Here is a 113,684-nt window from a genome sequence, read left to right as displayed (position 1 = left end):
AATCAGAAAGTTGGCATTGATACAACCCACTGAACTCACTCAGATTTCACCATTCTAACATGCGTTCATGGGTATGTGTGTGTGTGTGTATTTAGTTCTATGCAGCCTTGCCACAGGTATATTTATGTGACAACCACTATAGTCAAAATACACAACAGTTCATCACAAGGTTCCCTTAGAGGCATACCGGTCTCCCGCTTCTCCCCTCCCTAAGCCCTGACAACCATTCCTCTGTTCTTCATCTGTATAATTTTGACATGTCAAGGATGTTAGAGAAATGGAATCGGCCAGCCATGGTGGCCACGCCTGTAATTCCAACACTTTGAGAGGCCGAGGCAGGAGGATCGTTTGAGCCCAGGAGTTTGACACTAGCCTGGGCAACATGATGAAACCCTGTCGCTACAAAAAAATACAAAAGTTATCCAGGCGTGGTGGCACATGCCTGTAGTCTCAGCTACTCGGTAGGTTGAAGTGGGAGGATCACTTGATCCTGGGAGACAGAGTCTGCAGTGAGCCATGATCCAGCCAGTGCACTCTAGCCTGGGTGACAGAGCAAGACTCTGTCTCAAAAAGAAGGAAGGGGAGGGTGGAGTTGGGGGGCGGAGGAAGGGAGGGGAGGGGACAGAAAGGGAATCTTTCAGTATGTAACCTTCTGAGATTGGCTTTTTTCACTACACATAATTCTCTTGAGATCCATCCTGGTTGTTGTATGTATCAATAGTTTGTTCCTTTGGATTGCTGAGCAGCATGCCGTGGTATGGGTGTACCACAGTTTGTTTAACCATTCAGGCTGAAAGACATTTGGGTCATTTCCAGTTTTTAAGAATAAAGCTATTAAGAGTAAAGCTGGGTCAGGTGCAGTGGCTCATGCCTGTAATCTTGGCACTTTGGTAGGCTGAAGCAGGAGAATCTCTTGAACCCAGGAGTTCAAAGTCAGTCTGGACAACATAGAGAGACCCTGTCTCTACAAAAACAAAAAAAAGAAAAATTAGCTGGGTTTGGTGGCACAGGCCTGTGGTCCTAGCTACTTGGGAGGCTGAGGCAGGAGCCTGTGAGGTCAAGGCTGCAGTGAGCTGTGATCACATCACTGCACTGCAGCCTGGGCGACAGAGCAAGACCATGTCTCCAAAATATATACATACATATATAAAATATATATACATATAAATAAATTACATATATAAAGAATATATATATATATGCCATGAAGATTCATGTGTTACTTTTTGTGTGAGCCTATGCCTTTATTTCTTTGGGATAAATGCCCAAGAGTGCAATTGTTGGGCTGTATGATAAGTGACATTTCGTTTTTAAAGAAGCTGCCAGCCGGGCACGGTGGCTCACGCCATTCTCCCAGCCACCCAGGCTGCAACAGAGCGAGCCGAGCACTTCTCCCAGCACTTTGGGAGGCCTAGGCGGGCAGATCACCTAAGGTCAGGAGGAGTTTGAGACCAGCCTGGCCAACATGGTGAAACTCCATCTCTACTAAAAATACAAAAATTAACCGGGTATGGTGGTGCACACCTGCAATCCCGGCTACTCTACTTGGGAGACTGAGGCAGAATAATTGCTTGAACCCAGGAGGCAGAAGTTGCAGTGAGCTGAGATCACACCATTGCACTCCAGCCTGGGGGATAGAGTGAGACTCCATCTCAAAAAAATAAATAAATAAATAAATAAATAAATTTTTAAAATGTCTCATATTCTTTTGCATAGGGGCTGCACATTTTACATTTCCACCAGCAAAAAATGAATGATCCAGTGTCTCTGTATCTTTGCTGTGATCACTATTTTTTTATTTTTTTTATTTTTTATTATTTTATTTGATTATTAATATACTTTAAGTTTTAGGGTACATGTGCACAATGTGCAGGTTTGTTACATATGTATACATGTGCCATGTTGGTGTGCTGCACCCATTAACTCGTCATTTAACATTAGGTATATCTCCTAATGCTATCCCTCCCCCTCCCCCCACACAACATTCCCCAGAGTGTGATGTTCCCCTTCCTGTGTCCATGAGTTCTCATTGTTCAATTCCCACCTATGAGTGAAAACACGTGGTGTTTGGTTTTTTGTCCTTGTGATAGTTTGCTGAGAATGATGGTTTCCAGTTTCATCCATGTCCCTACAAAGGACATGAACTCATCATTTTTTATGGCTGTGTAGTATTCTATGGTGTATATGTGCCACATTTTCTTAATCCAGTCTATCGTTGTTGGACGTTTGGGTTGGTTCCAAGTCTTTGCTATTGTGAATTACTTTAGCCACGCTGATAGGCGTGTAATGATAGCACATTGTGTTTTTACTTTGCATTTCTTTAAAGGCTAATGAAGTTGAACATCTTTTCATGTGCTTGTTTGCCATCTGTATATCCTCCTAAGTAAAATATATGTTCAGTTCAGTGAAACGCCTCTTGCCCATGTCTTAACTGGAGTGTTTTTAACTGTTGAGTTTTATTTATTTATTTATTTATTTTAGAGCCAGAGTCTCACTCTATCACCCAGGCTAAAGGGCTCAAGCAATCCTCCCACCTCAGCCTTCTCAGTAGCTCTGACTACAGGCGTGCACCACCGTGCTAGGCTAAGTTTAAAAATTTTTTTTGTAGAGATGGGGTCTTACTACATTGCCCAGGCTGGTCCTGATCTCCTGGCCTCAGGAGAGCCTCCTACCTCGGCTTCCCCCAAAGTGTTGGGATTACAGGCGTTAGAGACGGGGTTTCACCATGTTGGCCAGACTGCTCTCAAACTCCTGACCTCAGGTGATCCACCTGCCTTGGCCTCCCAATGTGCTGGGATTACAGGCATGAGCCACCGCGTGTGGCTGTAATTATTAAAATTTCTTGTAGAGATGAGGTCTTGCTATGTTACTCAGGCTGGTCTCAAACTCCTGGGCTCAAGTGATTCTACCGCCTCAGCCTCTCAAAGTGTTGAGATTACAGGCGTGAGCCACCACACCAGCAATTTCTATTCTTATTTATTTATTTTTTTTTGAGATGGAGTTTTGCTCTTGTTGCCCAGGCTGGAGTGCAATGGCACAATCTCAGCTCACCGCAACCTCCACCTCCCAGGTTCAAGTGATTCTCCTGTCTCAGCCTCCAGAGTAGCTGGGATTACAGGCATGTGCCACCACGCCCGGCTAATTTTTTGTATTTTTAGTAAAGATGGGGTTTCTCCATGTTGGTCAGGCTGGTCTCAATCTCCCAACCTCAGGTAATCCACCCACCTCAGCCTCACAAAGTGTTGGGATTATAGGCATGAGCCACCACACCCAGCCATTATGTTCTTTTAGAAGTGATTTTTGCAAATATTTATTGAGCATCTTACCCTATGCCAGACACTGTGCTCAATGTTAAGGATATAGCAGGGGATAAGACAAAACCTGACTTCCTGGGCTTACAGGCCAGTGGAGAAGTCAGAGGAATCAAATCACCCTGCAGGTATGTGATGGGTTAGGAGGAGAGGCCTAGAGAGCATGCACAGGGGCAGGGAGGCCTCCTTGAGGAAAGGATAAGCCCAGGAGGTTGCAGTGAGCCGAGATCGTGCCACTGCACTCCAGGCTGGGTGACAGAGAGAGACTCCATCTCAAAAAAAAAAAAAAAAAAAAATCATTCAACTTCCCTCTCCTGGAGCTGCTCATGGCTTAAGGGAGGGGAGAAAGTCCTTGCACAAACCACTTCTCTTAGAAGGCTGGGGCTGTGGCTTCAGCTCTGCAGCCAGCCAATACTCCTGCCTACTCAGGCCTCAGCATTCCTCTCCGTTCAATGGGGTGCTGTTCCCAAGCCCTCCCGCCACGCTTCGGGGTGGGAGTCCCACTTTCTTGCCAGTTCAGCCTCCTTCATGCCTCTGCCACTACCTCCTGGAGGGTGGGGACGCTGAGTGACAGCAGGACACAGCTCAGCCGGCCTTGCCCTTGGCTGAAAACCTACAAGCTCTGGAAATATCCCCCAACCCGCCCATCTCACGCTTCCGTGCCTTCCCCGTTTCTACTTCTCCATTCCAAGGTGGGGTGCGGGGAGAACTCTGGGGAGTGGGGCTGAGGCAGGAGGAAATGGGGGTGCCGACTGAAAGACAGACATCTTGTTTTCGGGCCCTGGGAGGAGGGAACCTCGGCAGCCAGCCTGCAGGAGGGGGTTTGGGAATTCCTGCCCATTCCTGCCATTGCTGCCTCCTGTCCCACGTGGCTCCCTGCCCAGAGTGGTGCCCAGCAATCACAAACGGGGCTTTGTGTTCCTGAGACAAAGAACAACTCGTCGCCCCAGCCTAGGCCGGGGCCCGTGTCTGCTTTGCCCTGGTCTTGGCCTCAGAAGGGAAGGTGCCACTTCCCAGGAGGGGACACAGGCCTCCTCGTTTGAAGGTGTAGGTACACTGGGCAGGTGGTAAATTGGCAATGATGAAGCCGCCCTCCTAGGCACTGTAGGGAGGGAGGAAGTAAAAAATAACATGACTGTTATCACATGAAGAGAGGCCGGGTTCCAGCCTTCCAGGGGAACTGAATTCTGTTTAACCCGGTGTGCGTGTCGTGAGTCTTTCTTATGTGCCTAGCTGTGTGGGAGGCTCAACATGAATCAGACACTGTCCCTGACATTTAGAAGGTAAGAGAAGCATGTAAATTGCCACGAAACAAGGGAACAAGAAACCAAGGTCACACAGCTGTGCCACTGGGGCCTGGGGTTGGGGGAGGAACTCTGCCTCCCCACTCCTCTGCGAGGGCTTCTCGGAGACTGTGGAAATACAAATAAAGGACAACTATTCCCTTTATTTATGTATGGAGATGGGGTCTCACTACATTGCCCAGGCTGGTCTCAAACTCCTGGGCTCAAGAGATCCTCCTGCTTTAGCCTCCGGAGTAGCTGAGGCTACAGGTGTGTGCCACCACACCCAGGGAATTTTTTATTTTTTATTTTTGTAGAGACAGGGTCTTGCTATGTTGCCCAGGCTGGTCTCAAACTCCTGGGCTCAAGCAATCCTCCTGTCTCAGCCTCACAAAGTGCTGGGATTACAGGTGAGAGCCACTGCACGTGGCTTGGGATGGTGGTTCTTTTAGAAGCCGGAGGGACCACGAATCCTTTTCTGATGATAAAAGAAGCACATGGTGTTGGGTGCAGTGGCTTGTGCCTGTAATCCCAGCACTTTGGGAGGCCAAAGCAGGAAGATCACCTGGGGTCAGGAGTTCAAGACCACCCTGGCCAACATGGTGCAACCCCGTCTCTACTAAAAATACAAAAATTACACTTTGGGAAGCCGAGGTGGGTGGATCACAAGGTCAGGAGATCGAGACCATCCTGGCTAACATGGTGAAACCCCGTCTCTACTAAAAATACAAAAAATTAGCCAGGCGTGGCAGTGGGCGCCTATAGTCCCAGCTACTCAGGAGGTTGAGGCAGGAGAATGGCGTGAACCCAGGAGGCGGAGCTTGTAGTGAGCCGAGATCACGCCCCTGTACTCCAGCCTGGGTGACAGAGCGAGACTCTGTCTCAAAAAAAAAAAAAAACAAAAAAAACAAAAAACAAACAAACAAACAAAAACAAACAAAAAACAAAAACAAAAATTAGCCAGGTGTGGTGGCGGACCCCTGTAATCCCAGCTACTTGGGAGGCTGAGTCAAGAGAATTGCTTGAACCCAGGAGGCAGAGGCTGCAGTGAGCTGAGATTGCCCCACTGCACTCTGGCCTGGGTGACAGAGTGAAAGTGCGTCTCAACAACAACGACAACAACAAAAATACAAAAAATTAGCTGGGCATGGTGGCACATGCCTATAATCCTAGCTACTTGGAAGGTTGAGGTGGGAGGATCACTTGAACCTGGAAGGCAGAGGTGCCACTCCACCTCCCAGTGAGCCAAGATCACTCCAGCCACCCAGGCTGCAACAGAGCGAGCCGAGATCGTGCCACTGCAGTTTAGCCTGGGTGACAGAGCAAGACTTCACCTCAAAAAAAAAAAAAAAAAAGTACATGCTATTGTGTGTAAGGAATCCTTCCAGCTCCAGCTGTAGCCCCCACGTCTGCTCCATCATCCTTGCATCGTTCTTTACTTTCTGGGAGTTTATTTTTTTATTTTTTTAATTTTTTTTTTGAGACAAAGTCTCACTCTGTCCCCCAGGCTGGAGTGCAGTGGCGCAGTCTCAGCTCATTGCAAGCTCCACCACCCAGGTTCACGCCATTCTCCTGCCTCAGCCTCTCCGAGTAGCTGGGACTACAGGCGCCCGCCACCACGCCCGGCTAATTTTTTGTATTTTTAGTAGAGACGGGGTTTCACTGTGGTCTCGATCTCCTGACCTCGTGATCCGCCCGCCTCGGCCTCCCAAAGTGCTGGGATTACAAGCGTGAGCCACCGCGCCCGGCCTAATTTTTTTTTTTGTATTTTTAGTGGAGACGGGGTTTCACCGTGGTCTCGATCTCCTGACCTCGTGATCCGCCCGCCTCGGCCTCCCAAAGTGCTGGGATTACAAGCGTGAGCCACCGCGCCCGGCTACTTTCTGGGAGTTTATTATTGAGCTGTGTTACTTTTGTCTGCTTTCCTATTTTACTGAGAGCCCCAGGAGAGCAGCGCGGGGCTGTCTTATCCCTCACTTGAACCTCGCTATATCTCTACCTTCTAGTACATAGTAGGCACTCAATACACGTTTGTTCAACAAAAGATCTTATATATTCATACATAGAATATTCTATGGCCTCAGACTCATACTGTGTATATGGTTGTATATACCTTTTCCTCACTATTTATGCTTTTTTAGTATTTTCTTGTCATTAAATCTTCCTTGAGAACATTTTTGAAAAAGCCATACAGTATTCATTTACATTGATGCCTGTGCTTCACTTCCCCCCATCACCATCTCTTATAATCTTTATTAACCTATTGGGAGGACTTTTACTTATTTATTTATTTGTTTTTGAGACAGAGTCTCACTCTGTCACCAAGGCTGGAGTGCACTGGTGCAATCTCGGCTCACTGCAACCTACGTCTCCTAGGTTCAAGTAATTCTTGTGTCTTAGCCTTCCAAGTAGCTGGGATTACAGGCACATGCCACCACACCTGGCTAATTTTTATATTTTTAGTAGAGATGGGGTTTCGCCTGTTGCCCAGGCTAGTCTTTAACTCCTGAGCTCAAGTGATCTGCCCCTCTCGGCCTCCCAAAATGCTGGGATTACAGGTGTGAGCCACCATGCCCAGCCTTATTTACTTATTTAGTTAAAAAGAATTATATAATAGAGATGAGGCCTCACTATGCTGCCCAGGCTGGTCTCAAACTCCTGAGCTCAAGTGATCCTCCTGCCTCGGCCTCCCAAAATGCTAGGATTACAGGTGTGAGCCACCATGCCCAGCCTATTTATTTTTAAGATACAGTGTCTTGCTATGTGGCCCAGGCTGGAGTGCAGTGACGCTATCATAGCTTACTGCAGCCTTGAACTCCTGGGCTCAAGCCATCCTCCTGCCTCAGCCTCCTGAGTAGCTGGGACTACAGGTGCAAGCCATCATACCTAGTTAATTTTAAAATTTTCTGTAGCAACAAGGTCTTGCTATGTTGCTCAGGCTGGTCTCAAACTCCTTGGCCTCAGTGATCCTCCCACCTCGGCCTCCCAAAGTGTTGGGATTACAGGGGTGAGCCACCATACCTGGCCTTGTAAAGGCCTTCTTGAGGGAAATGACTGATCGAGCAAAGGCAGTGTGTGTTGGAGGAGCAGATTGGGAGGATACGAGAAAAGTCTTAAGGGTGTTGGATTCAGGAACGGTGTCTAGAGAGCTATGTGACTAGGGATTCCTGTGCCCAGTAGTGTATTGGTAAACTGACTCTCAAAAACAAATGTAGCATTTGCCAGTTTCCATACTGTAAATCCTACCCTAGTCAATTTCAAGTTCCCATGTGATGTGGCTAAACATGGAGTTGGAAAGTTATGTGCACAGTTGGCTCTCCAGTGCTGATGGGAGCAGTCTCCAGGACACCCCCACCATGCTCAGGCCTGATCCCTCTTGTGGGATGAGGAGCCCTCTCTCCTCCATGTCTGTGAGCCCTCCTTGGGTCATAGGCCCAGTATCTCAGATCAAGCAGAGACTCAGCCAGTCCTGGTCAGAGGGCCCAGCATCTCAGATCAAGCAAAGACTCAGTCTGTCTTGGATGGAGGGCCCATCGAGGAGGCCGGAGCCCTGATCTTGGAAGCTCTCTATCAGATTTCTCAGCCAGGATGAAAGTCCTCAGATTCCCCCAGCTCAGCGATCTGGAACTGCCCTGGCTACTGAAGTGTGGGCCTTCATCCATGCCTGCAATCTGGGGCTGGGCCTGCATTCTACCTGGGCAACGTCCCCAGGACCCAGCCTCAGAGCTAAGCCACCAAATGGGGCTCAGTATCAGGCACAGGATGTCCCACAATGGCCATGACATTTATTGAGTGCTTGTAGTATGCCAGGCTGTGCTAAACACCTGGCACTTATTTCTTTTCCAGCCTCATGATCATCCTAGAGGTGGATGCTATTAGTATTCCCACTTTACAGACGAGGAAATTCAGGCACTGAGAGAGTAACTCACTTGCCCAAGAACACTTGGCTTGGAAGTGCAGGTGCCAGGGTTCAATCCCAATTCAGCCTGATGCTAAACCCTCTTCTGGTAAACCCTGAACTCAGCATTTCTTCCCACTTAAGTCTTTATGAAGCACCTGCTGTGTGTATCTCATAGGTGTTAGACTATGGAGGGAGATGGCAAGAAGATGGTTATGAATTTATCTTTAAGGAACTTGGGGTTGGGGTTTGGCCATTTCTTGAGCACCTACTATGTGCCAGGAATGATGCTAAGTGCCTTACGCTGCCCTTGAGATTAACTCTCATAATAACCCTGGGAGAATCACCAGCCTGCTCTCTCCCTGCCTAGCTGGATGGGCCCCTGCAGGCCACACACTCTCTCTGGTCTGCCTTTCCCACTTCGGTCCCTTGGCATGGACTGCCCTAGGCAACCTCCAACTCCCTGCTAGTTTCAGGTCAGAGATTCTCAGAACAACAGGAAATGGCCGGGCCATGTGGAAAGCCTGGGGACTGTGGCCATTGCCCCAGGCAAATTGTGGGGTCATACTCCAGATATTAGACAGGTGACAGAGCTGGCTTGCTGGAGGCCCAGCTGGCACAGTCTATATCCTTGGTATTTCCCCCTGGAGAGCTGGGGAAGGGTGTTTGGGTATACGACTTCCTGCTTAGCTCTGGAAGATGGGCCAAGATGGCTGCGTGGCAGTTTGGCTGGCATCCCATGGGGGCTGTAGGAACAGGCCCCTTAGGTTCCATCATCAGGGGGTCCCAACAGGGGTCCTGGGGGTCTGGAGGCCTGTCTGAGGTCTTTGCAGGCTCGCAGAAGAAAAAGGCTCAAACAGTAGCTTCCACTAAATATGTGTGGTGGGGAGCGGCATGGGGCGGGGGGCAGGATTCCTGTCTTAAAACTTCAGTTACATAGCAATACCTTAAGTACCATTCCCCCCACCACCTTAGGTGGTATATTTTCTTTGGAGAGAATCTGGGGTAACTGATAAAGATCACTCTGGGCCAGGCATGGTGGCTTATGCCTATAATCCCAGCACTTTGGGAGGCTGAGGTGGGTGGATTGCTTGAGATCAGGAGTTCAAGACCAGCCTGGCCAACATGGTGATATAAAAATAAAAACTACGAAAATCTACTAAAAATACAAAAATTAGCCGGGCATGGTGGTGGGTGCCTGTAGTCCCAGCTACTCAGGAGGCTGAAGCAGGAGAATCACTTGAACCCGGAAGCAGAAGTTGCGGTGAGCCAAGATCGAGCCCTGCCCTCCAGCTGGGCTAAAAAAAAAAAAAAAAAAAAAAAATCACAGTGGGAGGGGTTCTTTAATGACTCCTTTGGGGCTATGACTGTTCTGGATCTAACCCTGGATTACCCCTCATGCCCTGCTGAGTATGTTGCAATACTTCTAAGCCTTGGAGCCTGTTCTGCTAGATCCATTTCCCAGATGGGGTTAACTGAGACCCTGTCTCTGGTGGGTCAGAGACTCACCAGGCAGCCACCAGCTGGGGAAGGAATTCCAGGGCTCTGAGTTCCTCATCAGCCTGTCTAGGGTGCTGGGTGGGGAGTCAAAGGGGGAGACTGGGAAGCAGATCATTGGGCTGCTGGCAGAGCCAGGCAGGGCACTCCTGGTCCCGCCGGTCTGGGCGTTGGCTCCCGCACTCAATCTGCAGGGGCACTCCCATTGGTGCCTGGCCTTCCAAGAGGTCTTGGGCAGGTCAACAATGAATTCACAGAGAGAAATAAGTGTGCGAACAGATCTGTCCTGGGACAGGCCCTGCCTGTCATATTGTCTCATTTAAAATCAGAAAAATTTACAAACCTGGAGCCACTGGAGCACAGAGAAAGGAAAGAAAATCTCTGCCTGGAGTGGAAGGGCATCCTGGAAGCCTTCCCAGGAGAGGTGACGCGTGGGCCACGCCTCGAAAGACAACAATCAGAATATCAAAAACTTTCTGGACGTGTATTAGGTACTTGTCACTGTCCTGAGACTTTTATCTTCATTAACTCATTTAATTCTTTCAAAATCCTGTGACTGAAATGCGATGTCATCCTCACTCAACAGATGAGAAAACCAAACCAAAGCAAAGAGAGGTTGAATGGCTTACCCAAATCCACACAGCTACCAAATGGCAGAGCCAGGATTCGAACCCCGGGCAGGCAAATCAGTTACTGACTGTGAGACCTCCGCCAAGTTATTTATCCCCTCTGAACCTCAGTTTCTTTGTCCATAAACTGCGGGTAATGGGGTAATAGGGCAGTAGTGTGTAGTGCACATCTGAAGACAAAAATGAGCTAATCCCAGTAAAGCGCTTAGAACAGTGCCTGGCACCCATGAAGTGTTCAAACAACCGTAGATGACTTTTTATCATCGCTGTAGTGGTTATCTTCAAGCCTTCCCCTCCCCCATCCGGCCGCGGCTTCCTCCCCTGCAGTGCCAGCCCGTGACGTTAGAGCAGAGTCTGGGTTCTGTGTTTAACTGGAAACTAGAACGAGATGGAAGGGGATGTTCAAGGCCCCTCCCTTGACTCTGAACTGACCCCCCAGGGAACATGTGACCCTCTCTCTGGCGACACCTCCCACCCACCACTAATACTTGCTCCTGGACCGGGGGCGCGGAGGTTGGAGAGAGGAGGCAGGTGCCTGCATGGTAGGCAAGGAGGGGTGGGGGCGGAGAGCTGTGAATATGTTGGATGAGGGACAGGCGGGGGCACAGACCATGTCTTTTAAGCCCAATGCCAACTCACCAGGAGCCAGCGGCCACGCCCATCAGGACGGGGGCCCCTCCCCACCTGGCGGTGCACCCTTGTCTCCGCCGCCGTGCGCTCTGGCGCGCATGACTGGGGTGCCGGTAGAGGGCGCGCGAGGGGGCCCGGGGTCAGGCGGGGGACCCCATTGGAGGCGGGATTGGGGGGAGGTCCCTGGGCCGCCCCTCCCGCTCCCTGCCCGCCCAGCCCGCTTGCCAGGAGCTCCAGACGCCTAGGCAAGATCTCGCTGCGCCCCCTGCGCGCTCCTCCTGCTCGGAGCACGGTTCCTACCTGTGGAGTCCGGACGGGCGCTCCCTCCCCGGGCACCTACACCTTCTCCTCTTTCGGAAATCTGCCGTCCAGCTACCCGGGTCTCGGACAGGCGGCACTGGGACCACTGGGCGCCAGGCTTGAAGCAGGTGACATGTAGACGTATCCTGGTCCAGCCTCGGAACCTGAGCGCCCTTCTGCCTGGAAAGTTTGTGGCTAGGCGCCATGGCCAAGAGCAGCTCCCTGAGTGTTCGCGTGGTGGAGGGCCGCGCGCTGCCTGCCAAGGACGTGTGAGTACTCCTAGGGCGCTTCGGGGTGAGGGGCGCAAGGCCTGGAGTGGGGCCGACGTCGCCCTTTCCGCGTGCCAGGGCTGGTTGGCAGGAGGGCGAGGGGTTCTTGTCTAAGACTGGTCTTGGGGCAGATTCGCTTTAAAGGGGCGAGAGGCCCCATGCCCATGGCTGTCCTGGTGGGAGGGGGGCGCCTAGACTTAGCAGATGCCTCGCCTCACCCCCGGGCAGGGGAGGGGGTGTCTTTGTTCCCGGGATGTACTAAAGGGGGTCGTCCAGAGCTGAAGAGGGATTAGAGGGCCATATTCTGTCAGATCTGGGAGGGGACAAAGGGGGGGTCTCTTCCTTAGTCTAGGCAGATGTTGGAGGTGGCTCCTCCAGGCCTGGGTGGGGGCCTAGCAAGGGAACCCTGGGGAGGACCCTTGGAGGGCCTGGAATCAGATGAGCCCCAACATCCTGTGTGGATCTGGTGCTTAGGTTTGCAGAGTGTCACCAGGTGGCCCTCCAGGGTCCTTTTGACCCCAAGCCCTGAGATCCCCAGTCTTGTGGCTCCCAGCCTCTTGTGGGCCTTCCCTGTGTGCTGAGCTGCTTGAAGAGCCAATTCCTTGCTGTGACCCCTTCCCCAGCCAGGTGCAATGGGACTGGGGGACCCTACGGCTCCCTTCACTACCAGTCCCAAGCTGTGCTTCCCCCAGGGCTGAGTCAGCAGCTGCTGAATCAGCAGAATGTGGGGGGCAGGTTCGCCCTCCTGCTTGGCCTAGTGCCCAGAAGGGGCTCTGAGGGCCTCAGCACCTGCGACAGGTGTGGGATCCTCTGGGGGACATTTGCTGTGTGTCCTTGAACCTGCTTCTCTCTGGGCCTTGGTTTCCCGTTTGGGCAATGAGAGCTCTGGACCGGAGTCCCCGTCTGGTTGCCTGGGGTCTCCCATCCAGCTGGGAGGGTGGAAGACCTGTTAGGAGTTCCCCTGTGGCCCAGGTGAGCAGGAGCATGGATTAGGAGCCTTCGCCTGTGTCGAGGTTCGGTCTTAGCTCTGCGCTGATTCCCCAAGGTGTGGGCTCCCAGACAGGACTTTCCTGCCTGATTTTATGACACTCCCAACCCCTGAAACACTGCAGCTGCGTCAAGGGGGCAGCTGTTGAGAGCAATTTTTGCCATCCTTCATCCTCACTGGCTACTCCAAATATACACACCCTGAATGAGAAGCAGAGTGTGTGCTCTGACAGTTCAGTGACTGGACAAGCACCCCCACCAGCCTCTTTCTGAGATGTCCCCTCAGAGCCCCTGGGAATGAGACGGCCTACACTATTAGGGCATTGAGGCCAGGCTGGGGGCCTGGCAGCTGCTAGGTGGTGAAAGGAGTCCTTTCCAGAAACGGGGTTCTCACTCACTGAGCTCTGGCCCCTCCACCAGCCCTGGGTGAGAGGTCATGAGGGGGCGATGGGTGTTGCCCCTGCACCTGGACACTGGCTCACGGTAACCTGCTGCTTCTCTGGAGAAGGGACTTGAGTCATGCCTGGTTCCTGCAGCTCTTGGCCAAACTTCTGCCCCCAATTCCTGGGCCAGTGAGCTATGAAATAGGTCATGCCCTAGAGCAAGTGTGGGGAGGAGTCACTTAGCCCCAGCTGGGGGGTGTCCAGTCATCCTGCCTCAGTTTCCCTAGCCATCAGCACCCTTCTTCAAAGGGGCTCTTCCTGGAGGCTGCTGAGAGCTCCATGCCATGGGAGCCCTTAGGTGGGGTGTGTTCTTTCCCTCTTCTCCTAAGCGAAAGGGCCCAGAGTCTGCCTAAAGCATTGCCAGGTTTGAAGGGGGTCCATTCTGGCCCGGGAGGAGGCCTCTTCAGGTAATTTTAGAGTTTTTACTATTAGAAATAGTAGCAGTCAGTCACTGAGGGCTTAGTATGGACAGGCCCTGTGATTAACACTTCATATAGTCCTATTGGCGTCTCTATTTTACAAATGGGGAAACTGAGGACCAGAGAGGCAAAGTCGCTTGCCTAGGGACACCCAGCTGCGATTTGAACTCTGACTACTCCATGCCCAAACCAGACTGGGCAGGCTATGGCTGAGGGGCCTGCTTTCCCAAGACTGAGCTGAGTCAGGGGCCGTGGGAGAGGCCACAAGTCTGGAGAGATCAGGGGTCTGGAAGCAGCCACCCCCTCTTGCCACTGTTGCCCTCCCTGATAGGAGTCCGATAAGGCCCTCATGCGTCAGAGCCCTGCAGCTGACTAGTGCTGAGCTCGGCTCCCAGGAGGGCCTGGAGGTCAGGCTGGGTCTGCAGGAGGGGGTGTGTCTCCCAGCCCTCCGCTAGTGGGATCCCAGCCCATCTGACCCCACATCTGCAGTTGGGGAAAATAAGGGATGGGTGCCTGCATAAAGGAAGCTTAGGGGTGGAGAACCCAGGGAGGGAACGTGAGACACAGGGCATTACCAGCCACAGGTGTCTGAGGGTGAAGCCCAAATGGGGAAACTGAGGCTCCTGGGGTTACCCAGTCCAATGGATTTGGGATGGAGCCAGAAGGGGAAACTGAGGCTTGGGGCACTCCACAGAAGGGCATTCAGAGGTAGGACCCACAGAGGAACATGAAGACACTGTCTGTCACCTGTCTAAAGTGTTCAGGGATAGAAGCCAGGTAGGGAAATGGAGGCATTGGAGTGTCCAGCCAGAGGGGGATAAGGGAAGGAGTCCAGAGAGGGAAACTGAGGCACAGGGAAGGGCTCATCCAGCAAGATAAGTTCAGGTTGGAGGCAACTCTTAGCGCCAACGTCTGTCTTTCCTGGAATCCCGGAGGCATTTGTGGATCTATACAAACTGGACAGAGAGAAGGTGGCAGAGATGAAGGGAGTGGTGCTGGGGCATCGAGGGAGAGGGCCATCTGGATAGGTAGAGGGGACATTGGTTTCAGAATGCGAGTGTGAGTCCACAAACCTGGGTCCAGTCCTATCTCCACTGTTACTCCCTGCTCCAGAGACAGCACTCCATAAACCCAGTCATTCAGAAATAGCTCTGGAGGGCCAAATGCATGCCAGATATGGGGGCTGGGGGTGGGGAAGGGGGGGGACACAGACTCTCCCTAGGGAGTTCACAGTTTGGAAGTGGCAGGGAGGTGGGGAGACAAATACTAAATGCATAGAGAAATAAGGGAGGCTGGGCGTGGTGGCTCACACCTGCAATCCCAGCACTTTGGGAGGCCGAGGCGGGTGGATTACAGGAGGCCAGGAGTTGGAGTCCAGCCTGGCCAGCATGGTGAAACCCTGTCTCTACCAGAAATACAAAAAATTAGCCTGGCGTGGTGGTGTGTGCCTGTAATCCCAGCTACTCGGGAGGCTGAGGCAGGAGAATCGCTTGAACTTGGGAGGCAGAGATTGCAGTGAACCAAGATCGCGCCACTGCACTCCAGCCTGGGTGATATGGTGAGACTTTGTCTCAAAAAAAAAAGAAGAAGAAGAAGAAAGAAGAGGATTTTAGGTGGAGGTCATTTTATACAGGACAGTGGTGGCCAGGGACAGCCTCTCGAGGAGGTGACTTTGGACTGAGACTTGAATGGCAGGAAGGAACCAGCCATGGCAGTATTAGGGCTAAAGTGTCTTAGGCAGAAGGAACAGCAGGTGCAAAGGCCCTGAGGCTGGCCCGGGGCCTGATGAAAGACAAAGAAGGCCTGTATGATGGGATGGAGGAGGAAGTGAGGGGCCTGTTAGACAGCTTGGGATTTGCTGGTGACTGTTATTATGAAGGGGGGATGCAGCTGGCCTGAATTGGCAGATGACTCATAGCTACTTAAGGGAGTGCAGCACATCTTAAGAGATTTTGAGGGTTGATTTTGAAGCCTGAGTTCCCTGGTCTTTGCCTGTAGGGAGGGTCCGCTGAGTCTGTCCCCATGGAGGGCTGAGGAATGGGGAGTCCCCTCCCCAGGGAAGCTCTCATTGAAATGAAAAGCTGGGGACACAGCATTAAAGCCCCTGCAGGGGAAAGCTGGGGGCCAGACCATGATCCAGCCCAGCATTTGAGTTCCTCCAGCCCCCTAGGAGGTGTGTGTGAGCATCACACCTGATTTATAGAGCAGAGAAACTGAGGCCCAGAGAGGGAAGGGGACTCGCTGGGATGGCACAGCCAGAGGGTGGTGAAGCCAGGCATTCAAGACCGCCCCCCCGTCCCCCCCCCGCCCCACACACACACACGCTCTGGGCCTCTGCATTGGGCTTTTCGAGGCCAGGACTCTGAACCTGCTGGCCTCAGGCCTCCCTGTTCTATTTCTATGGGTGGAAGCCCAGAATGCACAGATGTGGTGGCCTGGGCAGCTGTGACATCTCCTGCTGGTCCCCTGAGGTTCTACTTCTGAGCTGGACTTGCTATGTGGCCCTGGGCAAGTCCCCTTCTCTGTCTGTGCCTCCGACTCCCCTGCTGTGTCATGACTGGGACCCTTCACCCATGGCTGCCCTCTCAACCCGCTTCCTCCCTGAACTCCCTCCTTCTGCAGGTCTGGGAGCAGCGACCCCTACTGCCTAGTGAAAGTGGACGACGAGGTGGTGGCCAGGTGAGGGGTGGTGACACCAGGCCTGAGGGGAGAGGAGGAAGGGAGGGATCTCCTTCTAGACCTGGGGAATCTGGGACCAAGAATTCACATTTAAAGGAGTGCTTACCCTGCGGGGGACTCATGGGCCTGAAGGTGGGTGGTTTGTGTCCAGCTGGGACTGCCAGCTCCTCTCCCCGACCAGCCCTGCCTTCCGCCTCTGGACCTAATGCTGTCCCTGCTGGCTCCCTGGGGCTGACTCAGCGCTGCCAGCCTGTGCCTCCTACAGTGGCCTCTCTGGGGGCAGGCATCTCACGCTTGGCTGGACTGGCTGGTTCCGGGCCTGCCGGGTGCTGCGGGCACTGGGGATGTCTATGTGCGTGGGAGTGTGCATGTGTGTCTGTGTGTGCACCCGCCCAGCTGGGCCTGCTTGTGAGTTGCAGGGGGTGGGGGATGTTGCGGGGCTAGTGTGAGTGCCTGTGACCACGTGTGTATGTCCTTGTGGGTGTGTAGGGCACAGGCTCACGTGTGTGTACCAGTGTAGTGTGCATGTACATGCACGTGCACATGGCTGCCCTGCACACACATGTGAACACCAATGCCAGCCTATTTGGTCACACAGGCGCCAGTGTGGACACATGTGAAGGTGTGAGGATGTTTGGGGTGTCAGTGAGTCTCGCAGGGGGATATCAGGCTGGGCCCTGCTTGGCTCCCACCCTCGCAGGCCGAGGGACAGCTCTCAATCCCCGCAGGCCTGATGGGGGTGGGTGGGCTGGTGGGTGGCTGAGGCCTTGGTTCCTATGGAGACGGCAGGATTCAGGATGCTCCTATTCTGGTCCAGATGGGCTCAGAGCTGGGGGTGGGGAGCCTGCCTGGGGGAGGGTCAGCTGCAGCTCCCCCCTCCACTGACTCCCCTCCACTATCCTCCCTGTGCTCATGCTGGCCCCTTGATACATTCCCTGACACCACCCCAGACCCACAGATTGATTTTCTGTGTGACCCCAGGCTGCTGTCTCTCCCTCTCTGGGCTGTAAGAAGCCTTTCAGCTCAGGAGCTGGGGAATGTTCAGAAGACCTTTGGCTGGGGAAAGGTCAGGTTGGGGGAAGAGGGTATTTGGGAGGAAGCACTGGGGGTTCATCTGAGGTTGGTGCCACTGGGCTGGAGGAAGAAGGTGGTGTGTGTGTGGTGGGGGGGGTGTGTGTGCGCATGTGCACTCTTTCTTAGGGCACAGTGTGGTGAAAGGAGGGAGGAAGGGAGCAACAGGTATGAGAACCAAACTTTGCATTCACAAATGTGGGTGTGTCTTTACTGGTCAAAGTAGAATCTTTGTTCTCTGCTGGGTAAAGGGAAGTACCCCTGCAGGGGTGTCAGGGCAGAAATGCTGTGTGTGTGCACCTGTTTCTGGGCTTATCTTGGTCCCCATCCCTCCTGTGCCTCCCTCCTGCTCACCGTGTGCTTCAAAGCCCTGAGTGCTCTGTCCCCTGCTCACCTCCTGTCTCCTGGCCCCTCTTCCTCTCCCATTCCCACCAGGCACCTTCCTATTCCTTCAGCTCACCAAACTCATTCCTGCCACAGGGCCTTTGCCCGTGCTGTTCCAGCCTTCTGGAATATTTGTCCTTGTCCTCATTGTCTCTCCCCACTTTGCCTGACTAGCTCCTACAGGAAGCCTTCCCTGATCCCCTCTGACCCTACCCCCAAGACCCAACCAGAGGCCATTGAGCTAACCCCAGTCCCAGGACTTCTCCCACCATGTCCTAATTGCTGGGAGACAGCACCTGCTTGTGGAAGGGGGGTCTGTGGGGTAAGCAGCCCTGACGCCTCTTCCTCTGATCCCTGGAGCCCAGCACAGGCTGGGCCCCTAGTCCAAGTGAATGTTTATGGAGTAAACGAATGAACAAATGAATGAATGGAATTGTGTGTGTGTGTGTGTGTGTGTGTGTGTGTGTGTGTGTGTGTGTGTCGGTGACTGTGTGTTTGTATGACTGTGTGTGTGTGTCTCTATGTGTACCTGCCTTGTATCATTGTAAGTGTGTGACAGTGTGTCTCTGGATCTCCGAGTGTGTCTCTGTGTTCCCGACATATGTCTATTTTCATGAATGTGTCTGTTTTCTATGTGTCTATCTGCATGTGTCTGGTGTCTGTATTTCCAAACACAAAGCTACATGTTTTTAGGACTTTCTGAGGGTGCATATGTGTATCTGCTTATGTGTCAATGTGTCTCTGTCTCTGGCCTCCTTGGTGTATCTGTGAGCAACTCTGTCTCAGTGTGAATCCGTGTGTGTGTATCTGCACATATGTTTCCGTGGGTCGCTATGCATGTCTGTCGGTCTCTGTGTATCTGGGACCTTAGTTGTGTATTGGGGCCCTGTATGTGGGTGTGTAGGATCATGTGTGTGTTTTGTGTATGTGCCTCTGTGTGTGTGTGTGTTGAGATCTCTGGTGTATGTCTGATATTCTGGGTATATGTGTTGGGGTCTGTGTGTGTTTCTATGCCTGGATTCATACATGCTCCAGTGTCCCTGGGTGAGTACGTATCTAGGATCTTGGAGTAGCTGTCCTTGGGTGTGTGTGCGTGTCTGGGCCTCTAGCCAGGTTTGTGTGGGGGGTCTCTGAGTGTGTGTGTGTCTGGATTCCCGTGTGTGTGTGTGTGTGTGTGTGTGTGTCTGGGTCTCCAGGTGTCTGCCTCCTGTGTGGCCCAAGGACCCCCAGCCCCCTGCACCTCCTTTTGCAGGACAGCTACTGTCTGGAGGAGCCTGGGCCCCTTCTGGGGGGAGGAGTACACGGTGCACCTGCCTCTGGATTTCCACCAGCTGGCCTTCTACGTGCTGGATGAGGACACCGTCGGGTTTGTGGCTGGGGAAAGTGGAATGTGTGGGTTAGGGACCCAAGGCTGGGCACCTGAGGGGAGAGGGGATGTGGGTCCACACCCCACGAGGGCGTGCCCTCCCACCCAGACCTTGACACCTGCCCCCACTTCTCTTGAGGCGGGGCAAAGGGGTCCCTGACTCCGACCCTCACGTGCCCGCCTTCCTGCAGGCATGATGACATCATCGGCAAGATCTCGCTGAGCAGGGAGGCGATTACAGCCGACCCCCGAGGTGGGCGAGGGGCATGGGCAGAGGGAGGAGGGGGCCATGCCCGGGGTGGGCATTTGCAGGGGCATAGCATGTGGCGTAGTGAAGCACAGAGCCTTCAGTGGAAACTTATTTCTCCTGTTGCTTTTGTCTTTATTTTTTGTTTGCTTTTAATTGTTGTTGTTAGAGACGAGGTCTTGCTCTGTCACCCAGGCTGGAGTGCAGTGGTGCTATCATAGCTCACTGCAATCTTGAACCTCTGGGCTCAAGCGATCCTCCCATCTCAGCTTCTGGAGTAGCTGGGATTATGGGTGCACACCACCACACCCAGCTAATTTTTTCAGAAATATCCTGTAGACACGGAGTCTTGCTATGTTGCCCAAGCTGGTCTCGAACTCCTGGGCTCAAGCAATCCTCCCAACTTGGCCTCCCAAAGTCTTGGGAGTACAAGTGTGAGCCACTATGCTCAGCCTTGTCTTTAGTTTTTGAGCAGTTAATTTGTTTGCCTAGTTCAATATTCAGATTTTATGATAAGCACCCCAGCTACTCTGTTCCCTTCCTGACATTGTCAGTTTCTTGTATGTCCTTCTAGAAATATTTTAAACATATATAAGCAAGTAACAGTAGTAAGAGCAGGCTGGGCATGGTGCCTCACATGCCCAGCATGTGTAATCCCAGCACCTTGGGAGGCAGAGGCAGAGGCAGAGGCAGGAGGATTGCTTGAGCCCAGGAGTCCATGAGCAGCCTGGAAAACATAGGGAGACCCCATTGCTACTAAAAATAATTTAAAAATAGTAAGAGCAGCAAACATTTATATACTGTATATATAAACATAAACATATAAGCATTTATATATAATAAATATACATAAAAATATTATTCTGACACTAATTCTTTATATTTATGGACTCAGTGATGTAGGTTCATCATAACTCTGAGAGGTAGGTGCTCTAATTATTAATGCCCACTTTATAGGTGAATAAACGGAGGCACAGAAGGTTAAATGACTTGCTCAAGATCACATTATTAAGTGAGGCAGCCAGGATTTGAAACAAAGTTGTCTAGTTCCAGAGTCTGTGCTTTGTGTGTCTGTGTGTGTGTGAAAGAGAGACAGTGTCTCATTCTGTCACCTAGGCTGTCGTGAAGTGGTGCAATCTTGGCTCACTGCAGCCTCAACCTCCCGGGCTCAAGTGATTCCCCCAACTCATCCTCCCAAGTAGCTGGGACTACAGGCGTGCACCACCACACCTGGCTAATTTTTGTATTTTTTGTGGAGGCAGTGTTTCACCATGTGAAACCATGCTGGTCTTGAACTCTTGGCCTCAAGTGATCCACTTGCCTTGGCCTCCCAAAGTGCTGGGATAACGGGTGTGAGCCACTGCACCAAGCTGAGTCTGTGCTCTTAATATTGTGTTTTTCTGTGCTTATACAAATTGCAGCCTTTTACACTCTGCTGTGTATCTTGCCTTTAAAATTTTTTTAATTAATTAATTTATTTATTTTTGAGACGGAGTCTTGCTCTGTCGCCCAGGCTGGAGTGCAATGGCATAATCTCAACTCACTGCAACCTTTGCCTCCCGAGCTCAAGCAATTCTCCTGCCTCAGCCTCCTGAGTAACTGGGATTACAGGGGTCTGCCACCACACCCGGCTAATTTTTGTATTTTTAGTAGAGACGGGGTTTCACCATGTTGGCCGGGCTGGTCTCAAACTCTTGACTTCGAGTGATCCATCTGCCTCAGCCTCCCAAAGTGCTGGGATTACAGGCATGAGCCACTGCACCCGGCCTGCACCTTGCCTTTTTACTTCACTAAGTATCTCTGAGATCTTTCTATAACAGTGCTCTCAGAGTTTCCTCATTCTTCGTTTGGGATGGCATTGTGGTGCTCCACTGTGTGGCTTTACCATTGTTTATTTGGCTAGTTCCCTACTGATGGCATCTAGGGAGTTCATAGTCTTTCCCTGGTTCAAGCAATGCTACAATAACTAGCCCGTACAAATAAAATTTCACACATATATAAGTTATATCCATCAGTCAGATAAATTCCTAGAGGTGAATTAAAGAATGCACACATTTGCATACTTGATAGTTGTTGCTAAATCATCCTCCATGGAAGAGGTAACAATCCACTCACCCCACACTCTCTCAAACAGTTATCAAATTTTTTGTGATCAATTAGTTGTAAACACCACCGCACTCAGACCAGCCAGTTATCGAAATTTTTGATCGTGTATCTGATAGGTGAAATATTGCGTCAGCATAGGTTTATTTTGCACTTCTTCATGAGCCTTTTTTATATACAGTTTTGAAGAATCACTTTATTTTCTCTTCCATTTATTGTCTACTCATATTATACATGAATTTCCCCCCCCCCCCACTAGGTTGTTTGCCTTTTCTTATTGATTTGTAGGAGCTCTTTACATATTGGGGGAGTTAATTCTTTGTCAAATTAGCTGCAATATTTTTTCTCTGTTTGTCTCTTATGTTTTGACTTTGCCTATAATTTTTTCATGTATAAAATTTCTTTTTCTATATTTAATCTCATATTTTTCTTTTGGTTCTGAATTTTCTGTTAGACCTAAAAAGAACTTCTCAACTCTAAGATTAAGAGAAACATTTTAAAACATAATTCCTTCTAACATTAATGTATTACACACACACACACACACACGTATATATATGTGTATTTTTTTTTTTTCATAGAGACAAGTTCTTACTATGTTGGCCAGGCTGATCTTGAACTCCTGGCCTCAAGCAATCCTCCTGCCTCGGCCCCACAAGGTGCCGGGATTACAGGTGTGAGCCACCATGCCTGGCCATTTATTGCATTAAACAAAAAACACATTTAAGTCTTTGATCTATTTGGAATTTACCTAGATACAAGGTATGTAGTAAGGATTAAACTTTATTACTCTTTGTCTACATGACTGTTAATTGTCTCAATACCATTTATTGAATAATGCATTATTTCCCTCAGTGGGAATTAGTTAAAAACCTACTATGTGCTGATCATCATTATAATCCTATTTCATGAGGGCTTACTATATGCCAGGCATGGTGCTAAGCACTTTACTTCTCAACATGCCAGTGAAGTGTCCACCAGAATGATCTCCAATATACAGAGGCATAGAGAGGGGAGGTGACTTCCCCCTTCTAGAAGGTGCAGAAGTCGGAGTCCAACCCAAGTTGTGTCAACCTCCAAAATCTGTGCTCTTAATCTGCCCACTGAGCTGTACCCAGTGTACCTCAAACATCCTCCCAGGGGAGTGAAATTAAATGAGTGAAGTATGAGGCCTGGCTTCCAGGAACTTGTGGACTTAGATAGGAAAACAGAACACATTCTCACAGAACAGGCAGCAAGAAAAGAAGGAACGTGTCTATGCGTCTGCATGCATGCGGCAGAAATGTGGAGGCAGCAGTGGAGATAGAGAGATGTGAGATGAGACGTCTACTTTCAGCAGCTGGAGGGACTCAATCCTCAAAAGCGCTCTCCTGTTACACAACAGTGAGATCCTGGATTAAATAGGATTCCTAATACATTGCTGGACTTGCGGTAACTTTTTTTTTTTTTTGAGACAAAGTCTCACTCTATCACCCAGGCTGGAGTGTAGTGGCATGATCTCGGATTGCTGCAACCTCTGCCTTCCAGTTTCAAGCAATTCTCATGCCTCAGCCTCTGGAGTAGCTGGGATTGCAGGCGTGCACCACCACGCGTGTCTAAGTTTTTTTGTATTTTCGTAGAGACAGGGTTTTGCCATGTTGGCCAAGCTGGTCTCAAACTCCTGACCTCAGGTGATCAGCTCGCCTCGGCTTCCCAAAGTTTTGGGATTACAGGTGTGAGCCACCATGCCAGGCCAAACTTCTTTATAGAGGGAAATCCCTCAGTATTTTTTCCATCTCAAATCATGAGGCTGGGTGGGATGGCTCACGTGTGTAATCCCAGCACTTTGGGAGGCCAAGGCTGGCGGATCGCTTGAGGTCAGGAGTTCGAGACCAGCCTGGTCAACATGGTGAAAACCCTCTCTACTGAAAATACAAAAATTAGACGGGCATGGTGGCAGGTGCCTGTAATCCTTGCTACTTGAGAGGCTGACACATGAGAATTGCTTGAACCTGGGAGGCGGAGTTTGCAGTGAGCTGAGATTGTGCCATTGCACTCCAGCTTGGGTGACAGAGTGAGACTCCATCTAAACAAAAACAAAAACCATTAGCTAAAATCTAACAGGGAATGGTAAACAAAAAGCAAGGAGATCGTGAAGGATTTTCCTGAAAGCAAACGTCAGTATCAATTCTACACTCAACAAAGAGACTAAAACTTGGACTAGGGGCAGGGTGGATGTTACTCAACATGAGAATTCTCCATTAGGCTGAGACCCTCAAGGGGTCCCAGAATAACCAACTCCTGCTCCTCTCTAGGGATAAGCATGTTCACTTAGGTTTCCCAGAGTAAGATCAAACAAACACGACTTCACAATCAAAGATCAGCAAACACACAAGGAAATGAGACACCATGGGCAATAGTCAGCAGAAACAATAATCATCTGATTTAGACCCACGAAGACTTTAGATTCTGTAATTATAATATACAGGATTTTTAAAAAGAATCAGATTTAAAGAAACAAAAGATGTAATCACAAGAAAGGTCTGCAATAACAGCAATAAATTACAAGTAATTACACAGACAGATTTTAAAAAAGAACCAAATAAAACTTTTAGAGGTAAGTATAATTGTTGAAATAAAAAATGGAGTGGTTGAGTGAAACATCAGATTATTCATAGTTAAAGGGAGATTTAGTGAACTGGAAGAAAGGTCTAGAGAAATTATTCAGAATTAGTTTCAGAGGAAAAGGAGAAAAAAATAAAATAGAAATTTAGAGACATGGAAAATAACTGTGGAGGTTTAACATTTATTTAATTGGAGTTCCAGAAGGATAGAATTTAAAAAATTAGTGACAGGCAAAAATTATAACAAAAATTGGGAAGAGGAAATAATTTTAAAAAATCAATCATCTAGAATGTTGCAGAACTAAAGGAAGGATATGATTCCATAAATAGAAGCAGCACAATCCCTACTAAGCAGGATTTAAAAAAATCTGTATCTAGACACATTGTGATAAAACTGCAGTGCATCAGAGACATAGTCCTTAGAATTATAATAGATAGAAAAGGCTGGGCATGGTGGCTTCTGCCTGTAATCCCAGAACTTTGGGAGGCCAAGGCAGGCAGATGGCTTGAGTGCAGGAGTTCGAGACCAGCCTGGGCAACATGGCAAAACCTCGTCTCTACAAAAAACACAAAAAATTAGCTGGCTGTGGTGGTATACATCTGTAGTCCAAGTTACTGGGGAGGCTGAGGCAGGAGGATCGCTTAAGCCTGGGAGGCTGCAGGCTGCAGTGAGCTGAGATTGTGCCATGGCACTCCAGCCTGGTGATGGAAAGCTAAAATTCAGTGGAACAATATCTTCAAAGCGTTGAGAGAAATACCGAGGGGAGAAATGTCCAAGATTTTTTTGAGGGGAAAGTATTTTGGGATTACATGATGAAGTTCTTTCTGTACCAGGGTGAAGTGTGTGATGGCACATGGCTGCGAGCATTGGCCCTAGAACTAACTATACTGCCTGCATTCAAATTCCAGCTCTGCCATTTGCTAGCTGTGAGACCATGGACAAAACTCTTCCTCCTTGTGCCTCATTTTCCTCATCTGAAAATGGGGATAATTACAGCACCTATATCAGAAGCCAGGGTCTTAACACGGTTTTAATTTTAATTGAGGCAGGACGTAGTGGTTCATGCCTGTAATCCCAGCACTTTGGGAGGCCGAGGTGGGTGGATCGCTTGATCTCAGGAGTTTGAGACCAGCCTGGGCAACATAGTGAAACTCCATCTTTACAAAACAACACAAAAATTATCCAGGCATGGTGGTGCACGCCTAAAGTCCCAGTTGGTCGGGAGGATGAGGCAGGAGAATCGCTTGAGCCCAGGAGGCAGAGGTTGCAGTGAGCCAAGATCGTGCTACTGCACTCCAGCCTGGGCAACAGAACCAGACCCTGTCTCAAAAAAAAAAAAAAAGAAAAGAAAAGAAAATAATGTTAATTGAATTTTTAAGTTAACGCAATGCCCAGTACATGGTAGGCGCTTCATAAATGTTAGTGCCTGTGCCCTCCAGGGATTGACAGCTGGATTAACTTGAGCCGAGTGGACCCGGATGCAGAAGTGCAGGGTGAGATCTGCCTGTCAGTGCAGATGCTGGAGGATGGGCGGGGCCGCTGCCTTCGCTGCCATGTGCTTCAGGCCAGGTATGCTTAAGGTGGAGGTGGTGGGGAGGGTGGTCTGAGAATGAGCAGGAGTCCCCTGGGTCTCACCTGCTGCCTGGCGTTTGGGACCTCCTCATTCCTGGGGCACTTCTGGGCTGGCAGTCAGGTTCCCTGTGTTGACAAACAGTCCAAGCTCACTGGGTTGTAAGTTCCTGGGGGCAAAAGCCTGTTGAGTCCCCAGGGACTAGCAGCAACAGACCAGACACTCAGGATGACAGGTGACAGGTGAGTGTGGAGGTGTAGTCATTAAATTGTAACTGACAAATACCCAATTCATACTGGCTTAAGCAAAAGAGCTACTTTATTGGCTTATATGACTGACATGTAGCTTCAGGCATGGCTGGGTCCAGGTGTTCAAACGATGCCATTAGGAATCTGTCTTTTAGCTCTGCTGGTCTCTGTGTTAGCTTCATTCTTAGGCAGCCTCTCCCCAGGTGAGAGATGGCCCTAGGAACTCCAGGCTGGCACACTGCCAGCTCAGCCACTCCAACAGAAAAAAAAACACTTCTATTTCCTACCATTTCCAACCAATGTCCTGGGATTAATTTTTACTGGCTCAAGCTGGGGCACATGCCTATCTCTGAACCAATTACATTGAATAATGGGTCAGGCCTGAGTCACAAGCCCATTACTGGAGCGGAGGGGGGATTGGCCCCCACTAAGTCATGTGAGAGGAGGGTAGTGAGAAGGAGATAGGTCCTGTCCCAAAGAAAAATCAGACGGAAGATGGATGCAAGACAAGGAAAACCCACAGGTGGCCCTCTAGGGGCACCAGCTCATGAGACACCCATCTTCCCTCTTGCCTACTTGTCATGGCCATCCCCTTTTCCCTTCCTCACCTCTCTGTCATTTTGCTCCCTCAAATACCTCCACCCTTCCCCCACTCCTCTCTCATCCTGTTTTTCTGCCTTTTTTTCACCTCCCCAGCTCTCACTTTTAGGAAAATCCCTGCCCAGACTGGGGAGGACCTCCAATTTCTAGCTTGCTGTGTGACCACAAAGCCCTTCCTTGCCCTCTCTGAGCCTCTCCCACCACCTCCAGATTTTTGCTTCCAGGCTTGGCCTCAGCTGGGGCTTCCTAGAGTCTGTTTGAGGGAGAACCAGGGAGGCAGGTGACAGGCTGAGGGACTCAGCAGGGGGCAGAGGCTCCTGGTATTCCTTGAGCCTATGGCCCCTTCCTCAGCCACAAGGCTGTGCAGGATCCTTGCAGGCATGAGAGGGACTGATTGCTGTCGCTTAGCAACTGGGCCAGCTCCTAGGAAACCGAAGAAGGCTTTGGATGCTGTGCAGGGGTGGGAAGGGAGCAGGAGGAAGAAGGAAGCAGCCCCTGGTGTGGGGGTGGGGTGGTGGTGTGTTCCTGGGTTTGGGGAACGTCAAGAAGGAGGGATGGGGAAGCTGCCTGGAGTAAGACTTTTGGGTTGTCATGGCAACCAACGGCAAGGAGTCCCTGCCTCATGCCTTCTCTTGGGTCCTAGACAAGGTGTGGGCATGGGTGTTTGTTGAATGAATAAATGAACCAAGCACCCACCACCTGCCAGGTGTTATGCTAGGCCCTTTACACACATCATCCAACCTAACCCTCGGCTCTATGAGGTTGATCTGTTATTACTCCCATTTTCCAGGTGAGGAAATGAAGACTTAGAGAGGGGAAGTGACTTTCCCTAGTGTCCCCTAGCCAATGAGGGCAAAGCCAGGCTTTGAACCTTTGCATCAAGTTTCCCATCTGGGGACTCCAGAGAATCTGAGGCTCTCTCTTCCCCCTCCCTGCTGCACTTCTACTTGCTGGGCTTTGTGACGTAGGATATGACCTTTTGGTGCCTCAGTTTCCTCATCTGAAAAATAGGGATATACAAGTGCCTCCCCATAGGGTGGTGACAGGAAGATACTGGGTTTGGACGGGCATGGTTAGTGGTGTCCCTAGCTGGACCCCTACATGGAACAGTTTGTTGCCTTGGAAACCAGCGACATTGGAATGATCTACCCTTAACAGCCTTTCCAAGACCCAACTTGGGTGCCGTGTTCCCTCACTCCTTTCCCCATCTGTTCCCAGGGACCTGGCTCCCAGAGACATCTCTGGCACATCTGACCCATTTGCACGTGTGTTTTGGGGCAGCCAGAGCTTGGAGACCTCAGTGAGTGGTGGGGAATGAAACCAGGAAGGAGTGGGGCATTTGTTGGTGGGGCAGGGGTCCCCATCAGTTCTCCCACTCACAGACCACTTCCTTCACCCTCAGACCATCAAGAAGACTCGCTTCCCACACTGGGATGAAGTGCTGGAGCTGCGGGAGATGCCAGGTGCCCCGTCCCCGCTGCGGGTGGAGCTCTGGGACTGGGACATGGTGGGCAAGAACGACTTCTTGGGCATGGTGAGCCTCATTCCCTGCAACACCCTCCACGGCTTCCCCGTGCCTCCAAGGTGGAAGGAAGATGAGATGGGCTGAGCCTCCTGGCTCTCAGAAGGGTAGATGTGCAGCTGCCTCATCAGGTTCCCCTGGTTAGGCCTGAGTGATGCAGTTTCATTGCTCTGTTGTACAGGTGAGGAAACTGAGGGTGTCAAAGGCACAGGAACCTACCCAAGATCACAGGATGGGCCAGATTCTCATTCTGGGATGAGAGCATGACAGATGACTATGTGCTGGCCCTGTGCTGAGTGTCCCTCCCACAGAGCCTCATTACTTAACCTTCATGGCCACCCTATGTGGCTGGGACTGTTGCTATCCCCATTTTACAGACGGGGACATTGAGGCTCAGAGAGGCTAAGTGGCTTTTTCAAGGTCATATGGCTAAGAAAGGGCAGAGCCAGGATTTGAGTTCAGATCTCTTTGACTCCAGACCTACGCCCTTAACTCCTACTCCTGGAAGTCCTGGGCGCAGGTTCTTTCTCTTGGTTTCCCTGTCTTTGGAGACAGCCTGGCAGTTCCTCAAATAGTTAAAGATAGAGATACTCTATGACCTAGCAATTCCACTCTTAGGTACATACCCCAAAGAAATGAAAACTTATGTTCACACAAAAAGTCTGACATTACTGTTCATAGCAGCATTAGTCATAACAGCCCAAAATGGAAAAAACTCAAGTGTCCATTATAGATAAACAAAATGTGGTCTATCGATACAATGGAATATTATTCAGCCATAAAAAGGAATGAAGTACAGTAAGTCCTCATTTAATGTCATCCATAGGTTCTTGGAAACTACAGCCTCAAGCAAAATGACATACTGTATGCTGTAGGAGCTTAACTCTTGTTTATTTTTTTATTTTTATTTTTTAGAAGGAATCTCCCTCTATTGCCCAGGCTGGAGTGCAGTGGCACGAACTCAGTTCACTGCAACCTCCACCTCCTGGGTTCAAGCAATTATTTTGCCTCAGCCTCCCAAGTAGCCGGGATTACAGGTGCACACCACTACATCCGAGTAATTTTTGTATTTTTAATAGAGACGGGGTTTCATCATGTTGGTCAGGCTGGTCTTGAACTGACCTCAAGTGATCTGCCCACCTCATCCTCCCAAAGTGCTAGGATTACAGGCGTGAGCTACCCACCCAGCCTTCATTCTTGTTTATAGTAATTAGCTCATGGTACATCTGATTTCCTTATATGTTATGAGTCAGGACTTACCATACTGGCACATGGATGAACCGTTACACTAAGTGGAAAAAGCCAGCCCCTGCAGAACACATATGATTCCATTTATACGAAATGTCTAGAATAGGCAAATCTACCGACACAGAAAATAGATTAGTGGTTGTCAGGCGCTGGGGGGCACGAAGTGACTGGTAATGAGTACAGGCTCTTTAGGGCTCATAGACAATGTTCTGGAATCAGCGGCACAACTAATTGCGGTAACTCTGTGAATATACTAAAAATCATTGAATTGTACACTTTTAAAAGGTGAATTGTTTAGGATGTGAATTACATCTCTATAAAGTTATTTAAAAAGAGAGAGAGGGTGGGGTTTGGGTCCCTCCAGGGCTGTCCTTATGCCTTTTGATAGATGAAATTTATGTCCCTAAACAGAGCTGAAAATACACTCAATCCAGACATGCTATCTCTAGCAGCTGTATGACCTTGGGCAAATCACTCCACGTCTCTGAGCCTCAGTTTCCTCAACTGTAAATTAAGTGTCCCTGAGGGGCCCTCAGAAGCCCTCGGTGTCCTGGCAGCAGCTAATAATTTGGGACTTGTAGGAGAGAAGGAGGGGGCCCCTGGCAGGCCATTCTGCCCCTCTGTGGGTGGGCAGTCTGTTCTTCCAGGGCTAGGTGAGAACTGAGCCGGGCAGGGCAGGCCAGGGCCGGGCTGAGGGTCTGTGTGTCTCTCCCAAAAGGTGGAGTTCTCTCCGAAGACCCTCCAGCAGAAGCCACCTAATGGCTGGTTCCGCCTCCTGCCCTTTCCCAGAGCTGAGGAAGATTCTGGGTAAATGTGGGTGCGGAGGGAGGGGGCCAGGCTGGAGCCATGTCGGGCAGCGTCCACAGCGTGTGGGCAGAGCCCATGGCAGCCCACTCATTATCACTATGCCACTTCATTCATGCATTCATCCATTCAACAACTGGCTATGGAATGTCTCTCGAGGTGTTTACATAAGTCCACATGAGTTCACTTTACACCCGTTCACCTGTTCATGTGCAAACATGTTGGTTCACACTTGATGTATATTCAGAACTTTGGGTCCTTCCACACCTGTCCATACTGTTCATTCTTGAACACACTTGTTTATACCATCTCCACTTGCCTGTCCTGCTTACACCCATCAATATCAGTTCACAACTGTTTATACTGGCCACACCTATTCACACCTGTCCATGCTTGTTCACACTGTCGACAATCATCTACACTTGTCCACACATCCTGTACATATTTGTGTACACCGGCCACATCTAGGCCACTCTGGTCACACCTATTTATGTCATTTGTATACGTTCCTATTTATGCCTGTTCACACCTGCCTACCCCTGTTCATACCTGTCCACACTTGTCTATACCTGCCTGCACCTGTCTTGTTTTGCAAACACCCACCCTCCTCCCATGTGTTCTCATTGGCCTCTCTTGGCTCTCCACACCTGCCCATGCGTACTCGCGCTCTTCCATAAGGACATCTTTGATTTTCTTTTCTTTCTTTCTTTTTTTTTTAAGACAGAGTTTTGCTCTGTCACGCAGGCTGGAGTGCAGTGGCACGATCTCAACCTCTGCCTGCCGGGTTCAAGCAATTCTCCTGCCTCAGCCTCCTGAGTAGCTGGGACTACAGGCGTGTGTCACCATGCCTGGCTAATTTTTGTATTTTTAGTAGAGACAGGGCTTCACCATGTTGGTCAGGCTGGTCACAAACTGCTGACCTCAAGTAATCTGCCCACCTCAGCCTCCCAAAATGCTGAGATTACAGGCGTGAGCCATCGCGTTCGGCCAGATCTTTCATTTTCTTATGATCTGATCCTGGACAGGGGGAACCTGGGTGCCCTGCGAGTGAAGGTGCGCCTGATTGAGGACCGCGTCCTGCCCTCCCAGTGCTACCAGCCTCTCATGGAGCTGCTCATGGAGTCTGTGCAGGGGCCAGCAGAGGTGGGTGCGTCAGGCAAGCAATGCTATCAGGGGGGTGCCGGGGGTCTGGATCCTGGCCTCCCCCTGCCTCACAGAGCCCTATCTAGGCCCATCTGCTTTGGGGTCCCAGGGGCCGAGGTCATCTTTGTCTCCCGCCCCCACCCAGGAGGACACGGCTAGCCCCTTGGCTTTGCTGGAAGAGCTGACCTTCGGGGACTGCCGCCAGGACCTTGCCACCAAGCTGGTGAAACTCTTTCTTGGCCGGGGACTGGCTGGACGCTTTCTGGACTATCTCACCCGGCGTGAGGTGGCTCGGACCAGTGAGTTGCCCGCACAACCCCCGACATCACCGCCCTCAATGGTGGGCTTGCAAGAGGGTCCTGGGGGAGGAATGGGGAGGCCTCAGGCAGAGGGAAAGGGCTCCTTTTTCTGTGGGTCCCTGTGCTGTGCACCTCCAGACAGTTGGGAGCCCCATTGCAGGCTCAGGCCCTGGTTTTGCTACTTGTGAGCTGTGTGACCCCAGGCAATTCACTTAACCACTCCGGGCCTCTGTACTGTGAATGGGGTTGATGTTTTGGGTCTTCCTGATTCTTGGGGCTGGAAGAATCATGACCCCCACCTTGGGTGAGTGGGGTGAGCTGGGTCCACCTCCCTAAATCCCAGCAAACACTTCCTCCTGTCCTTCCAGTGGACCCCAACACCCTCTTCCGTTCTAACTCCCTGGCATCCAAGTCGATGGAACAATTTATGAAGGTGAGTAGGTGAAGGCCTGGGGGACCGGGCGCAGCTTCCTCAGGTACCTCCTTCCCAGTGCCTACTTGGCTCCCTCACTTGGCTGGCTTCAGATGGCACTGAGTGGCCGAGCTGCAGTGCTGGTGGCTGGTGCCCGGCCTTGCCCTGAGTTGCAACCGGATGTGTCCCCCACCCCAGCCCTGGCCTCTCTCTGAACCTCTTCCTGCATGGTCCCCACTGCGCCCAGCTCATGGGCATGCCCCGGCCTCGCCCTCAGCCCCACCCCGTGTGATGCCCCCTGCCCCCAGCTCGTGGGCATGCCCTACCTGCATGAGGTCCTGAAGCCTGTGATTAGCCGCGTCTTTGAGGAGAAGAAGTACATGGAGCTGGATCCCTGCAAGATGGACCTGGGCCGCACCCGGTGAGCAAAGCCTGAGGACCCTGACCTTCCGACGGCCCCCTTTGGCTACCCGGAGCCTTGTCTGGGGGCTGGGTTCATGCTGACTGCCACCCATCCTGGGGCTACGGCTGCTCAGGAGCTCGGCGGCTGAGCTCAAAGCCTTACACACAAGCCCTTAACTCCTTAGGCTGTGTAGCATAGGGGTTATGGTCAGGACTCTGATGTTAATCTCCCTGGGATCAAATCTTAGCTCTGCCACTACTGGTGGACAAAATTGCCAAAACTTTCTGTTCCTCAGTGGTTAAGTTTTTTTTTTTTTTTTTTTTTTTGAGACAGGGTTTTACTCTGTCACCCAGGCTGGGGTGCAGTGGTGTGACCACGGCTCACTGCAGCGTCAACTTCCCGGGCTCAGGTAATTCTTCCACCTCAGCCTCCTGAGTAGCTGGGACTATAGGCGCACACCACCATGCCCAGCTAAGTTTTTGCATTTTTAGCAAAGACAGGGTTTTGCCACATTGCCCAGGCTGGTCTCGAACTCCTGGGCTCAAGCAATCCTCCTGCCTTGGTCTCCCGAAGTGCTGGGATTACAGGCGTGAACAACCGTGCCTGGCATAATCAGATTTTTTAAATTAAAAAAGCCAAAATACTGATCCAACGTTCTTCTACTTAATGCACACACTACTTCTAAAATGTCCCTTATCCAGCTGGTGAGAATATTATCACCTGAGACGTGGGGCTCATGACCTCTGCTCCGTTAACTGAGTCATGCATGTGCTCCACAAGCATTAGTGATCTTTATTACTGTGCTGCCGGGGGTCCCCGACATTAGTGATATTTACTGCTGTGCTGCTGGGGGTCCCCAACATTAGTGATCTTTATTACTGTGGTGTTGGCGGTCTCTGAGTGGGCCTGCCTGCAAGGGAGATGGTGGGGTGCTCAATGAGATTGGGAGGAAGCAGAGCAGTGGCTGGGGGTCATTCCACCCCTCCGTGGGCTCCTCCTCCTTTCTCTCCAGAACCTTCTCCTGTCTAACCTACAAGCCTGGAGCTGTGGAAAATGGTTGCTGGGGTATCCACTGGGGACCGTGGCAGAGACAGGAGAGGATCTTTCCTTGTGCTGTCCACACCTTCTGACTACCTTAGAGGCAGGCATCACGACCCCCTCTTACTGATGATGCAACTGAGCCTCAGAGAGGGAAGGTCACTTGCCTAAGGTCACACAGCCAGGAAGTTACAAAGCAAGGATTTGATCCCAGGCCCTAAGCAGAAGGGCACAGTCCATCTGTGAGACTCCAAGTTGAGGGCTTCTCCTAGCACACTTGATAACGATGGAGGAAACTCAGTGGGCACCCATGGGGACAGGGGCATCTAGGGACCTGGACAGGGCAGAGTGGCAGGCAGGCTGTGGAGCTGGCAGTCCTGAGTTCTATTCTCAGCTATGCCATCTCCCCAGTAACCTCTCTGAGCCTCAGTTTTCTTATCTGTTAAATGGGAGCAAGTAAGGCCACTTACCCCATCAAGTTGCTGTTAGGATTGAGAGAGATCATGGCAGAGGCAAGCCCAGGGCTCAGCACGTTGGGTCCAGGACACAGTGGGGCTGGGAACCCCTCCAGCTCTCAGTCTAGGCGTGGGCAAGACAGACCCTCAATCTGTAAAGAAAGAAAGGAACACAATAATTGCAGATGGAAAAGTGCTGTTCTTCATCCACAAAACAAAACAATGATTGAGTGCCAGGCTCTGGGCTGAACACTGAGGATACAGTAGGGAACAAATAGTCCCAAGTCCCTATTCTGGGGGGAGACAGATAATGAGCAACTGGAGGAAGAAGGTTTATTTATTTATTTTTTTTGAGATGGAGTCTCGCTCTGTCACCCAGGCTGGAGTGCAATGGCGTGATCTCGACTCACTGCAACCTCCACTTCCCAGGTTGAAGCGATTCTCCTGCCTCAGCCTACCGAGTAGCTGAGATTATAGGCGTGCACCACCACTCTGGGCTAATTTTTGTATTTTAGGTGGAGATGGAGTTTCACCATGTTGGCCAGGCTGGTCTTGAACTCCTGGTCTCAAGTGACCTGCCCCCTAGGCCTCCCAGAGTGCTGGGACTACAGGCATTACAGGCATGAGCCACCGTGCCTGATCGGAAAAAGGTTATTGAGTGGGACCACGGAATGGAAAAAACGAGGGAGGGGAGAGGCCTGCAGTCTTCCAGAGGGTGAGGACAGGGGCAACCTCACAGGGGAGGAGACATCTAAGCAAAGACTTGCAGGCGGTGAGGAAGGGAGTCTTGCGGAGATTTAACATTTAAGGGGAGAGTGTTCTGGGGACGGAGATGAGCCAGTGCAAAGGCTGCAAGATGGGAATGAGCTCGTCGTGTTTAAGCAACAGCAAGAAACCCGGTGGGAAGGGGCAGGAAGGAGGCTGCGGAGGTGGGGGGAAGAGGAGTCCTCTCTGAGCTCAGCGGGGCCGGGAGGGTTTGGGGCAGGCAGATGCTGTGCCCCGAGGCTGAGCTGCTCCGCCGGCCCCTCCAGGAGGATCTCTTTCAAAGGCGCACCCTCGGAGGAGCAGATGCGGGAGACCAGCCTGGGGCTGCTGACGGGCTACTTGGGGCCCATCGTGGACGCCATCGTGGGCTCCGTGGGGCGCTGCCCGCCCGCCATGCGCCTCGCCTTCAAGCAGCTGCACCGGCGCGTGGAGGAGCGCTTCCCCCAGGCAGAGCACCGGGTGCGCCGGGATGGGAGGCTGAGGCTGGGGACGGGCCAGAGCTTGTCCAGGGTCACTCGGAGGAGTCAGGACAGAGCTGGGACCAGAACCCAGGCTGCCAGCACTAGAGCATTCTGTCCTGGCAGAAGTGGGGACAGCGTTCTTGGCAGGGTCCGGGTCCCAAGAATGATAGTAATAATAAAAATAGGCCGGGCGCGTTGGCTCACGCCTGTAATCCCAGCACTTTGGGAGGCCGAGGAGGGTGGATCACTTTCAAGTGAAGTCAGGAGTTCGAGACCAGCCTGGCCAACATGATGAAACCCTGTCTCTACTAAAAATTCAAAAATTAGCTGGGCATGGTGGCTCACACCTGTAATCCCGTCTACTCCGGAGGCTGAGTCAGGAGAATCGCTTGAAGCCAGGAGACAGAGGTTGCAGTGAGCCGAGATTGCGCCACTGCACTCCAGACTGGGTGACAGAGATAGACTCTGTCTCAAAATAAATAAATAAATAAAATAAATAATAATAATAATGGCAGCTAACACTCTATGTAGCCTGACCATGGGCCAGATCTTGTTTTAGGTAATTTACGTATTTATTACCCCATCTAATCATAACATGCAGCCTGTGAGGTGGATACCAGGATTGTTCCCATTTTACGGAGGAGGAAACTGAGGCCCAGACAGCTTAAGTCACACGGGTAGAAAGGGGTGATATTGGGACTGGCACTCACCCAGGCAGGCTGACTCCCGAGTCTGTGCTCATAGCCAGCAAATAATAGAGTCTGGCACAAAGTTAGTGCTTCTTAAAATTCCAGATGTAAAACAGACAGAGAGAGAGAGGAAGTAAGAGAGAAGAACGCAGATCTGGCATACAGTAAGTGCTCAGAAACACCCAGAATAAAGTCTAAAAATAAATCCCCGCAGGTGTAGTCCTATACCAACATGGATAGAAAAGCTGAAAACTCAGATGCTGTGAGTTTCAGGCAGATGAGGCACAAGAACAAAGTAGGCAGCGCGTGGGGTGGTAGGGAGTCACGCAGACTGTGGCCAACTGAAGCCCCCAGAGCTTGTCTAAAGGGGGCAGCTCCAGGGGATCACTGCCATATAGGAATGGAAGCCCAGTACTGCCAGATGTTTAGAGATTCTGGATTTTATGTGAGGTTATTTATTTATTTATTTATTACTGACTTTTGAGACGGGGTCTTGCTCTGCTGCTCAGGCTGGAGTGCAGTGGCACAATCATAGCTCACTGCAGCCTCTATCCCAGGCTTGAGTGATCTTCCCACCTCAGCCTCCCGAGTTGCTGGGATTAGAGGGGTGCACCACCACACCCAGCTAATTATTTATTTTTGTAGAGACAGGGTCTCACTGTGTTGCCCAGGAAGGTCTTGAACTCCTGGCCTCAAGCAGTCCCCCTGCCTCAGCCTCCCAAAGTGCTGGGACTACAGGCGTGAACCACCGCGCCTGGCCTAGTCTCTTATTTTTAAAATGTCAGCATGAATTCACCTGAAAACCAAACACACAAAAACATTTTGGGTCAAGCATTACAAAACATTTGTGGTTGGAGTGGCCAGTTTGGGACCCCGTGGTTGAATGCTCAGCACACCTCCCGAGGTGGCTGTCATTGTCCTCACCTGCAGATAATATCAGGTGAGATTAACTCTTACATAGTGCTGATGTATCAGACCAGGGTTCACTTTACAGAAAGATCTAAGACCTGTTACGTGTTGGCAATGTCGTAACCCACTTCCTAGAGCCTCATTTGAGAGCTTTTGATTTATGCCACATCTCTCTCCACTTCTGTTTACAGATAGGGAAACTGAGGCCCAGAGAGGTAAAACACCTTGGCCAAGGGTTTTCTAGACTCCCAGCTGGGGTCTCTCCCCTCCTCCCCCTCCTCCCCAGCTGAGGAGTAAGCTCTGGGCCTTGACACTGGGATGTAGCTTGGCTTACACCTCACCTTGCTGGGCTGTCACCTGGGCTGCCAGCAGAGGTGTTAAGTGGGGCACAGCTGTGGCAGGGAACAGGGAGAAAAGGAAGGAGGCCAGCTCCCCAGACAGCCTAGACCTTGTGTGCTGAGCCAATATCAGTGACATCCAAGTGTCCTCTAGTTCTCAGCTCCCAAGGTGGGCCTGGAGCAGGGACTTTTTCAGGCCCGGGGAACCCAGGGAAGCCCCTTTCTCTGCTGCACTGACGCCGATTCTTCACCCTCAAAAAGGAGGGAACAAATGAGCTGATGTGAAGACTAAAATTACCCTGGACTACAGATGGCGGTGGGGTAGTGGTGGCCTTGGGGACAGTCCAGGCTCCAGATGGAGGGGAAGATGCTCCCTCTGGGCAGTTTCAGGTACCTGGCTCCTGCAGGGCTCACTGTCAAGGCCAAGATTCCCCAGGAAGGTGGCACACGCCCCGGGGAGGGCATGTTTCATGTGTGACTACAACCTCTGAATAAACACAGGCGCAGACTCTTAGGCTAAATATAGCCTGGCAAGTGTGAGAGGTGGGTGGGGAGCTGGTTTGGGGGGAGCAAGATGCACCCAGGATGGAGGGGCACCCTTCCCTGAGTCACCTCTGCTGGTGCTGGGGAACTAGCCTTACCTTTAGATGGGCCAGGCCCCGGATTCACATGGAGGGGAACCATACTCTACAGTTTGCGGAGGGCAGAGGTGCACACAGGATGGACTCTGGAGCCCATTAGACTGGGTTCACTACTGAGCCTCAGTTTCCTCATCTGAAAAAATGGGATAATAGCACTTACCTACCCACATGGGGTTGTTTGAGGACTAAATGTGATAATTCAGGCTTGGTTTCTAATACTTAGTGAGGGCTCCTTGGTAGCTGGTGTTGAATGGCAGGAGAGTGTGGTGAAGAACAGAGAGTTCAAATCCTTGACTGGGCGAGGTGGCTCATGCCTGTAATCCTAGGACTTTGGGAGGCCGAGGTGGGTGGATCACTTGAGGTTAGGAGTTCAAGACCAGCCTGGCCAACATGGTAAAACCCCATCTCTACTAAAAAAAAAAAACAACAACAAAAAACTGGCCAGGTGTGGTGGCATATGCCTGTAATCCCAGCTACTTGGGAGGCTGAGGCACTAGAATCACTTGAAACTGGGAGGTGGAGGTTGCAGTAAGCAGAGATTGTGCCACACACTCCAGCCTGAGCAACAGAGCAAGACTCTGCCTCAAAAAAAGAAAGAAAGAAAAAATAAATAATCAAATTCTGCCTGAGTCCAACTCCTGGCTCTGCCGCTTATGGCTGTGCAGCCTTAGGCAAGGGACTTTCCCTCGCTGGGCCTCAGTTGCCTCCTTTGTAAAATGGAGATATGATCCTTCCTGGGGTGAGTATTAAATAAGCGAATGTATAGAGAGGTATCTGTCCTGCTGCTGTTATTATCATAAATCACAGGTCTGGGTTTGAATCCTGATTTTGCCACTCATTAGCTGTGTGACCCTGGGCAAATCACTTGATGTCTCTGAGCTTCTGCTTCCTCATCTGTAAAATGGGAATCATGATGGTGCCTCCCTCTTAGGGCTGTGCTCTTGGCATAGTGCTTGGCACAAAGCCAACTCTGAGGACATTTGGCCAAATCTGCTTTTGCAGGATTGGTTTTGTTATTCCATTTTCCAGGTGGGAAAACTGAGGCCCAGAGAGGAAAAACTTCCTTGGCCAGCCAGTGTGGCTTCCTGGTCCATTCTCCATCCCACTTCTCTTTGCACCACGAATTTCTAGTCCTTGCTTCCTCAGTTTACACAGCTGGGAAGTGGGTTTGGGGGGCTCCTCTTACCTTCTGCTCCTCCCAGCAGGATGTGAAGTACCTGGCCATCAGCGGATTTCTCTTCTTGCGATTCTTCGCACCTGCTATCCTTACCCCAAAGCTGTTTGACCTTCGGGACCAACACGCGGACCCCCAGACTAGCCGCTCACTGCTGTTGCTTGCCAAGGTGCCAGCCATGGGTTTCCCCCATCCTGGGAACTCTTAGCCAGGGAAAAAAGCATGGTAGGAGCAGAACTGGGAGGCCAGACCCGCAGAAGACCCAAAGAACACCCGAAGAAACCCAAGTCTGAAACACCACCGTTAGCATTCCATCCCAAGGATGAAGGCAGTCATCATGCATTCCAATTTCCCCTTTGGGAATGAAAACCCAACCCTTCCAGAAGGAAAGTGGAAAACAGGCTAGCAGTCATTCACACCTTAGTATGAATTAGATCATCCTTTGCAAAGGGCAACAACTTGAGATTCTGCATGAGAGTATGCATGGTAGGACTGAGCAGTTCTTGGGGAGGGTCTGGGCTCGGGGGGAACAGAAGAAGGTCAGTGGGGGGGTGCAGATTCCAAAAAGAGGAAGGGGAAACAGATATCACCTAAGGAAGGTGTTGAGTCTTCTTATTGATTTATTTTTTTCCTTGAGACGAGTCTCGCTCTGTCACCCAGGCTGGAGTGCAGTGGCACGATCTTGGCTTACTGCAACCTCTGCCTCCTTGGTTCAAGCGATCTTCCCACCTCAGCTTCTGGAGTAGCTGGATTTACAGGCGTGAGCCACCATGACTGGCTAATTTTTGCATTTTTAGTAGAGATGGGGTATCACCATGTTGGCCAGGCTGGTCACAAACTCCTGACCTCAAGTGATCTGCTTACTTCGGCCTCCCAAAGTGCTGGGATTACAGGCGTGAGCCACTGTGCCCGGCAATATGAGTCTTCTTTTATTGAGCACTGATTTGGGAGCCAGGAGGGGCCCTCCCCTCTGCTGTGACCTTGGCCCCGGCATCCCTCGCTTCTTTGCTCCAGGCTGTGCAGAGCATCGGAAACCTGGGCCAGCAGCTGGGCCAAGGCAAGGAACTGTGGATGGCCCCACTGCACCCCTTCTTGCTGCAGAGCGTCTCACGTGTGAGAGACTTCCTGGACCGGCTGGTGGATGTGGATGGGGATGAAGGTGAGTTCCTGTGGTCCTGCCACATCTGGCTTCTCAACCCAATTGAGGCACCACTCAGGGACTTCCCCTTTCCCCCACCAGCTCCTCAGCACTGAGAATGTGAATCTGTGGGTCAGTCAACTAACATTTCCTGACACTTACTGTGCTAGGCCCCAGAGATGAACAGAGCTCAGGTGCTGTCCTCCAGGCCCATCCCCAGCCAATGTCGGGATGTGGCTGTGGATGGGATTGTGGCATGGTGTGCATGCAATTGACAAACATCTGTTAAGCGCTTACTAAATAATAGGCACAGTTCTAGGTGCCGGGGATGCAGCAGTGAACAAGACAGAGAAAATCTGATCTCACAGAGGTTTTATTTTGTTGGGGACCACAGGCCATTAGCAAGATAAATAAGCAAGTTATGTGGTATGTTAGAGAGCTGTAAGTGCTAAGAAGGAAAAAAAAAAAAGGAGGAAAGAACAGAGACCTGAAAGGGAAAAGGTAGAGAGCCGTGAGGATCCTGGGGAAGAGTGTGCCAGGCAGGGCACAGCATGTGCAAGGGCCCTGAGGTAGGACAGAGAGCAGCACTGAGGACACCTGTGAAGGAGAGTGAACTGGGGGCAGCGGGGAGGCAGAGAGGCAAGGCCAGAGAGGTGAGGGGGCCAGATCATGTGGGGCCTCATAGGCCTTGGGAAGAATTTTGGCTTTGACTTGGAGTGAAACAGAATCACAGGATGATTTGTAGCAGGAAAGTTGTGGTTGAGTCCGTACCATAATGTGGGGCTCAGGTCATAACCTAGTTGGATCCCAGTCCCATTGGAGCAACCTGTCAGAACGTAGAGCCTGGTTGTGGCATGGTGGGGTCCTTATGGTGCAGGGGTGGGGCGGTGGGGCTGTGTCCTGGCTCCCTGAGTGTGGTTAAATGCAGGACATTGCCTAGATGGGACCCCATAGGGCGTGGCTGCCCCTGCTGGCTGCCTGCATACTGTCTGCAGATTTCTCTGGTTGGAGAGAGGTCTTCAAGGGCTACTCTGCCCGCCCCCTCCTCCCGGCCTCCATGATTGCATCCCCTATTGAGGGAGTGGAGTCTGAAGTTATCGCGCTCGTCCTCCTGCCTCTAGGGGAGCAGAGAACCATGCCCGTCCACTGAGGTCCTCCCTGGGCATGCTAGTGGAGCAAGGTGAGCCTGGATAGGGAGGGCTCACTGTCCACCGTCTCTCTTCTCCCATTTCCCAGAAGCTGGTGTCCCAGCCAGGGCCCTGTTCCCGCCCTCGGCCATTGTTCGAGAAGGCTATCTGCTGAAGCGCAAGGAGGAGCCTGCCGGCCTGGCCACGCGCTTTGCCTTCAAGAAGCGCTACGTCTGGCTCAGCGGAGAGACCCTCTCCTTCTCCAAGAGTCCTGAGTGGCAGGTGGGGTTCCAGTACACTATGGAGGGCTTTCCGAGGGTGGCCTTTTTCAGGGTTCTGCCTCTTTGTACCCGGGGGAAACTGAGGCCCACAGTGGGGCAAGGCCTCAAGGTGCCATAGCAACATAACAATGACAAACTCTCAGGACAGGCTCTGCTCACAAGTTCAGGCCAATGTGGGCACAGGACATGGACAGGCACCATCACACATCCTTCAGAATGTGCACATGCGGTGGCGGGGATATGCCTCCCAGATGTGGATGCACACAGGACAGGGACGATGCTGAACCGCTCTCCAATGCTCCCACCCGGATCTAGAGCGCATGCTAGACAGACTCATAAAATTGAATGTGTTCACTAGGAACGTGTGCAGATGTTCAGGCACATCCATCCAAGCATTCATTCACTCGTTCATTCATTCAGCAAACATTTATTGAGTGCCTATTATGTGCCAGTGTCCTAGGCACTGGAGATACAGAAGCCAACAAGACAGGTGAAAATCCTGCCCTTGTGCGGCTGGCGTTCGTGACTAGAATGCCCCGAGACACGTGCTGGAATCTCCTGAATGGGGAGCTGTGTGCACACCAGTAGATGATGAGGGCTAACGCTGGGAGGGGAGCCCACGCTTACTGTTTCTATTTTATCAGAAGAATGGAGATTCTAGGGGTCAATTCTCTGGGTTCCAATTTTGGGTCCACCCGATGAGTGACCTTGGAAGGGTCATCTATCCTCTTGCACCTCAGTTTTCTCATCTGCAAGTTGGAGAGAATAACAGAACCAACCCCAGAAGTTTGTTGTGATAATTAAATAAGTTGATCAATGTAAAATGCTTGGAATTGCGTCCCAAGTACCATAGAAGTGGTAGCTATTATTAACAAGGAAATGGATGCCCAGAGAAGTTGTCACTTAGAGAGGTGGCTGGGCACGGTGGCTCACGCCTGTAATCCCAGCACTTTGGGAGGCCGAGGTGGGCAGATCACTTGAGGCCAGGAGTTCAAGACCAGCCTGGCCAACATGGTGAAACCCCGTCTCTACTAAAAATACAAAAATTAGCCGGGCATGGTGGTGCATGCCTGTAATCCCAGCTACTTGGGAGGCTGAGGCAGGAGAATCGCTTGAACCTGGGAGGCAGAGGTAGCAGTGAGGCCAGATCATGCAACTGCACTCCAGCCTGGGCAGCAGAGCGAGACTGTTAAAAAAAATAAATAAATAAAATTTTTTTAAAAAAATAAAAGAGGATAGGGCAGGACTCATGGAACAGCTCACATGGATGGACAGACGAGCACACAGAGCACAGACTTACAGGGTTGAATGTCCCGCCTCTGGGAACTGACTCCACCTGCTGCACACAACCAGACGGAAGCTGTCCCCACCCCAGCCCTAGCCCCCAGCCCATCTTGCAGCGACAATCCTCTTCCCCAGATGCGCCACTCCATCCCCGTGTCGCACATCCGCGCTGTGGAGCGCGTAGACGAGGGCGCCTTCCAACTGCCCCACGTGATGCAGGTGGTGACGCAGGACGGCACGGGGGCACTGCACACCACCTACCTCCAGTGCAAGGTGAGACCCCGCCGCGATGGGGAGCGGGGGGCATCCCTCTGTTCCCACCCGCCCCCTGATCGCCTCCCACTCGCTGCAGAATGTGAATGAGCTCAACCAGTGGCTCTCGGCCTTGCGCAAGGCCAGCGCCCCCAACCCGGACAAGCTGGCCGCCTGCCACCCCGGTGCCTTCCGCAGCGCGCGCTGGACCTGCTGCCTCCAGGCTGAGCGCTCAGGTGAGGGGGCAGGGCGGACTGCAGACTCCGCCCTCCCCACCCGTCAATCAGCGGGTGTCCCACTTCCGCCTGGGCTGGCTGTGCAACCTTGGGCAAGTTACTCAACCTCTCTATGCCTCAGTCTCCTCAACTGTGAAATGAGGTGGATAACAGTGCCTATCTCATGGAGATAATTAAATGACTTGATTTACACAAAGAGCATAGGACGCTGCTTGGCGCATGAGACGTGCTATTTCTAAAGTACTCACTAGGTGTCAGCTTCCAGTAGTGCCCAAACATCATGAGCTTGTTCTCAAGAAAGATGAGTGCATAACCCAATAATTTTTTTTTTTTTTTTTGAGACAGAGTCTCACTCTATTGCCCAGGCTGGAGTGCAGTGGCACAATCTCAGCTCACTGCAACCTCTGCCTCCCGGGTTCAAGCAATTCTCCTGCCTCAGCCTCCTGAGTAGCTGGGTTTATAGGTGCGTGCCACTGCACCCAGCTAATTTTTGTATTTTTAGTAGGGATGGGGTTTCACCATATTGGCCAGGCTGGTCTCGAACTCCTGACCTCAGGTGATAAGCCGGCCTCGGCCTCCCAAAGTGTTGGGATTACAGACGTGAGCCACCGTGCCTGGGCTTTTGTTAATACGATGTTATAAGTGCCAAAGTGAGGCTTTTGAGATTCCAGTGGATGCCTCTGACCCAGCCTCAGGATGGGGACTCAAGGAGGGCTTCCTGGAGGAGGTGCTGCTTAAATGTGGCCTGAGTAGAGCAGAAGTTAAGCAATGACTTTGGAGACAGAACTGGGAGCTGGGGGTAAGGAAGTGTTGCAGGTGTCATGAGCAAAGGCCTAGAGGTTGGGACAAGGTAGGCTGACGGATGGAAAAGGGTCTGTGTGACTGGAGCCTAGAATGAGGGAGGAGTACTGGGAGAGGCGAGGCTACTGCTAGAGTCTGGGGAGCAGAAGTGGGGCTGGATGGGAGTGGAGGATGTAAGACTCAAAGGAAGTAGTGGGGTTTTTTGTATTTGGTTTTGAGACAGAGTCTCTCTCTGTTGCCCAGGCTGGAGTGCAGTGGTGCAATCACGGCTCCCTGCAGCCTCAAACTCCTGGGCTCAAGCAGTCCTCTCACCTCAGCCTCCCAAGTAGCTGGGATCACAGACATGTGCCACCATGTGAGGCTAATTTATTTATTTATTTATTTTGAGACAGAATCTCACCCTTTTGCCCAATCTGGAATGCAGTGGTGCAATCTTAGCTTACTGCAATCTGTGCCTCCCAGGTTCAAGCGATTCTCCTGCCTCAGCCTCCCAAGTAGCTGAGATTACAGGCATGAGCCACCACGCCCAGCTAATTTTTGTATTTTTAGTAGAGATGGGGTTTCACCACGTTGGCCAGGCTGGTCTGAAACTCCTGACCTCAGGTGATCCACCCACCTTGGCCTCCCAAAGTTCTGGGATTACAGGCGTGAACCACCGCTCCAAACCCAAGGGTAATTTTTAAATTATTTGTAGAGACGAGGTCTCACTATGTTGCCCAGGCTGGTCTCAAACTCTTGGGCTCAAGTAATCCTCCCATCTCAGCCTCCAAAAGTGCTGAGATTACAGGCATGAGCCACCGCGTATGGCCTAGAAGTAGTAGGTTTGAGGAGGGATTTTAGAGAAAGACAGAGCACGGCTTGGTGACTGCTTGGCTGTGGAGGCTTCTGGAAGGGGAGGGGGAGTTACTGATGAATGAAGCTGTGTCCCCTCAGCCGCCGGCTGCAGCCGTACACACTCGGCTGTCACCCTGGGGGACTGGAGTGACCCACTGGATCCTGATGCTGAGGCCCAGACGGTGTATCGGCAGCTGCTCCTGGGGCGGGACCAGCTCAGGTGGGTGCCCCCCTCATCCCACTTCACCTCCTATGACCAGCCAGGCCAGCCCCCCACCGTGGCCTTGCTGTGTTCATTTATTCATTCTTTCCGTGTGCGTTGGTGGATCTTCCCCGGGGGCCTGGCCCAGGGTGGGGACTGGGTGTCTACACAGTCAGGGCTTGAGAAGCATCCTCAGTGGGAGGGGTCCCTTATGCAGACCTGGGTCTTGGGATCTTTTAATACCTGGGGCTCCAGAGACCCTGGCACAATTCACATAAAATCCTGGCCCCCTGCGCTTGCTAAATGACCTTGGATAGATCTCTTCCCCTTCCTGGCATGAGGATCACTATCACTGTTATTTGGTGACAGAGATTTGTCCCAACTCATTATAGAGTGGGTTCTGAAGCTGACCTGTCTGGGTTCAAATCCTGACCTAGCCACTTACTAGCTGTGTGATCTCTTTTCAAAAAAATTTATTTATTTATTTATTTAGACAGAGTCTCGTGCTGTTGCCCAGGCTGGAGTGCAGTGGCATGATCTTGGCTCACTGCAACCTCCGCCTCCCAGGTTCAAGCGATTCTCCTGCTTCAGCCTCCCATGTAGCCAGGATTACAGGCACTTGCCACCACACCTGACTAGTTTTTGTATTTTTAGTAGAGACGGGGTTTCACCATGTTGGCCAGGCTAGTCTTGAGTTCCTGACTTCGAGTGATCCACCTGTCTCGCCTTTGCCCTCCCAAAGTGCAGGGATTACAGGCATGAGCCACTGCACCCAACCACGCTGTGTGATCTTAAGCAAGTTGCTTAACTTCTCTGTACTTCAGTTTCCTCATCTGGAAAAGGGGGATAATAATGGTGGCGACCTCGTGGGTTGTCCTGAGGATCAAATGAGCTAATACAGGTAGAGTGCTTTGTAGGTGCCTGGCCAGATAGTTAGCTTTCAATAAGTGATAATGATGATGCTGCTGATGCTGTGTGACCTTAGGCAAGTTACCTAACCTCTCTGTGTCTCACCGATCATCTGTATAATGGAGCTAATAGTAAACACCTACCTCATATGAGTTTGTCATGATAATTAAATGAGTTAATACATGTAAAAGGTTTAGAATAGTATCTGGCACTCTAGAAATGTTTGCTGTGTAGATGATGATGATGATGATGATGATGGTAGATGGTGATGGTGATGATTCAGGAAAACTAATTTCTCAGAGAGTTTCTGGGGTAGGAAGCAGGAATGGGAATCAGGGACCAGACTTGTCTTTCTCCCTCTCACCTTCCAGGCTGAAATTACTGGAGGATTCTAACATGGATACAGCTCTGGAGGCAGACACAGGTAAGGGCTCCTGTACCACAAAAGGTAAAGGCTGGGCACAGTGGCTCATACCTGTAATCCCAGCACTTTGGGAGGCCGAGGTGGGTGGATCACTTGAGGTCAGGAGTTTGAGATCAGCTTGGCCAACATGGTGAAACCCTTTCTCTACTAAAAATTTAAAAATTAGCTGGGCGTGCTGGTGCACACCTGTGATCCCAGCTACTGGGGAGGCTGAGGCATGAGAATTGCTTGAACCCAGGAGGCGGAGGTTGCAATGAGCTGAGATCATGCTACTGCACTGCACCCTGGGCAACACAGCAAGACTCTGCTCCCCCGCCCCCCCCCAAAAAAAGAAGCTAAGGGGTTAAGGAGGTCCCTTTTTCTTCGCAGGCACTTCCCCACTATCTCCTGTGTCCTCCTGTTTCCAGTCCATTATCAGGCCACAGGGCTGTGTTTGGGGACTCTCAAGGATTTTAGGGTTCTCAGGGCACAAGGCACATCTTCAGCGTGAGAAACCATCGGGTCCGGGTTACAGCAGCCTGCCCTGGACTGGCTAAGACCCTGTGGCCTCTTGTCTCCCTCCTAGGGGCCTGTCCTGAGGTCCTGGCCCGGCAAAGAGCAGCAGCTGCCCGCCTGCTGGAGGTGCTCGCAGACCTGGATCGTGCCCACGAAGAGTTCCAGCAGCAAGAGCGAGGGAAGGCGGCCCTGGGCCCTCTTGGCCCCTAAGGAAATGCCAGAGCTAGCCCGGAAGGAGGAGCAAGGAGCCGGGGGGGGACCCTCCTCAGCGCATCCTGCTCCAGGAGTCTCCTGTCTCCTTGTACCTCTTTGATTCTGTGGTTTGGAGGCTCCCAGAGACGTGCCTAGTCCTGTGTGCCTTGAGTCCAGAACTCAGGGCATGGAAGCCCTTTGGCAGGGGCCAGCCTTGCACTGAGTGAAACTCGCTCTCTGGGTTGATTCAGACTGGAGTGGATAGGATAAGGAACCTGACTTATTTGACTGAGACTGGGGTCTCTGCTTCACCAAACTGGCCTCTATCCATACCAAGGAAGCCAGCCTGGCCCTGAGCTGCTGGATACAGCTGGACCTGAATTCCTGATGCCTATGTGAAGTTGTTGCCCCAGATAGGCACTAAATGGGCTCACCCCTTCCTGTTTTCATGTCTGCTAATCCCTATAACCTCACTGATTCTTCTGTACCCTGCCCTTGGCCTAGGACCCCAACCATAAGCTTCCAGAATCAGGTACCCTCAGGAAGAACCAAGGCTGGGTGGGGGTCTAGTGTGCCAAACTCAGACCCTTGGAGCCTGGGAGACCTTGGGCCAGGCTCTTTATCTCTCTTTGGTTCTCAGATTACCGTGTATAAAAAGAGGAGGGAAAGTCTAGATGTGTGGTTTTCAAACTGGATTCCAATAAGGTAGTTCAAGAACCAGGGAGGAGTTTCTCTGACTGTGGGCCAAAGACCACCCGCTGGAATGTCTGCTAGAAATGCAGATTTCTGAGGCCCAGCCAGCTACTGACTCAGAATCTGAGGGTATATGAGGGCAAGAATCAGGGTTATTTAACAGATTCCGTAGGTCATTTGGATGAGTATCAGCTTTGAGGACCACAGGCCTGGGGAATGGGCAATTTTATTTTATTTTGTTGTTAGAGTTGGGGGTCTCACTCTGTTGCCCAGGCTGCAGTACGGTGGTATGATCATAGGTCAATGCAGCCTCAAACTTCTGGGCTTCAGTGATCCTCCCACGTTAGCCTCCAGAGCAGCTGCAACTACAGGTGCAAGCCATCACGCCTGGCTAATTTTTAAATTTTTGTAGAGATGGGGGGTCTCGCTATGTTGCCCAGGCTGGTCTCAAGCTCCTGACGTCAAATGAGCCTCCCACCTAGGCCTCCTTAGTTGCTGGGATTACAGGCGTGAGTCACAGTGCCTGGCTTGCAATTTTATATGCCAGAGTTTGGCTTGAGGTTTTGTCTGAGAATGAACCACGGAGTACAAATGTTTGGGAACATGTGACTGGCAGAACTGGAAGGGCCTCCAAGGACTCGTTTCCAGTGTTGTGTCACTAGGGGGTGGGACAAACCAAAGCCTACCTGGCAGGGGATCAAGTGGACCAGGAAAGACATGGCGCTATCCCGAGGGTGGCCAGCAGGGGTTGCCCGAAGCCTCATCATCCACCAGAACTACAGGGGCGTCCTGGCATGTTGCAGAGAGGTTGATTTAAGGCTGGGGTCCATCCCTGTCTTTCCCTAGTTAGAACCTGACCCTCCTCCCCAAGGACAGGGTCCTGACAAACTCTGAGATCCTGATGAGCTGATCACAGTGTCTCCCAGCTCCTCCGTATTTCCCTCGAGGCTCCCAGCTCTCCGCCCGAGTTCCTTATTTCTTGTCATTGTGCCAGGGAGCAGATGTGTGTGCATTGCCTTGTGCTCTTGTGAAAGAGAAGGGTACTTTCACCTCTGCATTCTTGGAGACTAGGACTGGGAGGGTCTGCCACTGCTTCACCGCCCCCACCCCTTCCAGCCCGAGGCAATGACCCTGAAGTCATTCTCTTGCAAGCCATCACTCCCCAACGGGGCTGACTGCAGCCCCCAGGAACACAGCTACCCACCCCTCTCTTGGCAGGAAAAGACCAGGCGAGGAGGAGAAAGACCGTTTATTTCTCCACCCACAGTGGGACTGGTAGGTTTTGAAAAGAGCCATCGCTGGCATCCCTTTAAATCTTGGCTGACTCCCACCGTGGCAGCCAATCAGCAGAGGCGGAGCTGGTGAGTTGCCTGGGCAACAGGCCCCTGGTTGGCCGGAGACGATTAGCCACCCCACTGCCCACTCCCAACGAAAGGGAAATTGACTCTCTGCTGTCCACTCTGCTTTAAAATACATGGGCCCAAACTAGGCCTCCTCCTCTCGCTCCTGAAGTCAGAAGCGCCAGCCTTTGGCTCTCAAAATTGGGAGCGATTTGGTGGAGAGGATGGGGTAGGGAGGATGGGAGAACAGCGCCTTTATCTGGGACAGACAGAAGGCCTGGAGATGGGAAGGGAGAAGGAGATCAGAGTCCAGAGAGATGAAGAGGCACAAACACAAAATCAGGACCCTCTAGTCCCCGCTTGCGCTGACCATTCTTTTGTAGAACTGCTCAGTCATCTGGGGGCTTCCACCCCATGGGCTCACAATTGCCCAATCAGTGGGTGGCAGACATGGGTGATGACACGGAATGGGTGAGGCATCGGGGGTACACTGAGTTTCCCAAGTCCCTTTGCCCCCGAGCCCTGGCAGGCCCCTAAGGGCTTGCCCCGCATCCTCCAGTTCGCAGACAAGGCTGTACAGATGCAACTGTGACACAGATGGGGATCCACATGGGGGGGTCATGGGGTCTTTCTGTCTCTTCTCTTCCAGCCTGGGGGCAAGTAGAGGCACGTGGGTGTGCGTGCATGAGTTCAACAGGACATGTGTGTTTGTGTGTGAGGGGGAGGGTCTCTGTCTTTTTGGTAGGGAGGTTTCCAGTACTCTCTGCATGGCCCTCTCAGGGAGCTATGATTTGGGGCCAGCCTGACATGCCATCTCTCTTCATCCCAGCTGCCACCAGGCAGGTCCCCTGAATGGCTGCGGCCCCTTCCGCAGGCTCCTCCCCAGCCCTGAACCTGGGCTACCAGGACACACCTGGCGAAGGAGGCATTTGCCGGACCAGGGGCAAAGCAGGAGGGAAGGTGGGCAGCCTTGGGCCTCAGGCCTTGGCTGCAGCCTCAGATACACCCTGGGCCGTGAGCTCAGCCAGCACGTTGTCTAGGTAGCTAGCGTCCGGGTAGCCATGGCCCGTGAGGTTGGATCCAAACTCGGTCTTGTGGTGGATCTCGTTCCACACCACGGTGTCTGACTCGCCCGTGGTGTTGGATGTGCCGATAGTGAAGATGAGTCTTCTCTCCCAGGCCGTGATGAGCAGCCGCAGCACCTGGGGGGACAGGGACACGGTGGGGCCGGGAGGAGGTCACAGGCAGCCTCCAGCCCACCAGCCTCAGCCTCCCTCCCTCCCCTGCCACATCATGGCTACCTTATGGCTTCGTCCATTGGCACCAACTACGTACTGCTGGCTTGGCCATTTCCTTTACATTTGTATTTCCTGAACTGCCAGTAAAAGGTCTTTCCAAGTTATTTATGTTTGTTTTTCTTTTCTTGTCTTTTCTTTTTTTTCCTTTTTTTTTTTTTTGAGACAGAGTCTTGCTGTGCTGCCCAGGCTGGAGTGCAGCAGTGCAACCAGAGCTCACTGCAGCCTCGAACTCCCGGGCCCCAACAATCGTCCCACATCAGCCTCCCAAGTAGCTGGGACTACAGGTAGGCACCACCAAGTCCAGCTAAAATTACAAACTTTTTGAAGAGACAGGGTCTCACTATGTTGCCCAGATTGGTCTCAAACTCCTGGCCTTAAGTAATCCTCCCACCTTGGCCTCCCCAAGTGCAGGGATTACAGGTGTGCGCCACTGTGCTTGGCCTGCCTGTTTTTTTCTTTTTCTTTTCTTTTCTTTTTTTTTTGTGATGGAGTCTTGCTCTGTCACCCAGGCTGGAGTGTGGTGGGGCAATCTCGACTCAGTGCAACCTCTGCCTCCTGAGTTCAAGCAATTCTCCTGCCTCAGCCTCCCAGGTAGCTGGGACTACAGGCGCACTCCACCACTCTGGATAATTTTTGTATTTTTAGTAGATACAGGGTTTCACCATGTTGGCCAGGCTGGTCTCAAACTCCTGATCTCGTGATCTGCCCGCCTTGGCCTCCCAAAGTGCTGGGATTAGAGGCATGAGCCACTGCACCCAGCCCTGCCTGTTTTTTTCTGGGGTGAAGAAAGCATCTGGCAGCTCTCTGCTCTATTTAGTTTGGACTCCACACTGTATTAAAGAGCCACTTGTAAATTAGTTACTAACATTCAAAAGCCTAGAGATTTCCCATGAAAATCTGGATTTCTTGGTGCTCTTGAAAAGCAGAAAGTGAAATCAGACAACCTGTAGGGTGGTGGTGAAAGCTTGGACTGCCTAGGCTGAAATCCCAGCTCCGCCACTTAGTTTCTGTGTGATCACGGTCAAGTGACTTGCCCTCTCTGAAGCCTTGTGTCTTTGTCTATAAAATGGGGTCAGGACCTTGACCTCGGCGGCTCAGGAAAGGAGATAAGATGTGTGAAGGAGGTGGCCATGGTCGTCGCTGTTCGGGTGCTGCTTTTGGGAGGAATGTGAGAGGAGGGATTGGGAATGATAGGGACCACAGGCCCCGGCCAGTGGTTGCTGGAGCCCCTGCCTGCACCTATCTCCCGTGCCCTCACGGCTGGGCACCCACCTTCCGGCCTTTCTCATTGTTGGGTAGATAGCAGTGGCGAGGGAATCCTCTTGCGGTGAACTTCTTCCCGGGGTTGGGGTGCTCAGGGCCCTGCAGGGAGGGACAGTACAGGGATTGAGACCATGAACAGGTGCTGGCAGGGCGGAGGAGCATCTGGAGGAGTCGAGGGGAGTGGGGGCTGGGGGCCAGAGAGGCAGAAGGGGAGCCCACCTGGATGCCTGTGGGGATGTCATAGACGATGCGGATGGTCTGGGTATCAGGGAAGCCAGGCAGCGAGTGGGGGATGAGGTGGAACTCCATCTTCCCAGGCGGCTGCGTACCCGTCTTCTCCCCGTAGATGGCCTTGCAGGTGGGGCACTGCAGGCTGCCATCCTGGGCAGGGGAGGCTGGCAGTGAGTTCCCAGCACCCCTCCAACCCCACTCTGTTCCCTGCGCACTCCTCAGCCATTGTGCCGCCCAACCCACCTTGTTGCCGTTGGAGTACATGGCCACGAGGCACAGCAGGTGGTACATGTGGCCGCAGCGGCCCAGGCGGCCCACGAGCTCAGGCCGCACGCCCTTGTGCCGAAGCACGCCCTCGTAGCCTGACGCTGTGACCAGCCGCTCCATGCAGATGGTGCAGTCCTGCAGGTGGGCAGCAGGGGAGACTGAGGACTGGGGAGGGCAGGGGACCTACTGGGTCAGCACTGCCCCTTGGCGGATCACCATAGGCAGCAGGCCACACTCTCTCTGGCACCCATTTGGCAAAGGGAGACAGGACACACCCTCTGTCCCATACGTTCTTTTCTTCTTCTTCTTCTTCGTTTTTTATTTTATTTTTATTTCTATTATTATTTTTTTTTTATTAAGAGACAGGCTGTGTTGCCCAGGCTGAAGTGTAGCAGTGCAATCATAGCTCACTGCAGAGTCAAACTCCTGGGCTCAAGAGATCCTCCTGCCTCAGCCTCCTACGTAGCTGGAACTACAGGCATGAGCCACTGCACCCAGCCCCTTCCCATATATTGAATTCTGATATATCACAGAGGAAGATGGCTCCCTCACCACCCCCCAGGTGAATTAAGGGCTTAACTATCAAAAGCAAAACTTAAAAACATTTAGTGGAAAACATGGGTGAAAATGGCATAAAAACTCAATCGTCAAAAGATGGATAAATGTGAGTCTATTAAACGTAAGCATTTCTATTCATCAAAAAACCTCATAAAGTGAAGAAAGGAACAAACTAGAAGAGCTCTGTATCACCCAGAACCCAGGAGGAGGGGTGAGGGTTCCTGTCCTCTCCATACCAGGGCCCTCCCCCTGCCCCCCCATCCCCCCTCACCTCATCAGGTGGGTTTTTCACCTTCTGCATGTATCTTCGAACCACATCCTCAGGATTCTTACCTGCAGGGACACAGCGGGGTGGGTTTGAGGGCACCCAGAGTCTGTCCCTGAAGGCTTGGCTCAGAACTGGGTCAGGGGTCAGAGGGCAGGGGTCAGGGTGGCAAGGGTTGGCCAGGGTCAGAGGTCAGGGGTTGCTGGAGGTTAGCTGTAACAGGAGCTGGTGAAAGATGGGACCAGGGCAAGGGGAGCTGAGATCAGGCAATGGAGGTGAGGTCGTAAATGCTAAGAATAAATTGGGAGACCATGGGTCACAGAGTTGTGGTCAAGGCTTAGTGGGGTTCATCTCGTGTGAGGCAGGGCGCGGAGGGCGTACTCTTTTTAAGGTGCTTCTTCTTGGTCTTGCGGCACACCCCGGGCACGCCGGGCACGGGCTTCACGTCGCTCTTGCTCACGGGCGGCGGGTGCAGGATGGGCTTGGGGGCCCGCGTCAGGCACACCGGCAGCCCGGCCGCGCACAGCAGGATCCCGGTCATCCCTGGGGGTTAGGGGGCGCAGTCACAGGGCGGGGCGCCATCCCCGCCCAGACCCCCGACCACTGGCCCTGGGAATCCCGGGGCCCTCGGGTGGGTGGGAGGGTTGCGCTCTTGGGCCCCACCCACTCAGCCCCTTGAAGGCCTCTGAAGGGCCTTCTGCGGGTCACGCCCACCCTGTGTCCTAGGCCCGGTGGAAGGGGGCGTTTCCTCCGGGCCACGCCCACCAGCCCATCTCGGGGGCGGGGTCACCGGGTGACAGGCGGGGCTGCCTCCTAGTGGGCCCCGCCCTTCTTTCCCGCCCTGGGCCAGACCTCACCTGCCAGGGCCGGATGGACCGGCCCAGTACCATTCAAGTTCTTCACCGGGAGCGCGGGGACCCTGCGGGGAGAAGAGAAGAGGCCGCGGCTGGACTCCAGCCCCCGACGCCACGTCATGGGACCTGGCTTGCCTTCTGTCTCTGGCTCCTGGGCCACACACCCTGGCCTCTTTGTACCTCTCTCTGCCAACTGCAGTTACCTCCAGGAACTCTCTTTCTACTCTGACATCCTATTATGGGGCAGGGGTGGCCAGGACCTCGGCCCAGGTTCCAATGGGATGCACCCTTAGACTTTAGTGCAGACCCCTCCTTACCCTACAGCCGGCTCCCCCCTCGAGAGGGCGCTTTGGCGCTGAGGGCTCCTTTCGTTGGCCCCTGTTCCTGAAACCCAGCTACTAGTGGTGTAGCTATTTTAGCATCTCTCAAAGCTTGTTAGATGTAGCATTATTAATTTCCATAAAACGTTCCAGGAAAGAAGGATTCAGGAATCAAGTAAGTTAGGAACACGTCACTGTCTCCCTCTCTGAAATGCACAACATATCTGAGCATATTAAAGCCTCTGACAAGCCCTGCATAAGAACATATCATTAACAATGATAAGTCCAGGTTTTCAAAAGCATTTGGTGATGATTTTTTTTTCTCTTCTGGAATATTTACTGATGTCAGTTTCTGTGCCAAGGTACTATCCTCTCTTCAAATGAAGAGCCCCTAGGAAAAGGTATCCTGACTCTCCTCTTCCCTGGCCCTCAAAAGAGCTTTGGCTTTTGGAGTCAGCCAGAGCTGCTTTCATATCTCAGTTCAACCACTAATGAGTTGGGTGACACACAACAGATCATCTCATCTCTTGTAAGGGGTGGTCTGTAAAACGGGGATAATATGGTACCTTTTTTTTTTTTTTTTTTTGTCTGCTGTGAGGATTCCGTGAAATTATACGTGTCAAGGGCCAAGCACAGTTCCTGGTACCTAACAGATACTAAAAGCACAGCCATCGGTATCATCACTGTCAGCTGTGCAATCCTGGCCGAGTAATTTCACCTCTCTGCTTCTCAGGCACTAAGTCCTGGTGTAACTTCTCTCCATCTTAGAGAGGAAACCACAAAACTGCTGCAGTGACAACCTTGAACAAGTCACTTAACTTCTTGATCCTCAGTTACCTTATCTGTAAAACAGGCATATTAACACCTCACTTATAGTCGTTGGGAGGACTGAAGGAGAGCTTGTGGTGATGTGTACAGCGTGTCTGCCTGAGTCCTCCTGACTTCAGCACCTGCTTATGCAGAGGAACTGGTGTCTTGCTGTTGATGGGCATGGAACCCAGGCTGGATATGTTCTGATGAAGAGGGGTGTTCTGAAATCCAGGGGGCAGCCTGAAGGCCTTGGGAGATGTGCCGGGAGAGGGGGCAGGAAGGGCTGGGAGCAGTGACAGCTGGAGAAGGAGCTGCAGCAGCCCCCTTGGCTCTGGCCATGCCTGTTCAGGTCACAGCCTGTCTAATGCTGTCTGGTCACCTGTCCTTGGCAGGCACAGTTGGCACCAGAAAGCATCTTCAAGCAAATGGTGCCCTTGGCAGGCTTGGGTATTGCTGCAGTGGGTGCAGACACACAGACATACACACCCAGGGCACACACCATCCACACAGATCCACAGATCCAAATATACACACATGCACGGAGGAGACCACACAGACTTATCATACTCCCCGGGACACATTACACACACGTTTAAGTACACAGACACACAAATACAACTCAGGGAGTGCACCACAGATACATGCACACACAGACACACACATACCAGGGAGCCTCCCTCCCCATCCGTCTACTTGGGGAACACACCGCACACACTAGGGAATGCACACCCTGCACATATATATGGATACACACAGGCATACTTCAGGGCACACCCCCCACGAACATATATGGATTAAGATACACACACACTCACATATTCCAGGGAACGCCTCCCCATACCTACACACAGAGACTCGTGCACACATGAGGACACACACATACACACAGAAGCACACGCAGCTCTCCCCTGGGAGGATACTCCACTGGACAAGAGACGGTGGCTCATGTAGACCAGTACCGCACCTGCCACTGCCGCCCCTCTCCCCAGCTGCACAGAGCTGGGTAAAAGTGGGCAGCAAACCCAGAGGAGCATGCGCTCAGCCCTCACAAGCACCTGGCGCGCTGCAGCCTGCAGAACGGCCTGCCATCCACATACGGACACGCGATTCCGCACTGCCTGTGGGGAAGAACTCATGCGTACTGATTCACATCATGCATGGGGGCGCGGGAGGACACGCTGACTCACTGCACACAAGGACACATGCGCACGTGCTCTGACCCACACCTCCCAACACTGACACACAGGCAGCCTGGGAGGCCCACACCTGCACACATGCAGATGCACAATCACAAAATGCACACAGGTACAGCGCACACAACCCCCACTTGGTGGCTGCTCAGCTATACAGGCTAGTATCACGTAGCCAGGACTCCCATCCCAGACCCCTCTGAGGGCTGTGGAGAGGTCTGGAGCAGACATCTGGATTGAGCCCCTTGAGGAGGTGCTGGTGTGACTGAAGTCAATGACCACAGCTCCCAAGGGAGGCAGGATGGGATGGCAGGTACCCTGGGTTCCCCAGGACCTGGTCAGTGGAGGTGGGAAGAAAGCACTGTGCCTCAGTTTCCCCATGTGTAATGGGGATAGAGTCCTGTGAAGGTTAAATGTGTTAAAACATGTAAAGCTCATCATTTGGCGCAGGGATGAGAGTGGAGGTGTCTTGATTTTCTTGTCAGGCACCCTGCGGGGGGGCCCCAGGAAGAGGGGCACTGAGTATTCATTTGACCCTTCTCAGGGTCTGTCATAATCCTCCAGGGCCTTCCTGAGGGGGGCAGCTGTCACCACTCTAAATTCTTCCCTCTCTATACTTTTATAGGAATGCATAGAGGCATTTCCCTCAAACTTCTCTTTCCTGCCCATTCTTCAAGCACCTCTAGTGCAGACACCCTGGTTAAGTCTAGGTGTCCCTCACCCCTCTTTCTTCCTTTCTGTCTCACAAGAAGAAAGTATCTCTTTTTTTCTCCGGGACTACCTATAAAATGGGTGGAAAGAAAAATATTTAGCATGCATACCACCACTGGTTGGTCTCCTACCTGTGGCAGACATCACTAATCCATCACAGCACTCTCTCAAGTTTAGCAGAGTCCTCAGTACAGCTCTCCAGGCAGCCTCTATCAATCAGTATAGCCAGTTTGCTACCCCAGGTCTACATAATGCCCAAAGTTTGGCCCAGTGGGTAATCCTGCTCTTGCTGAGTGTTTGGTCTAGGAGTTAGACAGAGGGTACTCCAGGAAAGGAAGGATTTAGATCTCAGCTGCCCTAAAATTTCTGGAGCTCCTTAAACACCACATAGCCCTAGATTACAAAAGTTAGTCTTGCTCCTGGGAAGAGCACTGTGAGTGGGGTGTCACGGTGGGACTGTTATTTATTTACCCATCAGTGAGCTTGGGGGACAGTCCCGAGGTAGTCTTCAGCTTCTCTCTATCTGCAGGCCTCTTGCGAGAACCCAGGGTAGCAGAGTTCCCACGAACCCTGAGCGTGGGAGCCGCCCGGCCCCCTTTTGATGTGGGACACGCTGTTTCCTCCGAGTCAGTGAGAACATCCTCCTGCCTGGACAAGCGACCGCTGCCTGCGGGCCGCCCGGAAGGGGAGCCAGCCTTCACCCCTAGGTCTGCCTTCTTGGGGGCCAAACCTGGCACAGGACCTGAGGAGTCCCTCAGGCCCTCCCCAAAATCTACTCTGACCAGAAGGCAGGCGTGGGCCCAACTGCCATGCAAGCCTCTCTGCCCTTCCCAGCCCCACATCAGATCCCATCTGTCCTCTGCTCTCACTCCTCCTGCAGCTCCCACTTTGCTCATGGTTAACACCTGGCCTCCTGATCTGGCCCCCCATCTACCATCTGAACCTCATTTCCTATGTGTTCACCCCTCTCCCACCCCACTCCAGCCACCCTGGTCTCTCTGCTCTTTCTCAAGCATGCCAGGCACACTCCCGCCCCAGGGCCTTTGCACTTGCTGACCCTTTCCCGAGGTGCTCTTCCCAGATATCCGCATGGCGCACTCCCTCACTTAGCACAGGTCTCTGCTCAAGTGTCGGCTTATCTGAGACACCTTCCCGACCACTTTATTTAGTTATTTATTTATAGACAAGATCTTGCTCTGTTGCCCTGGCTAGAGTGCAGTGGCTTAACCATTGCTTACTGCAGTCTTGAACTCCTGGGCTCAAGTGATCTTCCCACCTCTGCCTCTTGAGTAGCTGGGACTACTGGCACAGACCACCACACCCAGCTTAAACAACAACAACAACAACAACAAAACTTTTGAGGAGACAGGGCCTCGCTATGTTGCCCAGGCTGGTCTGGACTTGAACTCCTGGGGTCAAGTAGTCCTCCCTCCTCGACCTCCCAAAGTGCTGGGTTTACAGGCATAAGCCACTGTGCCCGGCCCCAACCACTTTATTTTTAAAAAGCCCATCTTTGTCCTTACTTTACTTAATTTTTTTTTTCCATAGGACTGATCACGACCTGACATTATAAAGTCTTTTTTTTTAATTATACTTTAAGTTCTAGGGTACATGTACACAGCGTGCAGCTTTGTTACATATGTATACATGTGCCATGTTGGTGTGCTGCACCCATTAACTCGTCATTTACATTAGGTATATCTCCTAATGCTATCCCTCTTTAAGCATGACCAGGCCCTGTGTGATCTGGTCCACCCCTGCCTCTTCTGCCAGACAAAGTTAGAGCAGGAATGTCAAATATATGAGTGCATACCACTACTGTCCTCCTAGCACCCACGGCAGGCATTACTAATCAATTTCAGCATGCCTTACCACTAAACCAAGATTCAACTTCAGAATCCTCCTCAACACAGTGCTCTAGGAAGTGACAGCCCTGGAGCAGAGATGGCACATGGGATGAACTCTATTTGTCATTTATTTTGCAGATGATGGGGCTGAAGTCCAGAGAAGGGAAATGACTTCACTAAGGTCACCCAGCTGGTTGGTGGTGCAGCTGGCACTGGGTCCTGGAGTTTCCGAGTCAGGGGCCAGGGCTGACCCCGCCAGGTTGGTCTGTGGAGCCATCTGGAGGTGAGCCAGCCTTGAGGACCTCTGCTCTACAGGTGGGCTGAAGTCTTTGACCTGGATCTTGGAGCTGGCTCAGGCCTGGGCAGGGTAGATCAGGGCTGTCTAAGTGGATCCACTGGCCTGCTTTGGCCACCTCTCTTTGTCCCCTAGAGGGGTCCAGGACCATGGAATGCAGGAGACCACACTGACAACTGATCCTCCCTTTAGGGCAGTGAAGTCCCCTCCCTCCTCCAAAGTCTGGTCTCCTTATCTCTCCCCTCCAACCCCCAGCAGGCCTAGACTTGTTACTTTCTCTGATGCTAGTTTCCAGGCCCCCCATTGGCCTTGGCTCCCTTCGGGATACCTCAAACTTACCCAGCAGCCCCTAAGGAGCCCCAGGAGGCTCAGGACTCAGTCATTTGGGGCCAAGTGGGTGAGGAGGGGGCAGAAGTGAGGATGTCACTTTATGGGGAGAAGGAAGTTGAACAGTGCTTTAGGGACCCCCCGCACTCTCCATTTCTCCTTTCTAGGGGTGTGAGCCTGTCACCTTTCCCCACTTTCAGGGCTGTCTCTGCCTTGTAGCTGCCTTCTCCCCCTCCTCCCCCCACAGTCCTGGGGAACACAGCCTGGGGCCAAGTCCCTGCTGCCACCCCCACTGCAGAGACTTGAAGGACATCACTGCAAGCCCAGGGGACCAGGTGCCCATGGACTCCTCCTCAGCCCCTGTCTGGGGTCCTCACTTCCCCTTTCCTTACCCCAGCACCTCTGTCTGCCTAGACAAACCTCTGAGCTTCTCTGGGCTTCAGTGTCCCCTCTGTGAAATGGGACCCCTTACTTCTGTCTTCTAGACCCCTTACTTCCATGTTCTAGAGATTAAAGGATGTAAAAGTCCCCTCGGAAGACATTTTGAGGGGTGAGTGGTATTGGAGGCTCAGATTTCTCTAGAGGTATGGGGGCTGCGGGGGTCACTCTTTTCAACCCTCCTGGTCCTCCAGCCTGCCCAGCTCTCTGCGGGGGAAGGAACGGGAGGAGATGGTTGGGGGCAGGGAGGACCGGCTGTTCCCACGGCCCGGAGCAGCCACGTGCAGACAGGAGTGTGTGTGGTTTGGTCTCCCAGGGAGCAGGGCAGGAAGTGCTTCAGGTGGGGGGCAGGGTGGGGGAGTGTTTGGTTTGACCTTGCAGCAGCGGTGAGGCGGGGTGACAGTCACTGCACACCAGTGGCTAGCGGGGCAGGAAAGTGGGGGAGGGTGGGCAGCCAGGGGCCTGGTGAGGTCCTTGACTTCACAGTGTACCTGTCAATACTTTAACATTTTCATACCCCTGAAATGTAATACTTATGGAAGATCTGGAGAAAGAAAATGTGGATTCTTTTAAATAAAAGCATAAAATCACTGCAAGAAATTTAAAGAAAAAAGAAAAAAAAAAAAGGAAGGAAAACCCTAAAACACACCCACCACAACAAAGTCCCTTTGCCCTTGGCCTCCTGCTTCAGCCCCGCTGTGGTCTATGCTCAACATTCAGAGTGAACCTGTTAAAACAGTCACGCCCGTCTCTCCCAACGCACAGGCCTGCTGGTTCCCTTCTCAGGCACAGCAAAAGCCAAAGTCCTCACCGCAACCTTCCAGGCCCTGTGTGACCTGGCGCCTTTTCCTCTCTTACTTCTTCCCCACCGATTGCCCTAAGCCTCTCCAACCACATTGGCCTTCTCAGGTACCCCAGACCCACTCTGCCTCAGGCCTTTGCACACGCTGTTCTGCTGTCTGGAATGTTGGAATGCTCTTCCCCCAGTTCTTTCGCTTTTTTTTTTTTGATACAGGGTTTTGCTTTGCCACCCAGGCTGGAGTGCAGTGGCACGATCTTGGCTCACTGCAACCTGGGCTCAAGGGATCCTCCCACCTCAGCCTCCTGTGTAGCTGGGACTACAGGTACGCGCCACCACACCCGCTAATTTAAAAAAAATTTGTAAAGATGGAGTCTCACTATGTTGTCCAGGCTGGTCTCAAATTCCTGGGCTCAAGTGATCCTCCCACCTTAGCCTCCCAAAGTGCTGGGATTACGGGTGTGAGCCACTGTGCCTGGACCATGCCTTGCTTTTTAACCTCCTTCCACCTTTGCTCAAGAAGGTATTACCTTCTCCATGAGGCCTTTCCTTCTCGTCACTCCCTACATCCTTTCTCTCCTTTTTTTTTTGACACGGAGTCTTGCTCTGTCGCCCAGGCTGGAGTGCAGTGGCGCAATCTCAGCTCACTGTAAGCTCCGCCTGCCGGGTTCACGCCATTCTCCTGCCTCAGCTTCTCCGAGTAGCTGGGACTACAGGCGCCCGCCACCACGCCCGGCTAATTTTTTTTTTTTTTTTTGTATTTTTAGTAGAGACGGCGTTTTCACCGTGGTCTCGATCTCCTGACCTCGTGATCCGCCCGCCTCGGCCTCCCAAAGTGCTGGGATTACAAGCGTGAGCCACCGCGCCCGGCCATCATCCTTTCTCTCCTATATTTTTCCTTTGTAGCAGTTACTACTTTCTACCATATTCTACAATTAATTTATTCTGTTTCGTGTTTGTCTCCCACTAGAATGTGAGCTCCAAGAGAGCAAGGATTGTCTGTTTAGTTCACTGCTGTGTCCTCAGGGCCCCAAACAGTGCCTGGCACACAGAAGTTATTCAATAAATATGAATGAATTAATTAAAAAGCAGATGAACATATGCTATAAAGAAAGGAAAAAGAAACAGCAAACTACAGAAAAGATGGGAGACAAAGGGTTAATGCCCTTAATGCAGGAAGAACACTTGCAAATTAATAAGGAAGCAATAAACAGCTCCAGAGAAGGATAAGCCAAAGAAATACACAAGTAATTGGCAAAAGAAGGAACCACTCATGGGCAGTAAACAGGAAAAAGTTCTCAGGTTCAACTAAGAACCAAAGGTATGGAAACTTAAATGACATCTCTTTAGGAACTATCGGCTTGGCAATGTGGTACAAATCTGATAGAGATGGGAGGGACAAGGGTGGATTTAAAATGGGTGCAGGCCTGGCTGGGCACTGTGGCACACGCCTGTAATCCCAGCACTTTGGGAGGCTACGGTTGGTGGATTGCTTGAGGTCAGGAGTTGGAGACCAACCTGACAAACATGGTGAAAGCCCATCTCTACACAAAATATAAAAAATTAGCCGGGTTGGTGGCGTGCGCCTATAGTCCCAGATACTCAGGAGGCTGAGGTACAAGTATTGCTTGAGCCTGGGAGGTGGAGGTGGTTGCAGTGAGTGGAGATCTCACCACTGCACTCCAGCCTGGACAACAGAGTGAGACTCCATCTGAAAAAAAAAAAAAAAAAGGGTACGGGCCTGAGAAATCCAAGTGCTTTGACATCTGGCTTCATGATGGACTATATGGGCCTGTGTTGCCAGTCCCATTTCACAGATGCAAAAACTGAAGTCCAGAAGGGTGTGGAGCCAAGATGGCCGAATAGGAACAGCTCCGGTCTCCAGCTCCCAGCCCCAGCGACACAGAAGACGGGTGATTTCTGCATTTCTGCTTGAGGTACCGGTTTCATCTCACTAGGGAGTGCCTAACAGTGGGTTCAGGACAGTCGGTGAAGCGCACTGTGCGCGAGCCGAAGCAGGGCGAGGCATTGCCTCACTCGGGAAGCGCAAGGGGTCAGGGAGTTCCCTTTCCTAGTCAAAGAAAGGGGAAACAGACGGCACCTGGAATATCGGGTCAGTCCCGTCCTAATACTGCGCTTTTCCAACGGGCCTGGAAAACGGCACACTAGGAGATTGTGTCCCGCACCTGGCTCGGAGGGTCCTATGCCCACAGAGTCTTGCTGATTGCTAGCACAGCAGTCTGAGATCACGCTGCAAGGCGGCAACGAGGCTGGGGGAGGGGCGCCCGCCATTGCCCAGGCTTGCTTAGGTAAACAAAGCAAAAACTGAAGTCCAGAGAGGGAGATGAGCTCAGGCAGGGTCACATGGGAATCAGGGCGGGGCTTCTGGGACCATGATCCAAGACAGCACAGGCTGGCTGGAGATGGGGCATCCCCAATACGCTGGTCAACTTGGGTTTTTGAATCTGAGTCTTGATTGTGTTACCTTGTGCAAATGTCTTAGTCTTTTGGAGCCTCAGTTTCCTCATTTGAAAAATGGGGATTATAGAACCTGCCACACTGAATATCTGTGAGAATTAAGAGAGACATGCCTGTCACTCATGGCCAGGCACAGTGGCTCATGCCAGTAATCCCAGTGCTTTGGGAGGCCAAGGCAAGAGGATCACTTTAGCCCAGGAACTTGAGACCAGCCTGGGCAATATGGTGAGACGCCCTTCTCTACAAAAATAAAAAATTAGCCAGGCATAGTGGTGCACGCCTTTAGTCTCAGCCACTTAGGAAGCTGAGGCAGGAGGATTGCTTGAGCCCAGGACGTCGAGATTGCAGTGAGCTATAATTGCGCCACTGCACTCCAGCCTGGGTGACGGAGTGAGACCCTATCTCACACACACACAAAAAGCCATGATATTGAGAGCCTGGGTCATAGGGAGCGCTGGATAAATGGAAACAGGCCCACAGCTATCACTGTCCTCCCACCCACCACGTGGGGTGGAAACTCTGAGTATGGTTCCTCTGCCCCACAGCTGTGTTCCAACGCACTGGACACTGACCCCTCAAGGGACAGGGCGGATCTTCCCCACCCCCGCAGGTCCCCCAGGCCCAGGCTGCCAGCTGGCTCCCCGCCCTGTCTGTTACAGGGGCAAGTGGAAAAAACCCTGGCCAGGTGGATACTCTGCCCCCACTGGCTGGGTGACCCTAGATGAGCCAATCCCCCTCTCTGGGCCTCCTTCGCTGTTACCCATCCAGGGCTGAGATGAGGATGGAGGTGAGAATGACATTGAAGATCTCTGCAGAGTTCACACCTCCCTTGCAAGCTGATCCTTGCTGAGTCTGCCCATGTGGGAGGTGGTGGTTTTAGCTCTGTCTGACAGATGGGGAGACTGAGGCTAGAGAGGCCAAGCCTCAAGTGGGTCCAAGGTCACCCAACCTGTAAAGGGCTCTGGATCTGTTTGGGTCCAGGAGGGGAGAGAAGGAGGGTGGACAGAAGGAAGCCAGGGAAGGGAAGAGTGACTAAGAGGAAAAGGCAGAAGACAGAGACAGAGAGAGAGAGACACAGAGCTACAAAGAGATATGGAAAGACTGAAAAAGGCCAAGACACACAGAGATATTGTTTGTTGCAAAAGAAATGGCGGTTTTTGCCATTAAAATTATTGGCAAATTGGCCGGGCGCAGTGGCTCATGCCTGTAATCCCAGCATTTTGGGAGGCCGAGGCAGGTGGATCACCTGAGGTCAGGAGTTTGAGACCAGCCTGGCCAACATGCCAAAACTCCGTCTCTACTAAACATGCAAAAATTAGCTGGGTGTGGTGGCAGGTGTCTGTAATCTCCACTACTTGGGAGGCTGAGGCAGGAGAATCACTTGAACCTGGGAGGTGGAGGTTGCAGTGAGCTGAGATTGCACCACTGCACTTCAGCCTGGGTAACAGAGCAAGACGGTCTCAAAAAAAAAAAAAAAAGTATTGGTAAATTATAAAAGGAGAGACACACAGACACATTGTTATGGGCTGAACTGTGTCCCACAGAAGTCATGTGTTGAAACCCTAAGCCTCAGGACCTCAGAATGTGACTGTATTTAGAGACGGGGTCCTTAAAGAGGCAATTAAGTTAAAACGAGGGCATTAGGATGGGCCTTAATCCAATACGACTGATGTCCTTCTAAGAAGAGAAGATTAAGACACAGACAGGTACAGAGGGACGACCCCATGAGCACACAGGTAGAAGATGCAATCTACAAGCCCAGGAGAGAGGCCTCAGAAGGAACCAACCCTGTGACACCGTGATCTCAGACTTCTAGTCTCAAGAATGTGAAAGAGAGAATACATTTCTGTGGTTTAAGCTGTTACTTTGTTACCGCTGCCCCAGCAAACTAATACAGACTTAAAGTCATAGAGACAGGCCAGGTGCTGTGGCTCATGCCTATAATTCCCAGCACTTTTGGAGGCTAAGGCGGGCGGATGCTTGAGGCCAGGAGTTCGAGACCAGCCTGGGCAACATAGTGAGAACCTGTCCCTACAAAAAATTTAAAAAAATTAGCTGGGTGTGGTGGTGCGTGCCTGTAGTCCCACCTACTTGGGAGGCTGAATCAGGAGGATTTCTTGAGCCTAGGAGTTTGAGGCTGCAGGGAGCTGTGATTGCGCCACTGGGCAATAGAGTGAGGCTCTGTCTCTAAAAACAAAAAACAAAGACACAGAAATAAAGAGACCAGGGTGGGGAGGGCTGGGAGGTGGTTTGAGGACGAGGGTGACAGTGGGTAGATCTGTCTGCCTGGCTCCTCAGAGACCCCCCCCACCTCCATCCCTTTCCCCTCATAGGCTGCACTTGGGCCTCAGCTGTCTCAGCAATGGAAAGCTTTAGGCAGGAGAAGCCAGGGTCTGCCACCCCTATCTTCCTTCCTCCTACTCCCCTTCCCCAGCAACAGGCTCCACTGGTCTTGAGAGCCAGAGGGATTTTCCCAGCGGGTTTCTTGGAGATAGAGGGTTGGGGACTTTGAGCAGGGCTTGTCTGGCTGGGGAGGATCAGTTAGAGGGGCTGGAGAGAGGCTGGGCAGAATCTGAATGGGTGGGGAGGGATGAGGAAGTTCTTGAGAAGTTTCCCCCACCCCACATCTTCTGTTTTCCAGGCCAATGTCTGGGCTCAGGGAGGGTCAGAAACAGTCCTCAAGGGGAGGGGCAGGAGAAATGATGTTGGCTGTGGGGGAGCGGCATGTGGCTGGAGACAACAGAGTTCTGGCAGGTCAGAGGAGGACATGTTTAATGATCTGCACCCCCACAGAGAAAACTTCCTTTTCACTACAGCCCTCTAGAGCTCAAGCACACTCTATAGCTCCCCACTGATGGCAGCACCAAGCCCAGGCTTCCCTGAGGCCACCCAACCTGGCCTTGTACCCCCATTTGGGGTAAAAAATCTCAGCCCCCACTGTCCCAGAAGGGAGCCTCTATCCCCCGGTGGTCTCCAGAACCTTCTGGATTCATTCCTACCTCCACCTCTTTGCACCTGCAATGCCCTGCCTGGGGTGCCCTTCCCCTTCTTGCTGGCGCCTCACACTCCAGCCCTCCCCACACCTCTAGCCTTTCCCTGAACACGCCACGCCCTTCGAGCCCCCTTGAAGTTGTTCATGCTGTGCCCTCTGCCTGGATCAGCTGTTCTCCACATCTGGCCACCTCAGAGGGATTTTCCCTGAACTCCCACATGACCCTGTCCCACTACCTCCCCAGAACTTCTGTCTCACTCCAGAGATCATCTTCATTTACTCTTTGCTTGCTGTAGGTCTGTCTCCCCATCTGTCTGTGTGCCCTGGGAGGACACAGGCCTTGTTTGTCTTGTTCAGCTCTGTGAATACACACCCACAGCACATATTTGGAGAATTAACACTGGGCCATGAAAGCTGAGTAATTTTCAGCCTCCTCTAGAATAGTAGCTTTCAAATCTCTCTCTCTCTTTTTTTTAAATTTTTTTTTGAGATGGAGTCTCACTCTGTCACCCAGGCTGGAGTGCAGTGGCGTGATCTCGGCTCACTGCAACCTCCACCTCCCGGCTTCACGCAATCCTCCCAGTAGCTGGGATTACAGGCGTGCACCACCATGCTCGGCTAATTTTTGTATTTTTAGTAGATATGGGGTTTCACCAGGTTGGCCATGCTGGTCTCGAACTCTTGGCCTTAAGTGATCCACCTACTTTGGCCTCTCAAAGCGAGCCACTACGCCCGCCTCAAATATTTCATCAGTGACTAAGAAATTCATTTCACCTCGCAACCTATTAAACATATACAGAAATGATGCAAAACATTCATGGAACAATTTTTTTTTTTTTTGAGACAGTGTCTTGCTCTGTCTCTCAGGCTGCAGTGCAGTGGTGTGATCATAGGTCACTGCAGCCTTGACCTACTGGGCTCAAGTGATCCTCTTGCCTCAGCCTTCCGAGTAACTGGGACTACTACAAGCACACCACCCTGCCTGGCTAATTTTTTGTTATTGTTGTAGAGATGGGGTCTTGCTATGTTTCCCAGGCTAGTCTTGAACTCCTGGATTCAAGTGATCTGCCCACCTTGGTCTCCCAAAGTGCTGGGATTACAGGCATGAGGCACTGTTCCCAGGCTACATGTAACAATTCTTATTTTTACTATGTATTACACATGCCAATCTATTCTAGTTCTATTCTATTCTATTATTCTATTCTATTCTATTCTATTCTATTCTATTCTATTCTATTCTATTCTATTCTATTCTATTCTATTATTATTCTATTCTATTCTATTCTATTCTATTCTATTCTATTCTATTCTATTATTATTCTGTTCTATTCTATTCTATTCTATTCTATTCTTTCTGTTCCAAGAAAATTCTGGCTACCACCTTCTGATTTCTTTTTTTTTTTTTAACCTTCTGATTTCCAGTCTTCTTGTGGGTTACAATAAATTTACCCAGAGAGAAGGTTCTCAAATTCTTACTGCAGAGGTCCCTGGAATTTTCCTGGTTCTGTCCCCTCCCACACTCCCTCTGGCTTGTCATTATAGGACCCACTCTTGTCATTCTGGGACCTCCAGCCCCTCTTTTTGTAAGGCAGCCAGAGCCCAGCTGCTGTCTATAAGGGGCCATAACTGATACTTCAGCCCCCTGAGATCTCCCTGAGATCTTGGTGAGTCTATCCTGCAGCTTTGGACAAGGCTTCCCCAAGGGGTCTTCTTTGACCCCCTCAAGTCTCCTCTCTGTTGGCACTGGGCCTGCTCTAGGCTGAGGTCACATGGGACACACCTCTGTTTATCCTCATGGCCCTCTCTTCCAAGAGGAATGACCAGGAGGTAAAGGGGAAGGGAAGGGTGAGGCAGGCAGGTGGTAGTAGTGGCTGTGATGTGTCCCTGGAAAATTACAGCTTCCCCGCCCTCCATGCCAACCCTCCTCCTGGAGAGCGAAAGTAGTCCTAACAGCCATGGCTGAACTACTGCCAGTGTGGATGCTGTGTTCAGGTACACAGCGTTTTCACACGGTGGGAAGATCTGCTCCCATTTGACAGATGACGAAACTGAGGCTCAAGGAAGGAGAGGGACTCGTCCCAGGTCTCCCAGCTCAGAAACGGTCAAGAAGGGGACCAGGCATGGTGGTTCATGCCTGTAATCCTAGCACTTTGGGAGGCCAAGGCTGGCAGATCACATGAGGTCAGGAGTTCAAGACAAGCCTGGGAAACATGGTGAAACCCCGTCTCCACTAACACACACACACACACACACACACACACACACACACACACACACAGAGTAGCCAGGAATGGTGGCATGCACCTGTAGTCCCAACTACTCAGAAGACTGAGGCAGAAGAATCACTTGAACCCTGGAGGCAGAAGTTGCAGTGAGTGGAGATTGTGCCACTGCACTCCAGCCTGGGCAACAGAGTGAAACTGTATCTCGAAAAAAAAAAAATAATAATAAGTGGCCAAGAGGGGATTTGAACGCAGGAAGTCAGACTCCCAAAGGGACAAAAGGTGAATAGGGCCACCTAGTTCCGGGTCCTGACCTTTCCTTTTCCCAGGCCTTGTTTGCCCATAATAAAAGGGGTGACCTGGATGCAGTGACCCCAAAGGTCACATCCAGATCTGAGCTTTGGTGATCTCTGACCATCATTATCAATTCCACCGGCCATGCCATAGTGATTGAAGCACAGTTGGTTTTGGGTGCCCTCTCTTCCTCTTGGGGGCCACAGTCCAGCCCCCCCTGGTCTTTTCTCTTCTGGTCTGTCCCAAGTTCAAGGTCTTTGATCTTTCCTCTTATTGCCACCCCTCAGGGCTTGGTTCTTTGCTCAGATGACTGAATCTGGGGTCCAGGGTGGGCACCCAACAGCAGCTCACTGGGTCCCTATCCTGGGGCCTGGGACACCTTAACCCAAGAATTTGCAAACTTGATACAAGCTGGGTGCCCATCCTTAATAAAATCATGCTGGGAAAGCCAGTTCATAAAAGTGTTTCCAAAAAGGGCTGCTCTGGTTAAAACAAGAGCAGAGAGACAGACTCTTGTTTGCCTGGCTTTCTATTCCCCTACCCCCCACGATTCCAGGTCACCCCAGGAGTCCCTGGAGCCCAGTGTGCAAACCATAGTATTAACCCAGAGTAACTGTGGTATTTCAGGTGCAGCCTATGGGGAAATACTTTGGACAAGCAGCTGATGCTTGCTTGAGCCATCATGTGAGGTGGGCATGGACTGGGACAAGGACAGATGGACTCTGAAGCCCTCTAAAAATCCTAAGACAACACAGCACAGACTTTGGAATCGGGCAGGTCTGGGCTCCAATGTTTACCCTTCCCCGGCGACCCTGAGAAGGCACCATAGCTTTCCCAGCCTTGGCTTCCCCATCTGTAATATGCACATGGTAGAACCGTTTGGTGGAATAAATGAGAAGGCACCATAGCTCTCCCAGCCTCGGTTTTCTCATCTGTAATATGCACATGGTAGAACTGTTTGGCAGAATAAACAAGGTGATACATATAACGGGTTTAGCAAATAATAAACATGGAACACGCACCGTTGCTGATGTTGCTATTATGGCCCCATCACTTGTGAACTGTATGATCTTGGGGGAGTTAGTTCTTCGTCTGTGAACTGGAGGTGATGATGGTACCTACCGCATAGGGTCCTTATGCATGGAGACAGATGCTTGGGAACATGTAAAGGTGCTTAGTTGATGCGTGGCACAAAATGAACATTTAGTAGATGCTGGATATTACTTATCGTCATTATTATTATTATTGTAATCTTTGCTCCTGCCCTAATGGCTAACCAACCCCGGGCTTCGTCCTTGCCTGCGGACGACACAGAGACCCCCTCCCCCTGGGCCCCGTCTTACCCCGGCGGGATGGAGGCGCGCGCGCTCACGCTGGTGGTGCGCTGGGGCCCGGGCCGGTTGAGGTTGTTCTGCCCCGGGGTGGGCGCGCCGCCGGGGGCGCCCGGGCTCCGTGGGGGCGCCCCGGGAGGCGGCGCGGGCTCGGCGGGGCCGGCGGCGGGCGCTGCCCAGAGCGCGGCGCCTGTGAATGTGGCGCTGGGGCGCACGGCAAGCAGGCCCGGAGGGCCTCCAGGTGGCGGCGGCGGCGGCAGCGGGGGCGCGGGGGGCGCCTTGCGGCGCTGCGAGGCCAGGATGGCGTTGGAGGCGGCGCGCGTGCTGTTGACCAGCAGGCACTGCTGGCAGGAGCAGGGCTGGCCCGAGCTGGCGCCCACGGGCCACGACTGCGACTTAGGGATGGAGCCCACGGTGAGCGGGTAGGCGAGGTCCAGGCGGCGGCGCAGGCGGCGGCGCCGGCGCGTCTGGCGGTTCATCTGCGACATGCTGTTGAAATAGATGAGGTAGCAGAAGCCTAGCGACGAGAGGTCGAGCCACGGGTGCTGCTTCTCGTAGGCGTTCTGGATGGTGATGCAGATGTCCATATCGTAGGCCGTCCATGCGCCGCCGTCGTTCTCCCACTCCCACACGATGCCCTTGCCCGGCGCCGACGACGGGTCGTAGAAGTTGCGCCGCACCGGCCGCATGGTGCCTGTACTCGAAATGGGGAGGGGGCGTCAGCACAGCGGGCGTTGGTCTGCGCAGCTGGAAGGGCGGGCCACAGCCAGGAAAGGGTGGGAGGGAGGTTGGGGGGTCAGCACAGGCCTCTAAGGGGTCCATCCAGACTTGGGGAGAGGGTCAACACATGCACGGAGAGGAAGGAGGTCAAGGCCCAGGCATGAGGTTCAGCACACGCTGGAGGGTCAGGACAGGCGGGAGCCAGGGTGAGGGGGGCCGGGGCTAAAGGTTCAGCGCATAGCACTGGGGCGAGAGGTGGGCAGGGGCGTGTGGTCAGTAGATTGGGGATAGGGGTGGGAGAGCCACCAAACGGGGTGGGGGTGCCAAGATAGCCTGGGGTAGGAAATCAGCAAGGTGTGGAGGGCTCCCCCACCCTCCACCTCTCCAGGGCCAAGACAGACACTGAAGTGGGGGTTATCACAGGCCCTGGATGGTGCAGGGGAGGGAAAAGGGGGCCTGGGGGTTCTTCAGACCAGAGTCAGATAAGGTGGGGCAGGCATAGACAGAGACCAAGGCCATGCACAGAGGCCCCATGCAGTCCTCTCCTTCATTATAGTTCGCTCACTCATTCAATGATTCATTCATCAATCTGTTCATGCCTTAGTTCATTAATTCAAGCACTATTTCGTTTAGTCATTCAACAATTCTTGCATTAGTTCATTCACTTATCCATGCCCTAGTTCACATATTCATGTATTCCTTCATTCAATGATTCATTCATTCATTGATTCTTTCGTTAGGTCATTCATTCGTGCCTACAGTCATCCATTATGTTATGTTATTTTATTTATTTATTTAGAGATGGGGGTCTCCCTATGTTGCCCAGGCTAAGTCTCGAACTCTTGGGCTCAAGCGATCCACCTGCCTTGGCCTCCCAAAGTGCTGGGATGACAGGTGTGAGCCACCATGCCCTGCCCCACTTTTTTTGTTTGTTTGTTTGTTTGTTTTGTTTTCCAGACAGAGTATTGCTCTGTCGCCCAGGCTGGAATACAGTGGCACAATCTAGGCTCAGTGCAATCTCCGCCTCCCAGGTTCAAGCGATTCTCCTGCCTCAGCCTCCTGAGTAGCTGGGACTACAGGCATGCACCACCTTGCTGGGCTAATTTTTGTATTTTTAGTAGAGATGGGGTTTTGCCATGTTGGCCAGGCTGGTCTTGAACTCCTGACCTCAGGTGATCCACCCACCTCAGCCTCCCAAAGTGCTGGGATTACAGGTGTGAGCCACCGCCCCTGGGCCCCTTATGCTTTTTTTTTTTTATTGATACCTTTATGTATTCTCCATCTTCAGCCCACTCCCGTATTCAGGCATTCAGACATTCCTTCATTTACCATCATCCTATTTAAAAATGTGCACCCTCACAAACTTTCCCCTCTCTCCTTCCCCGCTCCATTTTCTCCCTCAGATATACTTCACATTCTACCCATTTATCTTGGTTTCTGTCTGTCTCCCCCTCGCTAGAATGTAATAGCCACAAGGTCAGGGATTTTGTTTTATTTACTGCTGTATCCCCAGCACCTGCACACGGGAGGTGCTTGACCGATATTTGTTGAATGAATGAATGATTTCATTAGGTCACAAATGGATTGCCTTTTTTTTTTTTTTTAAATTCATTCACACTTTGTGCTCATCCCTGCACTGGTCCAGTCCTTCATTTGCTTGTTATTTTCATTCATCTGTTTGTTTCATTTGTTACTTCCTTCAACAAACACCTGCTGACTGCCAGGTGGGCCCCCTTTCATAAAGGAGGGCACTGAGGCTTTACTCCCAACCACAGCTTCGTGTTTGCCAAAGCTCTGCGTGCTCCCCTGACAGCAAGGCTCCACGGGAAACTCTGGGCTAACCAGAGATAACCTAAGGTCCAGGCTGCAGGACTTCTCAGAGCCTTTAGCCTCCTCTGTGTCTTGGGGCTGATGAAGTGAGTCTTTTGCTGGGTTCATTTGGCACACCTGCAGAAAGGCTGCACACTTGACTTCTCCTCAACTGCGGGAAAGTCCCTTAAGCCTCCTCAGGCCTTAGTGGCCCCATCTCAAAAAGAGGGGTGATCATCCATGACCCAGCCCTTCCCTCTCACACAGGGTTTAGGGGAGGAGTGAGTGAGAACAGCTGCAGAGGGTCTGGGTGGTACTCCAGGGCTGGGAGGCAGACAGCCCTCACTTCGAGTCCTGGCTTTCTGCCTTTCCAGCTCTGTGACTGTGCGTAGGCAACTCAACATCTTTGGGCCCCAGTTTTCTCATGTTGAAAATGGGCATAAGCAGACATGCAATAAAAGACTGCTGCGTTTGCCAGCTATAGCAACAGTTGCTTGTGGGGTTGCTAAGAGGATCAATTGAGATAAATACCGTGTCTACTCTGATGATTCCAAAATCTGCCATCTTCGGCCCCATCTTCTCCCCTGGGAGCCAGGTTCATGACCCTTCCCTGGAGAGGTCTAACAGGCACCTTGAACTCAGCTCTGCTCTCCCCTGCCCCAAACCTGCTCCTTCTGAAGTCTTCACATCGCAATTCCTGGCAGCTCCCGCCCTTCCAGATGCTCTTCCTTGGACCCCCAAACCTTGGTCTCATCCTTGACTTCCTACCTCATATCCCACCTCCAATCTGTCAGTAAATCCAGTCATCTCCACCTTCAAACACATCCACATCTGACCACTGCTCCCCACTGCACTCACACCACCCAGTCCACGCCATGTTATCTCTCCTGCCTGGACCATTGCAGTAGACTCATGACTGGCCTCTGTAATCCGTTTCCCATACCTCAGCCAGAGGGATCCTGCTCAATGCAAGTCAGATCACATCTTTCCTCTGCTCAAAATCTTCCCTGGATTCCTCTCACTTGGAGTAAAAGCCAAAGTCCTTGCCATGACCTACAACGAAATCCCACATTGTGGGGCCCTGTCTGACTCTGACATTGCCTACCTCCCCCTTACCACTCACTCCATTCCAGCCACCCTGGCCTCCTTGCTGTTCCTCAAATACACCAGGCACTGTCCAGCCTCAGGGCCTTCTCACTGGCTGTTCCCTCTGCCTGGAATATGACCTCACCATTCCCAGATGTTCTCATCATTTCCTCCCTTCTTTCTTACGGGTGTGTGTTCAAACATCTAAAAATGCAGCCCTCCTATTGCTGTCCTCTGAGCTTGCTTTATTTTCCTCCCTGGCACTTGGCATTACCTGACTGACTATATATATATATGTATGAGGGAGAGAGAGTCTTTCTGTGTCACCCAGCCTGGAGTGCAGTGGCGTGATCTCGGCTCACTGCAACCTCTGCCTCCCAGGTTCAAACGATTCTCCTGCCTCAGACTCCTGAGTAGCTGGCATTACAGGTATGTGTCACCCAGCTAATTTTTTTGGTATTTTTAGTAGAGACGGGGTTTCACCATGTTGGCCAGGCTGGTCTCGAACTCCTGACCTCAGGTGATACACCTGCCTCAGCCTCCCAAAGTGCTGGGATTACAGGTGTGAGCCACCGCGCCAGGCTGACATGATGTATTAGTCTGCATGCATTCTTTATGCTGCGTATCCTCACTCTAGGCTGTCAGCTGCGAAGTCAGGGATCTTGTCTGCTTTGCTCACTGCTGTACTCCCAGCACCTGGCACAGTGCCTGCACACAGTAGGCCCTCAATACCTGGAAGGCGTTTCCATTGTTAATTGGCATCTTCCTCGGGTGCCTGGCCCAGGGATCTGCAACCGGATAGGGGAACTCAGACTGTTCCACACTGGTGTGTCCCTGCTCAGGGCTGAAAGAGCTTGTCCTCTGCCCTCTCCTCTGTTAGAATCACAAGGGCTACAGACTAGCGCTGTGCCCTGCCAACTGGACAGGCCCCAACAGCTGGAGAAATCGAGGCATGGAGCTATGGCTGTTGATATGAGAGGGGTGGGGTTGAAGAGGTGGAGAGGTTGGACTGGCAGCCCAGCCCCAGGAAATAAGGTCCCTGGGCGCCTATCATGTTCCAGCCAATCAGACAAAAACTTCCCCTGCATCTCTGGGGCAGCCTCACTCTGATGCCTGATTTATCATTTTAATTGAGTGTGTGCAGATTGATTTCTTCCCTGGCGATGGGGCTTCCTCCACAGCAGGCCCGGAAGGGGATGAGTTAGAGAGAAAACCCTGGATCCTGCTCCCACCTGCTCTTGTGTGCTGGTCTTCCCCTCTCAGGGCCTCAGTTTCCCCACCTGCAAAATGAGGGGTTGTCATGACTGATCTTCAAGGCCGATGTGCCTGAAGTACCACCATTCAGCTCCTGGTGAGGGGAAGGCAGTGTATTACCTGAAAAATGTGCAGGATAGGAAGGGAAGCAATGGGAATCCACCTTATTTAACTTCCCCTGTGTGCCAAGTCCTGAGCTCGGCAGGGGAGGGGCTGGGATAGGAGGTGCAGAGTGAAGTGATTCAAACAACTCAGAAGTCTCTCAGGTCAAGCCAGGTGTGGTGGCTCACGCCTGTAATCCCAACACTTTGGGAAGCTGAGGCGGGTGGATCATCTGAGGTCAGGAATTCGAGACCAGCCTGGCCCACATGGTGAAACCCCCGATCTCTACTAAAAAATACAAACATTAACCAGGCGTGGTGGTACGTGCCTGTAATCCCAGTTACTCAGGAGGCTGAGGCATGAGAATTGCTTGAACCCAGGAGGCAGAGGTTGCAGTGAGCTGAGATCACGCCATTGCACTCCAGCCCGGGCGACAAAGCAAGACTCTGTCTCAAAAAAAAAAAAAAAAAAAAAAAAAAAAATCTCTCAGGTCTTGTGCAAATCCTGGCTGGTACCATACATAGCCTCAGCGCCCTTATCTATAAAATGGGGGTATTAATATCTACCCCAAAGAATTACTGGGGGAACAAAATGAGACAATGTATAGGCAGAACACTTAGCATTTAGTAAGCACTCAATGAATATAGCTACAATGGCTGATATTACATACGTTACCCACATTCATCCTCCCCCAGCCCTTGTTCACTTGGCGAACTCCTATTCATCCAACAAAGCCCTCCAAGTGCTCATCTCCTCCAACATGGGCTTCTCTGTTCTGTTGCTATAGTTGGCAAACGCAGCAGTCTTTTATTGCATGTCTGTCCTCACACTGTCATTATTTGTTTTTGTTCGTAGTCATCCTCATTGGTAGATGACTTTTGGGAGGACAAAGACTGCTAGATCAGATATGCAACTATGCTTGGAGCACCAGGCACAAAGCCTGGCGCAAAGAAGACATCTGCAACCGAGACGGGCAACCTACTTGGCACTCGGAGGAATGGGAAAGAGGAAAGTCTGGGCTTGATGGAGAGGGAGTGGAGATTGGAGAGCAAGCAGCCCCCAGGGTGGAGGCCAAGCTTCGCGGGGTCCCTGGGGAGGACCCTCAGGCCAGGAGGAGGATTCCCAACTTCAGCGTGGGCCAGCTCTGCAGCAAAGGACTCTGGGAGCCCGTCAGGGCCAGCTAGCCCAGGCCTCCCTCTCTTCAGGGCTCTATTTACCAGGTATCGATTTTCCTGCCTGTTTACTGGTAGTTATTAAAGGCTGTGTCCCTGGAGTCCTTTTGAAACAAGATTGGAACCTGGAGAGCGGGAGTAATTAGGGCAGCTGCTGTCCTCCCCGCTGGGCCCTGCACCCCGCAGCGCCCGCCGCTGCCTGCCTGCCCATCCGTCCGCCTCTCCGGCCCAGGCTGGCCATGGACCAGGCCGAGGGGGTGGGCAGCTGGTTCCTTGGTGACCTGCCTGGACTTCGATCTCAAGATTTCCAAGGGAGCAGTGGTGGAAATGCTCCTTCTCCTCCGCAGTGGCCGTGGCCTAGATTTTCAGCCAGAACAATGGGTCTAAGAAGGGGCTGGAGTTTCTTCGGCCTGGGAAAGAGGCTGGGCCTCAGGCTGGTGGCCCAGAGCAGACCACACCCCACTCTGGCCTTCAGGGCCCCTGCTGTGCTGGCCACAGGATCTGCGTCCCCCAGGCAGTTAGGGGCCTGTGACAAACACGGGCTCCGTGCCTCTGCCTCGGCTTGTTTTTGTGTCTCTGCCTTTGTTGTCTTCCCCTTCCCTCTCCTCCCTAGTTGCTTAAAAATGTTTGGCAGAAAAATTCCAGGCTTCTTCCAGCTGAACCAGAGAAAGGGGCTTTGGTCAGTGTCAGCTGGAGGACTGCACAAGCCGGGCCCCTGAGACCGGGTGTGGGGGCGGCCACAGCCACAGCAGCCAGTGACTGCTTCATGCCTGGGGCAGAGACAGGGTGACAGCGGGATGGAGAGAGACAGAGAGAGACATACATGATCGAAGAGACTGTCAGAGACAGGCCAAGGCCAACATGGGAAACTGAGGCAGATACAAAGAGAGCTGGAGTCAGAGATAGAAAGAGCTTGAGAGATGAAAAGAAAGGGAAGCTGGAAACCTAGAGGCTGAGACCATCATGGAGAATCAGGGAAACTAAGGCTAGCATTTATTGGGCACCTACTGTATGGCACACGCTGCGCTCAGCACTCTCCTTGCACTCACTCATTCCATCCTCACACCATTGCTTCCAGGGAGGGACCAGGACTATTTCCATTTTACAGAGGAGGAAACTGAGGCCCAGAGAGGTGAACTCTTGGGAGGGTGAGAGCAGAGGGCTGGGAATGATGCCACACTCGTGGAGTAAAGGCAGGCCCAGGTTGGACTGGTTCCATGGGGTTCAACCTCACCAAGTGGTAGCACAGCCTAGGATACTTCCAGCGATGGAGAGCTCACTACTTCAGCTTTACTTTCCGTTGTTTAGTCGTGTGAGGTTTCTGCCCTAGAGCATGGTCCCGATCTGAACCCACTGCCTAGAGTTGGGTATGTGGGTGCCTCAGCCCCCACCTCTTGGCCTTAAGAAGCAGCTGACTCCATGGAGAAGGGGGAGGGTTCTGAGCCCCTGAGCCTTCCTCCTGCTGGCCCCTCGGCCTCTAAACAGTTCGTCTCTGGGCTGGGCCAGCTTCAAGGCCCAGCAGGGAACCCCTCCCTTTGGGGGTGGCTTCCCGGAGGGAAGTGATCTCAGTTTGGGGGCACCCAGACCCTGACGGGAAGGGGGCACGTGGGAGGCGGTCATGGGACATCCTGTCAGGCTGGGGGAGTCCCACCACAGGCTGAGGCCTGTGACCGGGGGTTGGGCAGTGGCTGGGCCCCTGTGAGAGACTTCACCGAATCCTTCACCAACCCAGAAGTCATAATACTAACAGCCGTCCACACTCAGAGAGCACACTTTTCTGCCCCAGGCTGTGTTTAGCTCATTTAAGCTAAAGAGTGTGTTTAGCACCCCTAGGAGGTGGGGATGTTATTGCCCCATTTTAGAGGCGAGAAAACAGAGGCACAGAGCAGTTAGGAGCACACCGGATGCCCTCTGTGAGCAGTCCAGCCGGAGCCCACACAAGGCTGCCTTGCTTCATTTGCTGTTCCCTCTGACTTAGTCTCATGAGCCCATGTTCTGGGGGAGGAAACTGAGGCACAGCGGTTGCACGGTAAGTAAGTGACATGGCTGAGGTTCCAACCCCGGATTGCTATGTGACCTTCTGGAATAGCCCCTTAGCTGGTGTCTGCATGGCTGCTCACCTGTCTCCTACAACAAGGACAACAGCGGCACCCAACACCTTGCCGAATGTTCCGCAGTGCCAGCAACTGTGCTAGAGGCTCGCACACGTCATCTCCCAGTCCTCACAGCAGCCCCAGGGGTGTGTGTGCTAATATTAGCCCCATCGGGCAGATGGGGAGACTGAGGCTCTCTGAGAAGACGTGGAAGTCTGGCTGGGGGCACCGGCTGGGCTGGGATTCGAGCCGCAGCCTGTGGATCCAGGCTGCCTCGCCGGCTCCTGCCCCATGATCAATAATCCCGCAGTGTTCTGTTTCCCTCCAAGCTCTCCTCTGGGACTCATCAGGCTAAGCTGTGGCCCATTAGTGGTTTCCTTGTGGTTGAAGCTGGCCCAGGTTCTCCAGGGTCTGCTGGAAGCCAGGCCAGGGTGGTGGGGAGACAAGGGGAGGAGAGGGGGTCTGCAGCGCTGCCTAAGGAAGGCTGAAGGGCTGCGTGGCACTTGGAGAGGCTACCACCTTGGAGGCTGCTGGCAGGCAGAGGCGGGCACTCATACGCCATGGGCTGTACGGGGCCGGGGGCGGGGGCTTTCTGGTCACGTGGCTTCCCACACACCCAGCAGGGGATTCAGATCCCCAGCAAAGCAGGAAGTGGAGGAGGAGGGGACAGAGGGCTGGACAATCCTCCACAGCCTGAGCCCTCCAAACTGCTCCTTTCTCATTTGTGAAATGGCATAATTGTAATAATAATAAAATAATAATGATAATAAACCCTCCCAGAGGGCCTACTACGTGCCAGGCGCTGTTCTAAATGCTTCTTGTAAGTCGACTCTTCAGCTACAAAATGACTGGGGCAGGTTGTTATGATAATAATGATAATAAACATATGATAATGATAACTATTACTATCACTGTCTTGTACAAACACTGAATGAGGCACAGAGAGGTGAAGCAATTTGCCTGAAGTCCAGAGTCACATAGCTACTGGGCTAGTAAGTGAAGATTGAATCTAGTCAGGATTTGAACTTCCCCGACTTCCACTGTCAGCCCTCTGGCCCATGTCACCAGGGTGCTAGCCTGGACTGTTGCAGGGGCCTCCTCCCTGTGTCCCAGTGTCCACCCTTTGCAATGTGCAGTGCATTCTCACATGGCAGCCAGAGGGATTTTTCACAGACTCAAAGCTGGACTGTGTCACTCCTCTGCTCAACAGCTATCCATAGCTCCCTAGTGCCCTTAGGAATCAGTCTAAGCTCCTTAGAGTAGCCCCTGAAGCCCATCACAAGCTGTCTGCACAGCCTCACACTCTAACCACACCAAAATTCCAGCTATTCTTTGAACATACCGTGTGTGCGGTTATGCCTCTGTATTTGCATATGCTGTTCCATCTGTCTAGAGTGTCCTACCCACCCCACCCCATTGGCCTCCCTGCTGAGTTCTTTCTCAATCTTCTGGCTCAGCACAAGCACTCTGTCTTCTTGGAATCTTCTCTGCCATCTTTAGGGCAAACCGCTCACTCCTTGGGGCCGCCATAGCACTTTGCGCCTGCAGTGCTCCCATCGAAGCACATAGCTCACTAGGTGCGGAGGTGTCTGTGTTCCCTCCAGCCTGGCAGCCCCTCCAAGGCTGGGCTGGTTTACAGTCCCCTTGGCATCCCTCTGTGGTCAGGAGTGCAGGGAGGTAGGTCCTTGCAAAATGTTGGCTGAATGAATAACCAAATACATCGGAATGAACCTAACTGAATGCTGCTCATGACTAGGCTGGAGACTGCAAGCTGGGCGGATATGGTTTTGTTCTGGTTCACATGCTATTTACATTTAAAAAATAGTGACCAATATTTATTTATTTATTTATTTATTTATGTATTTATTTATTTATTTATTGAGACAGGATCTCACTCTGTTGCCCAGGGTGGATTGCAGTGGTGCCATCATAGCTCACTGCAGCCTGCACCTCCTGGTCTCAAGCAATCCTCCAGCCTCAGCCTCCTGAGTAGCTGAGATCACAGGTGTGTGCCATCATGTCTAGCTAATTTTTTTTCATTTTTATCTGGTAGAGATGGGGTCTCACTATGATGCTCAGGCTGGTCTTAACCTCCTGTGCTCAAGTGATCCTCCTGCCTCAGCCTCCCAAAGTGCTGGGATTCCAGGCATGAGCCACTTCAAACGGCCTCACATTTAAAAATTGGGGCAGATTCACACCAGTCCAGATTTCAGAAATCCCCAGATATCCAAGGGTGGGGCCACAACAATTGGCCTCCTTGGCAACAGTGAGCAAGAGCTGAGTTATGCTGGCCCCATTCATGCCTTCAAGTATTTATTGAGCACCTGCTGCATACCAGGCACTGGAGAGCAAGACAGTTAAAAAACCTCCGCCTTCCCAGACACTGCACACACTTCTATTAGCTGCCCAGGCCCTGTAAGCATCTGAATTTGCAGCCTTTGTGAAGATGGGTAAGCTGAGCTGCAGAGAGAAACTTGGGCAAGATCACCTGGCAAATTAGAGACAGGTCTTGGACCCAGGCTCCCTGACTGTCATTTCCACAGGGCCAGGTGAGTAACACCTTGGAACAAGTGAACCTTCGCTCCCTAGAACAGAGGAAGCTGGGGAGGGCAATGCTTACCCCAGCCAGGGGGAGGGCCCTGGGAAGGTGGTATTCCAGGTAAACTCTGTGCTTCCTCTTACCACACTCTGCTTGCAGTTGGAGGGGGAGGGGACAAAGGCCCAGTTGGTCATTGGGACAAGAGGTGGCTGTGCTGTAGCTGCTGGCAGGACTGTCCTGGCAGCCTCCTTTGATTGCCTCGTCCTTTGTTCTGCATCTCAGGGTGCTCAGCTCCAGGGCCCAGTGCCAGACTCCCTCATGCACCCTGTCACCGGCCTGCCACTGCTGTCTGTGCAGGCAGCAGTAGCAGCCTGGAGCAGCTCCAGAGGGATGATGGAAGGAGCTCAGAGAGGGAGAGGCGCTTGGCCAGGGTGGCCGAGCAAGGACACAACCATGCGGGACCTGGAGGAGACTCAGCTCCTAGCCCGGCAGCTCCTGGGCCCCAAGGTAGGGGACAGTCCTATATGCTGGGACTTCCTTGGCACCTGGCCTCCTGTATCACACCCATCATCACTCCACCCCTTACCCCCAGAACAGAAGCACTTTGAGGGCTTCTATGTCTGTCCTGTTGATTATGACATTCCTAGTGCCCGGACAGTGCCTGGCACACAGTAGGTGCTCATGAAATTCCTGATGAATGAATGAATAGTGACCACAATCACACGAGTTCAGTACTATCATCAGGTCCATATTACAGGTGAGGAAACAGAGGCTCAGAGGCTCAGGGAGAGAGTGTGGTTTACTTAAGGTCACAAGTCTCCCCACCCCTTACGGTTTTTTTTTTTTTTTTTTTTGAGATGGAGTCTCACTTTGTTACCCGGGCTGGGGTGCAATGGCGCAATCTCAGCTCACCAGCTCACTGCTACCTCCACCTCCCGGGTTCAAGTGATTCTCCTGCCTCGGCCTCCCGAGTAGCTGGGATTACAGGCACCCACCACCATGCCCACTAATTTCTGTATTTTTAGTAGAGACGGGGTTTTACCATATTGGCCAGGCTGGTCTCGAACTCCTGACCTCAGGTGATGCACCCACCTTGGCCTCCCAAAGTGCTGGGATCATAGATGTGAGCTACCACACCCAGCCTACACACCCCACGGTTCTTAGTAAGCAGCTGGGATGGGAACCCAGAGCCCAGCCCTCACCAACAGCATTCCCCGAGGCAGCTGTTTCCAGGTTCCAGGCCCCGTGTCCTCAGTTGATATCATCCAGAGGCAGCTCGGGGCTGCTGGGGGTGTCTATGTCAACCCAGTGGCTGGGTGGGCTCATGGGGGGGTGACTAAGGGCCTGGAGCTGTCCTGGGGACTGGCTACCACCAGTTGTGATTCCAGAGCCGGGTGGATGGATGGAGGCCCAGGGAGAGACAGAGGTGGCCTGCGGAGGCCTAGGAGCACCCCAGGCACCCCCATACCCCAAGAACATCACACTGGGGAGAGAGTTAGGGACCTCAACCCCATTGCCTACTGAATGGGCACTTGGAGCCACTGTGACCAGTCCTGCCCCAACCCCTTGGCCTCCCCGTGGCCTCCCCGTCCTGGCCTCTCCTTGTCATCCTTTCATCACACCCTCCATCATCTCCCCTCCCAACCCCTCACGCTTCACTCCTTACCACCTTCTTCACCATCCCCTCCACAGCCCCGTTACCTGTCACTTCCGCATCACCTCCCCCACTCTAGCCCCCACGCTTCCCATCACAGCTTCCATCTCCTTCCTCTCCAGGTCAGACTCCGCAGCTCTTTTGGAAGAATGAGGCGGGGGATGGGAGGAAGCTGGAGAGGAGGAGGGAGGGAAGAAGGAGGAGAAAGGGGTCAGGGGAGGAGAAGGAGAGGGAGAGGGCTGCGAGGGGGCTCTGTCCTGGGCATCCCCACCCCCAGCCCGGAAGGCGTGGGTGGGTCGCTGATGGTGCTGTCCAAGGTACTCGGTGGCCTGGGCGAGCCTGGGAAGGGCCCTGTGCACCCAGCTGCAGAGCTGGATCTGATCTCAGACCCATCTCTTTTCAGCGTGGGCAGGTGGCTCCCCACCCTCTGAGCTTCAGCTTTACTATGTGTAAAATGGGGTGACGCCCGCTGGCTGGGTGAAGGGAACCCAGACAGACTGTAGGAAGTGCCTGAGGCTGCCTCTGCCCCACCTGCTCCAGCTCCAAGGGCCCGTGATTAATGAGGCTGGTCCTGCAGCGTGGCTGTGAGTCCCCCGGGGCCTGGCTGCTAAAGGGCAGCAGCTGGCAGCCCAGCCTGCCAGGCCCCAGTGGGCCCCACGAGGCCTCCTCTACCCATCCCCTATCTCCCATCACAGCCTCCCTCTGCCACCCAGGCCTGAGACCCTCCTCGAGGACCCTGCTGAAGGACCCCTGCTGTTTCCTCCACCTGGAAGTGTTCCTTCTATCCTTCTATTTACCCAAATCACACACTCTCAAAGGACTCCTCCTCCAGGAAGTCTTCCTCTCAGAGGCTCCAGGCATACACCATGCACATCCCATGGCTGAAGGCACCCTGCATCTCCCTAGTGAGGCATTTAGATCTTTTTCTTCCTCGAGCATGAGTGCTTACTACGTGCAAAGTAGTATCCTCCATGCTTTTATCTACATATCTCATTTATGTATCTCATTATGTCCTCATGACAACCGTCCCAGCTAGGGACTATTCTTATCCCCATTTTACAGAGGAGGAAATAAACTCAGAGAGGTTAAGGAATTTGCCCATGGTCACACAGCCAGCAAGGGGCCAAGCTGGGTTTTAGGTCTGTATCTGTTGTCCTTATGAGTCAGAGGGTTCAAAGGCTATTCCCATGATATGCATTTGCCTTCACCTTCACTAGACTCTGAAATTGATCTGAAATGGATAGATTAGACTCTGAAATGGATTTTGCCCTTCTCTCTGAGTCCCCAAGACCCAGCCCAGGACCACCAAGCCACCCATGACTACCAAACACGAGCGATGAATTTACAGTTTCAAAACAGGCTTCTGGAGTTAGCCGAGCATCCAGAGACCATGGGTCTGCAATGGTGGAAATACAGACAGTGTGACTGGTGGTTGGGGAGCACCCACATATGGATTAGCTGGACCTGCTGCTACCAGAGATGGACCGCTCCCTGCCTCTACACATAGTCTTTCTTGCCCTGGCATCAGGCCCAGCCCTAGTCTCCAGTGAGGAGGCTGGAGAGAGGGTCCCAAAGGATCCTGTAACCAGGAGCTGAGCCCTGGAGGCATCCAGGGTAGTGCAGGCTGTCCCTGCCTTTGTCTAAACCCTGACAACAAGCCCCAAGAGCTCTCTCAAGGGAGAAGAGGGGGGGTTCTCTCAGCCCTGGCATTAAATGTCACCTTGTTTTCTATCCCTAAGGCCTGTCTGGGGGGGTCTGGGCTCTAGCTTAGGACTAGTAGGCTGTGTGACCTTGGGGAAGTCACTCACCCTCTCTGGGCCTCACTGTCCCCAGTTGGTGTCTGAATTCTGGAGGTGCTTTCCTTGGTGATGGGAAAAGCTCCTCCCATCTGGGTGGTAACAGCCTAAGGGTCTCCAGCCTAAGTGTCCTCAGATAGTGCTTCCTCTCAGGGCAGGGACCAGGGCTGAGTGAAGCCCAAGGTTTCCAGGGAAGGAGGCAGGCTGGAAGATCCCGGAACCAGCCACTACCTGCCACTCCAGCCTGTTGGCCACCTTGGGGGCACCAGAAAAGGCCAGGCTTGCAGCCTCGGGTATGGCATCTGTGGATGGTCCCCAGCTGGCCTCCCCCGGCCTCAGCTATCCCATCAGCAGAATGGGCAGGAGGCTGCCATGCACCCCTCCAGCAGCACATGGAGAGCGACATGGGAGATACCAGGCAGATAGGTGCCCCTCCCCAGCTCCAGTCATACGAGGCCAGGGAGCGAGCTGGGAGCTTCTGTGGAAGTGGCTGAGTCACACCTCTGTCCAGCTGTGTGAACTGGGTGGGAAATTCAGGGTCTGGGTGAGGCCCTCGGAGGCGGCTGTCCCAGTGGCAGGGGATGTAAATGACCCCTGAGGGAAGATGTGGCTTCTTCTCTGGGAGCAGAAAGCCATTCTCAAACCTTTCCCCCACTGCCGGTGGCAGCCAATCCCCTCACCCCAAGACCCTGATGGCTCCTGGGCCCAGCCCAGCCACCAGCTGAGCACACCCCTCGGCCTTGGGCTTCCCATATGTGGCAATCTTTGTCTGTGGGAGGGACGGTTGGAGACAGAGGGAAATGAAGAAAGAAAGCTTTGAGGGAAACCGGGCACTTGGCTCAGTACTGCGAAGCGAGCAAGCGACCCATCCCTCACCCAGCTCTGACTCTCCCTCCAACCCTCTGCCTGGGACACCACCGTGATTGATCTAACATCATCCAGCTCAGGGTCACGGTATTAGGCCTCCCCGTGGAGGGGCTCCAGTTTCCAGTCCAGACTCTGGGCTCTGGACCTGGAGGGCTTCAAAGGGAACCTCACACCCTGCAGGGAGCAGTGAAAACAGCCCAGCAGGGGAAAGGTGAGGGGGCACCGGCTGAACAAACAGCAGCCCCTGTGGGGCCAGAGCCTGGCTTCTCCCCTGTGGCCCCAGCCTGACACCTGGGCTTTCTGCCGCCGGCTGCACTGCACGAGAGGCACATACACAGGGAATGTGTGTGTCAGCATTGTGCAAGCAGGCTGGTGCTGTGTGTGTGTATGCACACGCACGTGTACCTTGGTACACACCACGAGGCATGGAGAAGCCATGCTGGGTGTCCCGTGGCAGTAGCACGGTCTTACCCCATGCTCAGGTTAAGAACATGTGAGGCAGGGGTCAGTGACCTGCAGCACACAAGCCAAATCCACCCACCATCTGCTATTGTGCAGCTCAGGAAGTGAGAATGACTTTTACATTTTTAAATGGTTGGGGGGAAAAAAAAGAATATTTCATGACCTGTGCAAAATATATGAAATTCAAATTTCTGTGTCCACAACTAGTTTGATTAGAACACAGCCACACTCGTTCACTTACATATTGTCTATGCTGCTTTTCTGCTCCAATAGAGTTGAATAGTTACAACAGAGACTGCAGGTCCCACAAAGTTTAAAAGATTTATTATCTGACCCTATCAGAAAAAAATCAGCCAGCTCCTGCATTGGGAAACTAGCAAAGCTAGGGCAGTCTCCCCTCAAAATTAAAGTTCAGCTTCAATGAACATATCAAGAATTTTACAATTAGAAATCTAGACAGAAGCTTGTGTTGATTTCAGCACATACACGTGAGTTTTGGGTTTTACAGCATTATGTTGGAGTGTGTGTGTGTGTGTGTGTGTGTGTGTGTCTGTGTGTGTGTGTGTATGAAATATAATATTTTCAAGATTCACGGCCGGGCACAGTGTCTCACGCCTGTAATCCCGGCACTTTGGGAGGTCGAGGCGGGCGGATCACTTGAGGCCAGGAGTTCAAGACCAGCTTGGCCAACATGGTAAAACCCCGTCTCTACTAAAAATACAAAAATTAGCCGGGTGTGGTATGTGGTAGCTTGCCTGTAATGCCAGCTACTTGGGAGGCTGAGGCACGAGAATCACTTGAACCTGGAGGCAGAGATTGCAGTGAGCCGAGTTCGCACCACTGTACTCTAGCCTGGGCGACAGAGTGAGACACTGTCTCAAAGAAAGAAGAAAAAAAAGATTTAAGATCTCTTGGTTGTCTCTCTTTTACCCACAGTGGTGAGCATGTGCTAGATGCACAGTAGATAATTAGTTGATGTTTGTGGGATAAAATCAGCCAGATTCTCTCTGTCAACCCGACAGCCCTGCTGGAGAGGTGATGCTCTCACCCATTTCACGGATGTGGAAACTGAGATCTGGAGAGGCCTGAGGTCACACCGTTGGCACTCAGGTTTGCTCCCTGCCGGTTGAAGCTCTTTTCCAGTCCATTCCCATTGAGGACAAGACGTCCTTTCTTGACATTGTTTTGCTCCTGGGTAAAGCGAGGGAAAAACCCTCACATGTCTGGTGAGGAGGCCTCTTGCCCCACTCTCCAGCAGGTTCCCAGGCAGCCGAGGTCTCCTGCCAACCGCAATAGGTTTCCAGGCCTTCCTCCCTCTCTGGCTGGGGTGGGAGGGGGTTCCTGGCAGGCTTCCAGGAGTCCATTTAGGAATGAGTGTTTTTTTTCCCTTTTCCGGCAAACAGGGGGCAGGTGTGGAGTGAACAGCTCTGGGGAGGGGGAGAGGGAGAGGGGAAGTGACCGGAGCTGAACTTCTGGGGGATCCAGTGAGGCTGAACCATAAAAGGGGTACTATTGAGAGAATGGGGTCTGATGAAAGGGGAGTGTGCAAGTCTGGGGACTTGGGAACATAAGGGGATGCTGGGAATAAAAATGGGGGTCCCCCCAAAGATAAGAGGATCAAAGGTAAAGTTGCCAAATTGGCAGCCTTGTGGGGAGTCTGCCCCTGCTTCTAAAGGACCCCGCCGTCCATCCCCAACCCAGCTAGGTCCCGGAAGATCTCTACACCCAGCATTAGCTCCGAACCTGCAGAACACCAGACCTCCTAGCAAGGAGTGATGCCCACCCACTTCTGCTCTCACAGCCCTGCCCTGTACCCCTACGAGAAAACAGAATGGGGCGGGCAATGTGCAACACTTCCCATTCTTCCATCAGGTCCTTGGTGCCTCTCTGGAAGAATGGGCACATGGAGCTAACGATGACTTCTACTCTCTGGATCAAATTCAAAGTTCTTTGCGTGGCTGTCCAGGCCTGTACATCCGGTCCTTGCTCAGCTGCATCTTGCACCATCTTCCCCTTGGTGGGAGATGCATCCCAAACAGAATGGACTTAAACGTCCTCTGCTCCTTCCCACCCCAGGGCCTTTGCACTGGCTGTGCCCTCTGCCCAGGACACTGGCACCCTCACTCATTCTTCAGATCTCTGTTCAAACATCACTTTCTCAGGCTAGCCTTCCCTGAGTACCTCTGGGCCAGGTTTAGTTCACGGTCTCAGATCTGCCACTGATTGTCTCTGTGGTGATATGTTTGCTTGCTCCCTGACCACACCAGGACCTTCAGTGTAGGTCCTCCAGCAGAAGACCTCGACCGATGACTTTGTCTTGCTTCCTGCTGTACTCTAGTGCTTAGCACAGAAATGGACACACAGCAGAGATCAATAAATAATCATATGATGGAATGCATGAACAATTGGCACCACCAGTGGTGGTGGTCAATGCCTGGAGTTATGGAAACATAGATGTACTAATCTGTACCATCAGTAAGCCATTTGTTATGGATTCACCTGTGTTTCCAGACATGGTAAGCACTCTGTGAGTACCAAGCAATGTTCCGGACTATTGGAAAGTTCAGTCATTGCAGAAACTTCTATTGGACTGTGCTAGTTAGAAAGGCTGGCCTCCTTTCTAACTAGTACGGTCTAATAGAACTTTCTGCAACAATGCAATGTTCTGGATCTACACTGGCCCACAAGGTACCACAAGACACACGTGGCTATGAGCACTTGAAGTGTGGCTAGTGAGACTGAAGAACTGGATTTTACATTTTACTTAGTTTTAATTAATGTAAATTTAAGTCGCCACATGTGGTTGGTGGATACCATATTGGTTGGCGGCTACCATATTGGTTGGCACAGCTCTAGAGGGAAGGAGAGCATCCTACTAGCCTGGGGTTATTACGTGTGGTTCTGTCATCCAGGGATTCGTAGGAACTTCCCCAAACCCCATCAGCTGGTCCTTGGGGGGTCAAACATGCCAAGGATTTCTAGGCTGCTTCTGTATGGCAGGACCCCACCACTCCCCACTGCCCATGGAGCTTGTCACAGATGCCACTGGGCAATGACTCAGGGAGACCTCCCCAACAATGACAAGTCTCCAGAACAAAAAAGAGTAGGCCTGAGAGTGGGACCTCATAGTTTTTTATCACCATCATCACCTATCACATTGCCACCAACACAACCATCAACATCACCATCATTACAACCATAATAGGATCACCAATACCACTAAGTAACATCCACACACAGGGCTACCAGCCACACCACGTGGCCAAGAAGACTGCCACCAACATCATTTTCTCATTTTCTCCATCATCACCACCCCATCACACCACTTCCAGCACCACCACCAACACAACTATCAATGTTACCAACACCAATGAATCCTATGGTTAACGCTGTCACTGACATCACCACCAACACTGCCACGTCACCATCATCCATCCCTCCATTATCACCAAGACCCCACCACCATCAATACTGAGTCACCACCAACACAACTGCTAACACTGTCTCCTCCATCATTGCCACCCCACCCCACCATCAACACCACCAACGCCCCCCGTCCCCAATTAATTACCACCAGCACGACTCCACCCCCCAAACCAACACTTGGAGCCAGTATACGATACCAGTTAAGAGCTTTGGTTCTGGAACTCTGTTGCCTGGGTTTAAATCCCAGCTCTGAGTTTAAATCACTCAGCTTCTGGGAGACTCAGTTTTTTCATTTATAAAATGGGACTCATAATAATACAACAATACACAGACTTACTGCCTGTGATTCTTAGAAAAAGTCAAATGAGGAAGTGCATGTAAAGCCCTTATTCTATAATCACATGCTACTGCTATTCTAGGTTCTGTGCTCAGTGAGCACAATTTTATTTAATCCTCACTCAGCTGTGAGAGATATTGATCTACCCATTTTGCAGATGAGGAAACTGAGGCTCAGAGAGATGATGCAACTTGCCCAAGGCCCTACAACTTGCTCAGAGGCTGCACTGGAATCCAAGTCTTAAACTGGACAAGGTTAGACTGCCCTGTTTTTCTGGAGGTGAGGCAGGGAGATGGGGAAGGGATTTGGCATCAGCAGATTTACTGGGATTTTCAGCATCCCACGCTGCAAGGTAGTGGTGGCTCGGCGGGGCGGGTGGCATGGGGTGGGTGGGGAGTCTGCTCACCTGTGTCCTGGCGAAACTGGTGCATGGACTGCAGGTCGATGATGTAGGGCACAAGCTGGGCGTCCACCTGCCCCAGGACCACGGAACCGCGAGCGTCCTCCTTCAGCACGTTCTCAATGTGGTGGCACACGGTGGCCGTGTAGGGCCGCCAGCGGCTGTGCTCATTCAGCCACTCCCACACCACCACCCGGGCCACGTTCTGCGGTGGGAAGCCCAGACCATTCACAGGCATCAGCCCACCGTGGCCTGGCCGTGACATGGCCGCCACTGCCTCAGGGGCCAGGTCCCCCACTATTGCAGGCCCAGCTCCTCCTGGGCCTGGCAGCAGGCGGCAACTTCCTCTCTCCCCAGGGGGACAGCAAGGACCGTCTGGCCTCCTTTCTAACTCTGGGTTCTCTCTGAGGCCTAGAGGCCTCCGTTAAAGGAATGTGGGGTGGCCATCCAGGCTGCAAAGACCCCTTCCCTGTAGAGCCTTCACGGATAAAGGGTGCTGCCCTGGAAAGCAAGTGTCTCTCTTATGCTGGAGGAAATAGCTCTGAAGTCCTTGGCCCCTCGGCTGGCTCAGGTAGGGAGTGAGGCAACCACCCCTGTTCGAGGTCCAGCCTCTTCCGTGTTGTCTCTGGTCCCTCTTCCCCGCCAGACAGGGCCTGTCACCCAGGAGACCTGGGCCACAGCCTGCTGCTCCTGCGGCTCTCAGCCAGCCCTCTGCACTCCCAACTGCGTCCCAGACCCTGCGCCTGGCTTCAGTGGGGCTTCTCGACTCCCTCCGGTCTGGGCCCCCTTCTCCGACGACTCCTGCCGAAGGGGGCGTCCCTGCCCCCTTGTTCCCTCTCCACGGTGTCCTGGAAGGCCTGGGTGTCCGCAGAACGCACGGGGGAGGGGTGCGGCGCGGACCCCCGGGCGGCGGGCCCGGACTGCGGCTCCGGAGCTAGGCTGGGGGACGAGGGGGACGAGGGGGGCGGGGGCCCGTGGGCACGCCCCACCCCACTCGTGCTCGCGACCTGCCAGGAGACAAGAGGAGAGAGGGCCCTTTAAGAGGAGAGCGCAGCACCCCCTCCCCCCCCTTCCCAGGAGAGCATTCGGCTGAGAACAATGGGGAACCGAAGGGGGACAGCAAGGGGGGCGTACGGGGTCGCCCCGCCCGCTTTCCCTTGGGGCAGGCCTGGAGGGAAGGCTGGGGCCGGGGGCGCGGTTTTCCGAGACTCTCCGCCTTGGGGGCGCCCTCCTTGGCTCCTGGAGCCTTCCCTTCCCCCGGGGCCCTCGCCCTGCCGGGGGGATGCCGGGTGCGCTGGGATGCACCGAGAAGCACGGGGATGCGCGGCGCTGCAGGCGCGGCCCAGGGCCCCTCGGGGGTCGCGTCGCGGAGGGGGCGAAGCCAGGAGCTGGATCGTCTCTGCCTCCCGCCCTGGGGGTAACAGCCCCGCTTCCCCAGCCCAGACGTCCCCGAGCCGCTCGCGGGCCCCCAGCGGGAGCCGGGGGTGGGGTCCCTAAGCACCCGCGCTCTCACCGCCTCTCTTCGTCTCCGGCTCCGACTCCGGCTCCGGCTCGCGCTCCAGCACCACCGCCTCCTGGGCTCCCCCCGGAGTGGGAGGGAGCCGCGGTCCCGCCTCCGCGCCCGTTCCCTCCCAGGCCCCTCGGCCGCCGAGCCGAGCTTTCCGCGCGTGGACAGACTGCCCGGCCGACGGAGGGATGCAGGAGCCGGCTGGCGGCCGCGGGGATCCCGCGGGTGGGAGGCGGCCTCGGCCGTGCTCGGGGAGGGAGAGGGGAGGGGGCGGAGGAGGAGGAAGGGGAGGAGACAGATCGCGGCCCTGAGCGCCACCGGCGCTGACACGCGAGTCTCGGGGCACCCCAAATCCTTGGCCAGGCCCTCCCGAGACCCCAAGGGGCCTTCTGACCCCAAGCAGGGAGTGAGGCAGGGAGTGGGGTGTTTAGGAGTCACCGGCTTGAATCTTTGCCATCTTTATTTCCAGTCTCCCAGTCCAGGGCCTGGCACTGAATAGGTGCTCAATAAATGCTTGAATGAATGAATAAGATCCAGAGACTGTCTAAAGAAAGATCTTGAAGCATTCAGAGCTAACCTCCTTTCCTCCTCTAACTATTCCTGGGGGTGGAAGGATGCTGACAAGGCCTGATTCAGACTCAGATGGAACCGTGGAATCTGAAGAGTACAGATGAGGAGACTGAAGCCAGAGAGAGTAAGACCCAGGCCCAGGATCACAGAAGCTTAGAGCGGTGCCCAGACACCAACCCCGATCTGAATCTCCTGCCAGTACCCAGTTCCCAGCCCTGAGCCCACTTCTCCCAAAGCACCCACCTGCTCCAGGTGAGAAGGGTGGGACCAGGGGAGGGGACCCTGGCCAGGAGGTGAGATCCTGGAGGATGAGAAGGGCAGGCCCTCTACCATGTCATTCACAGCCACCTGCAAACAATTGGTGCTCAATAAATGGTGGGTGAGCATTGGTTGGATGGAAGGGAAGGTTGGAAATGGCAGCGGCTCAAGTGTTAACGGGATGGCCAGTCCCTCTCTCCTCCAGCAAGCTGGATGCAGCTGAGACACACATCAGCTGGGAGGGGGGTGGACCACCCGGGGCCTGTGGGTGTTTAGATTGGGGAAGATGAAGGATACGTCCGGGAACTCCAGCCTGGGTGGCTGACGGGGGTCAGTGGCCTGTTTGGGCACCTTCCCAGAGCAGCCCACGCCTGCCTCCCCCGGGGCAGATGGGGATACACTAGGCAGGGTCAGGGGCAGGCTGCTCAGGGGTGCTTTCCCAGAATCCAGCTCTGGCTCTCCGGCCAGCTGGAGGGACCTCCCCTCCCCAGGCCCCTGCTCTGACCTGCAGCCCGGTGTTGGATGGGCTTTTTCAGATTGGATCAATGATTCTGCTTGCTTTCACCTGCTGCAGACTAAAGAGAGGGGCTTTGCATAGGGCAGGGCCAAGTCTGACAATACTCCCACAGGATCACTGAGTTCTGGGATTTTCGCCCAGGGTCCATGGATGGCCTTCTGGGGTCCATGAAGTCCCCCTCTCCCATTACAGACAAACTTATGTGTCTAGGCATTGTGTGTCTTGTATGTCTGGGAAGAAGGGCTCTGGCTGTCAGCAGATTCTTCTCACAGGAGACTGTGACTGAACAGATTCAGAGCAGATGCTCAACCACCTTATGTTATAGAAGGATCTGGGGACCCCACAGTGGAGAAGAGATTGGCTCAAGGTTGCATGGTGATTTAGCAGCAAATTGGAAAGAATTCGTGTCTCTGGACTTCCTGTCGAATGCTATTTAAGGTCTGATTAAATGTCACCTCCTCCAGGAAGCCTTTCCTGAATTCACCCCATCTTCCTCTGTGTTCCTTTGCCCATACCTTGACATGACACCCTGTATCACAATTAGCCGCTTAAATGAAATCTGTCCCTGCTAGAGTGAGATAGCCATCATATTCATCTTGGTGTGGTGTGGCTGTTGCCCCATTACATAAGGGTGTCATTTACTGAGTGCCTTTTATGTGCCAGGCACTTAAATAATACTTACTACTCTTCATAACTGCCCCACAAGGAAGGTAATGTTGTCCTCATTTTACACATGGAAACAAAAAACCTCCTGAAGCTCAGAAAGGCTAAGTAGCTTATCCAAGTTCCCACAAGGAGTAAGTGGCAGAGCTAGGGTCTGAGTCCCAAATGCTTTTGCACCTCCCATAGCACCATGCTGCCTCTGTGTTTGTTGAGTGACTAATGGATGGCATCCAGCTGAGGATCTGGTGCAGCATGGCCCTTAATGGCCCCTCTCAACTGGGTTTGGAACATCTGGGAATGCAAAACTCTGCTCCCAGGGAACTTGGGGAGAAAAGAATTCCAAGGAGAGGGAAGGAATTTGGCCACCAAGGAGCCCACAATTCACTGGAGGGATGGCTCAGATACCAATGGGGAAGTCAATAGGACAAAAGCAATCAATCATGAACTGTTTTTTTTTTTTTTTGGTCCATTGAGGCATTTTATTTATATGAATTTATTACATCCCTAGAAAAACAATCCCAGGATTTTCCCTCCTGTGTGTTTTTGTCTTGTTTCCTTACGGTCCCTGATACCAGCTGAGGTTGTCAGGACAATGAAACCAAAGGGGATAGGGGTACCATTTTTCTAGATCTTTGAGTTGCACATCAAACTGGGGCTTGTCACTGTACACTTGTTTAACCTGCCTGTGAGGTCCACAGTGATTTTTCTAGCTCTGTGATTATTGGTGATTTCAAATTCACTGATATAAACTTAACTTCGTCATCACACTTAGAAACTAGATGACGATTTTGGAACACAACCTAAAACAACCTGGTATTTGCTTCTCTTCTCAGCACGTTGATGCTATTGAGAGCATTGGCCAGGACGTTAACATGCACCATTATAGCAGCTCAGAAAGACGGCAGAAAGAAACCAACTCGTTTTTTTTGTTCTGTCATCCACCATCCACTCATCCATCCACCCATCTATCCATTCATCTATCCACCCATCCTCCATCCATCCATTCCACCCACACATCCACCCACCCACGCACCCATCCATCCAGTCATTCATCCATCCACCCACTCATCCATCATCCATTCATCCATACACTCACCCACCCATCATCCATCCATCCATCCATCCATTTATTCATCCATTCATCTATACATTCATGTATGAAATTTCCCACCTTCCTTCCTTCCCTTGCTCTGTCTCTCCCTTCCTTCCTTCCTCTTTTTATTTTTATTTTTTTAAGATGGAGTCTTGCTCTGTCACCAGGCTGGAGTGCAGTGTGCAGTGGCACAATCTCGGCTCACTGAAACCTCCGACTCCCTGGTTCAAGTGATTCTCCTGCCTCAGCCTCCCAAGTAGCTGCAATTAGAGGCACGTGCCACCACGCCCAGCTAATTTTTGTAGTTTTAGTAGAGACGGGGTTTCACCATGTTGGCCAGGATGGTCTTGATCTCCTGACCTCATGATCCACCTGCCTTGGCCTCCCGAAGTGCTGGGATTACAGGCATGAGTCACCGCACTTGGCCCCTTCCTCCCTCTTATCCATTTATTCATCCATCCATCCATCCATCCAAAAAATATCAGATGCCCTCCTATGTGCCAGGCACTGGGCTATGTGCTGAGGTACAGAGATGACCCAAGCAGCATGGTCCCTGCCCTCCTGGGCCTCAGAGTCTAGTGAGAAAGTCAGACATGAATCAAAGAATCACATAAAGTGTAATTCCAAACTTTTGCAAAGACCGTGAAGGAAAGTTCAGGATATCGTGAGGACATCTAACAGGGGTCCTATCAGGTCTAAGGAATCAGGGAGGGCTTCTCAGAGGAGTTGATGTTTCAGCTACTCCCTGAAGGATTCATAGGTCTTAATGTGGCTGAGTGGGGTAGGAGGGGGAATGATTAAATCAGAGGAAACAGGGATGTGCAAAGGCCCAGAGGTGGGAAAGAGCTTGGTGTGTTAAAGCAACAGAAAAGAGACCAAGTAACCACTGAGAAAGAAGAGGGGTGAACCTGGGGCCAGAAGAGGCAGAGCTACCATGCAGGGCCTTGGAAGACCCAGTATGGGTTTGCGATTTTATCCTAAGAGTCGTGGGGAATTACTAAAAATTTGATGTGATTTGATTTGTGTTGGAAAGAGCCTGGAATTAACTAGACTTTATTGAGTACCTACTGTATGTCCAGCCCTGGTCTAGGTACAGGAGAGTCTGGAAGGGGACACAAAACAAGACGAGTAACACTGAAGACCATATTAGGGGCATGTGCATTAGGGTATGAGCCCTGGGAGACACATGCCACCCCTGTCCCCAGCCTGTGGAGCCGAGTGAGTTAGGCTTTTTTGAGCCCTTCTCTCCAGCCCTCTACATTCTTCTGTGCAGACCAGCTGTGACCTCCCCTTCAGCAGTTGAGAAAAAGTTTAAGTGGAAAACAGGAAACAGGTGAGAAGGACTGTTTGGGTGTCTCTGGGGACTGAAATGGGGCCCCTGGAAGTCAGAGTGTTCCTTGGGCCTGTAGGACACTGGTGGGGTGCGAGTGGTGAAAGGTCTTTTACTGCCTGCTGAGAATGGGCGGTAGAATTGGAGAAGCCTCAGACGGGTGACATCCACAGCCGGCCTTGCTTAGCCAGGAGGGTCTGCAGGCCCAAGGTTAGGGTGGGCACTGCTCTCATGGCCACGTGTCCAGGTCATGGCTCCTGGGAGCAGTGTCTCCCCATCACCAGGCAGAGGCTGGTTCCAGGTGAGCACATATTCATTCCAGGGTCTTGCTCTGAAATTCACATACAGCCAGAGTTGAAAGCAGCTTGAGCATCTATGGGCGAGATGGTGAGATGAACGCCCTCCGCACCCCAGAGCGCTGAGTCCCACCCTGGATTCACGTGAGAATCTCCTGCAGAGTGCATACAAATTACCCACGTCCAAGCCCCACCCTCAGAAACTGATGTAGTTGGCTGGGGGGTCCAGGTATTTGTAGGCTTTGGCCAATGGTTCTTTCCCTGGATTTAAGGGATTAAAACTGACAGATGGTTGCCAACCTATCTCTAGGTAGTTGGGCTAATCATATGTGATATTGTGAGCTTTCAGGGCCCATTTAGAGCCATCCATTTATTCATCTAATCAGATGATATTTACTGAGCACCTACTGTGTGCCAGATACCATTCTAGGCACTGAAGATATAATGATGAATAAAAGACACAAAATGCTTGCTCTCCTAGAAGCTGACCTTCTAGGTGGCAGGAGAGAAAAAGTATATAAATGCATAAATATAGAGTGCATCTTGTAATGTATGTGCAGTGGAGAAAAATTAAGCCCTCTTAGACATTACTGGTGGGGACGTGACTTGGTGCAACCATGTTGGAAAACAGCCCGGCTTTATCTCTGATAGTTAAGCACATATACACCCCGTAGTCCAGCAATTCTACTCTGGAGTATGGACCTTGGAGACATTCTTGCCCATTCACAGCAGCAGTCCCATAGAAGGATGTTTATAGCAGCTCTGTTCACAGTGGCCAAAGCTGGGAAATAACCCAAATGCCCATCTGGAGAGAACAAATGAATAAATTGTGGTTTAATTCCCATGATGAAATATTACACAGCACTCAACACGAAGCAACTATACAGCCGCACGCCGAAATATGGATGGATCTTTGAAATAGAATATTCAATGAAAAATGTCCTGTTACATAAACATGATTCCCTTTTTATAAAGTCAAAGGCAACTAAAATTATGGGCACACATATGCAATAATAAACTGTATGAAAGGGAAACAAGGGAAGAATAAATACAGGATTTAGGATGAAGATTAAGAGGGGAACGTGGCGCCGCGGGTTGGGGGGCCATATGGTAAGATGTAAGTCACTGTCAAGATCCTAGCTTTTGTTTGGGTAGTGGTTTCACAGGTGTTTATTACATTCTTCTTCTTTTTTAAGAGACAGGGTCTCGCTCTATCGCTCAGGTTTCAGTGCAGTGGTGCGATCACAGCACTCTGCAGCCTCCAATTCCTGGGCTCAAGCAATTCTCCTGCCTCAGCTGGGGCTACAGACATGTACCACCATACCTAATTATTTTATTTTATTTTTGTAGAGACGAGGTCTCCGTGTTTTGCCCAGGCTGGTCTTGAACTCCTGGGCTCAAGTGATCCTCCTGCCTTGGCCTCCCAAAGTGCTGGGATTACAGGTGTGAGCCACTGTGCCCAGCCATTCTTAAAATTAACCAATTAATTAAAAGCTGATGAGAGCATTATTAACCCCCCGTTTTTGTGGACCAAGATTAAAGAAATAAGCGAGTAAGCAGGGAGGGGCTATATCATCCAGATCATGCTCGATATGATTGCTGTTTTTTCTTTTTTGAGACAGGGTCTTGCTCTGTTGCCCAGGCTGGAGTGCAGAGGCACAATCACAACTCACTGCAGCTCAACCTCACTTGCTCAATTGACCCTCCCATCTTAGCCTCCCAAGTAGCTAGGACTACAGGTGTGCACCACCACACCTGGCTAATTTTTGTGTATTTTGTAGAGATGGGGTTTGGCCATGTTGTCCAGACTGGGGTTGCAACTTTAATCAGCTGGTCAGGGAAGGTACTACCCAGGTGACATCTGAGCCATGATTTGAAGGAGAGTAGCGAATAAGGGGAGATCTGAGGAAGGGGGCACCGGGTAGAGGGCACAGCAGGTGCAAAGGCCGCTAGGTGGGAGGGTGCTTGACATGCTGTAGGAATGGCAGGGAGGTCAGTGGGCTGGAGGAAGTGGGTGCAGCCACGTGTGAAGCAGGCGTAGGGAGGGAGAGAGACGGAGCCATGGGGGAGAAGAGAGGGAGAATATTTCCTGCATTTCCCAAGGGGTTCAAATCCCGAATCTGTTCTTCCCAGTGACTGGCTATTCAATTTTTCCTTAGGTTCCATGAGGCACCTCAGTTTCCTTGAGATGGTTTAATTGGGTTTCTATTACTTGTAAGCCAGTGAGTCCTACCTGGTGAAATCACTGGCCCCGTGGCCAGAAGATCATGGTGTGAGTTTCTTCAAGAAAGATTTCTTAAGATAAAGTGCAAACTGGAGGGTGGGTGCTCGCACAGCAATAGCCCCTGGGAGGTGGAAGGGGACCCAGGCCGGCATCAGTTAAGGGGCATGGAATGGTAGTTAGCCCATTCACGGAGTGATTTCTAGGTACAGGGATTTTATTACACTCTTTTCTTTTCTTTTCTTCTTTCCTTTCTTTTCTTTTCTTTTCTTTTCTTTGAGACAGGGCCTCGGCTCTGTCACTCAGGCTGGAGTGCAGTGGCATGATCTCAGCTCACTGCAACTTCCTCTGCCCAGGTTCAAGTGATTCTCTTGCCTCAGCCTCCCAAGTAGCTGGGATTACAGGCATGAGCCACCATTCCTGGCTAATTTTTGTATGTTTAGTAGAGACAGGGTTTCACCGTGTTGGCCAGGCTGTTCTCAAACTCCTGACCTTAAGTGATCCACCTCGGCGTCCCAAAGTGCTGGGATTACAGCTGTGAGCCACCTTATTATGCTCTTTTAATCTTCCCAACAACTCTGACAGGCATTATTACGATTTTACAGGTGGGGAAACTGAGGCAGCAGAGGTTATGGCATACACAGTGAGTAGTTGAGCCTGAAAACCCCAGGTCTGGCTGACCTCGGAGCTCTTGCATCTGGGATATGAGGTGTCTGATCTATTTCCACTGTGGTGTCCCTTTGTCTTTGGGGACCACAGTTTCTCTCCTTTATAATGTGGGTGGGTGGGTCTTTGCCTCCTCTCTCCTCTTCCCCAGCCCCTGGGCCGTCGGGAAGTCCTGTGGGCAGCCAGGCGAAGTGGGGGCACTCAATCTGGAACTCGCTGTGTCTCCAGCATGGAGAGGAGGAACCTAGAGAAAGAACGGGGTTTAGAGTCAGTGTGGCCTGGGGTGTGGTGGAAGTTTGGTGGGGCTAGGGGACTAAGAGAGGGAGTTGGGGGTAGGGGTGTGTGTGTGTGTGTGTGTGTGTGTGTGTGTGTGTATGTGTGTGTGTGTGTGTTGCTTATGCAGAGCTGGTTCATCTGGGGAAGGGTGGGGGAGCAGAAAGGAGAGAGGAACCCTAGTCCTTTTCCTCCCTGTACAAATCGACCGCCTGAGTCCAGCAGGCTGGGCTGAGAAATGAAATGGGAGCGTGTGTGTAGAACGCCCCCTAGTGGTCTATTTTGGTCCCTCGTTCTAATGCTGGAGACATTTCCAGATAATTTAATTTTTTTATTGCAGTAAACACGCATACTGTAAAATTTACCATCTCAATTCTATCTAAGCTAAGTGTTAAGCATATACACATTGTTTTACAACCGATTTCAGTACTTTTTCATCTTGCAAAACTGAAACTGTACCCTTTAAACAAGAATTTTCCCATTTTCCCCTCCCTCCAGCCTGTAGCACCCACCGTTCTACTTTCTGTCTCTAAGAGCTTGACTAGCCCAGTACCTCCTATAAGTGGAAGCGTGCAGTGTTTGCCTTTTTGTGCCTGGCTTATTTCACTGAGCATAATGTCAAGGTTTCCCCATGTTGTAGCGTGTCAGGATTCTCTTCCTATTTAGGGCGAATCATATTCCACTGTACGTATATACCACATTTTGTTATCTATTTGTTATCTGTTCATCCATCAGTGGACCCTTGAGTTGCTTCTACCTGTTGGTCATTGTGAATAGAGCTGTTATGAGTATGGGTGTACAAATATCTCTTCCAGACTTTGTTGTCACTTCTTTTGGGTATATCCCCAGAAGTGGGATTGCTGGATCATACGTGCTAGACTGAACTCCCCCCTCCCCAATTCATATGTTGAAGCCCTCACGTGCAATGTGACTGTATTTGGAGATAGGGCTTTTAAGAGATAATTAAGACCATAAGGGGCCGGGCGCTGTGGCTCATACCTGTAATCTCAGCACTTTGGGAAGCCGAGGTGGATGGATCACTTGAGATCAGGAGTTTGAGACCAGACTGGACCAACATGGTGAAACCTCGTCTCTACTAAAAATACAAGAATTAGCCAGGCGTGGTGGCACGGTCCTGTAGTGCCAGCTTCTCGGGAGGCTGAGGCAAGAGAATCCATTGAACCCTGGAGGGAGAGGTTGCAGTGAGCCAAGATTGCGCCACTGCACTCCAGCCTGGGTGACAGAGTGAGACTCTGTTTCAAAAGAAAAAAAAAAAAAATCAAAAGGGATCATAAGGATGGAGTCCTAATCTGATGAAAATGGCTAGCCTTATAAGAAGAGGAGAGACAGGGATCTCTCTTTCTCCTTCCCTGTGCATACAGGCAATGAGGAATGGCCATGTGAGGGAGTATCAAGTAGACAGTAGCCTGTAAGCCAAGGATGGGGGTCTCACAAGAACCAGACCACACTGGCACCCTGATCCCAAACTTCCAGCCTCCAGAACTGTCGGAAGTAAATTTCTGTTGTTTAAGCCACCAGTCTATGATATTTTCTTTTTTCTCTTTCTTTCTTTCTTTCTTTTCTTTCTTTCTTTCTTTCTTTCTTTCTTTCTTTCTTTCTTTCTTTCTTTCTTTCTTCTTTCTTTCTTTCTCTTTTTTCTTTCTTTCTTCTTTCTTTCTCTTTCTTTCTTTTTCTTTCTCTCTCTCTCTCTTTCTTCTTCCTTCCTTTCTTTCTTTCTCTCTTTCACTCTCTCTCTTTCTTTCTCCTTCCTTCCCTCCTTCCTTCCTTCCTTCCCTCCCTCCCTCCCTCCCTCCCTCTCTCTCTTTCTTTTTTTTTTTTTTTTTTGACAGTCTTGCTTTGTCTCCCAGGCTGGAATGAAGTGGTGTGATCTTGGCTCACTGCAACCTCCACCCTCTAGGTTCAGGCGATTCTCCTACCTCAGCCTATCAGGTAGCTGGGACTACAGGTGCATGCCAACACGCCCGGCCAATTTTTTGTATTTTTAGTAGAGATGGGGTTTTGCCATGTTGGCCAGGCTGGTCTTGAACTCCTCACCTCAGGTGATCCACCCGCCTTGGCCCCCCAAAGCGCTGGGATTACAGGCGTAAGCCACCACACCCAGCCCGATATTTTCTTATGGCAGCCAGAGCGAATACAATATAGTAATTCTATTTTTAATTTTTGAGGAACTGTCATACTGTTCCCAGAGCATTTTACATGCCCACTGAGAGTACACAGGGTTCCAATGTTTCTACAGCCTCACCAACACTTGTTATTTTCTTTCTTTTCTTTTATTAAAATAATAGTAGCCATCTGAATGGGTTTTCCAGGTAGTTTTTCTCCCAGCCACCAATGAGGGCTCCTGTGTGCCCAGCACCAGGCTGAATATGTCACATGCCCAGTGGTTAGTATCATTCCCATTTTACAGATAAGGACACTGTGGTTTGTTGGGACAAGTAACTAACTCAGTGTCACCAGTGAGTAAGTGCCACATGCATCACTGGCTCCAAGTTGGATTTCTTGACTCTAAAGTCAAGAATCCTAATGGAAATCCTATTAAAAATCCTATTAATCTTGGTGATGATGGTGGTGATGATGACAAGTAGCGATTACAGAGCATTACTCCTGTGACAGGCACCGTCCCCAACTCTTTACATACATTTTAATGGATTTAATCCATAACAACCCTATGTGATGTCTACAATTATGATCTTCATTTTGCAGATGAGGAAACCGAGGCACGAAAAACTCAATTTGCTTGTTCAAAGTCATATGGCAACTAAATGGTACAACCAGGATTCTAACCCAATATCCGATTCTGCCTTCATATGGGCACTGATGGCTAAAGAAAATCCTACCTACCAAAATCTAAATTCCCCCAAAGTAAAAATGAGGGAGACAGCCTTGGCTTCAATGAAAGCATCACCGCCATAACTCTCCTGGCTAGAGGGCTTCATCCTCATGCCGTTTTTTGTGGAGGATGTTTTAGGTGAGTTTGAGAGAGCCTCAGATTGACCTGAGATGAACTCTGGGACCCTAGGAGCCAGTGTGCAACCCTGGTCTCCTATGGAAAGCCCCAAATCAAGTTTGAACCTTGGCTCCTTTCCTTTTTTTTGTTAAATATTTTATTTTAAATTAATTTGGGAGCTTATAGAGAAGTTACAAAGAGTACAATAAATTCTTTATACCTTTCACCTGGATTCCTCAAATGTTAACCTTATATTTGATTTCTTCCTCTTCCTCCTCCTCCCCCTTCTCCTCCTCCTCTTCTTCCTCCTCCTCCTCCTGCTTCTTCTCTCTCCCTTTCCCTCTCTCTCTATATATATATACATATATATACACATATATACACATATATTTACATGTATACACATATATACATATATATACATATATATATACACACACACATACAAACACAATACATGGATATATATAATTTTCTGAAACATTTGAGGATGAATTGCATACACTATACCACTATACCCCCAAGTGCTTCAATATATGTATTTCCTAATATAAGGAAATTCTTTTACCTGACCACAGTACAATGATCACAATCAGGTAATCAAAATACAATGACCTAATCTATAGCCCTTATTTGTATTTTGCCAATTGTCCCAATAGTGTCCTCTATTGATAGCAAAATAAATAAATAAAAAATCCAGGATCATGCCTAGCATATAGGTGGTGCTAGACCATCCATCTCAACCAACCTGCCTGTTGAGGCAGAGGCATAAGTGAGCCCAGCTAAGACTGGCACACCTGCTTGGCTGACCTGTAGATTTATGAAAGATAATACCTGGTTGTTGCCTTTAGTCACTTAGTTTTTGGGTGGCTTTTCAAGCAGCAATAGAAATGATAGAGCAGGTGCACTAACCAGGATGCTTGGGCTACAAATAACAGAAAACCCAGCTAAGAGAGGCTTAGACCATGAGGACACTCTTATTCTTTATAAGGAGTCCTTAGGTCAGGAGCATCCCCCCGCCATCCCATCCCAAAGCCATTATATGGGTCAGGGTTTTCCAGGGAATCAGAACCAATAAAATGTGTATCTCTCTCTTTCTGTAGCTTCCTTCCTTCCTTCCTTCCTTCCTTCCTTCCTTCCTTCCTTCCTTCGTTCCTTCCTTCCTTCCTTCTTCCTCCTTTCTTCTTTCCTTTCTCCCTCCCTTGCTTCCTCCCTTCTTTCCTTTCTTCCTCTTCCTCCTTTCCTTCTTTCCTTCCTCCCTCCTTCCCCAACTCCCCTCTCCTCCTTCCTTTCTTCTTTCCCCCTCCATCCTTCCCTCCCTCCCTTCCCTTCCTTTCCTTCCTTCCTGCTTCCTTCCCTCTTTCTTTCCTTTCTTTTTCCCACACTCCCTGCCTTCCCTTCCCTTCCCTTCCCTTCCCTTCCCTTCCTTTCCCTTCCCTCCCCTCCCTTTCTTCCTTCCTTCCTTTCTCCCTCCTTCCCTCCCTCCTTCCCTCCCTCCCTCCCTCCCTCCTCTCTAGGAATTGAGTTACATGATTTCAGAGGCAAGTCCAAATCTGCAGGACAGGATGGAGACCCAGGGAAGAGCTGATGCTTCAGCTTGACTCATAAGCAGTCTGGAGAGATAACTTCTCCCTGGGGGGACCTTGGTCTTTTTCTCCTAAGACTTTAACTCATTGGCTGAACCCACCCATGCTATGGAGGATAATCGCTTTACTCAAACTCTACTGTTTCACATCTAAAAATACCTTCACAGCAACGTCTAGACTGGTGATAACCAAACATCTGGGCACTACAGCCTATCCGAGTTGACTCTTAAAACTAACCATCCCAGCCATCAAAGTTCTTCTGCTTTCCATCCCTGACATGTTGATATTTCAGAATTAGCATTGTCACCTCAAAGTCACAAGATGGCTGCTGAAGCTCCAGAAATCACAACCTCAAACAGCAGCATCCAGAGCAGAAGGGAAGAAGGAAGATTGAAAAGGTCTTTTCCTTTCCTGACCCATCTCTCTCTCTCTTTCTCTTTAGAGACAGGGCCTCATTCTGTTGTCCATGCTGGAGTACAGTGGCATCATTATAGCTCACTGCAGCCTCCAATTCCTGGGTTCAAGCGATCCTCCTGCCTCAGCCTCCCAAGTAGCTGGGACCTACAGGCATGCACTGTCACATCCAGCTGATTAATTTTTTTGTTTGTTTGTAGAGATGGGGTGTTGCTATATTGCTCAGGCTGGTCTGGAACTTCTGGCCTCAAGCAATCCTCCTGCCTTGGCATCCCAAAGTGCTGGGATTACAGGTATAAGCCTGGCTGCGTCTCTCTCTTAATAGAAAGACAGTCTTCCTAGAATCTCTTAGCAGGATTCTCTTTTATGTTTAATTGGCCAGACTGGGTCACATGTCCCTCCTGACCATGCACTGGCAAAGAGGCACAGGATGCCAGGATTGGCTTAGACCAAGCAAGACATCCCCTGGGACCAGGTGGAATTTGGGGGGCAAGGTAAAAAGGAGGAATGACTGCTAGGTAGGTGACCAACAGTGTTGGCGCATAATTAATGCTGTTTAAATATTTGAGAAGGGAGCAAATGGACACCTGAACCTTAGTAGAGATGAAGGTCCCATAGAGGAAGGCATGCGTGGAGGGTTGACTTGGGTCTTCTTAGCATCAGGCTAATGGTTGGCTTGTCCAGCGCCCTTGAAGATGAACAGGCTATCTGGGGGACTTCACCTTGTTAGGTAGGTGGGGTGACCCAGTGGCAGTGGAGGAAGTGGCCGTCACCAGCTGCTGTCCTCTAGGTTGTGACAATCTGATCCTGTCTCACGGCCTCCAAGCCTGGCCTCCAGCCAAGTGGCTGACACCTGGCCAGCCATCTGTCGTCCACCTAGAAGCTAAGTCTGCAGGGGGACACCACAGAGGACACACCAGGAGATTTCCCAGCACGGCACGGGTGGGGGAAGAGAGGAAGCGGGGAGGGCTCTTCATCCCGAAGCTAACACCCAGAAAGAGGTCAAGGATACGTGGAAATGGACTTAAAAATTCAATTCTCTTTTATAGCACACTTTCCAAACCTTTACATATTTATTAACTTGTTTAAGTCTCCCCACAGGCAAGGGAGGCAGAGATCACTCTCCTCATTTTTTTCTTCTTTTTTCTTTTTTTTTTTTTTGAGACAGAGTCTTGCTCTGTCACCCAGGCTGGAGTGCAGTGGTGCAATTTCGGCTCACTGCAATCTCTGCCTCCCGAGTTCAAGCGATTCTCCTGCTTCAGCCTCCTGAGTAACTGGCGTTACAGGCACATGCCACCACGCCTGGCTAATTTTTGTATTTTTAGTAGAGACGGGGTTTCACCATGTTGGCCAGGCTGGTTTTGAACTCCTGGTCTTAAGTAATCCACCCGCCATGGCCTCCCAAAGTGCTGGGATTACAGGTTTGAGCCACCGCGCATGGCCAACTCTCCTCATTTTATAGCCAGGAAATGGAGGCGAGAAAGTCAAAAGGCCTTGCCGAAGGTCACCACATGAGTCTCGTCTTGCCGACGGAACACATGACCAAACCTCGCAGCTTAAAACAGCACAGGTGTGTTATCTCACATTTCCGGAGGCCAGAAGCCCTAAAGTCAAGGTGCTGGGTTCATTCTGGAGGGTTCAGGGGGGGATCCTTTTCCTTGCCTTTTTCCAGCTCCTAGAGGCTGTTCCAGTTCCCTTATTCCTTGGCGCAGAGCCCCACTTTCATCTTCACAGCCAGCAGCACCCTCCAGTCCCTTCCCCTGCTTCCGCTGTCACTTTTTTCTTCACTCTGATCTTCTGCTTCCTCTTAGAAGGACCCTCCCTCTTATAAAGACCCTTGTGATGACACTGGGCTTACTTGGATCATCCAGGATCATCTCCCATCTCAAGACCCTTAGTCACATCTGCAAGGCCCCTTTGCCGTATGTGTAGGTGTGGGGATGAGGACGTACACATCTTTGGGGGCCCTTATTCAGCCTATCATGGCTACCTGGCTGAGGACTAGCTGAGACCTTCTGAGCCTCTTCATTGCTCCTTTGCTCCCAAACCCCTCACCCGCTTCACCAGGGCCGCAGTCATTAACCAACTCCATCTGAGGTTGTATGCCTCAGTGGCAGTGTTTTAGTGAATCCTGCACTTGCCTTTTTTTTTTTTTTTTTTTTTTGAGACAGAGTCTTGCTATGTCACCCAGGCTGGAGTGCAGTGGCGTGATCTCGGCTCACTGCAACCTCTGCCTCTCGGATTCAAGCAATTCTCCCGCCTCAGCCTCCAGAGTAGCTGGGATTACAGGCACACGCCACCACACCCAGCTAATTTTTGTATTTTTAGTAGAGACGGGGTTTCACCATGTTGGCCATAATGGTCTCGATCTCCTGACGTTGTGATCCGCCCGCCTCGGCCTCCCAAACTGCTGGGATTACAGGCGTGAGCCACTGTGCCCGGCCATCATTCTTAGTTAAGAAGTGAGCATGTGGGCCCCAGAGTCTGACTGTCTGGGTTGAAATCCTGGCTTCAATGCTTTGTAGCTGTGTGACCTTGGATAAGTTACTGCACCTCTCTGTGCCTCTGTTTTCTCACCTGTAAATGAGAGTGAGATAATAGGTACCAATCCCATAGGTATGGGGTGCGAGGATTAAATGACTTCATGACTGTTGCATTTTTAGAACAATACCTAATTGAGAATGACCTCAGTTAATGTTAGCTAGCTTAAAAAAAAATTAAACAAAAACATTATTGGCCGGGTGCTGTGGCTTACTCCCGTAATCCCAGCAATTTGGGAGGCCAAGGTGGGTGGATCACTTGAGGTCAGGGGTTCGAGATCAGCCTGAGCAACATGGTGAAACCCAGTCTCTACTAAAAATAAAAAAATTAGCCAGGCATGTTGGTGCATGTCTGTAGTCCCAGCTACAGGGGAGGCTGAGGCATAAGAATCGCTTGAATCGGGGAGGTGGAGGTTGCAGTGAGCCGAGATCACACCACTGCACTCTAGCCGGGTGACAGAGCGAGACTCTGTCTCAAAAAAAAATTATTAAAAGCAGAATATTTCATCATTTACCATCTCTACCAGGTGGCTTCACTGTCTTCTAGGCTTGGGCTTTGAGGTCTGAATGTGTCAGGGCGTTTAATGCCAGCTGCCACAACAGACAAACCCTGGACTCGCAGTGGCGAAACACAATCAAGCCTTGCTTCTGGCTCTTCTAAGAAGGAGGGCAGCCCTTCCCCAGAGAGAGCACGTGGCCTCAGGGTCACTGTGGCAAGGCAGGAGAGCGGTGGGGCTGCTCCATTTCACAACACTGGCTCTCCATTGCCTGAACTCCCAAAGTCACATGTCAGTCTCACTCCAGTTCCAGCCCAGGAACTAGGGCAGTGGAGGCAGGGATGAGGTGGTCAGTGCTGGGTTGGGGAGGTGGAGCCTGGGACAGAGGAATCACTAATGCAACCCATGGAGTCAGGGAGGCCTCAGGGAGGAGGTGATGACTAACTCAAAGCTTGAACAGGAACTTGCCTAGCACAGTCCTGGGTGTGGTCCTGGGATAAACCCTGCAGGAGATTAAGGTTTCAACATTCAGGTTGAGAAACTAAATCTGGATATCTAGAGACAGCTGCACTCCAATGCTCATTCCATCATTATTCACAATAGCCAAGATACGGAAACAGCCCAGGTGTTCACGGTAGATGATGGATAACGAAACTGTGGTATATATACACAGACTATTCAGCCTTCCGAAAAGGGAAAAGAAACTCTGCCATTTACAACAACCCTTGATGAACTTGGAGGACATTATGCTAAGTGAAATAAGCCAAACACAAAAGGAAAAACACTGCAGGATCTCACTAGTAAGCGAAATCTAAGAGTCGAATTCATAGATGCAGAGAGAAGGACAGTATCTGGATTATCTTGAGATGGGAGATGACCCTTGAGAAAGAAGGATGGGGGCAGAACTGGGTGATCCATTGAGGATTTGGCGGACCCAGGAGATATTACCTTGACACATTGAGATCCCAAAGCCCTAGCCTAGAAGACAGCGAAGAATCTCTTGGCTGGGGTTCTCAGCCCGGGGACCACAGAATCCTTTGAACTTGGATGGGGAAAGTGATATCTTTATTCTCATTAACAGTGAATTGAAAGACAGCATTTCCTTCTACTATGAACATAGGCAACAAACCACAATGGTGTGAGTAGTGTCTGACTATGTCATGAATAGAATCCTATAGTTTCCTATTACATTTCACTTGTTGGTGCTGTCTCAAAATATATTGCTTTTACTCATCACTGCTTTGAAGTCATTACAGTAATTAGACTGGGATCTTCATTTTATTTTATTTTTTGAGATGGAGTCTCACTCTGTTGCCCAGGCCAGAGTGCAGTGGTGCAATCTCAGCTCACTGCAGTCTCTGCCTCCTGAGTCCAAGCCATTCTCCTGCCTCAGCCTCCCAAGTAGCTGGGATTAAAGGCGTGCACCATCACACTCTGCTACTTTTTGTATTTTTAGTAGAGATGGGGTTTTGCCATGTTGGCCAGGCTGGTCTTGAACTCCTGACCTCAGGTGATCCACCAGCCTCAGCCTCCCAAAGTGCTGGGATTACAGGGGTGAGCCACCTAGCCCAGGCTATTTTAACACAGCCTGAATTAATTGTAGCTCAAGAGGGGTGCCCCTAACAACCTGCAGCTGAGGAGTCTTGATGAGATCCGCCAGGCTTTGGGCAGCACTGGTGCTGTGGACTGAATGTCTATGTCTCCCCAACCCCTAAATTCATACGTTGAACTCCTAACCCACAATGTGATGGTGTGAGGAGGTGGTATGAGAAGGTGATTAAGTCATGCAAGTAGGGACTTCATGAATGGGATTAGTGCCCTTATAAAAGGATCCCTGGAAATCTTCCTTACCCCTTCAGCCATATGAACACACAGAGAGAAGGCAGCTGCCTATGAACTAGGAAGAAGGCCTTCATCAGACACCAAATCTGCAGACACCTTGATCTTGTATTTACCAGTCTCCGGAATGAGCACCACACTTCTGTAGTTTCTAAGCCACCCAGTCTATGTGTTTTGTTATGGCAGTCCTGAAAGTAATCCCGTGGGTGAGGGTCTTTCTCTGGGTCTTAAATCAGCATGACTGCAATGGGAGGCACCCAGCCTGGGTGGGGTGGCTGCACCCCGGCTTCAGGGCTCAGTGGGGAGACTTTGGGGGCTTCTTATCATTCAAAGGAGAACAACTTTCTTTCTTTCTTTCTTTCTTTCTTTCTTTCTTTCTTTCTTTCTTTCTTTCTTTCTTTCTTTCTTTCTTTCTTCTTTCTTTCTTTCTTTCTTTCTTTCTTCTTTTCTTTCTTTCTTCTTTCTTCTTTCTTCTTTCTTTCTTTCTTTCTTTCCTCTTTCTTTCTTTCTTTCTTTCTTTCTTTCTTCTTTTTTTTCTTTTTCTTTCTTTTTTGACAGAGTCCCTCTGTCACCCAGGCTGGAGTGTGGTGGAGCAATCTCGGTTTACTGCAATCTCCGCCTCCCAGATTCAAGTGACTCTTTTATCTCAGTCTCCTGAGTAGCTGGGATTACAAATGTGGCCCACCATGCCCAGCTAATTTTTATATTTTTAGTAGTGACAGGGTTTCATCATGTTGGCTAGGTTGGTCTCAAACTCCTGGCCTCAAGTGATTTGCCTGCCTCCGCCTTCTAAAGTACTGGGATTACAGGCGTGAGCCACCGTGCCCGGTCAATAATTTTGTTTTTGATTACCCATGGCCATTATAACCTTATCTCTGTGCAAAGTGACAGCTAGAGGGTGTCCTACCCAAAACCAGGTTTTTGGGAGTCCATAGAGTTAAAGAATTAAAAGCTGAGAATTTGGAGATCGAGGGGGCTCCGGGTAGAATTCTGCCAGGCTGCTTGTTTGTGCAGGCTCTTTGGGCAAGGGACTTAACTTCCCTGGGCCTCAGTTTCCCTATTTGTAAAGTGTGAATAGTGGTCTTCAACTTAGAGGGCAGTTTGGAGGCGTTCAGGGCTATGAGGCCCTTATCTCAGGTCTTGCCACAAGGGAAGTGAGTGCTCGGTAAATAGCGGCTGCTCTTGTCACCTTCACCTGGGCCAGATCAGGGCCTGCAGCAGGTTCCTTCTTTTCCCTGGCCATCCCTCTTCACTCAGCCTGCAGTGAGCAGCATTGCCAGATTCCTGGAGGAGGCCGTCTCAGTCTTCTAAATCAAGCTGGACCATGGGGCATGCATTGCCCATCAGTAGGGACATCGAGACTCAGAGCAGCTTTGAAACAGCAGGGCCCGACAGTGCCCCTGAAATGCGGTCTGCTAATGAAGTTTCTGCCCTGGCTCTGGGCCTTTCTGAACTGTTTACTGCAGGAGACTTTGAGGATGTGGAGATGGGAGGAGGGAGAAGAAGGACTGTGAGGCTTTAGTCGCCTACAGGAGGAGGCAGGTAGAAGACAGTGAGGCTCCCCAGCATCCAGTGGAGTTGAGGTCCCAAATCTCGTACAGTGAGGATTCCAGGGTGTGAGCATGGGAATACTTCCTGATCAAGACCTGGGGAGTGACCCTGGGTGAGAGAGCTGCTCTGAGCCTCAGTTTCCCCCTCAGTCAGATGGAGATGAAAATATCTACCTCATAGGCAAGGATCCAATGAGGATGAATGAAAACTTCGAGCTGAGCACACAGAACATTCTAAGAGTGAGCTGCTTTTGTTCTCTCTGCTTTGGACAGGATGCCCAGGGCTGAGCCTAGCTTGGCTTTGGATGAGTGAAAAATAAGACAGGGATGTAACCCAGTGTATTTAGTCCAACAGAATTTCCCAAGAGCCCTTAAGAAGAGTTATGGGCCAGGTGCGGTGGCTCACACCTGTAATGTGAGCACTTTGGGAGGCCGAGGTGGGTAGATCACCAGAGGTCAGGAGTTCGAGACCAGTCTGGCCAACATGGCGAAACCCCATCTCTACTAAAAATACAAAAAATTAGCCAGGCGTGATGGCGGGTGCCTGTAATCCCAGCTACTTGGGAGACTGAGGCAGGGGAATTGCTTGAACCCAGAAGGCGGAGGTTGCAGTGAGCCGAGATTGCGCCATTGCAATTGTACTCCAGCCTGGGCGACAGAGCGAGACTCTGTTTAAAAAAAAAAAAAAAAAAAAAAGAAGAAGAGTTATGAGCTAGCATTTAGCTGGAGCTTGACCAGGGCCTAGTAAGTTTGGTTGGGTCGGGTGCAGGCTGGGGAGTGTGGAGTGTGTGCCCCAAAGGAGGATGGTGGTGTTAGGTTGCGTACAGATGGGTTTGATGGCAGTAGGAGACAGACCTGGAGGTGGGCAGGTGCTAGCTTTGTATGGGCTGCCCCCCCGTGTGATGGAGGACATACGCAGGTGCTTCTGCACTGCCACACTTAGCGTGTGGGGTCACATGCACATCACATTGTCCTTGTTAAATGGCTATTGCAGCTACAGACTTGATATTGCATCAAAGGCAAGTAAGGCGAACCGGGTGGTGGTGGCCAAGGCTGTTCCTTTTATCAGAAAAGTAAAAACTCTGAAGCCTTCTAGCAGATTTCCCCATCAGTCCCATCTGTCAGCATCGCGATCCAGCACGAGGCCCCCTTTAGCTATGAAAGACTCTGAGAAGAGACTCAGGTTTTCAGCCCGTGCAGTGAGAAGCAGCAGGGGAGAAGGCGTGGGGATGGCTGTTGGGCCCGTCAGTTGATTGTGTCCTTCTCAGCTATGTGAACCCCACTGGTACCTGGGGGCCACTCACTCACCTCTTCTTTCTTCTGAACTTCTACCTGAACACCCTAGGTTCTTAGCTACTGCCAGGGACAGCTTCCTAGCTGTGTCACACAGAGCCCTTCACTCAGAAGTGCCCTTGGTTAAACACTCTGGTGGTATAGCCTTAACGCTTTTTGTTTGTTTGTTTCTTTCGAGACAGAGTCTCGCTGTATCACCCAGGCTGGAGTGCAGCAGTACAATCATGGCTCACTGCAGCTTCGATCTCCTGGGCTCAAGCGAGCCTCCCTCCTCGACCTCCTAAACAGCTGGGACTACAGACTCATGTCACCACAGCCACCTAAATTGTTACATTTTTTGTAGAGATGGGGTCTCACTATGTTGCCCAGGCTGGTCTCCAACTCTTGTCCTCAAGTGATCCTCCCACCTTGGCCTTCCAAAGTGCTGGGATTACAGGCATGAGCCACCGTGCCCAGCCAGTCTTGAAACTCTTAAGACCTTTTCAACAAGGGGTCCTGCATTTTCACTTTGCACTGGGCCTCACAAATCATGGAGTTGGCCTTGTCTACTGCTCATGGTGCTATAGCCACTTTTCCTACGAGGCCAGAGGCTTCTTGGTTTCCCATATATTTATGACCTTAGGGAAAAAAAGACCTCAAGATGCAAAATCATTCACCAGGGAGCAGACCATCATGGAATTAGACTGCATTCAAACGTCCCTCCTGCCCCAATAGAGGTATGTGTGTGCTCAGCTTGGGAGTTTCTAAGTGAAGGATATGATTTTTTTTTTGGGAGAAAAAAATGAAGACTTGATTTTTGACCCTTTTTTTTTTTTTTTTCTTTTTCGGTTATATAGATGAGAGGTTTCTATGTTGCCTAGGCTGGCCTCGAACACCTAGCCTTGCCTCCTTATGCACCAGGACAGTAGGCCCGAGCCACCGCCGCTCCTGATTTTGTCTCTGTTTAAGAGTTACTAATTAATTGAAACACAATGTAAAATATGCTAATTGAAACATAATGTAAAATATGTTAAATGTCATAAAAATAAGCTTCTTTTCCTTTTTTTTTTTTTTTTTTGAGACAAGTTCTCACTGTGTCACTCAGGCTAGAGTGCAGTGACATGATCACCGCTCACTGCAGCCTCGACCTCCTGGGCTCAAGTAATGCTTCCACCTCAGCCTCCTGAGTAGTTGCGACTATAGGCATGACCCACCATGCCTACCTAATTTTTGTAGGTTTTTGTTTTTGTTTGTAGAGACAGGGTTTCACCATGTTGCCCAGGCCAGTGTTGAACTCTGGGCTCAAGCAATCCTCCTGCCTCAGCCTCCCAAAGTGCAGGGGTTACAGGCATGAGCCACCATGCCCAGCCTGTTATTTTTCAAGATAGCTTCACAATCAAGCCTGTTCTCTTACTCCCATTTATTATGACATTTTCATTCTTATGGGTTTAGTTAAGTGGTCTTTCCCACTTCTATTTTTTAAATTGTTTTTATGGTGGTAAAGTATGTATAACATAAGATTTGTAATTTTAATTGTTTTTTAACATGTAATTCAGTGGAATTAATCACATTCACAATGGCATGTGATCATTGCCTCTACCTATTTAGAAAACTTTTTCATTATCTCAAAATAAACTTCATACCCATTGTACAGTAATGCCTCATTATTCCTTCCCCCAGGCCCTGGTAACCACTTTTTGTCTGTATGATTTCTGAATTTGAAATTATGCAATATTTTTTTGTGTCTGGCTTCTTTCAATTAGCACTTTTTTTTTTTGTTTTTGAGACAGAGTCTCGCTTTGTTGCCCAGGCTGGAGTGCAGTGGCATGATCACGGCTCGCTCTAGCCTTGACTTTCTGAGCTCAGCTCATCCTCCTGCCTCAGCCTCCTGAGTAGCTGGGACTACAGGTGCTTGCCACCATACCTGGTTACTTTTTTTTTTTTGGTCTATTTTTGGAGAGACAGGGTCTCGCCATGTTGCCGAGGCTGGTCTTGTCCTCCTGGGCTCAAGCAATCCTCTTGAATCGCCTTGGCCTCCCAAAGTGCTGGGATCACAGGTGTGCGCCACCA

General features: G+C 51.5%; 2 protein-coding genes and 1 long non-coding RNA gene across 11 annotated transcripts; 2 read left to right on the top strand and 1 right to left on the bottom strand.

Annotated features, from left to right (window-relative positions):
* The first annotated feature begins 11,098 nt into the window (after positions 1 to 11,098).
* Positions 11,099 to 47,459, top strand: RASAL1 (RAS protein activator like 1). Of its 9 annotated transcripts, none has more exons than XM_055238303.2 (21): positions 11,099 to 11,817; positions 16,289 to 16,345; positions 19,053 to 19,166; positions 19,358 to 19,419; positions 25,560 to 25,689; positions 27,757 to 27,838; positions 27,941 to 28,072; positions 30,027 to 30,115; positions 31,138 to 31,255; positions 31,401 to 31,554; positions 31,923 to 31,987; positions 32,275 to 32,387; positions 34,894 to 35,086; positions 38,871 to 39,008; positions 39,854 to 39,998; positions 41,214 to 41,386; positions 42,805 to 42,942; positions 43,022 to 43,157; positions 44,892 to 45,012; positions 46,275 to 46,327; positions 46,893 to 47,459. In XM_055238303.2, exons 1-21 carry the CDS (start codon positions 11,753 to 11,755, stop codon positions 47,030 to 47,032), a joined length of 2,418 nt encoding a protein of 805 aa, XP_055094278.1. In that variant the 5' UTR covers positions 11,099 to 11,752; the 3' UTR covers positions 47,033 to 47,459. The 9 variants fall into 9 exon arrangements, with proteins under 9 accessions (XP_055094278.1, XP_055094281.1, XP_055094283.1 ...); XM_055238306.2 differs by having other exon boundaries at positions 11,389 to 11,817; positions 41,217 to 41,386; positions 42,889 to 42,942; XM_055238305.2 differs by having other exon boundaries at positions 11,390 to 11,817; positions 42,889 to 42,942.
* A 1,482-nt stretch (positions 47,460 to 48,941) lies between these two features.
* On the bottom strand, positions 48,942 to 91,208 carry DTX1 (deltex E3 ubiquitin ligase 1). The gene is made up of 10 exons (XM_055238311.2): positions 91,068 to 91,208; positions 89,561 to 90,561; positions 69,850 to 70,531; positions 53,787 to 53,848; positions 53,311 to 53,472; positions 52,936 to 52,997; positions 52,083 to 52,241; positions 51,828 to 51,989; positions 51,618 to 51,707; positions 48,942 to 50,249 (listed from the first exon to the last, which is right to left on the bottom strand). The coding sequence occupies exons 2-10, from the start codon at positions 89,817 to 89,819 to the stop codon at positions 50,025 to 50,027; spliced, it is 1,863 nt and encodes a 620-aa protein (XP_055094286.1). The 5' UTR covers positions 89,820 to 90,561; positions 91,068 to 91,208; the 3' UTR covers positions 48,942 to 50,024.
* Positions 91,209 to 105,448: 14,240 nt separating this feature from the next.
* On the top strand, positions 105,449 to 113,274 carry LOC134732052 (uncharacterized). Its single transcript, XR_010114951.1, has 3 exons — positions 105,449 to 105,486; positions 111,818 to 112,351; positions 112,472 to 113,274. It is a non-coding gene; the product is annotated as an uncharacterized lncRNA (long non-coding RNA).
* The last annotated feature ends 410 nt before the right edge of the window (positions 113,275 to 113,684 follow it).

The sequence above is a fragment of the Symphalangus syndactylus genome, chromosome 13 (genome assembly GCF_028878055.3).
Source record: "Symphalangus syndactylus isolate Jambi chromosome 13, NHGRI_mSymSyn1-v2.1_pri, whole genome shotgun sequence".
In the NCBI taxonomy this organism is placed as follows: Eukaryota; Metazoa; Chordata; class Mammalia; order Primates; family Hylobatidae; genus Symphalangus; species Symphalangus syndactylus.
The sequence above is the reverse complement of the archived record's forward strand: the minus strand, read 5'-3'. Positions and strand labels throughout refer to the sequence as shown.

What these genes read in the sequence shown, in the direction of transcription:
- RASAL1 (XM_055238301.2), top strand. Translation starts at nt 11,753, where the DNA reads ATGGCCAAGAGCAGCTCCCTGAGTGTTCGCGTGGTGGAGGGCCGCGCG. An exon ending in GCCAGAGCTTGGAGACCTCA is followed by an intron (nt 27,839 to 27,940) that starts GTGAGTGGTGGG and finishes CTTCACCCTCAG; the next exon opens with ACCATCAAGAAGACTCGCTT. An exon ending in GCGTGAGGTGGCTCGGACCA is followed by an intron (nt 31,555 to 31,922) that starts GTGAGTTGCCCG and finishes CTGTCCTTCCAG; the next exon opens with TGGACCCCAACACCCTCTTC.
- DTX1 (XM_055238311.2), bottom strand. Translation starts at nt 89,819, where the DNA reads ATGTCACGGCCAGGCCACGGTGGGCTGATGCCTGTGAATGGTCTGGGC. An exon ending in TGTACTCCAACGGCAACAAG is followed by an intron (nt 51,990 to 52,082) that starts GTGGGTTGGGCG and finishes TCCCCTGCCCAG; the next exon opens with GATGGCAGCCTGCAGTGCCC. An exon ending in ACATCCCCACAGGCATCCAG is followed by an intron (nt 51,708 to 51,827) that starts GTGGGCTCCCCT and finishes CCCTCCCTGCAG; the next exon opens with GGCCCTGAGCACCCCAACCC.